A 140,149-nucleotide genomic window follows, 5' to 3' on the forward strand; every position below is an offset into this window, starting at 1 on the left:
GAAAACTCACTAAGAGTGTGTCCGTCATAACATTTCAAATCCTTTTATTTTTTTCAGGCCAGCTATAAAAGAAATATTTCAGTCCATTTCAGCTAAAGTTGGCAAAGAGCCATGTTGTGATTGGGTAATAACTAAATTAGATTTTCTTGCTCATTCTACGCCATTCATTCATGTAGAAATATTCTACAAACAGCAAACATGAAATATTTTGAAAACATTCTAAAAACACAGTTCAAAACAATGTTGATAGATCTTGGTGAAATTGTACATCATCACCAATGGATTGGAGTCACTCTAATGATTTTGGTTTTGATTTAGTTTCGGTAAGCTTATTCCATTGTACTAATGACCTTATATGGGAAAACTTGTCTGAGATACTGGTTGATAGTGTCTAACAATCAATCGACAATGTTAATGGTAATTAAGACAGACTATGGCTGAACCCTTTTTGAAATATTTAATATGAGTTATTGTCCATGTCTTATGAAATAAGGCACAATTCTTGATAGATTTTAATGAAACTTGCTGAAATTTTTGTTATCAGCCATGACTAAATCATATGTAACTATAAGTATGAGTCAGTGTCTTTTTGTTGTGAAACTCGTTTAATGATTGTTCAGTTTCTTTAAAAAAAAAGATATGAACTATGTGTGGGTATGTCAATTAGTGCCTTTTCTTTGAAGCTCTTGGTATGCTGTAGTAGATTGATTAGATTTCACGTTTTAAGTTAATAAGTCATTTAATGATTTTTGGTTATTTCCCTTTTGAAGCATGTCAGAATCAATTTGTTCAGAAGATTAATCAGGATTAATTCTAAACAAAAGATATATTTTTCCAGGTTGGAGAAGAAGGAGCAGGCCATTTTGTTAAAATGGTACATAATGGTATTGAGTATGGTGACATGCAGTTATGTTGTGAAGCCTACCATTTAATGAAGGATGCATTAGGCCTGACACATCCAGAAATGACTAAGGTAAGCTATATACATACTAATATTTGCATATAATTATGTGTTTTAAATATCCAGAATATATTCAGAGGTTCAAAGCAAATTCTTTCAATTATTCAAAAATATCTCTCTTGTCTGATGTCTGATCTTGAATATATTTAGATAGACTTCAGAAATAGTAAAAATGTACAAAAATCACATTATTCCTTTAAAAATACTTCAACCTAGGAATTTTACTCACTATTTCTATATTTGTCTTTTCTATATATCACAGAGTATTTTAAATTGTCGAGTTGTCATTTTAACATTCAATTTGACGGTGAACTTTGAACACTATAACTAATTGGCTTAGCTTAAAAACTGAGACTAAAGTATGATTGGTGAAAAAAAATGGCCTACCTGGACCTTTAAACATGGTCATCATTATATTGTACACAAAATATGAAATACCAATATTTTGTACAATACTGTCACTGTCAAAAAAGTGAAAAAACAAAAATAAAGCATCTATTAATCATAGTAGTTTGTTTCTTATCTCCAATTCAGTTTTTTCATTCCAATCAGTTGGCTCTTGTAGGCTATCAAAAAGACATGAAAATTCTGGTAAAATCTTCAGACAGAGGCAGAAAATATCAAACAGAATAGATATTTTCCTCACAACCTCTCGAGGCAGAAATCTCACTAAAAATTCAGTGCAAACGGGGTAAACAGCTTAGCTGAAGCTGAAAAGAGATTTTATCTTGATGATGGCTTGATAATATATGTCATGAAGGTTTGTTTTACTTAATTAAGTTGGCGTTTGCTAATTGAATGGATTATCAATATTGATTTCCTTTGTAGGCCTTTGATGAGTGGAATAAAGGTGAATTGGAATCATTTTTGATAGAAATAACTAGAGATATTTTACAATTTAAAGATAAAGATGGAGACTATTTAGTTGAGAAAATAAGAGATACAGCAGGACAGGTCAGGTTTAATAATAGTTTAGATGGTAGATAAAAAATTTTACTGCCAATTTTTGTCTCAAAGATAGAGAATATTTATAGAATTTATTCCACTGATGGACCAAGCCTAAAGATATAACAGACTATGTACAGATTTTTTTCAGAAGGCAAGATCAAAACATGAAAAACATAATCAAGGCTGGTAATACACGGACATTGTCTGATAGAATTTCTGCAAATGTCCGGTAAAATCTAGTTTATTAAGCAGGACATTTTGTCTGGTAGCAAATCTATGAAAAAATATTATTTTCTTGTTGAAAAGATCGTAAATTATCAGCGTGTCTGATCATTAAAATGTTGGTTGACAAGTTGTTTGTCCAAATCTTTTAGTAATTTGAGTAAATGTTCATTGTAATCATAAATTTTCACATGATGATACTGTTTAGTTAATTAGTAGGGAAAAATCTATAGATTAAATTAACCTAACCTGTATGGTGAAGTTTGATTTTATTTGATTGTATTGTTTACATTTAAATATCAATATGCCCATCTAAAGATTGTGTTGAAATTGATTTCTGTTTATCCTGTATTGGTTAAATTTGTCACCATTTCATGACATCATAGAACTCATATGATTTCTCGCTAAACATTAACTGTGAATTAAAATCAAACACCTGAAGATAAATCTCATTTGATTATTGAATTACAGCCTTACATGGCATACTAAATCCAAAAACACATTTGTACAGAAGCATACAAAAATTTGCTTTCTACAAGCAATAGTCATTTGAAATTTTTATCTAATTTTGGTGAAACTTGGTAATTTAAGCTTATTGTTATTTTGGATAATTTTTCACCGAAATATCGTGTCTGACTTGATGTTTCACTCTATTAGCTATATTGTGCAACTTGTGTTCAATCCACAGGTGACAATTCTTTACAAGTTCTTTTGATTTTTATACGCCCACATGAAATGGGGGGCGTATATTGCCGTCATCCATGTCCGTCCGTCCGTTCGTCCACAATTGCTCGTAAACGCTCTACCAGACACAATTCTTGACCGATTTTGACGAAACTTTGTGTAATTGTTCGTAATCACCCAAGAATGAACCTTATTGAAAAATTGAAAAATATTTAGGATGAGTTATTGCCTTTGTTCTTGAAAATGCTTTCAAATTTAGCTCTTAAACACTAAAAGGCATGATTCTTGCTGGATTTTGACAAAACTTGGATTTATTATTCAGTCCCGCACTGAAGAGATAATTGCCTTCTAGAGTTTTTACGAGCTAAAAATTGAACACGTTTTCAAGAACAAGGGCAATAACTCGTACTCAATATTATTCAGTATCGCCCTAAAGAGTTCAAAAGAAGTGTATGATTGAAGGTTGAATATTTCATACTGGTGATTGTTACTGTACTGCTAAATATTTTTATTCAAAATCAAGGCTGGCAGTTGGCGTATATTACCTTGCCTGGCAAGCTATCTTGATTTTGTGTGTCAATGTCATTATAAAGATGATCCCTATCGATTTTTGTGATGATTGGATAATCGTTAAATAGTGTAATATTTATATCTATTAGCTATATTGTGCAACTCGTGCTCACTCTACAGGCTATAATTGAATTGGCAGCAAACAAAGACTTGTACTTACAATCAAAGCTATCAGTGAGCGTATGTTACCTTGCCTGGCAAGCTATATTTTTAATAAATTTGGATTTTTGGCAATTGGCAAAATGGAAATAAAATATAGTTATTATGAAAGGTTATCTTATTGCATTCACAGACAGAAAACATTAGACTTCTTTTGATTATATAATGTGCAATATTTAATTTGCAATATTGAGTAACATATTTCATAGAATTTACCTTTAAATTTCTATTTTAGAAAGGCACTGGAAAATGGACTGCTATATCTTCACTAGAATTTGGGGTTCCTGTAACATTAATAGGTTTGTAGAAAGTTATTGTGTTCACATCATCGGATTAACACAAATAATTAACATGGCATTATAGTGGTCATAAGCAACTCTCATGTGACTGAGTTGATTTGTGTGCAAAACTCATGACCACTTTCATTATTTGTAATCATACGCAATTGGTGTTCAATATGGTGTGATGGTGCCTTTAATCAATATCATATTTTGTATTTAGCTTAATAGAACTGGTGCGCCATTTTAATGGGTTGATGTGGGTGTTGAATATATGCAAATAGTCTTCAGAATACTAGAAATGTTTGAAAATCGCATAATTACTTTAAAAATATCACAAACTTTACTCACAATTTCTATAAATGTCTGGACACACATGGATTTAAAGGCTCAAATTTCGACAGTGAGCTGTGAATACTATTACTAAATGGCTATTGCTAAATTATAAATATGATTGGTGCAACTGTCCCTTTAAGCTTGTATCTTTAAAAAAAATATCTTTCTATTGCTTCCAACTCTTCATTATATCTACTGTTCAATTTATATAACAGAAAGACTCTCAATTCACATACCTACATCTAAATGCTTCACATAGTAAAGATATATTCCTTTTAGAAGAAAAGTGATTTTTTAAAAATATTTTTTTGACAGGAGAAGCTGTATTTGCTAGATGTTTATCATCATTAAAAGAAGAAAGAATTCAGGCATCAAAACATATTAGTGGACCAAAAGAAACCAAATATAAGGGTGATAAACAAAGCTTTATTGAAGACATCAGAAAGGTTTGTTGTATAGAGATTTGTGTAATAATGAACAGAGCAGATTATTTGCTGTATTTTCTGGACATATTTGAAAGGAGAAGTTTAATTCAACATGAAATGTATTTTGTCTGTTTGATTTTACCATTGTCAGGATTTGACGAATATCCATGAAAAATCACAATAGATCAAAACAAGTTTGTTAAATTTTAGTGATCTATTTTTGTCAATATGGAATGAAAGATTATAGATAGTGCCCAGTGCACTTGAAGTTAATGTGTGCAAATACAACTTTTAAGTAAAATCAGTGGAAAACTAAAGAAGTGCTTGCATTCTTACTATTTACTAAATGAAGATCAAGTTTGAATAAGAGCACCTTATGAATATTAACCACTGTTATTAAACTCTGTATTCTCACACTGTCCGTTGGTCTGTCAGTCCTTCAACATTTCTTGTATAAGTTCGAATTTGATATTTCAATGAACGGCCTTTGAGTTATTACCCTTGACTTAAGAAAAACGCGTCAAAATTTGATTGTGAACACATTAGAGACTACAGTTTTCAATTGATTTTAATTGATGCAATAATTTGTTGTATTTGGGTTATTGATATTGATTTTTTAAAATTTGATGGAATTTCTCAGCATAAATAACTGGCATAACTGATATATATATATCATTGAATTCAAACTATTAAAATTTCTTTATTATGGGAAAATTCATACTTTAGTCACTAAAGACTGTTTTATCATTTCTGACAGCTGCCAGTGATTGACCAAAGTGGCCAGTTATGACCTTGCCTGGCAAGCTATCTTGAGTTATTGCCCTTGACTTTGTAAAAACGCTTCAAAATTTTTTTGTGAGTACATTAGAAGCTACAGTTTTGAACCGATTTTGATGAAACTTGGTGTGATCATTGGAATTGATAAGTTCTAACTTGATGTATTTTTGATGAACAGTTTTTGAGTTATTGCCCTTGACTAAATTTGTTTGTGAACACAATAGAGACTACAGTTTTGAACTGATTTTAATGAAATTTGGTGTGATCATTTATATTTATGAGATCGTGGACAAGTTCGAACTTGATGATTTTTCTATGAACGGTTTTTGAGTTATTTCCCTTGACTTCGTCAAAACGCGTCAAAATGTTTTTGCAATAAGAGCTGTGTGATTTAATTATTTGATAAATTTGAGTTATTGATATTGATTTTAAAAAATTTTGTGGAATATCTCAGCATAAATAACTGACATATATATATATATAATTGAACTCAAACTAATAAAATTTCTTCAATATGAAAAAATTTGTACTTTAGTCACTAAAGACTGTTTTATCATTTCTGACAGCTGCCAGTGGGCGTATGTTACCTTGCCTTGCAAGCTGTCTTTAACTGATTTTAATGAATTTGGTCCGTCTTCATTAGCCCACATGGTGCAGAAAAGTAGGATGTAAAACTCCATTCATTTCATTTCATTTCAATGCAATTTGCTGTGATCATTTATATTGATGAGATCTTGGTCAAGTTCCAATTTGACGATCTTTCGATGAGCGACAAAATTTGTTTGTGAACACAATACAGACTACAGTTTTCAACTGATTTGAATGGAATTTGATTTGATCATTTATATTGATGAGATCTTGGACAAGTTCGAATTTGATGATATTTCGATGAACGATCTTTGAGTTACTGCTCTTGACTTTGTGAACACATTAGAGACTACGGTTTTCAATTGATTTTAATGAAACATGGTGTGATCATGTATATTGATGAGATAATTTGATGTATTTGGGTTATTGATATTGATTTAAAAAAATGTTGTGGAATTACGCATAAATAACTGACATATATATATATATAATTGAATTCAAACTAATAAAATTTCTTCAATATGAGAAAAGTCGTACTTTAGTCACTAAAGACTGTTTTATTATTTCTGACAGCTGCCAGTGGGTGTATGTTACCTTGCCTGACAAGCTATCTTTTTTGTATTTTATACTTATTTTTTTGTGGCAATTGTAAATATCTTATATAGAACTGATTGTTTCTTTTTCTTGCAACTTAAAGGGGCATTCCGCTTTTTTTATAAAACATTCTCATTATGAAAAACGCCATAAATTATACTTGAAAATATTTCTAGTATTCTATTTATATCTATGTATCTACTTGATCAAACTGAATTTGTTTTAAAATTGTGAATTAAAAACGGAGAGTACTAATTGTTAATTAAGCAGTTTGACTTACTTTTGCTGTTTGACTTCATAATGGCTCGATATTATTAGTTTAAGCCTTTAGAATTTGTAGGAGACATATTTCTCTACAATTAGGCGTTTATTTTACTTAAATCCGTATGGTTTTTTCTAACAGCTTCCAAAAAGCATAACAAATTGAAAGCTTTGCGTAAACTTTTAAATAATTTTAGCATTAACAAATTAACGGCTGGCTTTTATTAATTAAATTTTCAGATATGTTATGGGATACATTTCTCTAAATTTTGGTGTAAAGTTTTCACAAATTTTGACCTACATAAAAAATGGAATACCCCTTTTAGCATTAATGTTTTAATACATGTACAATGCTAAACATACCAAGTTTATTGTGTGAAGGTACAAACTAGCTCTGATGATAGCATTTTGTGTACGGGAAATCTTTAATTTAAAACTATCTAATGGTAAAACAAATATAAACACTTTTACTTGCAGGCCTTATATGCATCAAAAATAGTATCATATGCACAAGGTTTTATGTTAATGAGAGAAGCAGCTAAAGAGTTTAAATGGGAATTAAATTTTGGAAGTATAGCTTTAATGTGGAGAGGTGGATGTATTATTAGAAGGTGATTTTCACTTTCTCACATATTTATTATTATATTGGGATACATAATGCACTATGAGACTCAACATATTTGCTGCAGCCCATTGTGAAAATGTTTCTTTTGCATGGATTATTGTTAATAATTACACCTTGAACTATGAAATCGAAAAAGAGCATGCTAATGCTGTTGTCCTGGAAAAATTTCACTCATTGCACCCTGCATGATGTTGCCCATCTTCATTAGCCCACATGTTGCAGAAAAGGAGGACTTAAAAATCCGTTCATTTCATTTAAACTTTATTGTGGAACATTTAAACTACTGTATTTGTTATGATATATATATGAGTGTGTAATGGCATATATCATGATTATAGTCCAATAGCATTCTAAATGTTTTATTACAGTGTTTTCTTGGGTAATATTAAACAAGCCTATGATAAAAATCCAGAGCTCAGCAACTTACTGTTAGATCAATTCTTTATGAACGAAGTTCAAAAATGTCAGGTAATAGATTTTATTTACATTTATAGAACATGCTTTCATATGAAATATTGTTATGTATATTTATATTTGTGAACTATATTTTGTACGAAATAAATATATTATTTTTTTATTGTAACAGATGTTGGGTCAATAAGAGTGAATTTAATTCAGGGTCATGATATAAGGCAATCATAGATAAAATGTAACAATATATCTTCAAACTTTGATGTATCTAATCTATATACGATACAACACATATCATGTCTTATATTATGACAAACCATATTTTGTGGATCGGATTTGAGACACACTTCAAGGTGATTTAGATATGAACCTATAATAATTATGGGTATCCATTTTGTAATCGATAATTGAAATTATAAATTCAAAACTACGTTGATTATTTACATTATTTAACCATCAATTCTATGATATATTGTGCTAGCACTAATTGTTTTGGAACATGTTATGATTGTTGTGTTACTATATAATATCACATCTCAGTTGTTATATTGTATATTGAAAATCACAAAGCAGCTAATTGATCATTTCAGGAATCCTGGAGAAAGGTTGTTGCCACTGCAGTAACATTAGGTATTCCAACTCCAGCATTTAGTACTGCTCTGGCATTCTTTGATGGTTATCGCAGTGAACGACTTCCAGCTAATCTTATTCAGGTAAAATTTCTTTCTATATTTATGTTATTTCTGGTTTTCATCAGACAGTTTGATTGTAACATATTATATTGTCGTCACCCCTTCTTGGTTGTCAGTTTTAAATCTGATTTTCATAAACTTTCAATCTGGCTATAAGATTAAAAATTTATCTAAAATTTGAACAGGCAGTCTGATTTTTATACGCCCACACGTAAGATGGGCGTATATTGTAATCACCCCGTCGGTCCGTCCGTTCACATTTGGCTCGTGCTTTATGGATTCTTTTGATTTTTATTTTGTATGTCAATGTCATTATGAAGATGATCCCTATTGATTTTCATGATGATCGGATAATTTTTCACCGAAATATCGTGTCTGACCTGACATATTACTCTATTAGCTATATTGTGCAACTCGTGGTCACTCTACAGGTTACAATTGTTTACAGATTCTTTTGATTTTTATTTTGTATGTCAATGTCATTATGAAGATGATCCCTATCGATTTTCGCGATGATCGGATAATATTTCACCGAAATATCGTGTCTGACTTGACGTTTCACTCTATTAGCTATATTGTGCAACCCTGTAGTCACTCAAGACTGTTTAATCATTTCTGACAGCTGCCAGTGGGCGTATGTTACCTTGCCTGGCAAGCTATCTTTAAAACACTTACATAGTTTGGGGGTATATTATAATCACCCTGTCGGTTCATCCGTTCACATTTGGCTCGTGCTCACTCTTCAGGCTACAATTCGTTGTCAGTTTTAAATCTGATTTTCATAAACTTTCAATCTGGCTATAAGATCAAAAAAAAATCTAAAATTTGAACAGGCAGTCTGATTTTTAAAACACTTACATAGTTTGGGCGTATATTATAATCACCCTGTCGGTTCATCAGTTCACATTTGGCTCGTGCTCACTCTTCAGGCTACAATTCGTTACGGATTCTTTTGATTTTTATTTGTGGGTCAATGTCATTATGAAGATGATACCTATCGATTTTCTTGATGATCTGATATTTTTTACCAACTTAGTGAATTCACTCTATTAGCTATTTGTGCAACATTTTCTCATTTTTCAAGCAACAATTCTTTATAGATTCTTTTGATTTTTATATGCCCACATATAGTATGGAAGCATATTGTTGTCCGTTCAGACATGGCTGGTTCTCACTCTACTGGCTACAATTCTTTATGGATTCCTTTTGATTTATTTTTTGTGGGTCAATGACATTATGAAAATTTTTGCAAGTGAACTTAGCAAATTCACTCTGTTAGCTATAAGTACAACTTGTGCAAACTCTACAGGCTACAATTTCACTCTGTATGCTCACACGCAGTATAGAAGCATTGCCGTCAGTCCGTCAGTCCATTGATAAAAACTAGCCATGATGCGATATAATAAAGTTTGCTTAAAATTCTCTATAAACTAAACACGATCCAAATGTGAATGGACAACGAACAATGATTTGTACTGATGTAGCTGGTGGTGGGCGTATGTCACTTTGCTTTGCAAAGCTATTTATAATGTAAGTGAAAACTTTTCACCAAAATCTAGAGAAATATGCCCCTTACCTTATTTGAAAGTTTTAACACAAAGTATCTTGCAATTAATTTTCAATGCTTAAACTATTCCAAAAGTTTTGAAGTTATTGTCCACAAAAATGCCAAATTGTAGAAAAATATGTCACCTATTCATTCTGAAGGTTTCAACTGAAATTATCAAATTAAGGATCAAACACCTAAGCTAGTTTAAACGGCTTGCTTACTCAGTTTGATCAAGTAGATACATTGTAGTAAAATGCTTTTCAAGCTTTTTTTTTACTCTGTTTTTAATATTGAAAATTTTGCATACTGTCCCTTTAAGAAACATGTTATACCAAAATGTATCAGGATGATGAGTTAGAATATGAATATTGAATATTGATGTCTGATTCACAATATAGAAATGAATACAATATACATATATACGGTTCAAATTTTACTGTTAACAGCTGCTGTAACAATATAGTGTGCCTTTATCTATTCTATGTTTATTCTATTGATTTCAGGCTCAGCGTGATTATTTTGGCGCTCACACATATGAATTATTATCTAAACCTGGTGAATTTGTCCATAATAATTGGACAGGTCATGGTGGTACAGTATCTTCTTCTACATACCATGTTTAAAAATTATTATATCTTAATAGCATAATAATTACTACATTATATTTCTGTCTTTAAAATGAAAAACTCAGTACTGAAACTAATCAAAATTAAATAACCGGTATTATTTTTTTTATTACCATTTTTGAATTTAATGCTAATTGGCTCTGTATCTTCTAAATTTTGTGTTGTTCATATCACTTCATGAAGTAGATTTTCTGCAAGATTCAATAATGATTGAAATACAAGATTAGCAATTGGTAACACTGAGTTTAGTTCCGATGCATTTTATATAAATTTGTTAGCAAATGGAATAAGTTAGTGTCAGGCTCTAGATGAACTATCTGAATAATGTAATCTCAATAATCCTAGAATTGACAGAAAATATAACATTCTCATGAAAAATGTTAATGACAAAAAGTTAAAAATTGTTAAGTTTTGTTTTTTATTTAGGTGATTTGCTATAGAAATAGATATATTAAAGATGGGTATCCTTATTTTTTTTTTGTTTCAAATTGAGCAAACTATTCGATTAATCAGTCTTTATAATTAATTATCATGTATTCTTAATCATATCATTATGTTCTTATTGCATGTAATTAAGAGTTTAACCCATCATAAATGTCCATGTATGTACAGTCTGGATAAACAAAAAAAGACTTGTTGACCTTTCTTGATCGGTCACTCATTGAAATTCTGCTGGTAATTTTCTTCTAATTTAGCTAATTATGAATTAATTATGGACATCATGGAAAAACTGGTATTTTTTACAAGTCATTAGAAGTTTAGAACACCTACTTTCTATTCATATAAGTATTTCAATAAATGAAAATAAGGGAACCCTTCCTTAACCTGTATACTACAAGTTGAATTCAGTCTGAAATGAAATTTTGTGGACATACTACTCCTTTTTTTTTGAGTTGTCTGTCATTTCTTCAAAGCACAGCCAAAAAACATTCATTATCCTCTATTATATGTGTTTTGTTAGTCTATTATAACATTTTATGGCTTTTGGTACTTGGAGAACAATATTATTATTAATCATTATAAAATATAAGACCTTTATTGTGTCAATGTCTTAGATCTTATTTTGTTATTTTATTAGCATGACAAAGTTAAATAAACTATTTTATGATCAATGTCTTGTTGGTTTCCTTTGTGTTCATATGCAGCGTCTCATTCTGGAATATTCAAAATAAGAGATGTGTTTTGAGATAGTTGAAATGCATCTTCACAAGCTATTATCATGGAAGGTTGTAAATACAGTGATTTGATTGATTTTACAGTCTTCATATTTAGGGCTTTGATTATGTTACAATACAAGAAAAGTGGTGCATGTTGTCAAGGTATAAGGGGCAGTTTGTAACAGCTGGACATTTTGAAGATGGAGGAAGTTGTAATAGACTCAATACAGAATATGACTACTATAGTTTCAACCACATAAAAAACAGTTTATTTGACTGTCATTGTCATTGTTTATATATTCTGAATACATTTGGATGTACAAAAAATATAGTTTGCCTGGGCATTCCTCACCATACTTAAAATCAATCTTCATCCCAAAGAAATACATAATTCATCATTTTGGAATATCGTGGGTGACCGCTTGAAACCTCGTATATGCCAATTTTGGTCATTTTTATACGCCCACATGGAAATGTTGACGTATATTGTCGTCGTCCCTGTCCGTACGTCCATCCACATTTCTTGTATGCATGATAGAGGCTACAGTTTTTATCTGATCTTGATGAAACTTGGTATGCATGTATAAATTGATGAGTTCTCGGTCAAGTTTGAAATTGGTAATAATCGGATGAATGGTTTCAGAGTTATTGCCCTTGACTTAGTAAAAATGTGTTACTAAATTTGGCTTGTATGCATGATAAAGGCTGCAATTTTTATCTGATCTTGATGAAACTTAGTATGCATGAATATATTGTTGAGATCTTGGTCAAGTTCGAAATTGGAATTCATCGGATGAACGGTTTCAGAGTTATTGCCCTTGACTTAGTAAAAACGTGTTAAATTTGGCTTGTATGCATGATAAACTGTTCATGGACAAATTTCAATTCATCTGAGATCCTATCCAAAAAAGTCCAGGTTTTGTTGACATAAAATCTAAACTGTTGCCCTACATTTAAAAAGAATAGGTGAAAGATTGACAGGGTTGTGAACCATGCAAAACAACATGTCCAACTAGCACGCAGATTGTGACCTGATAGCAGTGGACATCCATTGGTCAATGACACTGATGTTGTTTGACAGATTACTTTGAGGAAAAAAAGCTTTTGCATGGATCACAGATTAGTCCGAATCATGCTTGATTTCAACCACACATTTAATTCCTCAAAATTTTAATTCATATTCAGTTTCCAAAACATAGTTCATTCATGGTCATTCCCTAATATATACATACAGAAAACTGTGTTTGGGACAAAAACTATTTTCTGTTGTCAAATGAGATTTCAATTAATTTTTAGTTATTTGTTCTCAAATACATCAAAGTTTGTCTGCATTAGAGGCAACAATTTAGATCAGATTTAATAAAACTTGTTTCTGAGTTATTGCCTGTGACAATTCAGCAGTTTAGAATTTCAATAATATTTAAAACCATTTAACAATTCAGTTTTAATACCACCAATCAATATAATTCATTAGTACTGTACCATTTAGCAATTCATGATTTCAGGATATTTCCTTAAGAAATATACCAATTCCATTTGCCCTCATCTTCATCATCATCACCAGGTTGAGCTCGTAATGAATTCACCTTTCTCCAGATTCTCCTGTTGAAATAAATCATTTAGCAATAATTTAGAAGGGACATTTTAGAGAAAAAACCCATACTTTCAGATACACACATTGCTTGCTGTAAAATCTTTTTTCGAAAGATAGCTTGCCAGGCAAGGTAATATATGCCCACTGGCAGTTTTGATTTTGAATAAAAATATTTAGCAGTAAAGTAACAATCACCAGTATGAAATATTCAACCTTCAGTCATACACTTCTTTTGAACTGTTTACAGCGATACTGAATAATATGGAGTATGAGTTATTTCCCTTGTTCTTGAAAACGTGTTCAATTTTTAGCTCGTGAAAACTCTAAGGCAAATATTCAATCTTCAGCGCTAGACTGAATAATAAAACCAAGTTTTGTCAAAATCCAGAAAGAATCATGCCTTTTAGTGTTTAAGAGCCAAATTTTAAAGCGTTTTCAAGAACAAGGGCAATAATTCATACTAAATATTTTTAAATTTTTCTGATTTTCAATAGGGTTCATCCTTGGGTGATTACGAACACTCACACCAAGTTTCGTCAAAATCCATCAAGAATTGTGCCTTCTAGAATGATTACGAGCTAAAAATAGAACGAGTTTTCAAGAACAAGGGCAATAACTCATACTAAATATTTTTCGATTCTTCTGATTTTCAATAGGGTTCATCCTTGGATGATTACGAACACTCACACCAAGTTTCGTCAAAATCCATCAAGAATTGTGCCTTATAGAGTGTTTACGAGCTAAAAATTGAACGTGTTTTCAAGAACAAGGGCAATAACTCATACTAGATATTGTTCGGTTTTTCTGATTTTCAATAGGGTTTATCCTTGGTTGATAACAAACACTCATGCCAAGTTTCGTCAAAATCCATGTGTCTTCTAGAGTGTTTACGAGCTAAAAATTGAACGCGTTTTCAAGAACAAGGGCAATAACTCATAGTAAATATTTTTCGATTCTTGATTATGAACACTCATACCAAGTTTTGTCAAAATTCGTCAAGAATTGTGTCTTGTAGAGTGTTTACGAGCAATTGTGGACGGACGGATGGACGGACCGACAGACGGACCGACCGACGGACATGGGTGACGGCAATATACGCCCCCCATTTCATGTGGGCGTATAAAAATGATTTTTATATACCCACATATACAGTTTACTTTGTGTAATCGGCAAAACAATGTCAGATTACCAAGAGTGTAGGAATACTTAGAGTTCAGAGATTTTTTTTAACAGGTTACTAAGCTCAGAGATAAGATTCTACAGTGCCTTTTAGTACAAGACAATAATAAAAGACAATTCAGTTGTATACACGTAGTATGAAATAGATAATAAAACTTGACTTAAAATATAGAACTTTAATATTAAATGATGGTACTTGATATCAAGTTTTATTATCTATGACAATAAATTCATTATACATGAAATAAATCGTACTTCTATAGTACTAATGGTTTTGGTGAAAAGCTTCTGTGATTGATTGGTGCTGCCTGCTTTTATATAGGTAATAACCTTATATAATGTGCTGTCAATATACCTTCAAATTCATATACACCCATATTATAAAGTACACTTATATTGCTATTATGCTAGGCTATCCGCAAACAATTGCTAGAGTCTACAGTATGAATGAAATGCACCCTGTGGGCTGATGAAGATAGTCAACGCCATGCAAGGTGCAATGACCGAAATTTTGCCAGGACAGCAGCATTAGCATGTCCAATTGTCGAGGGATCTTTAACACGCACAGCCTGTTACACAAGGGGCCTCAGTTTATTGTCCCATCCAAACGACTAAACACTTTTTCCATCTCAGCCCTGACATGCATCACTGACAGGGGGAAACCAGGTTAAAAAATCCGAAGGTAACATCTCGACCTATGCCGGGATTGAACCCTGGTCCTTCAGGTTAGAGTCTAAAGTATGATGAAACTGGGTATATGTAAATGTTTATAGGCAAGATCTCACATATCATAGGATTAAGTCATAGGATAAAATTTGTCAGTCAGATTTCATACACTTAGATGTGAACAACCTCGGGGAATCAAACCACTCTTCATCTCCTTGTCACTTTATAACTAATATTATCTGCCTTTAGTCATAGATCAAATGTTAAATCTCACCTTGCATCTTTTTCACTGGTATCTGCATCTGTAATTGCTTCTTTTAAATCATGTTCCATATCATTAATACTTTTCTCAAAATATTCATTTTGTTTTAATAACTTCTGTACTTCAATCTATTAAAAAAACATAAGTTATTTAAATTCTGCTGATAAGTTGGACAGTTGCAATATGTTTTGGATCTTTACCAGATGTGATTAGATCACTTTGTCCCATTTGGAATAATAACTATACTTCAAATAAGTTCAATAATAGTTTCTCTTACCTCTGTCTCTTTAATACATTGTTCTAAATGTGTACAAACAGTTAATGGAACATGATCTTCACGTAAATTGGCATGTAATTTATTCAATGCATCCATTTTCTCTAATATTAAAGCTTTGGTGTGTTGTAACTCTTCTGATAATTCTGCTGGAGGTTCATCATTCCGCACACTAATCACCTTGGGTATGGGTTCTGTAAAATATACAAATGACCTCAAGTTTGAGTATGGTCGTTTTAAAGGGATAGACCGGTTTATTTTCAACGTGAAGAATTACGCTTATTATGTGTGAAACCCTTTAAATACTTTCTATAAATTTACTTGGCTACTGGGGAATTGTTTAAAGCATTAAATTTAAAGTTTCCTATTATAATTAATACGAGGCAGGTGATTTCTCCTGAATGGTTTCTTAGCATCTGGGAAAGGAATTCCAAGACTACTGACATGTACAAATTTTTCGATCAGAAATGTAAAAATTAACTTTCCTTGTGTACTTCTCCAGTTGTTACATGTAAATTATGGATTATTATCATTATAGCAAAATTCACAAAATTACAGTAATGAGAAATGAAAATAACTAAGTTGATCGCTACTTTTATTTTCTACCACGTCCTCTGGTCGGAAATATATGTAGTTAATGTTGATTGATTCAATTGGTCAAAATTGATGTCTCAAATCGCTATTTTCCAGAACAGTAAAAATGGAGGCTGTGAGATTAAAAATACTTACGTAACCTTTTAAGAATTATTTCATCGATTGTGACTTAACGCTTTCACGAAAGGTAGGCCCACTACATGTTGGCATGAAGTATTATGTATTTCACGATCAAGACCACAAAAGCTCATTGTAAAAACCAGTCTGGCCCTTTAATATTTCCTAATTTCTACTTTATATGACAATGAAAGTCCGTTATCGAGTTGGTTTGTCACTTCAAGAAAATCTTCATATTCATATACTGTTACTAATTTTCATATACTGTTAATATACTGTTAATAATATTCATACTGTTACTAATATTCATATACTGTTACTAATTTTCATGTACTGTTACTAATTTTCATGTACTGTTACTAACATCCATGTACTGTTACTAATATTCATGAACTGTTACTAATATCCATGTACTGTTACTAATATTCATGTACTGTTACTAATATTCATAAACTGTTACTAATATTCATATACTGTTACTAATATTCATGTTCTGTTACTAATATTCATATACTGTTACTAATATTCATATACTGTTACTAATATTCATGTTCTGTTACTAATTTTCATATACTGTTAATATACTGTAAATAATATTCATACTGTTACTAATATTCATATACTGTTACTAATATTCATATACTGTTACTAATATTCATGTACTGTTAGTAATATTCATGTACTGTTACTAATTTTCATGTACTGTTACTAATATCCATGTACTGTTACTAATATTCATGTACTGTTACTAATATTCATGTACTGTTAGTAATATTCATGTACTGTTACTAATTTTCATGTACTGTTACTAATATCCATGTACTGTTACTAATATTCATGTACTGTTACTAATATTCATGTACTGTTACTAATATTCATGTACTGTTACTAATTTTCATATACTGTTAATATACTGTTAATAATATTCATACTGTTACTAATATTCATATACTGTTACTAATTTTCATGTACTGTTACTAATTTTCATGTACTGTTACTAATATCCATGTACTGTTACTAATATTCATGAACTGTTACTAATATCCATGTACTGTTACTAATATTCATGTACTGTTACTAATATTCATGTACTGTTACTAATATCCATGTACTGTTACTAATATTCATGAACTGTTACTAATATCCATGTACTGTTACTAATATTCGTGTACTGTTACTAATATTCATGTACTGTTACTAATATTCATGTACTGTTACTAATATTCATGTACTGTTACTAATATTCATGTACTGTTACTAATATTAATGTACTGTTACTAATATCCATGAACTGTTACTAATATTCATGAACTGTTACTAATATTCATGTACTGTTACTAATATATTCATGTATGTATTTATTCTAAGACGTATTATATACTGCCTTTTGTGATGCACTTTGAAACAGTAGTTATAAATTGATTATTAAAAGGATTCTAATCACAGAACAGTTGGTTATAAAGACATGATCATAGTATTACCTATTTCTGGAGTCAATGCTAATAAATCTGTTTCTTCTCTTACTGCTTCACGTAACCTTAAAAATAGAGGTTTATTATGAAAAGATATGTGTACATCACAACTGTTGCTTTTTTGCAAATTTTTTAATTTGACTTATGCACAAAAGAAAAAAATAATGAATATGAACCTTCAGTTTCAGCACTTCTTATACCTTAACAATTCCAGTAAAGCTTGAAGGCAGTTTATTACTCTAATTCATAGTAAAATAAATCAGTAACTTGATGCAACATTCAAAGAAGCTGAATGAACGATTCAAGCTAGGTTATATCTTAACAAATGAATGAAGATTCAAGCAAGGTTATATCTTGGCAAATGAATGAGGATTCAAGCTAGGTTATATCTTGGCAAATGAATGAGGATTCAAGCTAGGTTATATCTTGGCAAATGAATGAGGATTCAAGCTAGGTTATATCTTGGCAAATGAATGAGGATTCAATGGTTTTCACTGAAAAATCAAAATACATTATTTATCATAATAATTATCATGACCTATTCAAGACTCATTTAGAGTTGAACTCAAGAAACCAACCTTTGGTTTTCCTCCAGTAACCATTTTGCCTCTATTTCATAATCTTCCACTTTATTTTTGACAAATTCAAGTTCTTCTGGTTGTGTTTTAGCATTGGCAGCCATTTGTTCAACTTGATCATGTAATAACTGATGTTTAGCTGTTTGTGTATCTAATAATTTGCTGATGTAATCATCGTATGCAGACTGAAATAATGAAAATACTTTATGAGTTAAAATATAAAACATTCTTATGATTGACAGATATAATTATCATAATCTGTTTAAAATATAAATCATAAATACTGTTTATAAGACATATAGAAATAGTCATAGGTAAAGAAGCACAAGATATATGGATATACTATTTCTGTCTTTACTAACTCAACGTTTCACATGCTCATACAGGCAGCGTTATCAAGAGAAACATATATATTAATTATAATAACCTGTCCAAATTAATTCATTCGATTCTGTTTGTCATATACATTTTCAACAAGACAGAAATTTTGTTTACATATTTCATGTTTTCACTTCCACTTGCTATCAGAAGACTCAGAAGATAGTAAAAAATATTGTTTGATGGGGATTTCCTCCCTGTAACTGATCTTCAATCAACAACATGTATAATATTGTTTCCAGCTTATAAACTGCAAAAACATTCAAATATGTAAAGGTAATTCTTCCAATTCATGATTTAAATGACTGCATGAACCAGGTCTCTGACTAAATGGGGACATACTTCCTCTTCTATTATCCTAACGATTTAAATCAAATTCTGGTCTTTGTGTTTTTAGACACTTTAAAGGGATTGTAAAGAAGTTTTCTAAAAAAAATTGTATCAGGGACACTGATAGCATCAATTTGCACCATTCTAATTTTCAGTCCGACATCTGTGGTTCTTGCAATTCCACAAAAAGTAAGTGTTTGATGATGGCACTAATCGCAAAATATGCTTTTGTCACATTCTCGTTCGCAATTAGTGACGTCATCAAACACTTTGTTTTAGTGGAATTGCTGGAACCACAGATGTCTGATTTAAAATTGGAATGGTGCAAATTGATGTTTTCAGTTTCCCAGATACACATAAAAAATATAGAAATCCTCTTTACAATCCCTTTAAATTGCATTGTTCTAATTTCTGGTTGAAAAGTTGTAGTTCTTGTAATTCTAGAAAAACTTGTACAGACTACTATAATTTATGCAATGCCTATCAAAATATATCTAAATCATATGACATTTACATTGGGAATTAATGTAACAAAAGATCAATGTGACCAGAAAGTTCTAAATACAACTAGAAGCTTAAACACCTGTCAAACCCGTTTGCGTCCAGGTGAGGCACCACAGCTATGAGCAACGAAAACCAATTACACTGCAATTAATCAATCTCTACTGAACTAAAGGTTTTGAGGGAGGTCAATAGCTGGGGCTTAATTCTCACTTGCCAGGGACCTGTCCTTGTTGTTAACAGGGCTGACCTCTGTAAATTCTACACTATTTATGAGGTTCTCTTGCACAGTCGGTTAGAGAGTTGGTTGTTTACATGCTGTCATTTGCTTGGTTATGTTGAGAGAATGGTGGCTGTGGGTTCAATTCTCGATGGGCGTGTGATATTCGGATGACATTGAATAAGTCATCTTCACTCATAATTCCAGTCAACCCAATTATAAATGGGTACAGATAATCCGGGAAAGATCAATGCCAAGAGGTTTGGCCAAGGACCAGCTGGTAGAAAGGATCCTGTAAAAACCTAAGATGTTATCCTTGTAAAATATAGTTGTTTCTTTCATTCCTTTTTCTTTGTCTTACCTTAATGTCCTGTAAGATAAACTTAAATGTAGGACTTTCTTCTGTGATATCATCAAATACATTACTGTGAACTTGTAGCTTGTGAAAATTAGGACCAGAAACATGCCCTTTTAAAGTAGAGAGTCCCTTAAAAAAAAAAAAAATAAAGATTAAATATGGCCTGAAAATAACATCATTGCAATATGATTACAAGCATTACTATGATTAATATTTGAAAATAATCAAAACAGACAATAACAAGTTTTATCATAATTGTATAAGGACTGTAGATTCTATTTGATTAGCTATTTTGACTTGAATCATGATGAGATATAAATAGGGCTGCAACGATTCTTGAAGTTGCGATTCGATACACTATACAGTACTCAACGATACGATTCATTTATTAGAGAAGGAAAGAGAAAAAAAAGTAGAAATTTGTAAAATTACTAACAATTTTGTCACTATTAAGCACTTGAGAACATTTAAAAGTAATGAATTGTGAAAAAAATCTCAATTTTAAAGTCAGAATTAAATTGCTGCAAATTTTTGAAAATCATACTCGGAAAATGAAAACATGACACAATTTCTTATACACACAATGATTCTGTGTCATTTGTTATTAAAGGGGGCTAAGAATTAATCAGACCGATACATCACGATTATTTTTATCCAACGAATACATCCACAGAAGGAAAGAATCGAGGTTCTGCCTTAGATATAACTAATAGCTCTATGCAAATTTGGACTTGGATGCAGCTGTATTAAGTTTTTACCTGTCTTAAATGATTTTCATGGTGAAATACAGCTTGATTTCCAGATAAAACTTTAGTTTCTTGAGCTTCTCTCTTTCTAATAATACTAGATTCAAATTGTCGGTATGTTCGGTACTGATCTTGTTTAGTGATTCCTGAACTTTGACCAGGTATAAAAGAGTGCCTGAGGGGATTATTTATTGCAGTTTCAGTTTTTGGAAAAGTTTTAAAATTCATCTCCATATCAGTTGTATCATCTGATGTTTCTGTTAGAGATTTTGGTGAATGCATACATATTTCTTGGGCATCTAATTCTTCAATCAACACACCATCAGGAATGTACTTTGATTTCGGTTCAGGAACTTCTGCATTTGACAAACTTTCTTGAAGAAATAACAGTTTTTTCACATCATTTTCACATTTGTAGCTGGGCAAAGTGCCAGTCGTACCTGTACTAAATTGATATAACACATCTTTCATTTCTTTTTGCCGAACAGGAACTTTGGTTACATAGGTCTTATCACTGTGTTTTAATGTTAACAAACTAGAACTTGGAGGACCTGTTTTCCATCCTCTTTGCTCTGACAGTAATTTTGGGGGTTGTCTAAGTTTTGAACTATTCAAATGACCCATTGTGTAAGCATGAATATCTTGCTTCTGTTTGGTTTCTGCATCATTTAGTAGACATTTAAGTTGTCGACTAGCAACAAATTTATAGTCCATTGTTACAATACTGAACTATTTTTTATTTTTCTGAAAAAAGAATGTAACTTATAGAGTCAAGTCTTTGAATGGCATTTAGCAATTGTGAGTACGATATATAGACACAGCTTTATGGAACAATAAGCTTACATAATACATATTGTATATATAGTTGCCCATCACTTCTTATCATTATGTGCCTGAGGACGACGGGGGAAACACGTCGAAACGTTGCATAAAACTTTAACCAGTGATTGTTGTTCCATAAAGCTATGTCTATATATATATTTTATAGAGTCAACATCCATATTTGATATAAACTTAAATCCTGTATGATATATTTAAGGAATGAATGTGGATCTTGTTATCGTTATGGGGAAATAAACGCTGGTTTATCATGTGACAAGACAAATGACCCGGTGACGAGGGTCATGTACGTATGGATCGAAGTCGTAATAAACCAATTTTAATTATTTTGTAGAATATCTGAGACATATAAAAAAAATTCTGTTTTTTTAACTTTGACGAAATTCGGTGTTGAATCCTTATATGCACGAAAATAGGTTACACCACTGTACTTGAATTATATTGTTACTCAGAGTCAAGAGTGTTACATTGGATTGACCGAGTTTGAAAATTTTATTTTTATGTTCAGTTCTACTACTTCAAAATTCTATTTAAATTAATTATGAGATGATAGAAAAAAGAAATTTGAGCACACTGTGTTAGGGCAAACTGTGTTTTGTGGTAGAAAGAATTAAAATAAAATAAGCTTATAAAAATTGTACCTTAACCAACCCTGACAGCTTTATCCAGTCGGATGATTATGAGGGGATCAAGCAAAAACATTTGATTTCAAACATTTTTGACACATTCTCATTGAAACAAAAGCCTAATTTACAGAACATCATTCCAAAACACAAAACGTAAATAAACTTTGGACAGCCATATTGTTATTAATATCAGTTGCCATAGCACCACGAGAAGAGTTATGAAGGGGGAGTAATTCTTCACATGATTGACGGTCGGTGAATATACTCTTGCTAATGTACCTGGCAAGCAGAATTTTATAGTTAAAATTGATTATAAGATTTGTGTTTCATAAATGATAGATCAACGCCATGCGATTTATTTGCAACGTCGAGTAAAGTGTCATATTATTATACGTCAGTACTTTGAAACTTTGTATCAGGTCTATGGCATTTTTTCTTTTATTCTTTTCTACATTCGGTTAAATCATAAAACTATAGGCCTATATACTTGGCCTATAGGGCTTACTATATTACAGTTCTATGGTTAGATCATGCACTTTTGTTTTCTTTCATATATTTAATTGTGGTATTCATTAAACTATTTTATTATTAAATTATCATATATATTAGTATGCTAATTCATTTATTTATTCATTCATATATTCATTTAGGCCTAGGTTTTCTGTACATTGTAGGCCTAATTGGTGACGGATAAGCTTAAGCCTCGGCTTGTTTCCGAAACCTTATTTTTATACACCCACATGAATATGTGGTCGTATATTGTCGTCGCTCCTGTCCGTCGGTCCGTCCGTCAACATTTATCGTGAGAACTATAGAGACTAGTTTTCATCTGATTTTGATGTGATGCTTTAGATTGATAAGATCTCGGTCAAGTTCGAATTTGACGTATTTTCGATGAACGGTTTTTGAGTTATTGCCCTTGACTTTGTTAAAACGCGTCAAAATTTGTGAGCAGGATTGACGCTACAGTTTTCAACCGACCTGATGAAACTTGGTATGATCATTGGAATTAATAAGATCTCGGACAAGTTCTAACTTGACGCATTTTCGATGAATGGTTTGCGAGTTATTGCCCTTGACTTTGTTAACACGCGTCAAAAGTTGTTTTTTGCCCTTGATTAGACATGTTTGATTTAATTGTTTGTTGTATTTGGGTTATTGATATTGATTTTAAAATTTTTTGTGGAATTACTCAGCATAAATAACTGGCATATATATGTAATTGAATTCACACTAATAAAATTTCTTCAATATAAGAAAATTCATACTCACTAAAGACTTTTTTATCATTTCTGACAGCTGCCAGTGGGCGTATGTTACATTGCCTCGCAAGCTATCTTTACTTATAAAAATTATATGTAGGCTATAGAAGAAATAAAATTATATTTCAATCAAACTTAATATTACTAATGTGTGTTTTAGACCATACTCTATTGTCTATTTTGAAGATGATATCTCAATTCATGTAACAATAATCGGTAGGCCAAATAATTCTACGTATGCCTACCCTACCCAACCAAAAAAAAAAACCTGAAGAGTATAGACTACATTATTTCATTTAGGCCTGAAGAATTTTTACAATACAGCCTCATAGGCCAACAGCATTAGTTATGAAATGAAATAGAATTTTACGGGTCTTTTTTCTTATTTTTCTATCCTATTCTGATTTCAACCAAGCCTGTACGATTGTTCTCTCAAAACTGAAAGAGCGTGGGTACTCTAAACGATTTTTACGAAACATAAAAAATTCCACCTTAGCACAGATAGCAGCTAAAAACAGACTTTATGCCGAAGTACCTCCAGGTTTAAGAAGTGCTCCATGTTTGTCCAGTAGATGCAAAACATGTCCCTTTATATCAGAAACTCATTATTTTGTAAGCAACTCTACGAATAAAAGGTACCCGATCCAGGAACATCTAACATGTGAACATTCGAATGTAATATATTTAATTTCATGCAAGAAATGCCCCAAACAATATGTAGGAGAAACTAAGAATAATTTACGAACTCGTTTTAATGCTCATAGGTCAGACATCAAATTAAAGAAAGACAAGCCTGTTTCTAATCATTTCAACCTCGACGACCATTCAATAGACGATCTCACCCTAATCCCAATTGAGCGTATAGAAATTGACTTGCCCGAAGATGAAACTACCAAATTCCGTCAATCTAGGGAAGCCCATTGGATTGAGACATTGAATACAGCAAGACCTATAGGACTAAATATTCATCATAATGTAGGCATAGCACCCTTCGTTGTCCCGTTTAATACAACCAGCAATCGAGCAAGCAAGATAGTTCATGCCCACTATAAGAGCCTTCAAGAGAAATTCCCCCATGTCTATAAGCAGAAAATGATAGTTGCATATTCAAAAAATAAGAACTTAAATGATAATATTGTTCATAGTAAACTAAAAACAATCAGTACATGACAGATACTATACATGGGCGAGTTATTTCTTCTAATTTCAGATCAGAATAAGAACAGAAGAAAACCCAATATCAAGACCCTTAATCCTAATTTCTAAATAAAGTGTCTGCTCCACCCTAGGCCTGTACATTTGGGAGAATCAAACCCTCCCTTCCCCGAATTTTAATTACAGGACAAACAATTTTGGGTAGTTGAATTCTGCGTCAGGTTCTAAGTTTTCTTGCAAGTCTGTAGGCCATTCAGATTCTGGTAATCGTAGGAATGAGGGACCATGCATCCATCTCTCCTTAAGTTGATCTACAGTTATTCTTCTGCTCAAATCATCAGCAGGATTAAGCTCAGTGGATACATATCTAAATTTATCAGGACCCCATGTAGATTGAATCTCTGCTACACGTAATCCCACAAAAGGCTTCAAGATTGCAGAACGTAACCAAAATAATACCACCTGAGAATCGGACCATAGTACTAGTCTTGAAGGTTTGGTTTCCAGTGCATCATAGATGGTTCTAGCCAGTCTTGAGGAAATCAATGCTGCCATCAACTCCAATCTGGGTATGGTAGTTTGACGAAGTGGGCAACTCTTGCCTTGGCCGACACTAATCTTACTTCTGATGATCTTGGTGTATTCCATAGTAGATAAGCCATTCCTCCATAAGCTTTACCACTTCCATCTCCAAAGAAGTGTAATTCAGGTTTTCCAATAGCATCTTTAGGTCTTAGACATCTAATTCCTGCCAATTTGTTAAGATCAGAAAATAAGTCGTACCATGTTGGATGAAATTCTTGAGGTAGTGGGTCGTCCCAATCTAGTGCTAATCTCCATACATCTTGTAGGGCAATCCTAGCTCTTACGGTTACTCCTGACGCTAACCCTAGTGGGTCGTAGAACATAGCTACCTTTGACAAGACAGTTCTCTTCGTTAGGTTCTCAACTGTTATATCTTTAACAGGAAATTTTATGATGTCTGGCTCTGGATCCCATCCAATTCCTAAAGTACTGGTACTTGTATCTCCGTCAGATTTAAATTCAATGGTATTTGAAGCTTTAATATTTACATCTTCTATAAATGATGATCCCTTCAATCGCTGACGCACGTTTTCATCTGAACAGAACCATTGCTTGACTTTGAAACTTCCGATGTTGAGGACAGTTTCTAGCTGGTTAATGCAATCCATTGCTTCATCTGCTGTGTAACAAGATCTTATTAGGTCATCCATGTTGCGATCTCTTTCTAGAATCTTGGCTGCTTCTGGATATAAATCTTTTTTCTCCGCAGCGATCTGTAAAAGGACATAGCTTGCCATGGCTGGTGAAGGTTTGTCCCCAAAGGCTACACGTAAAAGTCTGTAAAGAAATCTATGGACTTGGGTGTCTCTTTCCTATAATAAAATTTGAAGGAACATTTTGGAAATGTCTCCCATGATTGCTACTGTGTTCTCTCGAAAGTGTATCAAAACCTCTAGTAAATTCCCAATGAGGCATGGTCCTTTACAAAGGAATGAATTCAATGATGTTCCATTTACCAATACTGCAGGATCAAAGACGACTCTTAGAGGTGTACTCTGTTTCTCTGGTCTATATATACCATGGTGAGGCAAATAGTAAACAGGCTGATCTTCACGACATACGTCCTTTGGTTTGACTTCTGTTGCCCAACCGTTTGCTCATAGTCGTTGATGACTTTGTTGTAGAGATCTGCTTTCACTGGATCTTTTAGTAGACTTCTCTCTAATGACTTTAATCTTCTTTCTGCAACCAGATAATTATTTGGTAATAATGACGGGTCTTTCATGGTAGGCCTATGGAATATCTATCTCCTTCTCGTTTGCAAGTTTCTTCAAAAACCTTCATGGTTAGTTTGTCTTCTAATGATAGAGCTTTTACTGGACATGAACAGTCTGGTGCTTGAATTCCAATAGTTTCCAGTTCATAAAATTTCTGTAAGTCTCTTTTCTCTACAAAACTAACAGAACAAAGTTGTGCTACTCTCAAACTGCTATCTGGACCAATGACGTACCATCCGAGTTTAGTTTTTCTTGCTAGTGGTTCGTATGGTAAGCCTTGCCGAATTTCTTCATCTGCGTGTATATGACTATAATGTACTCCAAGAACAAGTTCTACAGGTCCACCTTTGTGTTTAAAATCATCAACAATGTCTGTAAGATGTGGAAAGGATTTAAGCCATTTTCTATTCAAGTTGGGGACATCTATTACCGTTGTGTCTAACTCGTGGGCTTCTATTGTGTATTCTTCGGCTCCATTCATAGCAAAAATTTTAAATTTCACTCTTCTACTATCTTTTTGGTGAACTTGCTTTCCTCCAACTACGGCCAAATCTATTCTCTCTTTAGCTCCTTGTAAATTAAGCTCTTGAGCAAATGCCTTGCGTATAATTGTTGTTCCTGCTCCACTGTCTATTAACACATTTCCCCAGACGTAGCGTACACCAGATGGCCGGAACTTGGCACGTAGTACATGTAGTATTCCAGCCTTGTCAGAGTTGAAACGCTGCTTGCTGTTGGTGGGTCCGTGTGAAGGAGTGTGTTGTGTAATCTAACACAGCCATTTTTGCCACAGGCTCTCTTTCTTCGATGATGTGAACTTAGCCAAGCAACTAAAACAAAGCCTTAGTTCTTTAATCTTGTTGAGTTTGTCATCATAAGGAAGATCGTTGAACAATCGTAAATTCTATGGTTCTCGTCACAAACTGGACATGTAGATGGTCTTTGCTCAAACTTTCTTTGCGTAGAATTTACAGACTTCGGTACCTTCGTATTGAACGTCGCCGTTGACTTTTGGATATCTCGGCAATCTGGATCGAACATCGCCTTAACATGTCTTCTAATAAAGCTATTGATATGTTCAATATTTGGAGTCTCATCCTTTTCTCTAATACTTGTGGCACAGGACAATCAAATTGCCAGGCAATCTCTTCACTATCATTCTCAGGTTATCAGTTGCATTAATATCAGCGTCATACCTTATCAATTTTAGTGTAGCTATACAGTTGACGATGTCCGTTCACAGGTCTCTCAGTTTACTTCTTTCAATGATTGTGATTTTACTCCCTTTGGTCAATTTATTGATCCATTTCCTAGATATTTTGCATCTCTGACCAAATTCTTGCTTTATGGATTTCAGTGCTGTAGCGTACACGATTCCTTGGTTACCCATTCCAGATAGTAGATGAGCAGCTTCTCCCTCCAGATGCATTTTCAACTGTGTCATTCTCATGTCATCCTTCAGATGTTGTTTATCATGAATATTTAATTTGAATTTCTCTATAAAGTCAACGTAGAGTAGAGCGTCGCCGTTGAACTTTGGTATCTGTACTGCAGGTATATCTCTCGCAGCCTCTAATTTGAATAATGCTTCCGCTACAGACATCTCTTTAAACTCATTGGATAAACTGGTTTCATTAAACTCTTCCAACTTATCTATCCAATCATCAACTGCTACTATACGATGATTATTATTGTCAGATGGCATGACGAGAGTATTGGTAATTGCATTGGTAGATGATGGTAGCACTTCACTTGGTGTACGTATTGAACCAGATTCCGCAGTTGATAAGCTTACTATATCGTCACTGTGTTCATTACTCGTTGATGGAGCGATACCATTTATCCTTCCATTCGTTGAAGACTCTGTAACTGTGTCCTGATTCTGTTGTTGCTGTTGTGGTGCATTTATATAATCTTCGACATATTCTTCTATATCATACAATGTCGTCATCAAATCATCGTCCCATTGATCCAATCTTTCTTCTTCAGATTCACTGACTAATCCGTACAATGCTTTATTACATTCGCTAGCCAATATACAGTCTTGTTTGATATCATCCAATTCTTTCTGAACTCTTCGTGCTTTAATATTTCCACTCTCAATAGAATCTGTGATTCTATTTATAGCACGAGTTATTCTCCCCTTCAGTATCTTCCTATTCTGCTTCCTCTCTCAAAGATCTGCTGGGTCGCTTGTTTGCTGAACAACCTTACGATTTTGGGTAGGTAGGTCGGCAACAGCTTCTATCACTCCTTTGTCCACCAAATTAATCTATAGTTATTAAAAATTTCTTCTCTTCTGCAGTAGAATTTCTCCAGAAATTAAACTTGGTCTCTCCTAATGTATGTCTTCTACTACAGAATGTTGTCTAACTGGATCAGTTGAAAACTCTTCAGAAAAATTATGGTAGGGAAGGGGTGGTGTCAAGACAAATTTCCAATAATACAGTTTATTAGTTTACGTATGTACTAATTCGAACTATGTATTCTGAAATGTATAAAGAATAAAAGCATAAGTACAACTCTTCAACCTTTACGTGAGATAATAAATGTAGTTACTTCCCTTAGATTTCTTAAGGCTACTGACTAATATTGTATGGGACATAACTCCTGCTTTAACGGGCACCATTAAATGTAGTTATCTCCCTTTATACAGTGAACCTATCAAATCTGACCGTTACCTAACAAAGCATTCACGTAAACGCAAAACTATATAATTACAATTAATAATGAAAAGAAGGGTTGGAGAACACGCAACAAACTTTCGACTCGATAAGTTGCTCTACATCGCGATATTCTAAGACAAATACAAAAAAGAACGTATGCATAATATAAACGACCGTTATAAAGCTAATCTTAAAAGTATCTGAAGAGTTTTGTCCAAAGCCCCTAAATTAAGTTAATCATAATAAAACAGGAAAGGTTTCTCAAAATGTTTCCATTTAAAATGGCGTGCTCGGAAACAAGGGCGAATAACTCTAGCAAGCACGTGGTCGCATTACAAATGCCTCAGACCACAACTTATGCAAATAAAAGTATCAGCTGAAATTCAAAACAGGCATAGCACCCTTGTTGTCCCGTTCAATACAACCAGCAATCGAGCAAGCAAGATAGTTCATACCCACTGCAAGAGCCTTCAAGAGACATTCCCCCATGTCTTTAAGCAGAAAATGATAGTTGCATATTCAAAAATAAGAACTTAAATGATAATATTGTTCATAGTAAACTAAAAACAATCAGTACATAACAGATGCTATACTTCTCTTCTCTTTTATTTTCTCTACTTATTTTTTCTAATTTCAGATCAGAATAAGAACAGAAGAAAATCCAATATCAAGACCCTTAATCCTAATTTCTAAATAAAGTGTCTGCTCCACCCTAGGCCTGTACTTTTGAAAGAATCAAACCCTCCCTTCCCCGAAATCTCATATAACTGAGGTGTAAGTTGCGTTCGGTACTCATGGCCACTTTCATTTTTCTCAACCATACACAACTGGTGATCGCTATGGTGTGAGGGCACATTTTAGTGAGGTTATTATGAACTGTTAGCTCTGTGTTTGTGAATCTCTGGCAGTGCAACTTTGAACTTGAATATTTACATATAATGTTATGTACATGTATGGAGACAGATGGAAACAGGGTTCTTCCTTACATCCACTTCTCTTGCTGTTTCTTTACTATTTCATCTGGTTTTTGTACATTGTATCGGATGATAATGTTAAAAGATCTGTATTTGATAGTTCGTCTTTCCATCGAGGATTGTGTAGACCTGAATCATGTCTTCTATTCAAGTGATAGAAGTCTTTCCGGTTATGTTATGTTTGGCGTTAGGTGTTTTGTACTGCTTCGCAACAATCGTTTTTTTGTGGTTGATTTATGCTTTGAATATTTTAAGTAAATAATATCAAAACTGCATATACACAACTAAATCAATGTGAGATACATAAACAGGAAATAAAACACGACATTAAAAGATACATTAAAATACCATTTCTGAACTATTCCACATGGTGAAGTCTCCAGAAACGGATGATCAACGCACCTCTTTCAATGTTGGTTACTGCATAATTATGTAGGTTATGACGGATGAGCGATTTATTGCAAAAACATTTCTTTTGGGGCGATTCCAGCGTTACGTATGTTACATTTGTTAAGTTTTTTGCTAAGTCTTTCATTGATATTTATGTTTTGTCTTCAAACTATTTAAGTTATCATTTACTATAGTAGTAACATGCTACAAGTAAAAAAAAAGCTCTCACATTACAAGTTTGAGCTCTATGCAGCACTAAACATATATGTTATGTATGTTACGTATGTTACGCAGAAAAAAAGACTTTTTTAGACGGCAAAATAAGATTGCAAAAATCTGTGAATATCAGTTAAGGCAAAGCTCTTGATATTTAACCATCGTATTGATATAGCTTCAGAAAAAACTGCCATGCTTGACAAAATACTTTGAGAATAATTGGAGCATCTCAAAGAAAAAAATGAATCGTTACGTATGTTACAACAAAAAGTTACGTATTTCATATCTCTAATAAGCATTAAAACAGTTCTTAGTACAGTTTTAATATTCATAAACACTAAAATAAAATTTGGCACAAATAAAACAAATAAATTCATAATTCCCACCAGTCAATTTTTACTGCACTGGTGGAAATTAAAGATTTTATTTACGGCAGTGGCTATTTACCACTGGCGTGGTAAGCGTGTTAAGTAAATAGCCATAGGCCTAAGTACCCTTATAGCTATTTACCACGGCGTGGTAAATAAAATTAGTCATGATTTGATATTCCTTTCGGCAAAAATTGCTTAAAACTACCTAAATATTCAAAATAACGATTTTGAATTCAAAAACTCATCATGTTCATCAAAAATTCGTTTTTTGAAAAAAAATGTCATATTTGTTTATGAATACTTCTCAATTAAAACCTATCTAAAAAGTTCCGCGTTGTATAAAATTTAGTGTAAAATTCATTTGCTCTTTCGGCAATAGATCTTAATTACAAATTAGTCAAAATTTACTTTTAACCTTGTTATGAATTCGAAAGCAGGCTTATTACAAGTATATCTATTCAATATTAATTCAGGACTAATCTTACCCAAATGATCGTAAGGGTATTTTGTTTGAGAATAATTTTTGAAAATAAATTCCTGCATTTTATGCAATTTGTCTTCTAATATTACTACCCTTTTTCAAGTAACTACAGTGGCGTATTTAGAGAGTAGTGCCCTCTAAAAGCCAAAAAGGGGGCAAAGGTACCCCTCACTCCCGTCAATGAAATCTTGGCTACGCCACTGAGTAAGTAATGTATATTTCCACAAAAATTGTAATGTTGGATCCTGTCGGTGTTAAGGTGATTTGAGAATAAAAATCCCATAGAAGTAATGAAGTTAGAATTTTATATTTATCTCAGTGCTGTTAAACGCGTTCACTCCTGTACATTTTCAAGAAAGTGGTAACATGGCCCACTTTTCAACTCGATTCATGCAGCATTGAACAATTTTATTGCACCCAGGACAAATATAAGGGACAAAAATAAGGGACAGTTAAGCCAATTTTTTGGCTAAGCAAATCAACACAAGTGTTCACAGCTCATTGTCAAAATTTGAGCCTTCATACTTACGTGTGTCCAGAATTATCCGTGTTTGGAACTAGTATATAGAAGAGATCAGTAATGATATAGATATTGACAATGTTTGACTGTAGGTTGTAGTAGAGGTTAGTAATGATACAGATATTGATACTGTTTGACTGTAGTATATAGTAGAGGTCAGTAATGATACATACATTGATAGTGTCTGACTGTAGTATGTAGTTAAGGTCAGTTATGATACAGATATTTATAGTGTTTGATTAGTATATAGTCAAAATCAGGAAAAATACAGATATTGATAGTATTTGACTGTAGTATGTTGTCTAGGTCAGTAATGATACAGATATTGATAGTGTTTGACTGTAGTACCGTATGTAGTAGAGTTTAGTAATGATACATATATTGATAGTTTTTGACTGGAGTATGTAGTAGAGGTCAGAAATGATACAGATATTGATAGTATTTGACGGTAGTATGTTGTCTAGGTCAGTAATGATGCAGATATTGATACTCTTTGACTGTAATATGTAGACGAGGTCAGTAATGATACTGATATTGATAGTGTTTGACTGTAGTATGTAGTCGAGGCCAGTAATGATACTGATACTGATACTGATATTGATAGTGTTTGGCTGTAGTATGTAGTCGAGGCTAGTTGAGGCCATGAATGATACTGATACATATCTAGATAGTGTTTGACTGTAGTATGTAGTAGAGATCAGTAATAATAATACATATCTAGATAGTGTTTGAATGTAGTATGTAATAGAGATTAGTAATAATACAGATATTGAAAGTGTTTGACTGTAGTTTGTAGTAGAGGTCAGTAATGATACAGATATTGATAGTGATTAATTGTAATATGTAGTACAAGTTAATAATGATACAGATATTGATAGTGTTTGACTGTAGTATGTAGTAGAAGTAAGTAATGATACAGATGTAGATTAATACTACAAACACTATCAATATCATATGTATTATTACTAATCTGTACTACATACTACAGTCATACGCTATCAATATCTGTATCGTCCAAATCGTTAAGAATTGTGCCTTCTGGAGTATTTACAAGCTACAGACTGAACGCATTTCCATAACAATCAAAACATTGTAAATCTTATGATTTTTCATTCATAATAATCACTCATATCAAATTAGATGCTCAGTAGGAAAACTTCGTTGTTTTCCTTGCAACAGCAGTCCAAATATAGGAACAGTGTCGACAAATCCTACGATAATCATCCGCATTGAGTCTATTTCTGGCTTCAGTTTTTATGACTGTCGAGGTTCGCTTGGGTTCGTCGTGTTGAAGGGCACCAGAAATGCTGAAACTTTATACACCTCAGGGGATGAAAAGAAACCCACGCTGGGAACCAGGAATATATAGTATTATAGCTTGGAATTTAAAAATTCAATAAAGTCTGTCAAAAGTATAGCTTTAAAATGTATATATAAACGAATTGCTGCCGCATTCCTTATGGTTCACATCATATAGCTATTGTAGAAATGTTTTGGACTGTGAAATTTAGCGTCCAAAATGCCCGAAAACCGCAGTCACCGATATTAAATATGCCGGATATTTTCCTTCGCTAGGGATATTAAAATGCTTAGTGAGCTAACAATGTGAAATGTGCACAATTTTTATATTTTTGCAACTTAAATTGTGTTTTTTTGAAATATTAAAAAATAATTGGATGAAATCCAACAAATAGAAAAAAAAAACGTGGTAAAATCTAAATACCACGTTTTTTCTCCATAGACTAACATGGTAACATTGGCCTAATTTAACAAGTTACCACGCCGTGGTATATAGCTGTAAGGGTATTTATGACTATTTACCACGCTTACCACGCCAGTGGTAAATAGTCACTGCCATTATTTACTGGCCATCCCAACATTTCTTAGTTCCTCAGTATTGCATAAAACTTTAGCCCAAAAGGACAAATCATAGGTAATATGGACTGCCTTATAAAATTAAAGTATAAAATGTTCCTGTATACCACTTTTGCATTGGTCTAAGGGTGTATCTTTTAACATAAAAACATTAGGGGGTCGAAAGGAGCAGAATTTTCAAAAACTGACATTAATCTCAGGGTGGGCTACCTTGAACAAAGCATTGTCTACTGGGCTATAATAAATATATCCTGGGGTCAATAGTTCAGAGGGCATTATCTACTGGGCTATAATAAATGTATCCTGGGGTCAATAGTTCAGAGGGCATTATCTACTGGGCTATAATAAATATATCTTGGGGTTAATAGTTCAGAGGGCATTATCTACTGGGCTGTAATAAATATATCCTGGGGTCAATAGTTCAGAGGGCATTATCTACTGGGCTATAATAAATTTATCATGGGGTCAATAGTTCAGAGGGCATTATCTACTGGGCTATAATAAATATATCTTGGGGTTAATAGTTCAGAGGGCATTATCTACTGGGCTATAATAAATATAACTTGAAGTTAATAGTTCAGAGGGCATTATCTCCCACAGTATAACACAATTATGATCGAGCAAAACAGAGTGATTATCATCACACAATAGAGAGAGACTGCTTCATGTATTAAAACAAATCACAAAATTTTACAAAATAAGAACCACAAATTGTGCAAGATTTCTGGCCTTGACCCTCTCTGAACACAAATACACGATTGGGTTATGGTTTTGATTAAAAAATTAGCAGCCTGTTTCTAATCATTTCAACCTCGACGACCATTCAATAGACGATCTCACCCTAATCCCAATTGAGCGTATAGAAATTGACTTGCCCGAAGATGAAACTACCAAATTCCGTCAATCTAGGGAAGCCCATTGGATTGAGACATTGAATACAGCAAGACCTATAGGACTAAATATTCATCATAATGTAGGCATAGCACCCTTTGTTGTCCCGTTTAATACAACCAGCAATCGAGCAAGCAAGATAGTTTATGCCCACTATAAGAGCCTTCAAGAGAAATTCCCCCATATCTATAAGCAGAAAATGATAGTTGCATATTCAAAAAATAAGAACTTAAATGATAATATTGTTCATAGTAAACTAAAAACAATCAGTACAATCATAACAGATATAGTATACTTCTCTTTTATTTTCTCTACTTATTTTTTCTAATTTCAGATCAGAATAAGAACAGAAGAAAACCCAATATCAAGACCCTTAATCCTAATTTCTAAATAAAGTGTCTGCTCCACCCTAGGCCTGTACATTTGGGAGAATCAAACCCTCCCTTCCCCGAAATCAAAGCATTGTATAAATGTAGGCCTAACATACGTAACGTTACACATTTTAGATTTTGCAGTAAATTAATTTCTAAGTTTCCATGTGTGATGTTAGATTGTTTTAAGAATAGGAATGAATGTTAGATAGAGAAAATATCATTAGATTGCAGCACAAGATCTTAATTTGTCCATTCTGGAAAGAAATATTTTTTTTATGTTACTTAATATTTTAGGTAATAAAATTGAAAATTTTCACGATTTTCTTATATTTTTAGTTTTTTTTTTATTTATCACAGATGTAACGATATATATATAGTTAAATCTTATCTATAATTTTTGTCAAGATATTCAATACAACTTTTCATGAGTTTGATTTCAAAAAATTAAACTGACAGCATGATCGGAAGACTTGAGGAAAAATATGAATTTTCAACATTGTCAAAGAGGGCATCAGAAAAAAAATAAAACATGCATGTTTATCTTCAACAAAAACAACTCAAACACTTGAAAAAAATATTTTTGAAATATGGCAATTTTTTTTATTTCTGCATGGAATCGCTCTTTGGATCTTTTGGTCATTCCAATAAGTGTCTTAGCTTTCTTAATTTTTCCGGCAGATAGATGTGTGCCAAGATCTAACGATCCAAACCACAAAACCAAACCCGAAATTGAAAACAACATAATATTGGCAAAACATTGGTAGGTGCTAATGAACTTTAAGTATATCAATTTGAGGCGAGTAAGTATTTCATAATGAAAAGTGGTATCAGGTGTCTAGAAGAGTAAGCATACCTTGCCACACACCCGGCATTGTTGCTTAATATTACATACAAAATTGGAAGGTACCAAACGATGCGAGCCGCCAAACGATACATTGGTAGCAGAAAATTAACTATTCATATGAGGATCTGTATCAATTAAAATTGAGCAAATATTTCATTTTGACAAGTGGTATCAGGTGTTTAGAAGAGTAAGCATACCCTGCTTGAAGCCACACCCGTCATCAAGGTCGGTTTATTCACTGTTTTTTTTAAGGTTTTTTGGGGTTTCATCTTTCTCTGTTGGATTAAGTACAATCATATTAAAAAAAGATTCTATTTTCGTTCAGATTTTTTTAAACATATATTGTATCCATTGTAAGTTTTCTTCAGCAGTCCCGTTCTAATGACGATATTTTTAATCTGGAGTGTCATGTAAGACTTGTTTCCATTTGGCAGCCGATATCACTTTCGTTATTGTTATCGAAAAACGAGTCCTACTAAATCTAATCAAAATTAGATTACAATTTCGGATCTTTTTAGTTTTCTGATAGTCGTATTCTCCATGGTAATCTAACAAGTCCATACCAAAAGTCCGGCTCAAAGGAAGTGTTTTTAACCAATCAAAGCGTGTCATGTAGAACCCGTTTCTTGCAGGAATAAAGAATTGTGGGATATCGAAACTTCAAGTTAAGACCAACCTCATTGGGTTTCGCTTCCAACAATTCCTTAATTTATCAAGAAACGGGTTTTACATGACTTAAAAAGATACGAAAAGGTATCCGCCGTCCCTATAATACTTACTAACATTGCTGTTTCATAATTTTTACGCTTATTTTATTTTTTGCAGCTATTCTATACGTCTAGAAATGTACAACAGTTTAATGGAAGAATACATATTATTATGCTTTAAGTGTTTTATTCTAACTATAGTCCATTATCGCTGTAAAGCCAAAAGTCACAAAAATGTAAATAAAATCTTTTTGTAAAGATAAGTTAATATAAAATACAAAAATACCGCCCCTCCCCCTCTTATAGATAGTCTACAAAACAACATAAAATAATATCAAAAGGCTATCAAAATAAAAAGCATGAGCGGGTCTGTTATATTTTCTTCCTTCTTTTTTGGCACATCGCGATTCTACTTCTTATTATTTATTTGTTATACTCTTGTATACTTTTGTGGGTTTTTCAGAATAGATTTTTGATAATGAGTTAACAATACTAATTAAAATCAAATAAAAGCGGAAACCATTAATTAAATAACGGTACAGAACGAAGATTTTTTCTTTTCTTTCGAATCTGAAGAAAAAAAAATTAAGAAAATATTACTTAATTATTAAAGAGATCGATCAAGGTAAAAAAATCGTCGTTTAAGTATCTGAGAGGTCCCACTCGTATACAATTACAATAATCGAAATGCCTTGATCAAATCTAATTGCTGATGTGGGTCTCAGACCGAGCAGAAGCCATACTAACAAAATTGCCAATGTTTCAGTACCACAAATAATCTGAGCACTGACTGAATTTAAAATTGATTTTAATGATTGACCAATTAGATGACTGGAACATTAAAATCGTCTTAAGTTAAGTTTTCAAGAATAAGGACCCTGTTATAGTCAATTAAGTTAATGTACAATCGTCCTCAGGCTTTTGTTAAGATATCACTTGTAAAATTGTATATATATAAGCATAATGTAATGTATTAAAAATTATGATAATTGCTGTACAATATTGACCAAATTCAAATTTTTTGGACGATTTGACACTGGACCAAAATACTCATGGCGTCATGTTATGCATATCCATGTTCTTAATGACCATAATGTTGCGTATATTTTAGATCTGACTAGTAAAAATGAATTATGAAATGAATAATGATAAACAAAATTAAACTGTCTAATTTGGGTTTTTTAAATGTAATCAACAGGGGGCTTTAGTTTAATTAGTCAGATTGAGAATGCAACAAGACACCTTTATCTAAATATATTAATTAATTAGACATAGTTCTTGCAGATCACTGAATTCTGAATCAAATTAAACTCCGTGTTATTGTAGTCTTCAGTTTATTGCAAATTGCAAACAAAGGTAATGGCAATCTGAGTGTCATTATAGTGTTCTTTCTCAATCGATAGACGAAATTGAAACATGTCTATATTACACATCTAATTAATCAAATTATTCAATAATCAATTATTCTTACCTTTTTTTGATTTTGATTTTGAGTCATCTTTTTTATTCTCAGCCGAGGTTTCAGCTTTAGTCGCTGGCGTCTCATTTGAAACAGTGGCCGGTTTTGCTGAGGTATCTGTATCTTTAGTAATAAAATGATAAGCTTAGAATTAAAACTTTTAAAAAAGGTGAGGCGTTTAGTTTTAAGTATTTCACGCTCACAAAAACTGATAAAAAAAAACCCGGGTGATTCCTTTACTTGTTTTCAACAGAAAGCATTAGTTTTATGAGTTACCGGTACCGGTAAAAGGAAAATGTGGCCCTTTTAATCCTTATTTTTCTTACCTTGTTTAGATTTTGTTTCATCTTTTTTATTTTCATCCGATGTTTCATTTTTAGTAACTGGTTTCTCATTTGAAATGGTTACCGGATTTGCCAGGGTATCTTCATCTTTGACTTTGGCTTCTTCCACAGAAGGTTTTGCATTATCTTGTGCCTCCGAAGTTTGTTGTGTTGATTCTTCTTGAGATTGAGGATCAGTTTTAGGAGCTTCGGCTTCTGTTATTGGAACTGTAGATGGATCCGGCAATTGTTCCTTCTGTGGCACTTGCTCCGGCTCGGTCTCTTTTTCGATTTTCGCCTCTTTATCATGTGTAGGCTCTGATGTCGCTTCATTGCCTTTATGACCAGAATCAGATTCTCCAGTTTTCTCGGATTCTCCAGTTTTCTCGGATTCTCCTGTTTTCTCGGATCCTCCTGTTTTCTCAGATTCTCCTGTTTTGTCGGATTCTCCTGTTTTCTCAGAATCTCCCGTTTTTTCGGATTCTCCCGTTTTCTCGGATTCTCCTGTTTTCTCGAATTCTCCTGTTTTCTCAGATTCTCCTGTATTCTCGGATTCTACTGTTTTCTCGGATTCTCCAGTTATTGTGGTTTCCGGTTTCTCTACTGGTTCATTGGTTTGATCAGTATTTGCGACTGGCTGTTCATCCGACATCTTATTCTGTAAAATATATTAAGTATATAGTTCGGGTACAAAGATGTTGATACTGGAGAAATTTAAAGAGTTGATGAAGTCAAAGATGAAGAGCCGCGTATGCTATAGTATAAGAGATGGCGATGCTTGATGATAATGGCGATGATTATGACGTGATAGCAATTGTGTTTGTATCAAGTCATAGTGTTCATGGTGATAATAATGACGTTAAAAATCTTCAAAGGCCAAGTCAAGACTTTCCTGAAGATCAATCCAGAAAAAAATAACAAAGGCCTACTTTGATTTTTTAAGCCCTATTTATCGTTGTTAGACTGTTGCAGAATCTATGTAATCTTTGTGTATGATTTGTAACAGTCAATAAAATTATATAAGCAACTGTTTGATGGCATGATTAAAACTAAAAAGATAGCTAGCCAGGCAGCTGTCAGAAATGATACAATCTTTATTAACTAAATAACAAATTTTCTCATATCAAAAATCATCATAAGATTAATTAAACAAAATATTGTCAAATTCGATATCAGTCAGATACAAACTGTAACCTCTGTCGTGTCTACAAGGCAAATTTGACGCGTTTTTACTAAGTCAAGGGCAATAACTCCAAAAACCGTCTGATTTAAATGATATTCGAACTTGACCGAGATTTCACCATCATATATATGCATACCTTGTTTCATCAAGATCGGATAAAAAATATGTAGCCTCCATCGTGTTTAACTAAATGTCAAGGGCAATAACTCCAAAACCATTCATTCGATTTTGATCACTTTCGAACTTGACCTAGGTTTTATCAATATATACATGCATACCAAGTTTCATCAAGATCGGATAACAAATGTTGCCTCTAATGTCTTAACAAGCAATGTGGGCGGACGGACGAAGGTGTGGAATTCTCAGAGCGCCAGTGGGGTTCAGTCCCAAATGACACCTAAGTCCACCTTAACCTGTAAACTGTGATATGGAATTTAGCGACTAAACGATAGTGCTGCTTATTTTGTTTTAGTGTTTCATGATCAACACAGTAGCTGTACAAATATTAATTTACATGAAATTCGAAATTTGAACGGAATTATTACATACTTAGACATACTATTGATTATGGTATATTTCCTTGTTAATGTTTTTATTATATGATAAGAATGAAGTTTCTTTTCATGTACATACTTTTGGTAATTAGTCCTTATTGCTGCGTGTACCTTTTCAATCATATTATGTGTCAACAAATGCAAACTAAAGCAAACAGTCAAATAAAAAAAAATGTTCAAATATCACTTTATATTATATGCGATACCACATGATACAGGGTTAAATTTCTGGAACAATAGCATTTATCTAATTGGTATCCTGATTTGTGATTTTTGAAGCAAGTCTGAGAAGAATCACAAGAAACATTTCCGGTTGATTCTTATAAAGTTGACGAAAGATGCCGGGTTTTCCTGCCTCAATTCGGGCATAAGGCGGTTTAAATGACCAAACTGAAATCTTCTGACTTCAACGTAAGTAAGTTGGTCACATGAAATTTTGGTCACCGGAAATATGGTCACAGTAATACGGGCACAAGGTAATTCGGTCAACATTAATGAGGGCACAAACTGATGAATGGAAAATTGATCAACAATTTTTAAAGCAGATCGCACAGGAAAATCATGATCACCATAGGAACTTAGTGCAAGGTTGTAACTGTGACATAATCGTATTAATATAATATAATGTAACTTGAACAATTTAACACTCTAATCTGAAAATTGTTCACCATTAAGTTCACTGGTTTCACTGCTGGTTTAAATGCTGGGGTCTGGAAAAATTCACAATATCAAGCCAAGTCAACGAAAAATCTTTTTCTAAAATCAACAGATTTTCAAATTACAAAGCAGCATATGTTTTAAATGCTTTCCCCTTTTTCTCTTACATCTACCCTATGGAAGACCCTTCCCCGGGGATCTCCTTTTCCAGTCGCAAGATATTGCTTTTTTGTCATCACTTGCTATATTATAATAGTCCTAGAAAACCATGAATATGTAGTCTATGTTTTAAATGCAACGGTCAGGGAAAATTCACAAAATAAAGACAAATTAATTCAAAATCGAAAAACAGAAAATAGAAATTCATAGATAATATATATTTGTCAATAAATTAACATTTTATATCCATAAAAAGAAATTTCATAGCAAATCTTCAATAAAAAATAAATGTAAATCAAATTTTATAACAAATAAATCGATGTGGTTTTTAAGCGTATGTTTTGGGGTACTCGCAACCTTAACACAGTCTTTTTATAGTGAAAGAGATTAAGCCTATTTCTGTAGAAGACTAAACTTGTAAATATTAAACAATTGTTCGTGCGACCAGTTGGTTTGTCGCTATAATGTAACTTGAACAATTTAACACTCTAATCTGAAAATTGTTCACCATTAAGTTCACTGGTTTCACTGGTTTTACAGTTTGATTGATTGCTTCATATATTAAACTCAGTATAAAGTTTTAATTCTGATTGGATGAATATTCAAACAAACCAATCAGAAGTTCAGTATTTCAAATCAGAATCTACAATAATCGGACTCCGATGAGCATCAAACAGGCTGTGTGAACACTAATCTCTTCAATACTAAGGTGAACACTTTTCACCTATTCTGTTGTTCAACAGATTCAAATCTTTTTCAGTTAACTGCGCAGTTAGATCACACTGCTATTACGAAAAAAATTTAAAATATGGAACTTTTGGGGTAGGTTTTAATGATTGTATTTTATGAATTTGAATTCAGACCATTATATTTTAATTTATGTAAATGTCTCTCAAGAAGCTGAGCATTACGTTTCGTTGTTAATGAACTTCAAGTATATCTGTACATCGGCCCCAATGACACGGAAGCCTTTAGTTTGGGGAGTAGATTTATATGATCTTGATCTACATTCCACATCAAAATTTCATATTTCTTTTATTGTGTATAATACTGCATGACGTTAATGGTCATTATAAGCCCAGTTATTGTCTGAGCAAAGTAAAATGTTTTTTGAATTTTTCCTATTATTTTTAAGGGAATTGGAATATCAGCCTCAAAATATAACTGATAGTCTTAGAATGTCTTTGCGTTGATGAAAATATAAGCATAAGCACACATTATGGCTTCAAAATTTGTTTTCACAGAGGATAATATTTTCAGTCAAAATTTGTGACTTCTTGGGGATGAAATTTTTAAAAGAGAAATGGGTTTCTTTTCAATGTACAAATTTCATTTTTATCATAACGCTAAGAAATTCCAAGACTAACGGAACTATTTTGAGACTGATATTCCAATTCTCTTCGAAAATATCTTAAAAATTCAAAAAACTTTTTACTTTGCTCAGACAATAGAAGCTGGGGATTTGTATCTCAGATTTTTTTTCAAGTACAAAATCTAAATAATTTTTTTATGTCAACCCAAATGGAACAAAATAAAAAAAATATACGAAGAAGATAGAGTTTATAATTCAAGAAAAATATCGAAGAAAACACAGAATATAAGACAACTACTACCCATAGGGGATTGTAAGTGTGCTCTTATTCTAAACATGTCAAAAATTCATTATTAGTGATAGAAAACCACACCAACCACCCGAGATCAAATCACAATATTGAATGACCAATGTCTCGTACAAACAATCGCTAAAAGTGTACTTGCAAGAAACATTATACGATAGAAAGTATCTAAATAACTGTTCATAATCATAAAATTATTTAAACGTCTAGAAATTGGTCATTGAACAAAAAAAAAATCATTTCATTTGATTAGTCCAGTGGGTTGCAAAACTGTGAGACATATAACATTGTTGCAATGCATTTGCCCAAATGTTGACATATTTTATTCTGTTGCTTCTACTGTGTTATAGTTGCGTGATTTAAAATTTGTTTGAAAAAGGGATATAGATTCTTAAAATATATCCATACACATACAAACAGGATAGTATATTCTTATTTCAGTGATCGTATCCTGCGATATTAGTTAACTCGAAACAGACTTTAACTTGCCAACTTGTTCCTTAGAGATCCACAGAATAGAGAACTGTATTCAGGTAAGTGGTGAGATTCTTTCTTCAAAACTCAATACATTATTCAAACACAATACATCACACACACAAATCAATACATTATTCAAACACAATACATCATACACAAACTCAATACATTATTCAAACACAATACATCATACACAAACTCAATACATTATTCAAACACAATACATCATACACAAACTCAATACATTATTCAAACACAATACATCACACACAAACTCAATACATTATTCAAACACAATACATCACACACAAACTCAATACATTATTCAAACACAATACATCATACACAAACTCAATACATTATTTAAACACAATACATCATACACAAACTCAATACATTATTCAAACACAATACATCACACACAAACTCAATACATTATTCAAACACAAAACCATTATTTTATACGTATCCCAAACCCAATATCGTATACATGTACACATCTCAAACACAATGCGTAATTCAAAACAAAACACAATACATTATACATATCTCAAACACAATACGTAATTCAATACAAAACACAATACATTATACATATCTCAAATACAATACAATTAGGCATATATTAAACCCAATGCAATATACATATTTGACTATATTAATAACAAAATATTCCCACTGTTCAGAACGTTTGTTTAAAGAAGTGTACATAGGTTCATTAATGATGGAAAGCTTTTCAGTTTAACACAACGTTTGGTTTTAGCTCTGCTATCAATTGACCAGGATATTTTGTAGTTTCCAGTTTAAGTTGCCAAATGTGCTTCGGTGCTAGTTTAAAAATTACGATGTTTAAACGACTGCCTGTAGTTGTCAAATCTTGGTTTAAATGTGCTTTCAGTCAGTCCCTGATATGTTTTATGTTCATTGTGTCTGTGTTTGTGACTCCTGTCTTGTATATTATATCTCAATGTGTTATACATATTTCAGAATAAAGTCAGATATTATACTGAAAATGATAAGGATCTGAGAAATATGAAAACTGATGACAGAGTTATCGATTTCACGCAACATCTCTTCTGGATATATACAATGGGTATTTGGACGATTTCTGTTGCATTGAATCATTGTAATTATGTTAAGATTTACAACTGATTGTTAGAGCAACCTTAATATCATACAAAGCTATCAGCGAAATTTAACTTTCATTTAGACCATATAATCCAAAAATATAAAAAAGAGACAGTTTCTGAAAAAATAATGTAATTGATTATCATTTCCAAATTTTATATAAGTACCAAATGAAGTTTTACAATTGTTTTTGACCGACTATAAAATACAACATAGAAATTTATGCATTCCACTGAAGGTATGAAGTTGGAGTGAGAAGTTTGAAATAAACAGGAGAGGGTATATTTACTATAAAAGAATTTGGGATACACTAGGATTCGATTTCCAACATATAACATTACTGAAGATACATCCTTGATACCAATCTATTTAGTTTGTCTGATGGGGTTTTTAGTAATTGGGCTGAATTTCTGTATGATTAATGCCTTAAGACTAGATGGTTTTAGATGTAGTTCACATTTGACTTGAGAAGAAATCATTGTACAACCTCTATTTTATCAATTCTTATTAAAAACAGAATAATCTTCAGTGTAATTTTCACTATTACTGATAAAAAAAAGTATTTAAAATAAGTGTAACCAAAATCATTATTTTTGATCATTGATCACTGAAAGGAAGAAAGTAGATTCTGGTTGAGATTAAATCAGGCAGGTGTGTGGACTTAGTCGTAGTCTACGATATCTAGTCTATAAGGATCACAAATGAACAATTATGAAGCCCAAAAGAGGCATAGGAGCTAAGCCAACGAGCTCCGGGTCTTGGTATCTGGCCATGATCTTTGAAGTAAGCAACATGATGTAAATATATATTGCAGGTAAGCAATTGGTTCCACTACCTAGGACGTGGTCCTAAAAGCTGTACACCTCCTAGGTTATCCTACCTTGGACGCAGTCCCGAAAGTCGAGCTACTTCAAATCCCAGTTGACCGCATCTAATCCCGCTTTATTCGTGTCCGAACGTTGAAACTATTGTCACCAAGTTGTTTCTAGAGGTTCTTATCTAATTTTCCGGAATGGAATAGACAGAACTGGCATCTTGGTTTATATCTTGAATGGCTTCCCTTCATTTTGGTTACACATTGCAAATTATCTTTTATGCTTTGTCAATCATTTTGCAGCGTGAACAATCAAAGCTGTTATTAAAATAGGCTTCGAACAAAGCTTTCGTGAAATCATAAAAGTTTAGTTACTACTCTTGATCATCTGGTGCAAAAGTACGTTTCTCAGAGAAATTCAGCCTCAGTTACAGAAAACCCTTGTTTTATAATCCAAATTAACTCTTTTTGTAAAAGACAAGCAAAATTGATTGGTATCAAGGATATAGCTTTATCATTGTTGTATGAAGGAACATCTAAGTTTCTTCTATTTAAATATATTGTTTTCCTTCTTATTTATAACTTCTTACTGTATTCATTCTTACGTTCATGGATAGATAGACAGAAGATCTGTTTTCCATGTTGTATTTTGCAAGGATACAAAAACATGTTGTTTCATTCTTGTTGAAATTCATTATCTCCATAATTGATAAATATAACTCGCATATGAAAAATTGCCTATTAAGCTTTGGTAAAAAATCATGAGATGAAACCATTTTCTACGTAGTATTATAAGTAGCGTAACCCATTTTATATAATATAATATAGAGAAATCTAATAACATTTATCAATCAAATGCTTTAACCAATTAGTTGTTACCAGACTTTAGCATTGTCAATTTACCTAGTTTAAACATTCCTTAAGTGAAATAAAACTAGGTTTACCTTATATTTTTAGCTGCATAGAAGCATACCTTAAATTACGTAAGTCCAATTAAATTTGGAGAAAATAAATGGACGAATCTCACTTGCGCGCATGATACTCAATTTTAAATTTGAAAAATTAAACAGCTTTATTATTACACAAACTCTTTTCTCCATAAAACAGGGTTGGTCGGTTTTAACCAGGGGGTTTGACCACCTAAAGGTCGAAACTTTTTCCTACCTACTTGGTTCAGATACTTGCTGCAGATGAAAAACTCGCATTAAATTTAAAAACAAGTCAGTGTATGCACAATATTTAATGAGAGTTTTTCATCTGCAGCAAGTATCTAAACCAAGAAAGTAGGAAGGCTTAGAAGACATCAACACAAGTTTGTAGTATAGTGTCTTTCTGTTATGGTGAGAGTTTTCCCATGGTTTAAATATGGGGTTTGGAATTATAGAGTGTAACATCGCGGTTAAGCAATGCTACTGGGTTAGACCTATTTGTATGCTCAAGTGTTCTCGCCTAAACAGAAGTCTATTGTTTTGAATAAAGTATGATTGTATAAGTCCTGTTATGCCTAGCGCGGTCAACCTAATCACTAATAAGCTTGTATAGTTGAGGCATAGTCGGAACAGGAGAAAACTTAATTTGCTTCACAATTGTATTTTACAATTCTTGTTAAAGAGAAGAACCAAATAAATAAATACCTTACAAATGTCATGTGTACTTTGAGGGATTCAATGTTATAAATGGTGTGCACCACCCAAGACCTAGTTTTGGTGTTCGACTTTTTAATGGCTCGATATTATTTATCCTTCTGGATTACAAGTAGGCGTATATTTAGGCCTGCACATTTGGGAGAATCAAACCCTCGCCGAAATTTAAAAGTTTATGTAAAAGCGGAATGAACCTTAGTTTAAGTGAGAATAGGGTCTGTAAGAGATTATCACATTGGAGATGTCCAAATAAATGTCGAATATATTTGATGGTCAGGTTATTTATCAATTAACTTCATTCTTACTTCAGTGTCCCATAATAATTGGTGAGGCTGGTGGATACACTGACTTAATTTTTGATTTCGGGGAAGGGAGGGTTTGATTCTCCCAAATGTACAGGCCTAGGATGGAGCCGACACTATTTCAGACTACCGAATTAGTCTATGAAAACTCGCTGGAACATGCAATTTCTTCAAAGTTTCATAAGAGAACCTATGAAACACACCAGTCTAACAATTTTCACACCATAAACATTAAAAATTCCAAAAGATAGCTTGCCAGTCAGCAGCTGTCAGAAATGATTAAGTCTTTAGAGACTTGAAAATGAATTTTAAAACTTAATCTTAAAGATAATTTATAAGTAAAGACAATAGCTAAAAATATTTTATCAAATTATATACAAATTGAAACATAAACTAAATCTTACGAACGTCTTTTGGGCACAACAAATCGGAAATTTTGTGACGAATCGTAATTTTTACATGAAAGTCAATATGGCCCTACTTGCATCAAATTTGGCTTGTAGGCATGATCATTATATTAAGTCAAAGGTAATAACTCCTAAACCAAATTTGAACTTTCCCGCGGGCGTATGAATAAATGTTAGCGGGATGACCATCTAAATACTGTTTTATCAAGAACTGGTAGGAAATCAATATACTTCTTCTATTCTTCCACACTTCGATAATTGTGACATTTGGGATGTTGTACTGTCGAATTAACAAACAAATTAGTACATTGGCCCACAAAAAAATTAAATCTTGCATTGCCGCATTCGTCTACCTTGTAGTGACCTAAGCGGTCATAAGTGTTACATTTAGATGCATGCCGTTATCATACCGCTCAAACCTACAAGTTTGATGACCTAATACTGATGCTTATTTGTTAAGTCATTTAACCTGAGATATGGTCACTTACAAATTTTTATGTAGCGGCCATCAAGAAATCCACGATGGCTTTCAATTTTATTTTGGAAATGTGGACGTATATTGTCGTCGCCCTTGGCCGTCCGTCCGTCCGTTCGTTCACATTTCTTGTAGGGGCGATAGAGGCTTATATCCGATCTTGATGAAACTTGGTATGCATGTATATATATATGAGATCTCGCTCAAGTTTGAAATTGGTATTAATTGGATGACCGGTTTCAGAGTTATTGCCCTTGACTTGGTAAAACGCGTCAAATTTGGTTGATAGGCACAACAGAGACTACAATTTTTATCTGATCTTAATAAGAAAGGTACATGATATATATATAGCTTGTATAATAAATTAGTTATAAATTCATTACATATTTTTTCATTTACGAGGCTTTATTTGAATTTCATTATTTTTGTATCGTTTTCCAGACATTTATATATTCTAATTGATTTTTAGTTTTGAATCTCATATTTTTTAAATTGATGCATATTTTGTAATTTCATTTAGCATTAATTTAAAGTAAGGTGGGTTTACAAGACATTTTGCACATTTATAGATATAATATTTACATATCAAAAGTATCATATTGATAACATTATTATATTTATGATTGATAGTTCCAAGAATGATATTAACATCATTGAGTTCTATAAATATGTCAGCATTAAATATTAGATGGACATAACTTTCTACATGATTTTTACAAACAGTACAAGGGTCACAGTCACTAGCACATATTAATTTTAGATACGACTTTGATCCACAGAGTATTACCTTTAATCAATATTGAAACCATTGTAATTTCGAATCCCTGGTTGTTCTAAATATATTACTGAAAATATTTTACCACATTAAAATCTCATCTGGTAAGTTCTGATTCCTTTTGACAGTGGCTTTTGGAATGATATTATGATTAATTAAAGAATTATAAATATCGGCACACCCCTTTTGATTTTTTAGTATACAGATTAAACTGGTCGGCATAAAAGCTCTGACAATTTCAGATTTAGTCTTTTCGATAATTATATTTTTTCGTTTTATAAAAAGTTTTACACAGTTTATAAACCCTTGATATGTCAGAAATGAGATATTTAGAATTTCCAGTGCAGCTTCTTTATTATTATCAATTTTATTTAAGAAATGAATCAAATACATCTTTCCAAAATTTGTTTTTTGTATCTTTTTGTAATTCAACAATAAATTGACTTCCACAATTACATAAATAATTTAAGAAATTATCACCATAATCAGCATTTCATATACTAATCCAAGGTTGTGATGGTTTAAATAATTTTTTTATCCACGTGCATTTTAGAGCAGCGGTCGTGATGATAGACTACTTTACTATATTCTTTGTTTCCGATCCATACAATTCTGGTTTTTGAACTATTTATTTTTAGACCCCAGAGTTTAGAGAAAAAATCAATCGTGTCGAGAGAAGCAAACAGTGATTGTTTAGAACCACAAAGAAATGAAGTTGTTTCATCAGTATATTGTGATATATTTTTACTATTTTTTTTTCTGCCCATAAAATAAAGATGTACGGTGAAATGGGGTCACCCTGACGGAATTTTCTCAATAAATTGAAATAGTTTGAACAATGACCATTTTGTATTTGACTAGCTTGCATATTAGAGTTAAGAACTTTAATCCAGTTTTGTATAACCTTTCCAAATTCGAAAAATTGTACTACTTTATTTATGAAGGACCATGCAACCGAATCAAAGGCATTTTCAAAATCAATAAGAACTAATAAACCAGAAATCTAGCCAGCTTGGTTTTTGGGATTACTCTTACGCTAGGGGTTATCCCTAGCTTTAATTGTGGATTTAATATGCGATAGTAATCAATCAAATTGCATTCAGACATGAATTTTAAAACATTTAGGATTATCTATATGCAAGTAATTAAACGTATTCAGACATTCATGGATATTTTGAAAAAAGTTCGGTTTATCTGTATTTGACTTTGAATAATTTATACGGACCATTCGTAAATTATCAATACTTAAATCTAGTAGGCCTGCTATAAAATTACCTTCACTCCCTCTGATGGAATCGTATATTTTATATTCAAAAGTATTGTTAAGTAAAATTGCAAATCCCCTAGAATTTAAGGTGTGGGCACTAAAGATGCCGTTATAGCCCAACACTTTTGAATATTCTGCGTATTTATATAACATTGTTATATAATGATTGTATTTGTTAACTTCTGGTAGATGTATCTACTTATTTTTATATTTTTAAAATTTTATATCTAACGTCGTTTGGTGCGTCAGATGGAGGATTTAACTCAGGTCTTCAAAGTTTTCTACTTTAGTTCTAGCTTTTCCTTTCATCTTGGCATATACAGATCCATTATAGAACCATGCTGATTCGATTTCTTGTTGTTGTTAAAGTCTACTGATCAGTCCAATATTTAAAGATGTGACATCATCAAATATCTTCATATTGTTTTAGAAAAATTTAGCACGATGCTAATTTCCAAATTTTTGAATTTTACAATAACAGTCTTAGGATTGTCAGCATATCTTGACAGAAGTTGATGAGCAGCTATCAGATCATGTTCACATAGTTTTATACCAGTAATTTTTTCAAAGACGTTCATTATCTCTACAGACAATCTGACGTCAGCAGCGGCTTGAAAATTCAGAATTTTAATATTTGTTTTTCTGCTATAATTTCCAAGTCATTTTGGTCATCATTGAGTCCATTTTGTCTTTTAAATTATGTATCACATCACCTACATAAGTGGGTCTTTGTGTAGAGAGTCATCGTTTTATGTTGCAGTCTGATTGGTTGATTCCATGCCACTGGATCGTGTAATTCGCTTCACTGCACATTTAGAGAGTTATAGTTTGTAAACACAATCAGCTATTCATTATGTACTTTCTTTTTTTGATGAGATCTCAGTCAAATTCGAAATTGGTAATAATTGGATGAATAGCCTTTTAGTTCTTGCGCTTGACTTTGAAAAAACGCGTCAAATTTGCCTTGTAGGCGAGATAGAAGCTACCGTTTTTATCCGATGTTGATGAAACTTGGTATGCATGTATGTATTACTGAGATCTCAGTCAAGTTAGAAATTGGTAATAATCGGATGAATAGTTTCAGGTTTTTGCCTTGACTTTTAGATGACTTTAACATTATTTGAAAATTCATTATTAAGCCACTAAAGATTTTGTTATCATTTCTGACAGCTGGTAGTGGGCGTATGTTACCTTCCCTGGAGCTATCTTTTAATTCTGCAGCCATTGAAAATATTAAATGCCTATTCATTAAGTACATTTTGGTTTGGTACATTTGTCGGGCTAATAACGCTAATGTCACTAAGGAAGCCATGTAATAATTACATAATTCTGTATTTTACATGGGCCAAAGTTCGGTCGAATATAGACCCTTAAGCAACTGCAGTTTCTACCTGTAGTTGAAAAATTGCCAGTCATGCATGTTAGAGGGACTGACATGGAAAAGCATCTGGTCCTGTCCTCATTGCACCCTGCATGGCGCTGCCCGTCTTCATTAGCCCACATGGTGCAGAAAAGTAGGACGTAAAACTCCATTCATTTCATTTCTGTTGGTCGAAGTGCTCAGTCTATACATTGCTCCTACAACTACTTCTAAATGTCATTATATAAATGTACAGTTTTTTTTTGAAAATACATTTACACAAGTACAGACACTAAAATACATATACATGTTTATACATTTATATGAAATATAGCTTGCGCTAAAGCGTTTCTGTCAATTCACTTATAACAATGGCCATGTACTTGTACATTAACAACAGAAGGCGTTAATTTGAACGACTTCATTGGAGACAAATCCCTCTGTGATTCCCTCTATTGCAGTGTCCCCAATAACCGCAATTGCACCCCCCCCCCCTCACAGGTTCTTAACCTGTCGCTAACCTGTCTTAACCGCCAGATTAAGTAATGCTTCGAGAAACAAGCTCCAGGCCTTTAATCTTTAAGTGAAGAGGTGAAAGAAATGGTATATTTTGTAATCCTGGAAGAAACCACCCTTACACGAATTTCGTTCAGGACACTATATTTCCAAATGGCACAAACAGACGGGATACATACAATCAATCATGTTGATCAATATTTAATCTATTTTAAAATGCCACGAAGCCGCATCTGTTGAAACTGCTTCAATATATTCAACATTTTATTATCGACGGATACTTCTCATCTCTGAATATGATTTTATATTGATCAAAGTGATCTATTCCCCTAATTGCGCAATAACACACAGAAACATTTAAGGTACCATCATGCAATGGCCACCTCGTCTAATACAAATTGAAATGGGAAAATTGTGTCAGCAAGTTCATGATTCAAATTGGTTCGATTGGTCATAATGGTCTAATTCATTTCCTTTCCAATATTGTCACGATGATTTTCAAGGTTAAAATACATAAGTAAACGAAATCCTCCTCCGCTGACATGGAAAAAGCGTCTATACGTTCGGATGAGACAATAAACCGATGCCCTGTATGTACAGACTGTGTATTAAATTGGCTATAGTTCAAATATTAGGGGAAGTACAGCTTGAAAGTGGAAGTCTTGAAATGCAATAGAGTAAATATTGGATATGGAAGGTATTGAAATAGTTGAAATAGAGAATAAACATTGACTGAGATAGCTGTTAAAGGATTAGATCGATACAGCCATCGAACGTTATATATCTGTCTTATATCATAATAATCTTTTATAATATATTCTTTGATGACGTAGGGCCTACTGATATAGGGCGTAGGCCTGGGATGTCGTGCATTAGAACTTATTCACACGACCATTTGTTATACGCCCACATGACAATGAAGACGTATATGGCTTTTGCCACATTTCAGGCACAAGAGAGACTACAATCTTTTTATCTGATCTCAATAAGATACCTTGCCAGGCAAGTTAACATACTCCCACTACCAGCTGTCAGAGCCTGAAGTGGTTTAATATGTGAAACCAATCATCCGATTGTTACTAATTTCAAGCTTTACTGAGATCTCATACCAAGTTTCATCAAGATTGTATATGAAATGTAGTCTCTATCAGGACTACAAGCCAAATTAGATGCATTGAATTAATTCAAGGGCAATAACTCCAAAACCTTTCATCCGAGTCTTACCAATTTCAACTTGACTGAGATCTCATCAATATATACATGCATACCAAGTTTCATCGAGATCAGATAAAAACTTTAGCCTCTATCGAGCATACAACAAATGTGGACGGACCGACGGATGGACGGACGGACAGGGGCGACGGCAATATACGGCCACATTTGCACGTGGGCGTATAAAAAACGAGTCATGGAGTCGACAGTTTTTATTTGATCTTGATGAAACTTAGTATGCATGTACATATTTATGAAAACACGGGTCAAGTTCGAAATGGGTAAAAAATTGGATGTTATTGCGTTTCATGTTTTTGAGGGTTTACTTTGTCTTTTCATTATGTGAAAATCCACTGAAGACTTTATTATCATTTCTGACAGTTTGCCGGGCAAGGTAGCATAAGCCCACTGCCATCTTTTTTATATTTGATAACTGTGAATATTGTAAAATGATGCTTTTGAAAGTTGGTCGGTCTCTCAAAGATATATTCATCAAAAGCATCACGGACAAAAACATTATGCCATTATGTTGACGAACATCTAATCGTATATGAAGGGTCATAAAAAGGTCAATTAATTTTCTAAATAATACGTATTAGGATTAGATACAATTCCAAGCCTATCACTCTTAAGTTGGTATTTCAAATCAAAAAAAATAATCTGTAAATTCGATTTATCGACGAAAGTACGAAGTAAAGAAGATTGTTTAGATATAAAATGCAATTTATGGCGTCTTAGATGACAAAGGGTCCATCAAAGACTGTTTTCAAACACTCGCCGTCCCAAACGACGAAAGAAATGAAAACAAAACATCCGTAAAATATGGATTCAAACTGATTAAAAAATGCATAATAGCATTAAATCCATAAATATAATGTCATGAAATGGTAAACTTCAAAAAGTCAGAAGACAGAATCAATTTCACGTATAACTTCCGAGGGTTGCCAAACATAAACAGCCAGATAAAATTTTTATATTTCGTATGAACTTAAATGTGAATATGTACTTGATACTTACCTTATAGGCTGAAATTCTTGAGTTTATATTTCAAACATCAACCAATCAATCTGTTATCGTTATTGAAATGGCAGCATAATTATCTCATGTATAGATATCCATATATTTATGTTGCTATGTTGATATGAAACATCATAGTTGGTAACAAGTCATAATTAATTTAATTATAGATTTTGATTCTCTCATACCATATCAATTGTGTGTAGGCATGGTGCGACAACTCCTTTTTGGAGCGCTAGTTTCATCATGACCATAGCCATATTTATATACCATTCAATGTACATCATCACAAACTTTTTGAAACTAAGTAAATAAACTATTTGAAAATATTCACATCGTTATTAATTTTGATAAAAAAATCCATACACATTAAGGGAAATTGCCTTATGAAATGATACTTGACAATATTCCAGACCAATTGATCATGACGATGCGAAATGGACTTGGTAACTTTGCTTATTTCTCCAGGAAGTTTTGGTCTCGATGGTATTCGATCATTTTTGGGGTGCTTTTTTTTCTCGCGAAATTCGTCTGGTACCTGTGACCACTGTCGAGTACTACCTTAACTTTCGGGGAAAGATCTGGTAAGATCGTTTCAGTCCTCTGAGGGTTGGTTGTTGAAAAAGTGATTGGCCACTGTTTTTATACGTCCTCACATTAATGGGTGAGTATAGTCGTCGCCCCTGTCTGTCAACATTGTTTGTGGACACAATAGTGAGCTGGTTTATTTGACAAAATTTGGTGGGAGTGTTTGTTATCATGTATGGATGAACCTTCTTGAAATTCAGACAAATCGAAAACATTTACATGAGTTATTGCCCTTGTTCTTGAAAACTCTTGAGAAGTCCTCCTTTAAAAGTTATACTTTATGACTTCAAGTTGTGTTGTTCATTACAATATAAGTATAATTAGCATGAGCCTATACAAGTAGGGAAAGGTAGTGCCCAATAGTGAGTCTTAGAGTATCCAATATTAAGACTATCAGTGAAAACTAACTGTACATCTAAGTACTAAAGAATTGGTAATTTAGATCTGACGTATATAAGGCTGCCATTGAAAAAATCATATTAAAATTTGGATATTTTAGGTGACAATGAAATATTATCGAAAGAAAACTTAATTGCGTTTTTGACCTACATAGATTTCTTGACCTTTAGGACATAGGTCAGTCAGGACAAAATGATTGAATGCTGTTATTTTATTATAGCTGGTTTCTTGATGGATTTTAATAAAATTTTGTGTGCATGTTTGTTATCAAGTAAGGATGAACCCTATTGAAAATGAGACAAGTCGAAAAGTATTTGATATGAGTTATTGCCCTTGTTTTTAAAAACGCTTCCAATTTTTAACAATCTAGACGGCACATTTCCCTACATTTTTAAAGAAGCTGGTGAAATTGTATTAATTAAAATCTGACACGCTATTGGATACAAATAGCAGACTACAATATGGTATACAGTAGATATAAGTTGGTTAATTATAGACACAAATTGTAAGTAATAATCTAATGATCTATACATAACCTTTGTAATTTAGTCAAATTTATGCTAGGTAATATTGTTTCTTTTTTTGGTAGCTCAAGTCAAGCTTCCGGACAACTTGGCTACTGTTACCATTATGGGCGTATCACGATGGCCACCGCTACTCTTTAAACATGTTGAAAAAGAGAAGCCGATCCAAATTAAGGGACCTTCACAGTGTTGGACGATAGCACTTGAAGCAGACTTTATGTCGAAATACCTCCAGTCTTATGGAATGCCCCTATTCAGTCAAACGTGCAAAACGTGTCATTTTATATCAGAAACTCACTTTTTCATCAGTATTTCCACTCAGAAAAGGTATCCTATTCAAGAGAAGCTAACATGTGAAATCCCGATCTTAGTTTAATTTGAGATCTGATCTATGTTTGGGCCGCAAACTTAGTGCTTAAGTTATTTTCAGCCTCTCCTATATATTGTTTGGAGCATTTCTTACATGAAATTATGAGAGCCTACAAGAAAAATTCCCCCATGTCTATAAACAAAACATGATTGTTGCATTATACAAAAAAACACATAAATGACAACCTTGTTCTAAAGCCCATTTGGCGGGTCATTATTTTATTTAATTTAAGAGATACAGAAAAAAATCCGCAGCATTTCCTGACCGTTAGTTCCGTTTTCTTAATTAAGTATTTGTTCCATCCTAGGCCTGTACATTAGGGAGAATCAAACCCTCCCGTACACATGTAATCGCAGCTTTATTGTGGAAGGGAAATGTTGTGTTTGCACCGGGTTAATTGAATTTGATTAACTTTATAGGAATAAATTTTTGGGTGATTTCACGAAAATGCTGACGAAGCCTTTACAATCTGTTGCCGAAAAAGAATACCAGTAAAAGGAATTAAAAATCCAAGATATTAATATTTTATTGGAAAATTCACTTTAGAAATTTGCTGTTTATTTTATCATTATGTGTGTGGATTATTTGATTCTGAAAGTGATAATAAAGCTATTGCTGAAATTTTTAGAAATTAAAATAAAAAATACGCTCTGTCAAGTTTGAAATTTTATGGTAGTATTGGGTGTAAAGTACAGATATTTCATAATAAAATACTAGACGCATCAAAAAGGTGAGATTGAAAGAACTGAATTCTATTCCCGTGAAATGTTTGTTTTCTTTGATTGTTAACAACGTGTCGTATAAACTGATTCCCATGGTATTCTGACCAAAGGATACAAGGATGACGTCACAATTGTATTTTGATTTCCGATATAGCCAAAATCACAATTTATCACGACAGTCTGCGAATCAAATTATATAATTTCAATAAGAATCTTTGCCATATCTAGTAACATTAAGCAACACTCGGTGGTGTCAAGAAAATATGGACCTTTTGAACTGCCACCGAATATAAGCTCTCTGGATCCTGTCAGGAAAGTACCACTAATGGATGCATGTAGTCTACCTATCATTATGTACCAAATATAGATCCTACAAATATGTCGACGGATGATTATTTAACATAATATTGAGTAAGAAATAGAAATAGTGTACAGGGAATTTAAAATCACAGTTATCTCCCTGTATACCTGTTCCCAGCGTTCCCTTACAAAACGTTTCAAAACAGGACCATAGCTAATGTCTTCTTTCTATGATGCAAAAATTCTGAAGTCTGTGAAAAGCATAACTTACTTCAGACATCAAATAAACGATATATTTAGCGACATGAAGCCTTATTTGCGAACCTGCAAAGCGTGTCATTTTTTCTCTTCAACAAGTCATATAAGCTTATTAGGCTATGGAGAGCAGACAAGGGAGATTTATGAAAACTGTTGCAAAAGCATGCGTTTAGTTGCCTGTTTAAGTACGGCTGTTTTGAGAATACAGTTCTGCCTCATTTCTCTAACTTGCCCTGTGATCAGATGTCCACCTCAACATTATGAGTTTCAAAAAAATACTTTTGTATTCGCATGGCTGTAGAAAAAAAAATATTGCAATAGAACGTTTCTAATATTTTTTAACTGAACGCAGAGTGGCAAAGTCGTAAATAAATTTTTGTGTATTCGTCCACTTTGTTCCCGAGGCACGCAACTCATTGCTTATTACGTATTTTTGTGTATAATATAACGTCAAGATATTTGTTCACACCCGGTTTCGATCAAAAATATAACACGAGTAATCCAATTTTTAACGTTGTGATAATCAGCATATGGAAAGTTTCAATTCCATAACTTCAAATTGTTTTTGTTGGGATTTTTTCCCCCGCCCCGAACATGCACAAATATTTGGATTGTCCAAATACATCTAAATGATAATGAATTCAATGTGTTCGAATTCTGTCATGAGCTCTTCAACTATATGGTCCTTTAAAAACCACTTGAACATTCAACATCAACTTTAATAAATAACAAAGAAAAAAGAAGGAATACAACGAAGAAAAAATTACAAAGGCGAAATAGCGCAATTGCAGCTGGAATCAATTTGTATCCAATTCCAGTCGTACGAGTGCTGATTCATCGGCCGAACTAATGCCATTACAAAAGCCTTCTTCGTCATACATTGTGACGCGTATCTGAAATGAAAAACAAGAATTGTGTCAAACATAATATAGGAGAACTTAACATTTTCTTGAGAGAGATCTATCTAAGATTCTATGATAATCGTGCCTTTCCTGTTTGTGAGATCTACTGTAAGAATTTGTTATTCCATATTTCAGCTCAGGCGGCTTGGGTAAAAACCCAATAAGCGTGATGAGAGCCCATAAATATCAATAGAAACTCATTGAGTAAGTAACAGTCGTGGTGGTCGAGCCGTGGGAACGTAATATGGTTTCAAAGGTCGCAGTAAGAGGGTGAATGTTTTCGAGTTAGTAAGTTTTTTTCTCGCGTTTTCTTCACGTTTGCCTCGAACATGTACATTTTTTCTAAACACAGTAAGCAAATGGTTGCACTCCCTTGTGACGTAGGTATTCATGCAATAGCAAATAGTTTGAAGAACAATATTTTCGGTTGGTGTTTCGAAACTAATGTAATGATTGAAATAGATAGGCCTTTTTTAAAGAAAATAATGGCATTTTCATTCCTATCAGTGTTACAGTCGAAAATCCGACGTAACCAAAATAATGGTATTATGGGGATAGCCAGATTCTGATAAATTTGTAAGAATTTTATCCAATCATGCCTTTTTAGACCATTTATTTGAATTACAATTTTATCGTTTTTTTTTGTATTCTTTAACAACAATTTTATTCATGACAAAAATTTTGTGATTCCATCGGTAACAAAATCTGATAGATAATTGAAGTAAAGACGAAGTGGCATTCGTTACATTTTTGTTAGTTTCTGTCAATTTCCGGATTATGTAAATGAGGAATGTTTACTTTTAGGTAGTTGTGAAATAAAGTTTGGAAGGTATTCTCGACTTGGAAATTAGTATGTTAAATTTTTGAATTCAGAAATAAATATTTTGTAAATGTGCAAAATGCTGATATGACGCTTTGTTTCCAAGTTTGACTTTGTGAATGCTTTTGGCAATGACTCCGTTCCGTAAGAGGGGCTGACATGGAAAAGGCGTCCTTCGTTCGGATGGGGCAATAAACCGAAGGTTGTGCACGTCAAAGATCCCTCGACAGTTGGAAAGCGAAAAAGATCAGGCAAAATGGTGCAGAAAAGTAGGACTTAAAAACTCCATTCATTTCATTTCATTTTTTCCGTTCCGTAATAATTTGGCATTCTTTCGTGGAACACTAAGCTTTAAACATTTATCTCTGTTTACTCGTTATAAAAGGAGATATTTAGATTTCCATTGAGCTATGTAAAGAAAAACAGGTCTATCTCCAAGGCGTATTTTTGTTTTTTTAAAAGTTTAAATAATCTAGCTACAGAAAATAGAAGCGCCCGGGCTCGGGAATTCGACAATCTCAAATCACACACTGCATCGGCTACCTTACCGCGCTTTCTCTGAACTCTGAAGAAATAGTGTACTATATATTAGTGATTATAATTTACCATGTTACTTTCTGTACTGCGAGTTAAAGTTATATATTTTATATATTATAAAATTTATATTGAATGGGCGTCTTTTATGTCACACTGACCTAATAAAAGATGGAAATTAATCAGACTTTTTATCATTTCCATAAGAAAAGTCGACATTAAAATGGTATAGATCATCTTTTCATCGCAGAGCCCTACTCAAGCGCCATTGTTATATACGAATACTAATTCGGCAAATGGACCGAAGGAAGGCATACTGATAGACTATTTATATGCCACACGGGACCCTTGCATCTATTTCTACTCTTAATTACTGTTTCGTCTGGTTGTAAGACAATTCCTTGTGGAATATGACTCAAATAAGAGTAATACGAGGTTATTCGATTATGCATTTCCTCCATTCATCGCTTATACATGACGGGCCAACATAACCCATCTGACTCATTCACTAGCATCTAAATTACAATTCTATAGAGTTGTAGCTGTCAATGTAACTTATTTCTATATTCAGATTATTTAAATTATGAGGTTGAGGGCATTCGAAGATCGGACTATTAAACCTTTAATTTAATGAATCACATTATCGTGGGTGGTACATTACATCACTGCTAAAGCCCGCTTCACTAATAAAATGAACGGAATAACGTATTATGGTGGCGTTTTCACCATTGTTCCACATTTTTCAGCTTAATTTAGTAACAACGTCACTGTAAATTAGAAGATATAAAATCAATGTAAAACGCATTCGTCGTATAGAGAAACACATAAATTAGAAATTATTTAAGCTTTGTGAAGACCGACCAAATCCATGCAACTCTCTCATATACAATCAAAAGCCTTATTTCACTATCACAATTTCGGAAGTGGTGGTGGGAAACCTAAAAAACCTCAATCGCCATGTTTTGAATAGTGTAATATGTGAATAAGTAATTAGTATTTTTCACAAGAAATATGTTAAGATATTAGGGCAGAGCTTTAAAATCCATTCATAAAGTCCATTCTGGACGTAGAAATCATGTAATGTGAGAAAAAAAGGGTATTTAACATTTCTGGCCTCGAACAAAAGGGACATGAGATTACACATAAATATTTGGCCAACTACCCGACCAGGTAAATATCATGGATATCATTACCAATTATATTTTAGAAATAAACATTTCAACTAATGTTTATGTGCAATTATTGAATATTCTGAACAAATTTTACACAATTTGCTGTAAAAAGCCTGTATGTGACGTTTTAGAAAGGTCTTTTCTAGCATTTTTGTTGATTATTTTAGGTGTCGTGAACTTTGTGAAAATGAAATGAATGGAGTTTTACGTCCTACTTTTTCACGTGTGACATGTATTTTTTTTTTAAAGAAAAAAGGGTATTTACCATTTCTGGCCCTAAACAAGGGGACATGAGATTACACCTAAATATTTGGCCAACTAATATCATGGATATTATTACCAATTATATTTTAGAAATAAACATTTCAACGAATGTTTATGTGCAATTATTGAATATTCTGAACAAATTTCACACAATTTGTTCATTTCTGGTGGAATTGTTTATACACAATTTGCTCTAAAAAAGCCTGTATGTGACGTTCTAGAAAGGTTTTTTCTATCATTTTTGTTGATTGTTTTAGGTGTCGTGAAATTTGTGAAAATGGAATGAATGGAGTTTTATGTCCTACTTTTCTGCACCATGTTGGCTAATGAAGACGGGCAGTTCCATGCAGGGTGCAATGAGGGAAATTTTGCCAGCCTTTTGCATTAGCCTGCTGTTTTCGATTTCCTACTTTCGAGGGATCTTTAACGTGCACAGCCTGTAGCAAACGGGGCCCCGGTTTATTGTCCCATCCGAACGACTAGACGCTTCTCCATGTCAGCCCCTCTTACCTGCATCACTGACAAGGCGAAACCGAGTTGAAAAATCCGAAGGTTTTATCTCGACCTATGCCTGGATGGACCTTCAGGTTAGCGAGCAAGCGTCTAACTCACTGAGTCACCGCCCCCCTTAAGGTGTCGTGCAGAAAGTTTCCCACAACTGCACTTCTTCAAATATGTTTCTCTTTATGACTTTATTGATAAAGGCAAGACGATGTGACTAATCTTGTAAATATGTGTCGTTTGTGTTTAAAAGTTTTTGACGACGTACATTAGGCCTAAAGTTCTTCTTTGAGCGCACTGCGACCAAAGTGAAACATTATTATCACAAAGAAATGGAGACCTTGATTACTAGATGTCTCAAAGCGCAACTAAAAATTCTGTATATTGGTATATAAAACTATGTCAATATTATGCGTTGTTCAGGACTACGAACAAAATTCTCATGACTCACCGTCTTCTGTTGATACCTCTACAACATCCAGGACATACAGGGTTTGTCATTACTTTATGTTGTTCATTACAGGATACGGTGTAAAACCATTGAAAGCCTTCATTGCCTTCTGTAGGTTGAAACACTTCGACCTCTGTATCATTCATATCACGTGCATATCTCAGTAGTCTCCAATTGGTCGAAGATGGACATACTGACTGTGCGGTAAAATGTTGAAACGTTCTTTTCTGAAATTTCAATGATAACATTCGTCAATTTGCATGGAATTTGACAACTCAAAACAACGAAACGTTAAATCATTTGAAATACACGTTTATGGATATTTTTTCCTGAAACTTAAACGATGGGCATGCTGATAATAAAGTAAAGTGTCTTAATCGACTTGCAGAAATAGTTTTGGCAATTCTTTTAGTTTTGGCAAATGTGGTTTAAAAAAGGATACCTACTTCGTGATCATTGGGTCTTAGCGTTTGGTTAGGTATGGTGGGTTTTTTGGAGCCGACTTTTAATCGTCTGTCCATTAATGCTGGATGATTTTTGAGGAAGGCATATAATCCTTTCAATCGTTCTTTAATAAATATTGTTTGATGTGGTGTCAATTTTTCTATTGTATCATCACCAAGATCATTTATAATACTGTTAGTGTAGGCTGGAAAGAGAAGAAAAACATATTTGCTTTGAATCAGCATTACTTGATCGTTAATTCCAGATTATGATTTTTTGCTTGAATGGCTTTAAAAACCCCACTCCATCGAAAACATGTCGGGATCGAATTGGTTATGAGGTAAAAAGTCTCCTAGACAGGGTCAATATAGATTGATAAACACTACATATTATATGTTGATAATTTCTCGCCAAAGACAATGGTCAAAAAATTATTGTAGTGAAGCTAAAGTTGTTAGGCCATGAATAAATCAGAATACAAATCTAATCTTCTCGATGCAAGAGGCACAATTCTCCGTGCTAACTCATATATTTTACCGACTTAGTTGTGTGCAATTGTTTTATCGATGAATTAATTCTTTTTACATGCCATAAAAATGTGGAATGTTGTAGCATGTACTACATATTCGTTAGTTTGTTGAGAATTCGACTACTGCTGAAGTCAGATCTTGATGAAACATGGCATGCTTATTTTATATATATTACATTAGAGTTACGATGCTAACTTGTTTGGAGATGTAGATACGGAAATGAAATACATGGAGTTTAACGTCCGTCCTACTTTTCTGCACCATGTGGACTTATGAAGACGGGCAACGCCATACAGGGTGCGATGAGGGAAATTTTACAAGGACAGCGGCATTAACCTGTAGATTTCCAACTGTCGAGGGATCACTTACGTACACAGTCTGTAGCACACAGGGCCTCGGTTTATTGTCCCATCCGAACGACTAGCAGCCATATCCATGTCAGCCCTGATACCTATACTAACAGGGGGAAACGAGTTGAAAAATAAGAAGGTATTATTTCGACCTCATCTTCGGGTTAGCGAGCAAGCATCTAACTCGATGAGCCACCGCACCCCTAAGAAAAGTAGATAAATAAACAAGCACTACTTGTCAAACTTCAGTATAGGTCCCATAACATAATTTGTCACATTTTGTAATACTGCGCTTCCGGTTTTGTAAAATAGTTTGTTTTATTTATTCTAAATACCTATACCTAGGGTTTTATGCCATGAGTTATCTGTATAGGACAGAAACAAAGGATAATCATTAAACCAGACTGATTAGTCATGCATTAATGATCCACTCTGGATGTTCTTTATGGACAGTTTATCTTTGAAACTCCCCGGTCTCCCACCTTTGCAACTCTCTGATTGATGTCATACATAATGCAATAACAAATTTTGACCTAGTCTACAAGATTTGCTGATAGCTTTAACCTGATAGCCTTTATTTACTCACTAAAATGTCATTATTAGTAATTTGGTTCATACACTAATACAATTTTCTAACGTAACAAGTCTGATGAAATTGATTCTGCGATTTTAACCTTCTTCACCTTATTTGAAACTTTGCCATAATAACCTTATGCTATATATCAACAGTTTTAAGTGAACACAGCTTCTCTCCATTTGTTACCAATCTAGCTCTAGGGATGAAAAGCGAAGACAATAAACAGGCAACGTTACAAGCAATGTATGATGAAAGATCGGTGAAGTCTAAATGGCATAGGCACAATAATCCAAAAACTGTTTATCGTGGTATTGAGGTCTGTTACCATACTGGGTTTGGTATTCCTTGTAAAGCCAAGCGTTTAAAAGGGTACAAGTTGAAATCGAATTTAGGAATTAATTTAGTAAAATTGTCAGACTCGAGGACAATCTGAATTTGACTTGTTCTTCCATGAGTCAAGATTTAAACTCTCAATACAAACGCTGAAATCAACATGGCGACTTATAATTAGAAGAAAATCTTAATTTTAATCAAAATTAAATTTGAACTGTTTACATTTTAGTATTTTGTATCCTTTGACGTAACTAGCTTTCATTATTAAATTGACATTACAGTTGATGTTTATACCTAACTTAGTTGCCAGCTGAAATTATCTGACAACTCACACATTTACGACACTGATTTATTATTTCTATAGCTAGTCTTCTTTATCACATAATCTCTACAAATAACCTCCAATAACAAGCGTGGGTGATAACGAAATTTGTCCAAAAAAGATTTAGTTATGTTGTGTATATAGCGTAAAATATTAAGTGAAATACGTGTAGAAAATATGTCTTCTCTGATAGCTTCTGTGAAAAGAATCTAATTTTAATAATTCCTTCCTCAAGTTTTTGTGTGATAAATTTGCGAGAAAAGAAAATAGTGTGAATTTTTACTTCCAACATTTTATAGGCGCACATAGAAATGTGAACGTATATTGCCGTCGCTCCTGTCCGTCGGTTCATTTCTTGTAGGCACGATAGTGACTACTGTTTTTATACGATCTTGTAAAACTCGGTATGCATGCATATATTAATGAGATCTCGGTCATATTCGAATTTGGAAACAATCAATCAAATTTGGCATTAAGGCGCAATAAAGGCTACGGTTCCTTTTTATCCGATCTCGATGAAACTTGGTATGTATATCTTTATTGATGAGATCTCCGTCAAGCTCGAATTTGGATGAATGGAGTTATTGACCTGGACTTAGTAAAAACGCGTCAAATTTGGCTTGTCGGCATGATAGAGGCTACAATGTTTACAGGTAAAAATCAGCTGAACGGTTTTAGACTTATTGCCCGTCGATGAGACCTTTTTTCATGTTTGAATTTGATGATAATTTTATGAACTGTTTTTGAGGTTTTACCGTGAGTTAAAAGTATTTTTAACATTATTTGAAAACTCATTATTAAGCCACTACAGACTTTGTTATCATTTCTGACAGCTGGTAGTGGGCGTATGCTACCTTGCCTTGCACACTAACTTCTGAACTTTAAGACGGGCAACACCATGCACTTTGCAATGAGATAAACGTTTCCAGGAGGGCGGCATATAATTTTTATTTCCTACTCTTTATCGTTCTCTAGTCGTTCTATTCAGTCAGGCTATATTCAGGGAAAACCTAAGAGAAAATCACAAAGTGGTAAGGATTTATAGGGAGAAGATGGGTAATGTAATTGATTCGGATCCTGAAAGGATTATTAGAAAAGAAAAAGGTCGAAAACCCCTGCATTAGAATAACATGATGAAGCTAACATCACGTGTTTCATGATATTTCATAATGTCATATTATCATGTCTTCAAGGAATTCAGTACAATAAGTTATAATTTCTTATGACTTTTAGTTTAACATTGAGAAATTAATCATACACTTCTCACATTCCCAGAGTATACGAAGCTTCAGACACATTGAGTACGGGCACAGTTCATCAGAATCTTTATTTTTTATGTTGGCCAGACAGAAAATGTTTCTCCGGCACACTTTGGGGGCACTAATTTTTGATAATTGTCACCAAATTAAAATCCAAATTTCGCATAAATTTCGGTATTGATACAACCCTGAACCATAAATGAGCCATAAGCTACAATGTCCACACAAAGTTAAGCCTTACCCTCCACTGTATTGTGGTTTTGGCCATCCATGACCAGGCAACCACGTCGCCAGGAATGAATTGGTGCACAGATTTTGTACTCACTAAATTTGAAGAATTTTTAGGCTCAGAACTCATTTCTATCTATTTTGAGGTGCCAAAAAAACGTATCAAAATTTGTCCTTTGGTACAAAGACACTGTAAATGAATCGAACCCTGCAAAACTGAAGAAGGTTTTGCTGGGGCTTAATTCTCACTTGCTGGAGCCAAGCCCCCATGGACCCCACTCTAACGACGGGGCTGTGACCAGGTGACCCAAAGGTAAATGTGTGAGGAAAGTTTTTGGCAAGGACTACCAAGCAGACTTGATTTCCCAATGTTATTCTCTTTTTCTGTCGTGATTTATGATGTGTATAGCTCATCATAAAATGTCGCAAATGAAACGGACTACTCGAGATATATCAACGAAAAATATACGGAACGAATGTTTAAATTAACTTATGCGCCGAATTGATAAATACTGTGTTTTAGTTGTCATTAATGCATTACTGTATGCCGGGTAAGTCAGGATGACAGCAAATTCGTATTGAAATAGATTCATCCAAGGGTTATATTATGAAAGAAACTTGTTCATTCAAAATTCGTAATCTCATGAATACAGAAATGTTATTATGCCCCAAAATGTCACATAACCATTCATTAAATTCTTGCAATATGTTGAATGAATGAGATTTTTTATGTTATTATTTCTTCTGATACAACCTTCCTGTGTGTCGAAATTCTTTCAATATAGCATTAATAATTCATTTATTATCTTTTTGTGTTAAAAACTAAACTAAAATAAACTAAAGTAGTCTGTTCAACACAAATGTAGCCTTATACAACAAAAAATATCAAAGTTTAAGTATTATCTTTGTCCTTGTTCTGGTAATGGATAAGTAAATTCTTGACCATAATTGAATGAAAAGTCTGTCTATCGTAATATCGGCCTGGCATTTTATTAGGTAAGACACTCAACATACGTTTGCGCCATCATCTCTTTTTTAAAAAAACAACAGACTTATTTACAATTGTTTCAATTGTTTTAGTTTTTTAAACTAGAAGCAATTATAAAATTTATTAAGGTAGCATGCCTGGCAAGGTAATATACGCCTTTGGCAGCTTCGATTTTAAATAGAATTTTTTGGCAGTACAGTTTTTTTGGCAGTACAGTAACAAAAATTTTTGGTACTCCCCTGGGAACTCAAAAACACATTCCAACCTTTGTTCCCCGAATTTGGTTAGGGATCCTACAGGCTGGTCTCCTACTTATTTTATTATTTCAATCACAAAATATGATCTGTATCAATTAGTGACTTTTGCAGTCTGTATCATGGTTTATCATTATCATTCGCTCCTATTAGCGGTAAAAGGTTAGTGTATCTGTTGTTATGGAAGGTGTTGTATTCAGGTAAATATAATGTAGTTCAAGGATATTTCATGTACTAACAAACAATATTCAACTACTTCGATGGTATTGTTTCATATTATTAATTCTTGATAAAAGAATTTTCGCTTAAAAAATAAAAGACAATTTCGAACACATCTTAAATGTTATTTTTTTTTGTCACTTATTTACCTATCAGCTCCTGGCCTTATGAGAATATAGAAGTAAAAAATAAAAATAAAATGTCGCTATGAGCTAAAGTCTAAAATAAAATGAAATGAAAGGAGAGTAGAACGTCCATAACTGAAGACGGGCAAAAACATTCAGTGTGCTATGAGGCAAATTTTTGCCAGGACAGTGGTATTACCATATTCTATTTTAATGTCCTAATGTCGAGGATCTGTAACGTGCACAAACCGAGGATCCATGTGCTACGGGCTATGACTCATTACAGCATTTAAACATGAACTTTAACTTTTAGCATTGATTAAAGATGAATGATATTTCTGAGATTACTCTCATCTGTAGTAAATTTGATGGTCAATCCCTTTGGGGTAGGCCTACCTTTAAACTCACAGGTAACCCCTGCGAATTTTATTTTTCAACAAAGTCTGAATCAACCCTTGCAAGGGATTCGTGGAGTTCGTTTTCTCCACAACTATAGAGTAATACCAATCTTGAATCAAAATATTATAGGCTTTATAACGGAAAAGACAAGTTCCCCCATAATATCATAAACTTCAAAGGTGACTCACCATCAATAAGATACTGAGCAGCGCCGTTATCAAATAAGTCACGTAATGGTGAATCATCTACAAATGAAAAAAAAATCTTACTAATATAATCTTACTATAAGCAAGCAATTCGAGACACCAAGCCACTGATTTTGTGATATGTAAGCTTGCAAATTAATTGTTTACAATGTATGTTCCAATTTGACTAACATGTACTATGATACACACAATATATCTTTCCATGTTAAATTGTGATCAGGTCCTTTAAAGACAAATATTAATTAAGTTAAAGATGGGTTCCTTTTTTTGTAGTGTCAAATTAAGCAAACTACTTGATGAATTGGTGTTTCTAATGAATTATCATGTATTCTTAATCATATCATCATGTTCCTATTAATTAATTATTGATATGTGAGACAAACTGGTATTTTTCCAAGTCATAAGAACACCTCTACATTCTATTCATATAGGTATTAGCATTTTCATTTTCATAAATTAAAAAAGGGAACCCATCTTTAACTGGATAAAAGATGAAACATTCTGTTTTACCAGCCAAATAATACAAATCAGTATTCTGAATTTTTATCTCACGAGTGTGAAATACACTCAAATTTGAACTTCATCTCAATTGTATGTGTTTTTATATACACATACCGAGTTGAAACTGTATATTCCAGAAAACGTAATCAGTATACTTTTAAAGTCAAACGTATTGATACAAAGTGCTTTGAATCAAAAGACAAACGAGAAAAAAGTAGAACAGACATTTCACTTTAAAAAGTCCTACCTATATGCCAAATGTATTCTAATATTTCTCTTCTGAATGTTATTATTTGTTTATATGCGAATTTTTTCTCCAGTTTTCACACAAACATATCACGATTGTAAATTAAATGGATCCGTTTAAAATGCATAAAAATCAATACATTATTCCTAAAATTGATTTCATCAAAATATCCGCTATATGGTAAATTGAGTCTACGTCGAGTTAGGTAGACTATCGAAGAAAAGGCCTTATCATTTTTTTGTCATTCATCATTTGTCAGACAATTATGAATTGCACTTAGTTATATTTTTTAATATACTTTTGTTATATTCTCATTATTTTACATTGATGATTAATGGCCTTTTTTATTGAAAATAATATTTCGTAAGATGTAAAAGAAACGATATAAGACGGAAATGTGGAATATTAAGGAAGAGCTAGCTATCAAACCCAGAACTTCATACAAGACAATATCAATGTCTACAACTATCTTAATCTTATACTGCTTGCAACGGATGACAAAATGATATTCTGATGGATTGGTGGACCAAGTCTACCTTAACATACCGACGCAAGAAAAAAACCGTTGCTTCCAGCAGCTACCTTCAATTGCCTTAAATGGTTAAATACAGGAGATGATATGAAAAGACCTACACGCACAAACGTAAGAAACAGTTGAAAATTCTTGCTTGCTTGACAATTCAAGGTGCCCTCACACCATAGTGAATACCAGTTGCAATGTATGGTTGCAAATTATGGAGGTGATCATGAGTGCCGAACGCAACTCACAACTCAGTTGCGTTGGAAAGTTATGACTATTCTCATTCGCAACCATAGTGATCGTTATGATGCGAGGGCCTCTTTAGTTTAGTTCGGATATTTCAATTGTCCGATTAAGTCCAAATTTCTTACCTATGTGAAAGCCCATATCTTGTAAATTATTCTCTGCCATATTCCAATCAGACCTACGACATTCTGAAATAGAAAACGTACAACAATGGTATACACACATTCAACACGGTTAACTTAAAGCGGCTCTCACAACATAGCGATCACCAGTTGGGTATGGGTGCGAAAAAGAAATAGTGGTCATACTTCCGAACGCAGCAATGGGTTTCATAGGTTTGCGGTACATAACAAGCATACATGTGATTGCAGACACACCTAGTGTAAAATTGCTCTCTCACCGTAGCGATCACTAGTTGCGTATTAGTGCGATTTAAAAAAATAGTGGTCTAAATTCCGCACACAACTAAGATGAATCCAATGGGTTTCATAGGCTTGAGGTATGCAACAAGTACGTAGGTAATCGCAAACACGCACAGAGTTAGTTCGGAAATTTTGAACATCTAAAAAATGCCTGTGATTGATTTTTACGCAACATGAGCACATTGAAAAAAATTTCATATCCCCAAAATAAATCTAGATCAAAATGAAAATTTATCTAAAATGATATCGAAAAAAAAATTGGAATAAAAAAATAATCAAAAGAAAGTAAAAAGAAGCAAAATAGAAATAGTGTGGAGCCAACAAAATTACGCTTTCTTTCCTGGCTTGTGAATCAGAAAAAGCACACCCATCTTTAACACCTGTTGCCTCTCTGTGATTTAGTTTGACAACTCAACATCTGTTCAGACGTGACTGTTTTTTATAAATAATAATACTCTTTATTCAAAGAAAAATCTCACAATGAGACATAGAATAAATTAAACTTATAAGGTGGTAACAAATAGTTACAGCATGGTAATAATAAATTAATTGATCTGTTAATAATATAATTTAAATTGCTATATTATAATACAAAATAAGAATAAAAAAACATTTCGACTGTTACTAGAATTATACTTTTAAATAGGTCATACATGTTGAATTATACAAGTTATAAATTGCGCAAATTACGGTAAACCGCAATGCATTAGACAAATCTTTTGCATTGTATTAAACATTAAGTAACATAAATTACATATGTACTAAGATAGGGTCTATATACATTGGAACTAGAAAATAGAACGATTAATTATTAATTGTCTTTCAAATTGCATAATTATAATAGTTTAGATATTTGACTTTGGTTATAAGTTTATCAAAAAAAGTTTCAAAGAAAGATGATTTAGGTCTACGGCCTATTCTTAGGTTCAATAAGAATTTCGTACAGGAAACAAAGCATCTAGCATTAGATATATTCAGCATATACACCTCAAGTATGTCAAACAGGTGCAAATATGAAGGACATAAAACTCAGTACCATTTCATTTTTACGAATAATTACTACTTGTGATCAGGTAATTACCATCTGTCGTGTAAGATCAGAGTGGTGTTTTGAATACATCAATGATGATGTACCATATGTTATCTATCTGTTTTCATACATGTACTGTCATTAACAATATGTAATTTTAATATCATGAAGGGGGAAATTGTAGACTTTTTTGAAAAAATAATTGATAGGTATAGTTTAATGTCTACACTTGACACTTTTGTCAGAACGCCATTAAAACCAAATGTGTTGAGAAAGAAGCAGAACATTAGGTTTTATGTAGACTGAAAGTGAGCTATATCTCAATAAATGAAACATTACGACATGACATTTGCTCATTGATATCATAATTTCTTGTTGATCATAATGAGACACAACTCAGTGAAGAAGATTATAAAATAATAAAATCCCGAATTGAAAGTTACCGATTTAATTAATCCGTTGTTATTCATATAAATTGATAAACGATATTCATGTTTTCTAATTACAAAATGAAATGAATGGAGTTTTACGTCCTACTTTTCTGCACCATGTCTAATGAAGACGGGCAACGCCATGCAGGGTGCGATGAGGGAAATTTTGCCAGGGTAGTGGCATTAGCCTGCCTTTTTCGATTTCCAACTGTCAAAGGATCTTTAACGTGTACAGCCTGTAGCACACGGGGCTTCGTTTTATTGTCCAAACGACTAGACGCTTTTTCCACGTCAGCCCCTCTTACCTGCATCACTGACAGGGGGAAACCGGGTTGAAAAATCCGAAGGTATTATTTCGACCTAGGACGGGATTGAACCACGGACCTTCAGGTTAGTGAGCAAGCGTCTAACTCACCGAGCCACCGCGGCTCCCTTTTCTAATTACAGCATCAAAACTGAGAAAATATATCAAAGAATAAAACGCAGCATTTATTGTGAGATTACTTCACTAGTTATATTACATATTAGCAGCAAATTTGTCTTGCTAATTTGCAATGTTTAAAATATGTTTTTGTCACACTGATCTGTCATGGGAACAATACAGAACAAAGAACTTGTGTACTGTTCATTGCCAGATCGGATGCATTTCATTCTCTATAGTCAAATCCTTTCACCATAAGTAATAACCCTTTTGAAGTCACCAGAGTGACCCTTAATTATTGTACGCTCATTATCACTATATATAATGAAAGATGGAGATCAATGGCGAAGTGTGAAAAGACTGAAAATTCGTTTATTTATATAATATATCTATATACAAACCTTTTTATGACAGATAGGACCTAACTGCCATGGTAAAAAGTACTATTGTTTTGAACACCACCGCAGACACCAATAAATTTGACTTACAAGAAACTGTTACACATAAACTCTTGTACAAGAGCACATTTCAACCCATCTTCACAATGTCTCACTGTGTCTTTTACGTTAACTGCAATGGCCACCTTCCTTGTATCACAGAAGTTTGCATATGCAGCTATTTGGTAGGATTGTACGTTTGCAAATACAGTCTCGACCAAAAGTCTGTAAACAACAAGGGCTAGCAATCTGGCTATTGCAGTCAAGGTACGACAAGCGTGACACTGAGAAGATGATTTCACTCACGCCTTTTCTGATTTTATGCAATTATGCGCGAATGTTTTTACAAAACTGTCAGAGCGAGGGAAGCACAAAACAAACTCCAAAAATGGGGAAGGTAGCAGCTGTGAACATACTGTAGACAAGCTTACTGTATTTATACACGAAATATATCAAGACAAATAGGACCAACACTTGCCATAATACAGGTTTGCGCCCTGGTTGTCACGATCAGATCAAGCAAATAAGTTTCCATTTTCAGATTTAACACCCCTGAAGCAATCACCTGTACCTTTCACAACCCCAAAAATTTGTTTCATCCACATTTGCAGCATGTGTTGATGTGAGGTGCTCTCTCAATTCAAAATACATTAATCTCCTACACCAGTTGGCCACAACCCTGACACCCTAGTCCCACACTCCCAGGGAATGAAAACATCCCAGGTTGGGAAAAGGGGTCTAGCCTATCGGGCGAGTTATTATTTCCATCTTTCTAGATACACTGAAAAAAGAAATTGTGCAGACTGTCGGAGACTCTCCCGTATATTTAGAAGAAGTCAAAACACCTCATTGCACGGATTAACAGAAAAAACTATCCAACCGATGGACACCATCAAATAGCTCCTATTTCAGGTTCTAACTGAACCATCTGTACCACCCAAGGCCTGCCGTCTACCATCCTTCAGGGAGAAGACCAACCCCTCTTTTCCCCGATATCTAATAGGGATATTCCAGTTTACTTGTAAAACATTGCTTTATATGTTTTAAAATGAGAATAGAATTTGTATAATGTGTACAGAAGTACATGTAATGTGATGTAATGTAATCTTGTCACTGTTGCATCAAAGGGTATAGATCTTTAAATTTGTTTTTGAGAGACATACACTCAAAACCCCGACTATGTCATCTTTATATGAATGGCATATGACTGCAAAACAATGGCGGCTTCAGTTGGATGACTTAAGGCATCTACTGCTCTACAATTCTACAATGACAGTAACCTTTTAAATCCTTTACTCAGTGGGTTTAGTTTCCTGTTATGTGTTCAACAGTACAAAAACAATCCTCCTACAATATTGTCAATGACATTTCTATCGTTAGCCAATTTATTTGGAACATGGTTGGCTTAAGTCGAGGAACTCTCTTTTTTAAATTGGATAATCACAGATCCTTTGATAAAATTACAATACGAGGATAAATTTAGTAAGCTGTAATGCGCTAGAGTAATCTGGTTTGTTAAGCTTCGTTTTCAGTTGATCTTCTCTTTTTCCTTCGGTATTAGCCTATAAATCACTTTTGGAAATTATTTGCTTGTCTTAACAGTGTCCTTGTTCTGCCTATTGACTCATAATACGTTCTCTGCAATTCATATCAATTGAATTATTTCTTACTAATTCTTAATAACAAAAGTAGATCCCTATCTTCTCAATTTATATGTTATATAACTCTAGAATACGCGTGATACACAAAGAACAAAAATCTAAGTAATAATGGTATGATATCGGTAATATCTGGTTGGGAGAAAAACTGTCATTTTTTTTTCAATATAAGCATTGTTTTTTTACGGTAGCTGGAAAAATTCTATCAGCTAGCAAAGTGATAAGGAAAATAAAATCAAACGTGAAACTAGCTCATTTTTCACGATATTTTACTTGCACCACCTCACGTCATGGCTATCATTTGGGGAGAAGCTGTTGAGATGCACAGCCAATTGAAACCACCAGACATAACTACCATTACTCTCCAATTTTATATGAAATATTTCTTCCGTCCTCTGTACTTCTGTAGGTCTGTACATTGTGGTGAATCAATTTCCCGAAATCTACCCGGATCTAATAGTTCGCTAACCTATTCATGGCAGAGTGAGAACGGGTGGTATTACCCCATTGTCCATATTGTCTCTTCTACGAAAGCTCAATTCATCATACTACATTATATTTTGTGGAAAGTCACAAGGTTTACGATTTCGTCAAATTTGCACGTGATCTACCGATTTCAACCAAGCTAGCACTATTGTTTTCTTAAAAAAGAAAGAAAGAAATAACTATTTTCTACAAGGATAACAACTTAGACACACAGTTAAGGTTCCTTTCTACCACCTGGCCAAACCTCTTGACATTGATCAAACTGGGTCGATTGGAATTATTAGTTAACGCACGCCGATCGAGAATTGAACCCACCGCCACCATTTGCTTGACGTAACCCACAAAGAGAGTGGGTACTCCAAACAAAACAAAACAAAATAAATTCCACTGATACGGAAGAAGAAGCCAAAAACAAACTTTATGACTCTGGGGTTCCTCATGAATGTCGTGTTAATGCTGAGTAAGCCTATATATTAGCATTGTCCCGAGTCTATCCATTTCTGTTATTAAAAGCTTGTCATAATTGACAAGCATTGTCTTGCTACAAATGGTAGCTTTAAAAATGTGTATGATCACCAATGAGTGGGCAGAAATTATATAGTCTAATCTGTGTAAATATGTTGTTAAAATTCATATCAAGTTGATATATATTATTGGCACTGTCTTATATTTGACTGATTAATTAATGGTGGTTGACATAATCAACATGGAAAAAGCAAGAATGTATGATTACCCGAATGGGTGGTTGTACACCGTGTGGGATAGGGTCATTTCAGTGAAATTAACATGAAGTTCAATTCAAATTGTCAGATCAGTATGTTTCAGTCTATCATCACCAGAATCCAACAAAATACTGGAATTATTTCTGATAGTTCCCGAGAGATGTGTTTTACTATTAAGTATTTTATTCTCATTCAAGTTCATGGAGATCGAGGAGAAACAGACGAAAGTTATTAAATCGTGTATAAATAATGTTGTAAGATATGATAATCTGATTTTGGCTGCAAAAGGACAGACAAGGCTATGCAGTAAATAGCCAGTAATGGGAGAAGGTGGGTTTTATACTAGCGAAATAGAAATATAACTAAAAGAGTGAACAACTGACAACTGAATCAATTCTAGTCCAGAGTCATTTGCCCATTTTGACAGTCTTCTAAAATTGAAATACCATTGATTTTTGTAGACCATATGTATTTTGAATATGTATATATAGGCTGGTCAAATTCAAACTTTTGGTGTATAGATATAAATAACAAGCACGGTTGAAATATCGGTATGTATAACTGTCCCGCAGGACAATTTTAGTCGCGCTTTGTTACATCAAATTGGACACAGTGACGAAATGATGGTACATCTAATGTCAGTATGTGCCATGTCGACCATTTTTCTAATATGGTACTATATTTGTTATAGACATGGGGGAATTTCTCTTGAAGGCTCTTATAGTGGGCATGAACTATCTTGCTTGCTCGATTGCTGGTTGTATTGAACGGGACAACAAACGGTGCTATGCCTACATTATGTTGAATATTTAGTCCTATAGGTCTTGTTGTATTCAATGTCTCAATCCAATGGGCTTCCCTAGATTGACGGAATATGGTAGTTTCATCTTGTTTTCGTTAATTTCAAAGTTTTTAAATGTGGTTGCCAGGGGGGCATTTTATTAACAACAATCATTGAACAAACACAAACATCATTATACATGCAATTAAAATTGTAATCACGGTTATCAAAACCACTCTAGCATCCACTTGTATACTATTAGCAAACTTCCTTTTCAAATCAGTAAATTGTGTGGAAGCAAATAAATAGGGTGTTTCGAAATTAGGGCCTCCTCCTCCACAGCCTAAACTAATATATATATATAAAGACAAAAACTAAAGTGATTCTGAACGGTATTTATTTAAGTTTTTAATATTTTCTGTGGCTTCCATCTGCCTGTAGCACTACACGCATTGTTTTTGGGGGATGATTTTAGAAAATCGTTCAAAGAGACTTGAAACATAGAACATTATGCAAAACCTCAAAAATACAAATTGTAAACATCTCCGAGGAAAGGATATACATGTACAAGGATCTACAACGATGGTAGACCCACGAGTTTGATTCTCAACTGTTATGCGATATTCTGAAATCATACCACTCCAGAATGGAGGCCTTGGTATAGACAGATGGTGGCAACACAAAATATTAAATACTTATAGAGAAACTTAAATAAAGATTCGTTCAGAATCCCATTGGTTTTTGCTGTGGAGGAGGGGATCTTAATTTCGAAATTGTTAAATGTTACTTGCATGTAAAACATCGGTGAAACAACTTGCCAATACAGAAATCCTTCCATTCTTAAAAGAGGCTATCAATTGTGGAAATTCCAAATTCGAAGGCCATTTCATCCATCCTACGCCACTATCAACACCTTTTGACTAAAGTTAAGGTAAGTACGTTGAATGCAGCTCCCTTTCATACCTTTGTATGTATTTGAATGTTATGCGCCATACTAACTTTCTGAATCGTGGGGTTTCACGACAAATTGCTTTTCTGTCAGATACCTTTGTTGCTCCTGGCAAGAAATGATGCTAAGACAGTTGTGCCTTTTTGTCAATTATACTCATTTTACGTCATGACAAACAGAATTACAAGCACGTGGTCTGGAAATCAAGTGTCGCGTCAAATGTTTCGTTGTAGATCTTCAACAGGTACAGAACAGGTATGTCAGAATGAAACTTTATTTTCAAAAATGTGAATAAATCATATTTCGATATCCCTATAACATCAACATGCAGTAATGAACGTGAAGACCTGATAGATAGCGATTACAGCTCCCAGAAATGAAAGAGTTCTTTTTTCCTTCTCCTCTGCACCTGATTGGGCAAGCAGCTCTTTTCAAAAAAGCTCTTCTACTGTTAGATAGAATGAATTTCAGGAATGAATAAGTAGTTAAAATAAAAAAAAAACGATATAGTGTCATTATTAACATTCCGACCAACTGTTCGCTTTCGGTATAATATATACATATTAATATTTTTAGGAAAAAAATTGTCGTATTCCCCTTGACATATAGTTAATATGTATCTTCAAATTGATAAGTGTCTTCGTGTCTGGCGTGTCTTCTCATATTTAGAACGGTGTATCTTTGTAAAAGAGCCCATGTATCTAACCTATTGAAAACCTCCCAGACTGTTTGCGAAAGCTTTTATTATCATAATGATCTTTAAAAACTTAAAACCTTTAAAATCTAAAACTTACCTGTGGATATGATTAAGACCAAAATTCCAAATAAAAATTTATTCAGTAATAGCCAAAGTTCACATAAAGTCAACATTAGAAAGAATAGATCGTAAAGAAAGCATTAGAAAGTCACTCACAGAACCTCCCTAGTTGTCATAATTTTAAATTTCAACGTTTCACTTATTTTACACAATTTTACGACATTGAACCGACTCCAAAGGCGTTGACCACTCGAATGTTATTGAATGACCAGACGGCCATTTCAAATTGTCACTACCACGCTTGCTCAGACTTCACGTAGGTCTACCGCCTTCGCTTTTAAAGTGTTGATCATGTGATTTAGACTTACATGTAGTAATACCTGACTGTGTAGAATAATAATCGTCACGAGTCAAGATTGAAGTAGATGTTCAAAGATTCAGACCAGGAAACGAGAATGTTATTACCTACGTGGCATGTTTTTCGATAAAAGTGTAAAAACACGCTGTACAAAATGTAACTATACTATACGTATAACTTCTGACGGAAGTACTTGTATGGGCGTAGTATATTGTATCGCATCATATGGAATTACATGTATACAAATTATTAAGTTCGTGTGTTAAATGAACATTTCACAGACACATATATCATGACCAGCAAATAAATATATACGTTATTATATAAGTTTTTCAGTTTGGGGAAATATACAGAAGTCTTCAATATCTTATTTATCAAATATTTTTTTTGTAAGCTAAATTCCAATACAAGGCATTTCAATACTGTCATTCTATTGCATATTTATATTTTTATAATTTTTTTAATATGAGTTATTGCTCTTGTTCTTCAAAACGCGTTCGATTTTTAGCTCGTAAACACTCTACAAGTCACAATTCTTGACTGATTTTGACAAAACTTGCTGAAATTGTTTATTATCACCCTATTGAAAATCAGAAAAATCAAAAAATATTTAGTATTAGTTGTTGCCCTTGTTCTTGAAAACGCGTTCGATCTTTAGCTCGTAAACACTCTAGAAGGGACAATTCTTGATGGATTTTGACGAAACTTGGCATGAGTGTTTGTTATCATCCGAGGATAAACACTAATGAAAATCAGAAAAATCGAAAAATATTTGGTATGAGTTATTGTCCTTGTTCTTGAAAACGCGTTCAATTTCTAGCTTGTAGACATTCTAGAAGGCTCAATGATTGACAGATTTTGACGAAACTTGGTGAAATTGTTTATTATCACCCATGGATGAACTCTATCGAAAATCAAAAAATGTTTCATAGGAGTTATTGACCTTGTTCTTCAAATTTTAGCTCTAAAAGGCATGATTCTTGCCATATTTTGACGAAACTTGGTTTTATTATTCAGTACCGAGCTGAAGATTGAATATTTGCCTTCTAGAGTTTTCACGAGCTAAAAATTGAACACATTTTCAAGAACAAGGGAAATATCTCATATTCCATATTATTGAGTATCGCTCTAAAGAGTTCAAAAGAAGTGTATGACTGAAGGTTGGATATTTCATACTGGTGATTGTTACTGTATTGCTAAATATTTTTATTCAAAATCAAAGCTGCCAGTGGGCGTATATCACCTTGCCTGGGAAGCTATCTTAATATCAGGTTATTGCAATATTCGGGCACCTAATTACTTCGACACGATACTATAACGTCATCAGTAATATTGTAACTTCCATTAGAGACGGATGATATGGACATTTTAAATTAAAGTTTAAATAATTAAATATTTAGTTGACTATTATCCTTTGAACATGCCAAAGAATAATACTTTATTAGTACTATAGTTTTTGAAAAAGTTAACGATGTGGTTTAATCATAGTTATTACAGCCCTCAATATTTATTTCACAACATAAATGACAATTTTCCTTTCGTGATATATGAGACCGTGATTAAAGCGGCCTACTCCAGTTATATTGACCGCTCCTTTTGCAAGTTTCACATATTAAAAAATATTCGAGGTCAAGGGTGATTACTCTTATAAATTTCGAAATCTGCTAAACCTGATTGTCGTGAGATTACAACTTGCCAAGATCTATAGCGAGCCATATGCAGTATCAGAATACATCGACCATTTCTTACTACAACTAGCGCGTTAACATTGAGCCTACCTTAAGGATACAATTGTCAATAAAATCGAACACTTCCGATGTGTCGTCTATGTACACTAATACCGCTGGGTAATGACAGTCCGTAAAGCATTTGACAGAAACCCAGACCCAAACAGATGAAGAAATTCTACATCTGTAATAGATTCACTTTCGTCACAATGATTTTACATCCAATGGTAAAGCATACCTGTAAACCCCAGAGACAGCTCCTGGCAAGCGCTCTGCCCCTTTTCATAGCAGAGTGGAAGCGTGAGATAACCGCTTTGTCTATTTGACCCATTGTTATACGGTCCTTTTTATACGCACACATTAATTTAGGCGTATATAGCCGTCTGTCTGTCTGTCTGTCCGTAAATATATAACTGACTTAACACAAAGATTTGTCACTTGCTGCCACTCAAAAGATTCAATTCTATATGGATTAAATGAAACTAGACTGTTAAATTAATCCCACTTGAATAAAAAAAAGCTGTAAACAAAACCCATGAAATATGAAAATTTCACTCTCAGAGACATTAATTTACTGATAACTCTTGTCAACCTCCCGGACAAATTAGCCGCCCTTACAAATGTGGGCATATTACGATGGCATCGCTATTTTTTAGATGAAATTTTCATGCTCGACAGAACAGCCTCGGAAATTCATTCATAAGCATGATTCGCCCTGAAAACAATCTGCCAACGCCAGCCACAAGAGTATAGATTTTCTAGATACCACTGTCTGCAAACGGGACTCCATAGCAGAAACGAATAAACTTGATATTGAGCATACCTTTTGGGTATAATTAAGTCACAGATTTTACGATTTTTTCGCATTTGCAAAAGATCTATTGATTTCAACCGAGCTTGCACGATTGTTTTCTTAAACCTGTGAGAGCGTTTAAACGATTGTTTTGAAACAATTCCATTTAAGTAGAGATAGCAGCTGAGAACAACGATATCCACTACAATGATAGCATCAATTTGCACCATTCCAATTTTCAATCAGACCTCTGTGGTTCCTGCAATTCCACGTTATACACTTCTTTTGAATTTTTTGGAGCGATACCAAGTTTAGTAAAAATCAGTCAAGAATTGCGCCATCTAGAGTGTTTACGGGCATTTCAGAACAAGGGCTTAAACTCATACTAATTATTTTTCGATTCGTCTGATTTTCAATAGGGTTCATCCTTGAGTGATTACAAACAATCATACAAAGTTTCGTCAAAATCAGTCAAGAATTGTGCCTTCTAGAGTGTTAACGAACAAAGGTGGACAGATGGACCGACGGACATGGGTGAAAACAGTATTCGCCCCCATTTCATGTGGGCGTATAAAAATACAAATGATAATACCCATTTCAAATCTCCACAAAAATGGAGTTTAGACAATTTCTAAAAACTACAATCCCTTAAAGAGAAACGAAATTAGTACTCACAGATTATCTATCAAATTAGCAATGACAACAAGTATCTAATCATTTCTACTTAGACGATCTAACCCTATTGGGTGAATAGAATTTGATTTACCAGAGGACCAAATATCGAAATTCCTCCAAGCTTCGGAGGCCAACTAGGGAGGAATACTGAATACAGCAAGTTCGAAATTCCCCCGCGTGTATAATCAAAAGATGCAAATTTGAAATATAATACGATCCGATCTTACCATGTAAGACAAATCAGGTTTATACATTCTTACGTTCTTCATAATTTTGAGATAGAGGTGTGAGAAGTAAACGCATGTAGCACGTAGCAATACAATACAGGCATAGCACCCTTTGTTGTCCCGCCCAATACCACTAGCAATCGAGCTAGTACGATAGTCCATGCCCACTATATGAAAGCCTGCAAGAGAAATTCCCCCATGTCTATCAAATCAAATTTATGTTAATGTTTGTTCATACCAAAATCCTTTAAAACTGTCGATTCTAGAGAGTTCACCAAGAATTATGGACGGCCTGTTGCAGGCAATATTTACTTTGACAGAAAATTATGAGCGCATAATAATAATAATAATAATAAAAACCAGGCAAAGTTGGCGGCGAGTTTTTCTTTAAAATGTAATTTATATAAAGTATTTATAAATAATGAACGTAAGTACGTGTTAATGTTATTATCAATGAGAACATAATCATCAGAATGTCGAATCATGCCAGGACAGCTGACAGCGATATATTATTATGCTTATCTATCGTGTTCATGAACTGAAAAGTTTAGTTTGTATTATTTCTTTCTCTCTACAAAGTTAAACATTTTTCTCGATAGTCCTACGTGATGATTGATGATCTGTTAGGTCGTCTTTTTCAAGATCCTGGCACATTCACAAAGACCTGCCATGAATCACTCGTTTGATGCCATCATAAAGGCAGCATTTCAGTTGTACTCCCACAACATTTATTTTTTTCCCTTTCATTCTCTTGTCTTCTTTCCAATATGATTAATAGATTCAAGACGTGCTATTTATGTTTTTCTGAAATCCGAAGTTGTTCAGTTTAATTATACCGTGATTTGAGGATTTGTTGCAGCTAATAGAGTTTCGTTTAAACATCTCCATTGATTACGTTTTCTCAAGTAATGAAATAAAAATGGATCACTATATCCGGCACATTGATGATGTTCAACGTCTACTGGTGAGATAACTGATCTTTTTTGTTTAAGCACCACTATTTTCATTAACACTCTTTGGGGAGAGATTAATACATGTATATTAAAAATATTTTTCATGTGTTAGTTAATCCAGTATTTATCATCGCCCCTGTCGGATGGTCCCCCCATCTTTAGTTAAATCTAAGTACCAAATGTACCACATTATCGAGTAAATGTGATAAGAAAGCACAGTTTTGATCAGTTTGGGTGTGATTTTGACGAATCCCTTTTTCATCAAAACTGTCCGGTTTATTGATTAAGAGACGTTTTTAAAAGGGTGAAAGCTGCAGTGAAAATTTAGAGCAACCGGACGCCTTCGTTTTGTAAGACGGGCAGCAGATTGTGTTCATATTTACCAGATATAATTTCAAGCATTGAATTTATCTACAATAATAATACAAAGCTTGTTCGTTAAAGATCTCCCAACAGTTGCCATGGCAAAATTTCCCCCATTGCACCCTGCAGGGCGTTGCCCATCTTTATTAGCTCACTTGGTGTAGAAAAGTAGGGCGCAAAACTCCATTCATTCATTCATTTATTCATTATTTAGTTTGTAACCTCTACAAGTCACGATTCATTTTCACACTCTTTGGGGAAATACTTATTTCAACATCTTAATATCCGTTTTTACCTTGTTTGATGTAATAAAACGGGATTCCAATAGCAGGGATAAAAGAAGTCAAAGAAAGAATCTACTGACTAATTTGGAACTCAGTCAAACAGGTAATGGTTAATATAGCTGTAAGAGCTAAATACGTCTTGAATTGTTTTAAAATTCAAAGCCTGGTAAGGAATCTCGTGGTAGTACAGAAAATATCTGTATATAACTTTATTTCCTTGGTAATTTTAACACTACATAAGCAGATGTAATGTAAATCTCCGATAGCCAGATACGATGTTTTTCATAGACCTATTGCTGTTATTGACTACATATGTTGAAAAACAATAGACAGTGACATTCGATGTCATGGTTAACGATACGTATCGTTGATTTTTTTTTTTATTATTCTATAAGCACTTATATTATAAAAAGAACGCATTTTCAATTTAGTGTTCAATATATGAGTGGGAGTGAGTGTTACGAAATACTGCACAAAAAACCTAAAATACATTGAAGATAAACTTTTACGACTGGTCATAGTAATCCATTACTGTGCTGTTCAGCTTAATTCGTATCATTTCATTTTGAATGTCAATGACTACCCAGGGAGCTTTTAGGTTTTACTCCAAATAATAAAACTCCCATAACAATTAATATCAGCAGCTGCTTCCACCAAGGGACACAATTCATGTTTGAAAAGAATAATTGTCATCGACGCACCGAGTCACCTTTCTGTCCGATATGGAACTCGCATTGGGTTCATTAAGCGAAATTTAATAAGATACGTTATAATTCCGGGTAATTCCTGTTGGAGATTGTGATCTGTTTGCAATGCATTATATGGCTGTAAGCCTGATAACATTTACCATTTACAGAATAATAACGTGAGAAAGAAACTTAACAAGCACCCTGATTTACCTCATATCCAAATGAATCAACATCAGGGAGAAAAAAAACGTGTGCCTTCGTAGCGAAGGAGTTTCGGGTCCTTGTTGAAGTGAATCAATTACAGATAGCATAATACATATTATATTACTCTGCATAAATATCACGCTGGGTTTTCTGAGAGTTATTTAGTCCATGCTATCTATCGCACAGGGTTTAGTTTCGATTGTACTGGTTGTCTTCGGGGAACACGTTGTCTGGCTTGATTAGTGAATGACCATCTTTATGATGACATATTAAATCATTTTGAGGTTTATTAATCTTTCGTATACTCCTTTTATTACGATAGAAGGTGGTATTTAAATTGTTCCAATCAGCTTTAGATCAAACGATTGTTAGTTTCTTATTTTAACAAGAGGTTTATTTGCTTGTATATTAGCTACAATTGATAGTGCCATGGGAATTATAAGAATGAACAGAACATATTGAGCCCAAGAGACTTTTTCTTGATGACGTTACCGGCTGAATATGACACAATCCAATTAATTTGTCAGTATTTTCGGTGAGAAGTATTAATAATATCTTGCATTTGTACTATTATTCTACCTTAAAATTTTTGCAATTCCTCTTGCATTACATGATGTATTAATAGTAATGTCAATCAGGTAATTGTTGATTGGATTTAACCGCGGGATTCCGATTCGTTATGCTGGTATCACACCCAATGTGGTAATTTTGGTTCCATATCAGAGCCAATTTACTTCTTGTGACGTTTGAAATATAGTTAAAAAAATACTTTGAATTTACGTCTGGAGAAATAGAGATATATGGAAGTCATTTAATGTTGATATGATAATAATGGTTTTTTTGAATGAATGAATGGAATTTCACGTCTACTCTTAATGGGTGTTTTGATAGTGGTGATGCACCACTTGGTGGTCCTTTAGGGCCTAGTTGTTTGTGCAGTTCTCTTATGAAAGATGATTGTTTTGGGGGCGATCCTCAATATTTTTTCCTTTCGCTGGTATCTAATCTTTGCTGTTTACTGACTAGGAAACACTGTAGGCGTTGGTCACTTCTCTTTCCTTACTGCCACATTACAACAGTGCGTTCGTCAAGTTGCATACGACGAAATACAAATAGAAGCAATGAAAAGGATTAGAAGCACACAAAAAATTCATAAAAAAAACGTGTGACCCACGGGTGCAAAGATATAATTCATTGTGTCATTACAGCTATACTGTACCACGATGATTAGTTGGAATTATAAGGGATGCTACACTACACTATATCCCATTGTGTCCAAACCACACAACCATTCGTCATATTTCCTCGGGTTCGTGGTAACACAAATGAGAAAATTTTACGCATTCATAGCTAAATATTGTAAACAAATTTCAGCCAATCAAAACGAATCACTTTATGACGCTTTGGGTCTAAAGATTTACAACCCTAAAATCATTCGACAATTTACCCTTACCACCCACAGTTCATATCCGATTTTTATACGTGGCAACATGGCAATGTGGACGTATATTGCCGTCGCCGCTGTCCGTCGGTCCGTCCGTCCGTCTTGTAGGCGCGATAGAGGCTACAGTTTTTATCCGATCTTGATGAAACTTGGTATTCGTGTATATATTAATGAGATCTCGGACAAGTTCGAAATTGGTAATAATCGGATGAACGGTTTCAGAGTTATAGCCCTTGACTTAGTAAAACGCGTTAAATTTGGCTTGTATGCATGATAAAGGCTGCAATTTTTTTCCGATCTTGATGAAACGTAGTATGCATGTATAAATTGATGAGATCTTGGTCAAGTTCGAAATTGGAATTAATCGAATGAACGGTTTCAGAGTTATTGCCCTTGACTTAGTATAAACGCGTTAATTTTGGCTTGTATGTATGATAAAGGCTGCAATTTTTAACTGGTCTGGATGAAACTTGGTATGCATGTATATATTGATAAGGTCTCAGTCAAGTTTGAATTTTGTCATAATCGGATGAATGGTTTTAGAGTTATTGCCCTTGACTTAGTAAAAACGCTTCAAATTTTGCTTGTAACCCCGATACAGAGTGCAGTTTTTATCTGATCTCAATGAAACTTGGTATGCATGTATATATTGATGAGATCTCAAGTTCGAAAATGGTTAGGCCTGATAGAGACTACATTTTTCATATAACCACTACAGACTTTAACATTTCTGACAGCTGGGCGTATGTTACCTTGTCTGGCAAGCTATCTTTGAATATTTGGTGAGTAGGATAGACAAGTTCAAATAAAGATTGTACGATTCGACAGGATACCCGAGTTTCAACCCTTCATACACTAAAAAATATGGTAAATATGGCTTGTAAACGCTATTTCGGCATCAATTTGTATCCGATTTTAAATAAAATTGGTCTGTTGGTTTTATCTACGATATTTTGTACAAAGTTCGAATTTGGGTACGACTCAATAATGGAGTTACAACTTTTGACACACTGGAATTAATTTAAATGTGCCTTGTGACCGCGATAGAAACACCCTATCAGATAAGCGGGTGTATACTGGTAGACAACAGCTACACTGACTGTAGCTCTCTATAGCTATTGATTCGATCAAGTTCGATGAAGTAAATAAAGTAAACGTCCATTTGACAAAGATTCGCTTAATTGTGGAAAGGGGAACAAAAAGAAAGGTCTGAATAATCTTTCTGAAGCTTGTATTGTAGTTTGTAGTTCCTAGAAAGAAGGTTTGTGAGACTAGGTAAACACAACCGTAGTTTGAGTGGTTCTGAAGCACAGTCGGTTAGAAACTTTACATGATATCATGTGCTTGGTTAAGTCAAGGATTGTTGTCGGTTCTAATCACGCTTTGCGATTAACCTTGATTGAATAATCGTCCCTCGTTACTCCTGTCGACCGAGCTGTAAATGAGTAAGCTATGATTAATGCAAATGGGTTTTGCCAAGGACCAGCTGGCGGAACGGATCCTAAATGAACCAAAGTTGATATCCTTGTAAAACAAAATAGTTGTTTCTTTCTTATATGCATACTGAAACCTATCGTAAATTGTGGTCGGACGGTAGTATACATCTACAATTCCATATGGGCGTATAAAATAGTAAAAATACGTATACAAAAAAGTCTTTATAAGAAGCAAATTATAATTTTAAAATATTACAAAGAATACTTTACATTCGGTTTATCAACTTCTGTTAATCACATTTGGTCATATAAATGAATTCTGTTTCATTAGACATTTGAAAGAACGGGAACCATCACCAGCCCAAAATATCATTTTGTAACATAATATAGTAAGTTCGGCTAAAACTGTTGCTTCGGTAGAGTTCTACAGCAAAACATTTCGAAGAACCAGGAGTCATAAGTTGCATTTAATATTTTCTGAATCTCGATAGGCTCAATCGTAACGCTACATATGATTCGATACTTATTTATATTTCATGGGTTTCATCCTTGAATGATAATAGTCAATTCTAGACTGTTAAACAACACGTTAACAATAACATACAAAAAATAATAAACTCTTTATTTTACATGGGTCAGAATTACGTCCACCACACCAAAGTGACATGGTCCTGTCTAAGATTCAGCCCATGGAATGAATATAAGATAATAATGCATTTAAGATGAAAGAAATATATATGAAAAGCATACTATATTCTGTGGCGGAGCCAAAGGGGGGCAGAGGGGCCCCCCACACTCCTCGCAGCCCCGAAAGCAAGTTTTTCGGGCAAAAATCTCATACCTAGGTTGGAAATTAGGGCAACCTCAGATGTTTCGACCCACCCCCTCGGACGTAAACCTGGCTCCGCCTCTGGCTAAGTTACATTGAATATTCATAAAGATGCTCTTAATGTAACTTCATCCCATAAGTCTATTTTACTGATCATATAACCAATTGCTGGCGGAGATTACATTCTTGCATTTATCTAATTTTAACATTATAAATATAGATAACACTGTAATAAACGTTGATTAATAAATAGTAAAAAGTATGAACAGCTTCATTAAATAATTTCTGAAGCTAACAGCAATCAAACGATCGGTTCGACATTTGTTCGATTTTTAAATCTATAACTCAGTTATCTCTACTTGTCCGAACACAAATGTTCCTGATTCTCCATTTACAGAATCTTCGGGTGATTTTATTTCTTCGGAATTCCTCAGGTCATGTCCCAAATGAGGTTGGTCGTCATCAGAATCTTCTGATTTCTCGATCTTTGGAGGAGTTGTTTCGTCTTTGACGCCATCCTCATTAAAACGAACACGCTTGGCGTAGTCGGGTTCTGGCTCGTCCAGGTCGCTCAGATTTGAACTCGTGTTAAGATCCTCAGGACCAGCTTCATCTAGGTCTATAACCTCGAGGCTGGTTGGCAGATTTTCGTTGTGAACGTTCGGTACACCTTTGAATTCAGGGTCAATTTCTGGTTCATCTTCAACATCTTCTTCACCAGCCGATCTCTTCTTTACAGCTGCAGAGAGCTCAAAAAGAACATTTTCGTAATTAGGAGTTTTCAGAGCATCTGCAGGTGGTTTATGAGTAGTATTCATCAACTCGGAAGATGATGACGATTTTGATAAGGATGGCAAAATGTCTGGTAATGGTGGTGGGGCTGGAACAAAAAAGCCTTCAGATTTATCTGTATCCACTAGTGATCTATCCTCATTTGTTACGTTCGTTATTTCTTCATGTTTCACTATGTCGTCGTTTACTGGATCATTAATGCTTTCGTCATTATTTAATAAATCTTCATTAAGTGGATTTTCTGTGTCTCCATTGTTAGCATCATCCACATGAGGTTCATTGTAGTCTTTTTCAACTTTGTGCTCTAAAATATTATCTGGTGTTTCTGATGATGCGGTTGGTTGATCCAGGTCATTATCTAATTCTAGTTCTGTATTTTGGGAGCTGTTTTGCCGCTCCTGTAATGAAGATAACATAATAATATATATAATTATATAATTTTCTAAGTGTATTGTTATGATGACTTCCAATAAATAAACTTACACATCATTGTTATCTAGCACAAACAACTAACATCAAGATATGAAATGTTGGTGAGACTTTTTAACTTATGCTGTAGCAGGATACATTCAATCTAGAATTGAGTGTTTGTGCACGTCCTTAGTTTGTGAATAAATAGTTATTATACTCAACCGTAGATAAATGTTCATCAGCGACATAACCAGGGTTAACAAAACCGGATACTTGTCCATTTGGTACATTTGCAGAGGTTTTATCGTCTTTTATCAAATTTTGTGTTGATGTCGAATAATAATCTGATACTTCTTCTTCTTCAATGGCTATAGATGTCTCTTGCGTTTCATAGATGGAATTCTTACGACTTAAATTATGAACTAAACGCTGCAGTCGTTGATACCTTTTTGACAAACAACAAAAAAATTAAATGTTTTGTAAGCAAAGACAGACAAAAGTTGTCCCGATATGCAAATTGTAGATTATAATAATATAATTTTATCAATGGATTGATTATACGTCAATGAATAATATATTGGTGACATTATTTATAATACCAGAGTATCAATATAATATCATTTATAACAAACATAAAAGTTGGCATGAAATCAGCCGCTGGTTGAAATGACAAAGGCAAATAAATTAACAAAATAACAGACAGGACATGCTAATATACAGATAGGACATAGGCGTAATAACGCATAAGATACCTTTTAAATTTATAGTATGTAACAGCCGTAAGAAGAATAGAACCAACGAAAAGGACACAAGCAACTGCTATTAATGCGATAGCTTCAGAGCTCATTCCATTATCAGCTGTTGGTGGGACAGATTGTTGCTCTCTCTTAAATAATTCTTGTATGGCGTCCCACTTAGAATAAACCCGTCTGCAAGTAAAATATTGTTATGATAATGTGTGTGACTTAATTACCACTGGAGGGTGATGAAAACAACCAATTACGTAAGGGCCTACCATTAAATCTTCATCTTGTCAAAGGGACAGAACTCAAAATTACTAACACGGGCTGCGATATTGTTCCTGCTTTTTATCATTATTCGGACTATATGTAATGTCCGTTCATGATTATCTGTATTTTCATTTTATATAAGAATTAATGCCCTAATGGGCTACGAATTAAAAACAAAAACTAAAATGAAATAAATTAATATACATCACCTGCTTAGATCGTTCAAAGGTATTTCATCTGTTCCATTCGAAGCAGATATATAAATAACCGATCTGAAAAATATATTTTTACATTTATCCTAAATCACACATATTAAAATTTGGAAATTTTACCTTTTGAAACTATTCAAATTAAAATAACAAACTCCGAAAATATTATTATATTTTGTCAAAACAACAACATGAAATTCTCGTCACTAAAAATATAAGAATTTTAGAAATTGTCTAAACTCCATTTTTGTGGAGATTTGAAATGGGTATTATCATTTGTATTTTTATACGCCCACATGAAATGGGGTCGAATACTGTTTTCACCCATGTCCGTCGGTCCGTCCGTACACAATTGCTCGTATACACTCTACAAGACACAATTCTTGACGGATTTTGACAAAACTTGGTATGAATGTTCGTAATCAACCAAGGATGAATCCTATTGAAAGTCAGAAGAATCGAAAAATATTAAGTATATAAGTTATTGCCCTTGTTCTTGAAAACGCGTTCAATTTTCAGCTTGTAAACATTCTGGAAGACACAATTCTTGACGGATTTTGACGAAACTTGCCATGAGTGTTTGTTATCACCAAAGGATAAAGCATATTATGAATCGAAAAATATTTAGTACGAGTTATTGCTCTCCTTTTTGAAAACGTGTTCAATATTTAGATTGTAAACATTCTAGAAGGCACAATTCTTGATGGATTTTGACGAAACTTGGTCAAATTAGTTATTATCACCCATAGATGAACCCTATTGAAAATCCAAAAAATCGAAATATGTTTCCTAGGAGTTATTGACCTTGTTCTTGAAAACGCTTTCAAATTTTAACTCTAAAAGGCATAATTCTTGGTTTTATTATTATTCAGCACCGCGCTTGATTGAATATTTGCCTGCTAGATTTTTCAAGGACAAGGTCAATAACTCATACTCAATATTATTCAGTATCGCCCTAAACAGTTCAAAAGAAGTGTATGACTAAAAGTTAAATATTTCATACTGGTAATTGTTACTGTACTGCTAAATATTTTTATTCAGAATCAAATCTGCCGGTGGGCGTATATTACCTTGCCTGGCAAGCTATCTTTGAATTACTAAGCTATTGACGTAAACAATGACCAATGTTCTAAATAATGAGCAACTAGAATTTGCAGATGCGCCATTTAGGGGGGATTGATTTGAGTCTTGAAAAATAAGTACTAGAAATGTACGAAAATCGCACAAATCCTTCAAAAATATCTCATACTAGGAATTTCTTTTCCTATTTCTATAGATGTCTTTTCTATATATGGCAGTGTCTAAAGAAAAGACGACTCATCTTTTTAACTTTCAAACGCGGATAATTGTGGACACACTTGAAGGCTCAAATTGCGATAGTGAAAACTTCCGTTTCTAAGATTAAGGCAAATAAAACGGCCTATTTTTCCCTTTAAAAGTAGTTATGGTTAATTCGTTTTGATATTATAATTTTACACTTTATAAATGAATTGAATGCTAATAATAAAAATGCTGATAATTTCTATTTTTTTCTTAAAGATAGGTTCCCTTATTTCCCTTAATGAATATGCTAATACTTATATGAATAGAAAGTAGAGGTTTTCTAATGACTTGGAAAAATACCACTTTGTCTCACATGATCATAATTAATTCATATATTAATTCATTTTTAGCTAAATTGGATGAGAATAAACGGCAGAATTCCAATGAGTGACCGATCAAGAAAGGTCAAAAGTTATTTATCCAGACTTTACATATATGGACATTTATGCAATAAGAACAAAATTATATGATTAAGAATACACGATAATTCATTAGAACCACCAAATAATCAACTTTGCTAAATTTTAAGCAGAATTCAACTCAAAACTCATATGCACGAGCCCTTTTTGTTAAGGACCGAAACTCGGCAGTTCATTGAACTCATTCAGGCTGTATGTAAGTTTGCTAGAAAGTAATACTTACCCTCCCGCACCAGAAGAAGAGGCGCTTGTTATCTCAGTATCTACTCCAAGAATATCTGTCAACGCTCTTAAAATAGAAGAACAAAATTAATAAGCATTATGTTTCATCAGTTTCTGGTTTCTGTTGCAATTCTCATAATATAATCTAAATTATACATGTACGTAAATAATTCATCCATGATTGTAAACATTTGGTTTACATGTGTGGTGTAAAGAAAACTAAAGCCTAAAATGATTTCCATTTTAATCGTTTTGTAATAAAAATTATTTTGAATTTGTACTTACTTTTCATACTTGCCCTTATCGTCAACAATTGTGTTTTTTTCTGTTCCAACTGGTATTCGGATGGTTCCATTACCGAGGCCAACATGTATCTTAAAGGGATTGTTCATATTGGTAGAATTGCAAGGTCTTGAAAACCTTGATATTCTTTTTTTTTGTAAACAATATTTTAGTCACATGAAAAATGATAAACAATATTTTAGTCACATGAAAATTTTTGGGAACAGGCTTTTGCCTTTATGACCTCTCTCCCGAAAAATAAGCTACATGAACACATATATTAATTGATAGATTAGTATGTTATTACAGGAAGAGGGTATCGGAATATGTCGGACATTGGGGAAAGGTAGATTTTCAGATTCTTGGTTTCAAGGGCAAGAAGGGTTGTTCGAAATGTGACCTTTGTGTCCACAAGACGACAATGCAGAATTGAATATTACGAGAGTTAATAGCATATGAATCAAGTACAAGTTTGGTTTGAGAGATGCTTTAAAGAATGTATATAGATTGTATACTGTTTGGGTAATCCATTCTCTTGGCCAGATTTGAAAAATCATTCTGTAAGGCAATTAAATTCTATTAAATCATATTTCTCAGGTTGTATGGATTATCATTTCTTAGTGGAAAACGTCCTGAGTACATCTACCTTAAAACTGATTTTATTACACTTCTTTCAGTTTTGCAACACAGCCATCAAATATGATGTCACAGTAATCGAAGATAAACAAACGCAGAATAAATGGTTTGCAATGATTTCCTATTAAGACAATATTTCACCTCTCACATTTTTATACTAAGGGTATAAATTGAAAATTATATTCCACTTTCACATAGAGCAAAGTTGTCCGGAAAATGTCGCAGAATATAATTTTCATAAATCAAACTTGTTATTTCTAGAATATCAATTCAACATGATTAACCAAAGTTAACTACTCGAAAATTTCATTTAAGCCTTTTAATCAGACGAAGCTTGCTAATCCTTCTCGAATTCAATTTGCAGTGACATGGACAATTTTGTTTTGTAGACTCTCTTTCTGTTTTGTACCTGTACAACAGTTAGATTCTGAAGGCTGGGTTGTCCACTATCGGCAGCACGTACTATCAGTGACAGGAATTGTTGGGTTAAGCCAATATCAGGCATCGTTGACAAAGATATTCCACCATCAGTCGTTCCGATAGAAAAATATTTTGAACTGAAAAGAAAACAGTATTTTGAACTTAGGGCGAAACGATGATGTTAATCAAACTAATTGAGGTATAACGCCACTAAATAAGTGCTAAAATATGGATATTTAATATAACATAATATCTATTGTAAAATTTATCGTCAACTCTCTTCATTGCCAACGTTCGGGTGTCTATATTTTCTATATTTCTAATCAGCTGTAGCGACCTTTAGCTCTAGACGGTCACGAGCCGTTAAAATGAATCCGCGATCTGACGCTTCTGGTAGCAATCCGATATTTTCCCTGATAATCCACCAACCACATCAGCGGGTATCTTACATATTAGGTTTATATAAGTCAGCTATCTGATATGACCTGGTTTAGGTTTATTGGATTTGCATTTTCAAATACCAAAGCAAAGTAATTAAATATATTTTGTCAGATAAGCTTCCGATCAATTAAAATTATTGACGAGAATATCGGTCTGCTTCCTGGAAGGATAGGTGGTTGATTCATCACAAGTTCCCTAGATTTTAAACATAGAGTCATTATGTAATTAGTTTTCTTCTTCAAAATCAAAAATTCTTACAGCGATTATATATTTGAAAAATCTTACTTTTGTCCTTCTAAATAATACGTTACATTGGCGTTTACGCCTTCATCTTTGTCTGTGGCCTGCATAAAATATATATTCAAAATGTTAAATCAAAATTCCTCACACCACCATGATTTTTTTAATATGAAAGGCTGTTTAAGTTGGGTGACGACTAGCTGAGCAATTTGATAATGTGGTTAAAGACAAAACAGCTTGAATTACATTCTGTCACAGTCTCTGACGGCCATGATGAAACCTTCTACAAATCAAGAATCCGAGCACATAAATACATCTGGCATAAGATATCTAGCTCATAATTAGATTATGAAATAAAATACAATTAATATCTCATTTCATTATGCATAATTAGTTTGGATGTCGCACTTTCATAGGGTAATTCGTTAAATATTATTCGAAGGTCGAAATTTTTTTTGATCAAATTTATGAAAAGGTTTCAACTAAAAATATCGAGTCTCCATGAGGCCCAACACCAAAGCTTGTTAAGCTGCTCACGTAATAAGTAACTTTTGTTTTTTATTACCCTTTTTCAAAACAAATTCAATTTGATCCAGTAGATACATATATATAAATGTTATATAATTATTTAAAATAATTATATAGGTATGATTGACGACGTATTTGATAATAAAAATTTTGCATACTGCCCCTTTCTCTGCCCGTTTATTTTCAGGAAGACAACCTGGCTAGGTAATGCCATTATGTACCTTGACATCGAGATTGCGCAGGCTCAACGAACTGAAATATTGATACACGTCAGTACGTCCGTCTCTTTAACCTGACAAGCTACTTATTCTTTTATATTTTTTGTCTGCGTCTTGTGGTGTTAAAGTAAATTTATATCAAATATCATTATCTAATCCCTGCAATTTTTGACAAACTGTTTCCTTTTCGGTTTAAATATTCATTGCAAGGCCAATCTTTTTTTTTTATCTTTGTGATAATTGGAAAAATTTTCACCGTTTTTCGTCATAGGACCTGGCCCAAAAAAGCAAAATAAATGAAATGATCTTGTGTTTCTCAAGAGACGAAGATAATTATGTGCTATTTCAGTTTACCTAGATTGGTTAGTTATAAATTAAAAGTGATTTCCATAGATTTTCGTGGAGATCGGATAATCACGCACTGATTTACAATACTAAATATGTTCGAAGGTCTCGTGCTCAGTTTCGAACTAACGTTTTTTTTAAATGAAATAAATGGAGATTTACGTCCTACTTTTTCTGCACCTTATGGGGTAATGAAGACGGGCTACACCATACAGTGTTCAATGAGACTTATTTTGCGAGGACCGCGGCATCAGCCTACTGTGTTTCGATTTCCTAATCGAGGAATCTGAAGGCCTCGGTTTATTTTCCATGTCAACCCCTCCGACCTGCATCACTGACGAGGGGAAAGCAGGTTGAAAATCCGAAAGTATCATCTCGACCTATGCCTGGATTGAACCCTGGAAAATTCCTAACCGTTTAGCTCCGATGTTGTAAAATGCAAAATGTCTTAAAAATTTTGATTTGCTGGTGGTGTCATAAAACGGATGAATGTTCACGAGGCCCGTCTTTACACCCCAAGTGAAGTGGCTAAAGTAAAAATAAAAGCTAACGAAAAAACGGAACGAATGTTTAACCAATTTAATTTAGGCTGGCTCCCAGTCATACAAATTGCTTATTATACCCGCGTATTTGTTATATCAGAGCCAAATTGAAACGTATTCCTAACCACATGCCTATTGAAAATTGTTGGACGCAAACAAAGCAAAGCATTTAAACGGGTCTTTCTATTTACCATCTTGTATCAAAGGAGTGAGATGCAAAAAAAAAGTTGTTCTAAAAATGTGAACAATAAGAATTCACTTACCTCAACTTTGCCAATAAATGAACCAGATTTCATATCATCAGTCAAGGAAAACAAATAATTGCTTTGAACAAATTCAGGGGCATTATCATTGACATCTTTGACTGTTATGTTCACAAAATAACTGTTCTGTGTCTACAGAAAGAGTAGGAAATACATTTAGATGAAAAAGAATACGTAGCTCACAATTACTCGTTAACCTTGGGATCGACACCGTTTTCAACAGTTTCTGGGTCATTTATGCAGTTCGGATAGGCGAATATGGATAGAACAATAAACCAAGGCCTGTGGGCAAAAGGCAGATTAAAGATCCACTGAAATCCTCAAAAAGAGTAGACAATACCCAATTGCTCAAGGGAGTCTGGAGTATTCAGACGTGAACTTTATTTCATTTGAAACTCTAATCAGTCAGAAATTTGGAAGCAATTTTCATAAACATGTACCACGACCAGCAATGATCTATGCCAAGAATTTTATACATAATAATATGTAAGTTGTAAGTATAAGTTGTAATGAGAATAAGAAAACATAAAGAAGCTTTAAAAAATACATAATACAATTCAAGAAAATTTGTTCTGCTTTATTTTTATCTGAAGTAGAATTTTTTAGTATAAATTCCTTTCAACTTTTGAATCTTGCTGTCGAATAAGTAAAGTTATAGCTGATATTTGAATAAAAGTCACGAATATGTCGCCATAACAAACCTGAGAACCGTTTAATACATTAAGCTGGAGGCTATAGCATTGTATATTCTCACGATCTAATTTAACTTTCGTTTTGATAATGCTGGAATAAAAATCAGAAAATAACTGACCTAGATCTGAAAAGAAAAAATAACGTCGAAACCACGATCGGAAAATATTACATGTCGCCATTTAAAAGCTAGCGGCAATATATGCTTCATGTAAAAACATACTTGAGACATAGCCTGGATCTACATATTATTCCATTACCCCATACTTCTATTACAATACAGTATAAAACATGGTTTGGGTCTATTTTGGTTAATTACTCTACATATTACAGGTAGAAACATATTACCTTTGGTTAGACATTAAAAATTAAAACACCTTTTGCCTTCAGCAAGCTTTAAAGGAGAAGGTAATTGAATTCATCCCTGATTTAGTTATTAACGTTGTATTAGACTACCACTACCTTCTTGTATCATAAATGGAACGTCTTCAATCGGGATCATTACCCACTTTAGCCCCATCAACATGCGCAAAATTTTCTCAGATTTTCTCATGGAAATGAAATGAATGGAGTTTTACGTGTGGGCTAATGAAGACGAAAGATGTACTCATGGAGATTACGCAAGTAAGAAAAGCGGCCACATGCCACCATAAGTAAATTCACTTATGAAAGTATATATTATACTCACGTAAGTGTCCAAGTGAATAGCTGAAGTGAGTTTATATACAACACAGTGGCTATATTTACGGCATCGCACAGAATAGTGTGTAGGCTAATTTTACGCCTGCGCATTTCCAAACAATAACAATGTCTTAAAGATGGATTCCCATATTTTCATTTATGAAAATGAAAATGCTAATACTTATATGTATAGAAAGTAGAGGTGTTCTAATGACTTGGAAAAATACCAGTTTGTCTCACATGTCCATAATTAATTCATAATTAGCTAAATTAAAAGAGAATTACCATCAGAATTTCAATGAGTGACCTTTTTTTGTTTATCCAGACTGTCCATACAGCGACATTAATGATTGGTTAAATTTTTGCATAATATGCAATAAGATCATAATGATATGATTAAGAATGCATGATAATTCATTAGAAACACCACATGATCAAATAGTTTGCTTAATTTGACACTAAAAATAAGAAAACCCATCTTTAAATGAAAGTAAACCGGACGCGCTAGAATTAACTTTTTTCTGGTGTGAAATACGGCAGTTTTGGGATCTTTCAGCTGCTAAAAAGCTGGGAATTCAACTGTGTTGGTTTGTACGTCTGAAGTTCAGAAATTGCTCTACTTTTTCTAATTTTAACGGATTTCCCATGACACATTTTAGTTTGATTGGTTTAAAATACTACCTTTGGGCCGAGCTTTTAGTGAAGAAATTTCTTAAAAAAAACAATTTATTATCAGAAAACAAAAAAGATACGAAATTGTAATTTCTCTTCTGTTTACTTTCATCGTCATCCGTTCTCTCGTTGTTAACTCTAATGATCATATCTCATATTTTCTCCTTTAGCTTGTTGCAGAAAAATCATAACAGTGGGTTCCGTTATTCCTTTTTTATTAGATCGCGCTCGGAGGAGGTGGTTGAACATGTCGGGTAGCGAATGCATACATCCATTTTAATTGTAATCAACAATTTAATTAGAGTGCTCTTGTAAAAAATAGCGCAAATATCAATGCCCAAGACTGCACTATTGTTGCGAAGGTAAACAAACGCGATGAAAAGAACAAGTCCGTTTTTTAATTGACCATGTAGACCAATTTCAGGAGTATGGGGACATGTGTGCATCTGAATTGATTAAATCTCGATATATGAATTTAACTGTTATGTTTTCAAGAGAGCCTATATTATAGTAGTTGTACTATTTATCATTTGTGCAGATTCGGGTACGATTGAAATAAAAACGGACAGTGCAATTTGTTTTTGGGTTAAAAAGATAAATAAAAATAAAAACAAGCCGAAATTCAAAAAATTTGACTGTTTGTATTTATGATTTGAACTAGACCTGGGTGTGCAAATAATAAGTCACGTAATTTTGGGTAGTGCAAGTAATATTGACCATATAGTCTCACTTTTACTATAAATATAAAACATTTCAATTACTTTTTTTTATTCGGCACAAATCGGTCGAAAAGTGAGAAAATATGTTTTACTCATGATTCCAAAGATAATTTGAACTAATTTGGAAATGTTTTCTACTAAAAAGCTCAAACTTACTTTTTAATTAACATGAAATCATCATTAGTCTGCAGATCATATTTGAATCGGTTGGAATAAAACTGAAATGTACACAAATGAGAAGAAAATAGTGAAAACAGAATGTGGCACTACAAAAATTGATCTTAGTTACATATGTGTAGAACCGGAAAGGTCGATTAGGCGACACCTCTACATCAATGCTTCTGCTATATTTTGTTACAGCTGGAGAGAGAAAGCTTTAAACTTTTAGGAAAAGCAACGGATTTCTCTTTGATGAATTATTGAATGTGATTCTATAGCAGTCAGTTAGAGCGTCAGTTCTTTACATGAGTTCATTTGCTTGGTTACGTCGAGCAAATGGCGGCTATAGGTTCCGATCTCTATCGGCGTGTGGAAGTCCGATGACCTTGAATAAGTCATCTTCACTTATAATTCCAGTCGATCCAGCTGTAAATGGGTACGGATAATCCGGGAAAGATCAATGCCAAGAGCTTCGGCCAAGGACCAGCTGATAGAAAGGTTCCTTAACTGTGAACCTAAATTGTTATCCTTGTCAAATATTTGTTTCTTTCTTTAAAATTATGTGGGCTCCTTTCATGTAGGAATTGTCATAACATTCAATTTTGAAAGGGAATCTAGTTTCAACAACTAAACAACTGGCAGTCCATTTAGATCCGTAAGATTGGCAATATTTATCAGCCTAGTATCAATTTGCACCTAGAACTAAAATCCCACGAGTACACATCAGTAACAACTAGGCCTATATATTAATTTAACCGCATGTTACAGTAGAGCCTACTCTTTTTGTATTCAATTTTCATAGTATTATTAACGTTAAAAATGAGTAATGAGTCTGAGAATTTTAAATAAGTTAATCGAGTCCCAATGCACTATATTAATGTAAAGTTGAGATTAATTTTATCTGTCGGGCAATTTGAGAGTATTGATGTTGACGTCGACCTGTGAATAATTACTATTACAACGCTTCGGGACCCGTCTCATTTTAATTACAATTGGTGCCGAATGGTGAAATAAGAAACCGAAGAGACTGTCATATTGCTCTACTTTGGATTTCGCTATCCCACAGTTCGTCCTTGTTATTAACAAACGGTAAGTAAATGGCGTGCTTTGTTACAAAAACGTGTCGAGAACGGGACTTTGTACCTATAATTTAGACTACTACTACTACTACTACTACTACGACAACGACAATACCACAAAGATACCATTAAAGGGACAGCGGTGCTATTTTTTTTACCAACCGTACCTTATTCTCAGAAACTGGAATTGTTTAGCTAAGTATGCTAATAGTGTTCACACACAGCTCACTGTCGACATTCGAGTCTTCAAATCCATGTGTGTCCCTATTTGTCCGGGTTTGAATGTTAAAATAAGGACTTTCTTGATACCTTACAATAATCCATATGACTGTGTACATTGGATCTCGCAAGTGGATATTGGCAAGTGTGCACCCACCAAAATGATAAGGAGAAAAATGTATTCTCAGTTCATGTAGGGGGAAATCAAAGTATAGCAGAAGACCTTGCAAAGATATTCTCGGTGTAGAACTGGAGCAGACAATCGCCTGTTGGCGAAGTTAGATCATTTCTTTGTCTCCTTTCCTACTACAGTAAATTTTGTTACAGATTTTAGAAATACATATATAAGGCCAAGCCGTTATATAGAAGTCGACATTTTTAATCATTTTATTGTGATGCTATTGGTACCAGTGCAGGTGCTGTCCTGTCACAACTTCAGTCATGAAGAAAGAGTTGTCTGTTATTAAAGTACGACATTTTCAACTGTCGAAGAGCTACTGTGCCACAAAAAGAGTGATATATCATTAAAAAATAAGAAACGACCATGGCGTTTTGGGGTGGCGAATCAACTGGTTAGAGACTCATTATGAAGTAGAGCACTGCTTAAACTATATTCACATCATTGAATACTATTCTGGTTATTGTTATCAATGTTGCTGTTTGTTTCTAGGATTCGTCAAACTATTTTCGAGACACCTTGACGCGGATCCTAGATAACGAATATCTTCACACTGTCTCTTCGGACTAAGCAATATGTTAATAGTAATGAATAGGATAATCCTTTCTTTCTTATACAAATACATTGTATATAATACGCGATAACCTATCGATAACTCGACAATACTCACCGACACTTCTGCAACAGAACTGTTTACTGGTAAATTTTCAAATACATCTATAACTATATCATGTCCTGTTACGGAAGAGTTATCTTTTGATTGGATATTTACTTGCACAATACTACATCGCCTAGAAAATACGTTTGTTTAAAATAACATGGATTCCCAACTAGTTAGATGCCACACATGAACAAGTGCAACCCACTGATTTTGTGAGTGTAAATAATTTTTCAAATATGAATTTTAGCTTTTAAACTACAAATAAATAATAATCAATGGCAAGAAACGAGACAGATTGATAAAAGAAAGGAGTTGTTGGACCGTTAATATTAGATTGCAAATACATTTTTGTTTATAGATTGTTGTTAGAAATGATTAGATTGGCCGAAATGAACAATGAACAAACCTGAGAGATATGATAATTGGGTTGTCACAAGCCTCTACTAAGATAGAAGTAGGGAGTGTGGTTTGACGTTGAAGAGTTATTTCCCCTGTTATACTATTAATGCTGAAATCAGATGTTTGACTTTCAATTGAGTACCTGACCAATGCGTTTTCGTCTTTATCGGCATCTTCAGCGGATACCTAAATCATAAAGTTTTAAATGAATCAGAATGTGTATTACGTTATGAGGAAGTCTACATTCTGATAGATAATTACAAGGGGGACGTCATTAATCTCAATTGCTTACAGGCGTATTTTATACAGAATATAATCATATCTCCTGCAATACAATAAAAAATGACTTTTTAGACTTGTATTTAGGTTTCTGCCTTACTATAATATATTATAAAACTATAACGTGCTCATTCTCCAACAAAATGTAACAAATTAAGCTGATTATCGACAACTTGTCTCCGGGAAAACATACCTTTCCCACATGTTCACCAGGAACGTTATCTTCCACAGTAAATAGATAAGGTGAATCATTAAATATAGGATTGTTGTCGTTCACATCAATCAATGTAACGTTCAAGGTAACATTACAGTTGGGACAAGGCCCGTCGGAGACAACTTCGTTTTCAGGAATGGTTGAAATCTAAAAATCAATGAACGTATAGTATTATATAAATAAAAGACAAATCAACATTGATTTATGCGATTTATGGATTTTTAAAATAAATTATTCATACGCCAATAAATCAGGACCAGCGGAATATCCTTTAAACGAATTTAAAAATGATGTTATTTAAAATTGTTTATTACATTGTAATAATGCTGCTGTTGGAATAATATATATCTTATATTGAAGTTATAATACACTTATTATAAGATATCTGCGGTTGCATCCCTTTGGCAGTTGCGAGGATGGACTAGGATATTCCAGAAGAGAAAAAAACAGTTAAGCTTTGTGAACAAGAAGCTACAAAGTGTCTACGCCAATCTATTGCGTTTAAACTATTTTGAGAGAACCAAGAACTTTCAAATCTTATCTGAAATCCAAGAAAGCTAATTTAAACTCGTTTGTAATGTGGGTGGTTTTAATGGCAGGACAATACACCAATTCTCAAATAAGAGAAGGGGTCAAAAATCAGGTTTTATTTCTATTTCTTATTTGTTTAAATTTTGAGCAATGAAGAAATAGTCATTTCATTGATGCAGCAATAAAATTTGTAAAATGTGTAAATTAAGAATTATATTCATATCAAAGTAGATGTAAATAATTACTTTTAAAATCTATTTAACATATTCTGAGCGCTTGTGTTCCTTATCAGACTTAAATAAAAAATGGTACATTCCTCAGCAAAAAAAAAAAAAAAACAAAAAACAATTCGTTGCAAAATCACACCTGAAATGTCAATCTGTCATCTGTTTCACGATCCAACGCTGAAGAGTTGACCACTGATACGATTCCAGTTGCAGGATCCACGGTTAGAGCACCTTCACTTATGACATACCTAAATTTACTATTAATTCCCTACAAAGAGAAAATATGATATGAATTATATTATTTAGCTAGTTTACTTCAAATCTTGTGGTTAATTTACATTCATATGAAAAATATACTAACAATTTTAGCGGTATTGCAAAGTAGTTTGTGAGTCAAAATGATCCAATATTAATTTCCTTTGATTAGCCAACGATCTGTGACTCAAATCAATTTCTTCGTGAGAATTTTCACAATAAACGACAACTCTCAGCCGTCTCTATAATGTAAAGTACTAATGGGATTGGCAAATTCGATCTGAAGTCTGCAGCTGGAGCATTTTGAGTTGGTTAAAAGTTTTATGAAATGTGAAACAAAATGTAACTTGATTAGCCAAAACTAAAATTTGGTTTTATAAATTCTTAATCAAATTTTGCAATCAAGATGGAACCCTGTATACGATATGTATCTTTGACCACAAGTCAACAGAACGAACGCACGAAATGTGAAAGAGATTCACTACCACTATTGTTTAAAGCATAACCAATAGACTATACGCCAAGAATGACAGCAGCTATACAAGCTACTCTCCTAACCATCTTACTTACCAATATGCATGGAACTGGACAAATGGACTAACTATTTGGTAGTTAACTATCAACCAATTGCAACGAAATTCAAAGTTAGATTAGGATTTTCCGTTTACGAGTAGAAACCTAATCAATACTGATGTATTATTTAGTAGAATCTGATCTTACCACATCTGCATCAACGGCCTGGACGACCTTAATAAAACTTCCTGTTGCAAGGTTTTCCTGAATAGCAACTTGGATGAATGTCCTATTGAAGACGGCGTGATTATCATTAATATCGTCAACTATCAGATCCATTTTCGTTAAAGCAAATCTCTGTTCAGAATTAGTCTGAAAGGCCTGAAAAGATAAAAAGTTATATTTTCAGCGAATGGAAAGTCATAACAGTATTCTTGTCATTAAGGTGACAAAGGTATGCATTCTGTTCATTCTAGGGACTATTTCATATGTCTATATTTCAATTGCTAGACATGATTACCACACAGAATTAACTTTGCTTACATTAGATTTTATAGTACCAACATACCTTGATTTGAAAAGAATAACTGGCTTCATGCTCTCTGTCCAATTGTTTGCTAAGAGAAATAGCCCCAGTGACATCATTAATACTTATGAATTCTTTTTTATCTAAAGAAACAGATAAAGAATGATGAATGATGAATGATGACTAATTTCTGACTTGTAAAAATCATTAAAGTAAAATAAAGTAATTTAGTTTTTTAGTTGAACGGTTATAGGCCTTTTGTTTTTGTTTTTTGTTTATGTTTTTTTTTATCTGGTGGCCCCACACCACAACAAAATAAACGAATGAAAAAAAGAATAAAGATAGCCCACCAGCAGCTCTGATTGTAAGTACAAATCATTGTTTGTGAGCACGAGCCAAGTGTGAACGGCGGGCGACAATATGCTTCCATACCACGTGTGGAAATATAAAAATAAAAAAAATCTATAAAGACTAGTTTCTTGAAGAGTGAGCAAAAGATGCACTATATGGCTAATAGAATGAATACGGTGAGTTGGAAACGACATTTCGGTGAAAAATCATCAGATCATCACGAAAATCCAGAGGGATCATCTTCATAATGACATTGACCCACATGATAAAAAGAATCCAGAAAGAATCGTTGCCTGTAGAGTGAGCACAAGTTACACACTATAGCTAATAGAGTGAAAAACTAAGTCGGACACGATATTTCGATGGAAAATTATCAGATCATCACGAAAATCGAGAGGGATCATCCTTAAAGAATTATATCCTGTAGAGTGAGGACAAGCCCAATGTGATCGGACGGACGGGGTGATAACAATATACGCCGGTGTGCGTATAAAAATGAAATATGCTGAGCCATATAAATCCACTACTTACCAAGGAGAGTGTAATTGAGGGTCTGGTTTATTCCCAAGTCTTGGTCGTGGGCAAGTTCATGTGGTATGACTGTTAGTTCAACATTGACATAACTAGAGTTCTTGTAGAATAAAATAAACACGATATGTAGTAATGTAACGATGAAGGAGATAGGAAATGGCAAATAGAACATAGGCAATTCACAACTTGATATATTATATATGAATTTTTTAGTAACAGGCAGCAGCCACGGAGTACCGCTTTCACTTAATTTAAAGGGACATACTTCATTTTTTGCGCAATCATACTTTAGTCTCCGAAACGGAATTTGCTTAGCTCACCGTCTAAATTTGAGCCTTTAAATCAATGTGTGCCAATGCGTTTGCATGTTAAAATGACGACTCGTCAATTTAAGATACTCTGTGAGATATATAGAACCAAAATCCAATGCCGAAATGAAGACTCTAGAAGATCGATTCTATTTCCTTCTTGGAGATATTCTTTCATCTCATCTGTCAAACTACATAACATGTTAGTGCCGAAGCAAAGTAAAAGTATCTAGCTTACCGCCTGTGTTGGATCGTCAGGATCATTTTCAGCATTTAGTGTTAAATTGTACATATTATCGTCTGTCTCATAATCAATGACTCTATTTGTTACTATACTGCTACCGCTCAGTCTGAATATTCCCATTTGACTTCCCTATTGTAAAAGTATATTGGATACGTGAGTATTTTTCAAAATGATGATAAGGTAAATTTCGTGCAATAATATTTTACTTGAATATTCGGAAAATGAGAGTCTTTCTACTATATTTGTTGTATTAGTGGCGGAATCACACACGCGACATCAGTGGTTCAGTACAGATTTGATCTATTGGGAAATAATAATTTCGTTAAAACGAAGCCTTTACCCGCATTTTCTGTTAAGGTTGCAGTAATTGTTTTTGTAAAACCCGATTAAGTACTAGCTTATGTTCCTGGCCCTACATCAGTAGTGCCAAAACTATTCTGAATAGGCTGATCCGTTAACATGGTGACATACGATAATTCCATAACGCAATTTTGGCTTTCATAACATATATCTAGTTAAAACCCTTCAAGACTGTTTTGGTGTAGTACCAATTGCGTTTCTATCGATTTACATGTGCAAGATTTGACTGTGCCCCTCTCCCCTGGGAAATTGTGAGGCTTCTGCTTCCACCCACCCCCAAGAAATGCCAAAGTGTAGTACATTTTCACTGCTTTTCGTTTCTAGGTTATATTGGAAAACAAACAATGCTTGGTACATACGTGTAATTCAAGATTCAATCGATCATCGTCACAATCTTCATCATGCACATGATTCTTAAAATCTATATCTGTACCATTTGCATACTTCACTTTAGTTCCGATAGGTTCTTCCTTAAAAAAATGACCTAAACTGTTATCGTTTGATCACAATGAATCTGTTCTTTATAATGAACTCATCATCACAAAAAGACACATCTGTCCAGTTCATTTATACTTTAGAAGAAATTAAGTGTGTTACTTTCCCTTGTGGAAGGCGATTTGCGCTTATCAAGTTCGAAACCGTCGAATAAATTGTATTTAGATCAAGCAATCCTGTAAATAGAAGTAAACATATTACCTCCTTCAAGAACGAATAAAATTTCGGAAGGTCAAATTTCGGAGGGAACTCGTCGATAGGCTCAATAGTGAGTGGTAAAGAGTATGTCTGCAAAGAAATAAGAGAAAACTATGTCGTATTTGGTTTTCACTTGCCTAAACCTAAAACAAAGGGTGCCATGCATGCATTATGATGAATATTCAATCCTATCGGTCTGGCTGTACTTTGCATCTCAATCCAATGGGCTTCCCTAGTTTGGCGGGATTTCATCTTCTGCAAGTGCGTGATTTATTTTTTGAGATTCAATCATCATGTTGTTAAAAGACATTCTGCTGGACTTTCTTCGTAATTCTTTTGGAGATGGGTATACAGGTATATTTAGATACAATAATGAAAGTGATAATATGATTTTTTTGGTACCAGAATTTGGCACCTGTGCCCCAAATAATCAGACAAAAATATGCATTATGAACTTTTAAAGGTAGAAAGGCTAAAAATTATCTTCAATGCACATGTACTTTGAATATTGTTAATCGTAAAAGGCAATAATCAAGGCGGGGTGCAGCGTACTAGAGTGGTATTGAAATATATAGCTCGTGCATAGATAAAGTATTGTACACACTGACATCATTTTCTGGAACATTTCAACTACATCCGGGCAACAAAAATATAGCCCTCTATGTTTGTTTACATCACTCGATCAAGGGATTACTCGAATTTGCATCTCGGTAACAAAATTGATCGTTCTAAAAACATGGCAACTTCTCAACATGTAAACGAGAATGTCGGCGTGTACAGCATTCCACAGAGTTATGGCAAATATACCGTCACATCATTATTAAAACAATTTGTATTTTACTTTATATCTCTTCATTTAAATGTTGTACAAATTGCCTAGAGATTTAGTAAGAATAAATTTGTAATATTACCGGAACTTTACCAGTTTGTTTATCTGAACAATTATATTTTAAAACAATTGTTTTCCCATTACACAAAGCCTGAAATCAGAAAATATACAGTACTTATTGGCAATACGACATTTGCTAATAGGATATATATAGATACGATTGATTATTGATAAATAAAGTAACATTATTATTAATACAGTGAATAATTGTACGTAAATCAACGTAAGACAGGGAAGGAAATATTCTTCCCTATTCTGTAATTGATCAATGATTTGCGGCATTACTTCGTGTTTTGATAAGATTAATCTATACTGAACGGGTTAATTTTATAAATAACGAATTAAAAATGGTACTTGAGCATACAACAACCATCTCGGGAATATTTTTTCCCTACCACTTTTATGATGTCATAGAAGTACATTTGTGAATCAGTTGTAGCTATTTTATTTGATGTTATACGTTTCCAATTCGGAAATAGCTTTCCAAAATGAGACGTTCTTTATTCCACGGTACAAACCTGCGATCCGACATGCTTATGAACAGTATATGTACTGCCGAGAATTTAAACTGTGGACAACCATTGGTAGTCACGCTGGACAGTGTTTGAGATCTGACTAAATAGTCTTGAACTAATTAAAATGCTAAAGTTTTCACCCGATCTTGATGAAAATTGGTTTGCATGTATATATTGATGAATTCTTGGTCAAGTGTCAATTTGGTAATAATCGGGTGAATGGTTTCGGAGTTTCTGCCCTTGATTTGGTGAAAATGCGTAAAATTTGCCTTGCAGGCACGATAGAGGCTACATTGATATCTGATCTCGATGAAACTAGGTATACATGTACATTGTACATGTATGTATATATTGATCTTTTTCTAGTTTTAATCGGATGAAAAGTTTTTGCGTTATTGCTAGACACGATACGGGGAACAGTTTATGTCTGAAACCTTGTGTGAAGGTATATTTATGAGAAGTTGACCAAGTTTAAAAATGAAATAATTTAGATTTTAGTTTGATGGATTTGATAAAATTTGGTGTCAATGATTGTTATCACATAAGGATGAACTGTATTGAAAATCAGACATGCTTTTATAAACCCGTATTAACCGAAAGCCATCACAATGCGCTTTGTGGGTGTGGAAATGAGAATGGTGGTATAATGGTGGTAACAGAAATGAAGACTCGCTGCTTTCGTTTTGTTTACGATCGCGAACAAAGCGTCTTAAACGAGTGATTTGATTGGCCGATATTTCACTAGAAAGATGTCATTGCCAATTGCGACTGGACAAGATTTATTACGTGATACTATTGTATCTAATTGGACGTGGTAAAAAGGCCAATAATTGCCAAAATAAACTTACATTGTACGTTTTAGTTCAATTGTTGGAAAATGTGAATGAAGGTTTGAGAGAATATCACTTAAATAGGTGAAATCTCGACCCCAGTTATTGCTATACGATGATCCACAGAATCGTCCCACTTATCTCTTTGATGAAAGTTATATATATATATTTTTAAACTTGTAAGTGAGTTTTGAACTAAGTAACAAGTAAAATTGTATTGATTAATGTATCAGTATCACCCTTTGCTTGTGCTACTACGGAAATAAACTAACCTCATCTTCTTCTAAATCCGGCGTTTCGTTGATTAATAGACGTGTGTCATTGAAGACGAAATATATCTTCTTCATGGATGGTTCCATTATTTTGCATTCTCCTCCCTCTTTTGTGTGGTTAAAAATAACTTCACCTGAAATGCATGTATACATTATTTTTCCACAGACAGCAAAGATAGCTTTGACAATATTAATCAGATAACAAACTGATTGTATGCATCACTATTTTGCTTTTTGGGTTTAATTCAAAGTGGCATGAAATGTGGTGGCCCGCTTTAAGGAAGGATCATCCTAATTTCCAAATTGTACCTTTTGTTATTCAATACAACAACACAGCTGGTCAAGTTCCCCGAATAATTATCCGTCATTACAAAGAATTGCAGGAAAAATTTCCAACAGACTTTACAAATGATTTAGTTATCGCCGTGGTAGATTACCCCCCATCCCCCTTCCATAGGTTTAGTACATTTCCTTTAATTAATATTTCTTATTTATGATAACTTACAATTGAAGAGTTTCCTCGCAAAAATATCATACATGTACACTATTTTCACTTAATAAATTATATATATTTTTTATATGAAATACGCATTTTCCTTTTCATTTAATATAGGACAATTCCTCAGTTTAACCAGTGAAAATGTTTATTATGATTTCCATGGTTATTAATGTTCCTGTTGGAACCAGTATTCTTCTTATACATTTCAGATTCGGAAGATAATGGATTTGCATTTCAAATATTCTATATCATTCTTTTAAACTAACTTCACAAACATTGCTCTATCACTAGAGGTTACGCCTACATACCTGTGCCTGTGCTTTCGTAACATTGCTTAACCGCAATGTTACAACCTAAAATTCCTAATTTCTCTTGGCACTTTTAATCTTAAGCCCTTGAGTGTATAATGTCATACACAAGGAGTATATATTAATCTTTACTCAAAGGTCACATCTAATATTGATGAAGACAAATCATGTGCGAGAGCATCTTACAAACAACATATTCAGCACCGTATGAAAGTTGGGACCACATTACCAAGTTCAAAGTCAAAGATTGACATTGATGATGAGAAGAGTTGTTGCTTTCATTAATGCACAATGATTTACTATGCGCCATATAAAATGAAACGTTTCTCTCTCCCAGTGGTGATTTTCGTGTTATTAGTTTTGTGACTTTCAGACGACATCGTTATGTAATGGTCATTTCGTAAACTAATGCAAACATTCTTTTGTTATAAAATGCCGTATTAAAATACAATATAATACTACATGTGTCTGGTATTTGTTCTCTAAAAATGTGTAGCTTAATTGGTTGCAAGCAGTTATATAAAATATATTCGGATAGATTTAAATTGTACATAAGAAAACAGATATGATATGATTTTATATGATTGTGCAGGTTTCAATGGCTCTTTACTTCAAATGGATTTTGCAGGTTTATCATGGGTGTTTCTGACTAATGTCATGTTGTAAAATATCTCATCCATGTTACCGATTCATTTTTCATTTTCAGTTAACCTTTCCACATCAAAAAACGATGTCAGAAATGATTCACGTACCTGGTTTTGCATTTTCGGATATTGTCAGAGTAGCTTTGATAGAAGTTGGACAGCAAAACAAGCCTATAATGTAAAAAAAGTAATTTCAATATGTACATGAACTATGAATTAATAGTTATAAAAAAAACACTACACTGTATTAAAGAATACTATTAATTCAAAAATCAATGTCTATTTGGATTGAAAGTAACCTACCAAGAAAAATGGCATATAGTAGTAACATCTTTTGCTATCTTTTTATGTTATTTTCTCAACATTTCCTGCAATAATAAAAGTTGTGCATATTATCATCATAATTGGAAAAGTTTTATATTCTTATTATATATTAGTTTTAAATGTATTTTCAGTATTAAAACAGAACTTGAATCATGTATTACTTTATAATATCAAGATCGTTGCAGATCGACGTGATTATTATATGGAAGATTTCGTATAATTACTATGTTCACAATTAAAACACAGCCATATGTCTGAACAAACAAATAAAGACAACTTAAAAGCTCGTTGGAAATCCTAAAAATGAACCTTTCAAGATAATCAGGTCATGAGCCGAATTTTTGTTTGTTTCTTTGCGGCTATAACAGAAGCAGACTTCGGACACTTATAAAAGTCTGGCAAGGTAATATACGCCCACTGGCAGCATTGTTTATAAGAATATTTGGCAGTACAGTCACAATCAATATGTAACCATGTAAATAAATTGACCTCGTTCTTCAAATCGCCTTCGATCTTTAGCTCGCAGGTAAAAATAATTTTACCGGAACTCTTTCAATATTGTCACGTGATCACGTGATTTTGGTAATTTAAATACAAGAGGCTGGTTGTTCATGACTTCAAGTGTTTGTAAACAAAGTCAATGAAACACAAAACTTCGTAAGATACGGATCCAAAATGATAATAAAATGTATAAATTGGTTAACCAATAATCACAATATAGCATTAAATGCCTATGCATGTGTCAGAGTTATCTCCCAAAGTCTCTAAATTAAAGGACTATATATAAGGCGCAATATTACTATCGATTGACAAATCACTGCTAAATACTGAAAGAAAAGAGTCTCGCCCAAGAAGACACTATTCATTACTGAATCAGATTTAGATTTACGAAAACTTCCGAGGATCCTAAGTGTCTTGAAGGCACAATTCTTGTGATTTGGACTTAATTTCGTGAAATATGAGGTATCATAATATGCCCTTGTGCTTCAAATTTGAACTAGGTTATACATATATGACAAAACATTGAGAAATTGTTCATTATTACCCAAGGATAAATCTTTTAAGCATGTAACTTGCTTCAATTCTACAGCAAAAACTAGAATACAATTTGATATAACAAGATAAATAAAGAGTCAACACATTTTGAAGAATACAAATATTTGATTTATGAATGTATTACTTTTTCCAAGATTCAATAAGATTTTGTTAATGACTTAATGTTCAATATTTCCTACTGGTAATAGTTTCTCTCTACCAAATGTCAAAATTTTAACAAAGCTACCGACCATGACCAGCTATCTATAAAACATAATATAACTTGTTTTACACTGGTTGTGTTAATATTTTATTACATTTTTCTCAACCAGTTTAGATTGGTTGAAAGATAACAAGTTACTATTCAACAGAAAACATTGGCACAGGGTAAATACATATAGAAATATCGCAACAGAAATCGAAACATATTGTTACAAGTATATTTTCGGAGACAAATTTGTGTCTAACAACCTTAGATATTATTATCAATTATAATTACAGATAGTTGTGAAACTAATTATAATCTCGAATAAATGTTTTTTGAAAACCATGGCATGAATTGCTGTTGACATATTTAAAGTCACCTTGTCTGTTGGATTTAAGGCGTCCTTTACATTAACTTGTTTATTGACATCATAAATAATACTCATATTATGGGTATTTGGGCAATAATTATACACGTTAAACTTTATCTATGCTAATATAAATCACAATCGGTTTGACTATTTCGGTTATATTGACATATTGGGGTTATTGATTTGGCGTATTTAGATTTCGGGGAAGGGAGGGTTTGATTTCAAGCTACAGTGATAATCATTTTTGTCCTCCTCGTGCTTTAATGAACATATACATCTTTATTTGAAACTTTAATTAAACACCCTCATCTTACATTCAGGTGGAAGATAGCTCTTTGCCCTTTCCGTTTAAATACGAATTTAACATTTTCTGTATCTTATCTTTCATGTTTTGGCCTTTGTTCTTCCTGAATAAATAAGTCGGTGATATGTTTTACATATATGATACAGTTCAAAGTACAAAATAATAAAGACGTCAGCTGTAAAGTCAAGACTATAAACCACTTTTTACAGGCATTTTTAATATTTATATTTAGACTATACACAAGCTTCTGAACAGTCTTAATTAATTTAGCCCCACTGTTGACACGTTAGTTTATCGCTTGCTAGAACGACAACACAAGATTACTTTTTGCTATAGTAATAGTCTGATTTACTGTGTATCTTAGACTCTTTGGCATCTTCAGGAAATGGTTCATCAATGTAATTTTCAATCTTCCACAATTAAAGACTCAGAAGACTTAAGTTTTGACGGTTAGCTTTGAACGCTATTACTGATAAGCTTAGCTAGACTATTCCTGTTTCTCTTAATATGGTAAACCATGACCCTTTAGACTGGACTGGACTGGAATTTGGAGACCGTTCTATTTATCTCTCAAACGTAAATGAAGGACAATTTCTTATCTTCAATCTAATAACGCACCCACGGTCATCGCACTGTGTCTTGTAATATGAATTTTGCCCACAATTTTTACTTTATCTGTAACATCAGCATCAATATAGAAATGGCAACACATAGGCACACATTATCATTGGAATTTGTTTCGTTCTTTTGGTTCTACAGAGGTCGATTTTGGCTGAAATGTTCAAGACTGAAGTTTGTACATATACACAACTTTTAATTTCCAAGCCATTCTAAGACAATTATGTGCTGTTTTTTTAAGGTTGATGTTCCAATCATATAAAAATAATTGATTAACTTTAAAGGGGCCTTTTTTTCTTTGTAAATCATTTTCATTGTCAAAAACGTCGTAAATTATACCTTAAAATATTTCTACAGTATGCTATTTTATCTATGTATCAACCTGATCCAAGGAATTTGTTTTCAAAGGGTTAATTAAAAACTGAGAGTACTAGTTGTTAATTAAGCAATTTGACCTAGTTTTGGTGATTGGCTCTGTAATGGCTCGTTATATTCAGTTTTACTCAAATCCATACAGTAGTTTTCTAACAGCTTGCAAATAGCATAACGAACTTTAAAAGGATTCGTAAAGTTTAAAAAAATAAAGGCTGGATTTTTTTAGTTCAAACTTTCAGATACGTATTGGGATACATTTCTATTGATTTTGGTTTATAATTTTTGACATATTTGAGCAGAAAACTTTTTCGACCTACACAAATAAGGGAATGTCCTTTTAAGTAGGAGTTTTTGAACGTCCAGTCTTTCATTCACATCATTGTGTACACCGGCATAGAAATAGAAGCCTTATGCCAAAATGAAATTTTAAATGTGCTTTATGGTTATATTAATTTTCAAATGAAATGAAGTCATTACCGTACTATACTTTACTATTACTTTACTTGTTCACGTATTACCTCTGGAAATATATTAAAACGAGATGCTTAATGGTAATCCCTGACAAGTTCAACAGTTTTAAAGAAAACACTATCCACAAATTTCGTAATCCATAGTTCAAAATTTTTACACGCACACAAACACCACAAGTACTAACGTTTACAAATAACACTATCGAATATTAAATCTAAAATGTTTGTTTTAGCTCTATCATAGAGTAATTTAGATCCCTCTCAGTATAACATACCTTCCTGGTAGTGGTGTAATCTTTATCAGAGGATGATGCGATGTCACGATTTGGTACACCCAACACCTTATTAAGTTTTACGCATACGTCAATTTATGGTAATGAAAAGTGTTTTTCCTCGAAATATTTATCAGAAAATTGATCCGTTGCGCAGAGATTAGTCGTTATCAGCTACCCAGCGAATAAACATTTTGACTAAGTGTATGTCTCATAATTTGTTCTAGTTTTCTTATCTTTCAAAGGATTTTATGACCCGGCTTATCACTAAAACATATTGATATAACTGTATATTTTATGAAGGCTTATTATATATGTTGATTATTGAAACCCGATTCGATATAATAATGTGTATAAGTTATTCTCAACAGTATAAGGTTTTGTTTATCAGAGAGTCGACTAGACACCAATGCTTCCTCCATTCCTTTGTGATAAAATATACAATCTTTTCAGAGAAGGTAGAATCTCTTGGGCTTTGGATGAACATTCTTAAAATGCTTGATGTAACATGTAATTTTGGATATGTGGATATGGAACAGGTCTAAGAAAAAAATAGTTAAATATAGTCAGAGGCAATCAACAACCTTGCCATGCCTTTTGTGATCCACATTTGTATTATTCACGATCCTATTGCAATTCAATGAGATCACTTCTTCTATTAACACCAGGTAGTTTCGCCCAAATGATGTCTCAAAATTAGTGAGAACATTGGTTGAATTAGATGCACAAAGGTTAATTGTCAGAATAAATTAATCAGTAATCTGATTTATGATATTGTGCATAGGTCGATTGAAATGTAAAATTGATAACTATTTATGGCGTGTAATGCAATTTCCATAAAATCCATGTTATCACGTTTGATTTATCATAGAAAAGATGGGTGTAGCTTGTTGTTGATAATATCAGTTTAACAAGTGCCTATCTGATAAGACACAGCCAACTTAAAATTGAAGTACTGAACACAAAAAAAGATAAACGGAGGGAAGCAATCCAACATTAAATTCTACGTAGAATTCAAATGCATACTAAAATCAATCAGTGGGCCTTATTTGTGTTATATAATGCCAGACCCAATGTAAAATAACGAAGATGATCAACAAAATTAAACTATCTAGACGACCGAGAACACCAGTAGCTTCTCTTTCAATTTTAAATAAAGTATCTGTACAATCCAGAATCGTTACGCTTGCTAGGCCTGTACATTTGGCCAAACCCTCAATTCAGAAAAAAATGGATGTTGTATGGCGTATTAAGGTCCATCACGAGTTTCAAAAATCAACAACTCGTTTGAGAATCGTTAAAAAAAACAGATCTCATTCGTGGGCCCATAGGGATAATGTGAATATGTAAAGCTCGAGAATTTATTCCGCATGTTCTCGTTTGTTTCCGTGAACCTGCTCAAAGTTCAAAGAGAAAATTTCACGTGCATAATACTTGCGCACATGCTCATGCGTACTGCATCCTGACACAGAGGTTAGTAATACTATTGTGACTATTTTACTTGTCATTTACCTACTCCGACTTCTAGGATTGATTCATTTTTATGTTACTTCTTAATGTTTCCAATGTTAGATATAGCCAAATCAACAACAAAGAATTTATTTGACACTTATTCAGATATGCCTTGTCCCAGCCAAATAATACGATCTGATAAAATAGATAATGGATATAGGTGATTGATCAAGGAAGCATAAAGTTCGTTTAGCTTGATAACGATACCGAGTAATATTTAAAATATATTGTTATTGTTGTAAGGCAGGATGTGGAATCTACGGCTAAAAAGATTCTAATGTTTATAGATGAGCACCAACCAAATTTAATTCGATCAAATTTCGTTGAATTTGAATATTTAAGTGTGATTCTGAATTCGTTTGAGGGTTGCATAAGAAATTATAAAAGAAAGGTTTCTAAAGCTTTCGATTATATTGATGTTATTTTATTTTCGTTGAAATGAAACGGGTTCTTGTTAGAAAATACGCAAGTTCTATAGGTAAGATTATTCTCATGAGTGTTTTTTGAATCTCTTTTGTCAATTGCTATATTGTTTGAAAATTTCCAAATACTAAGTGTAATCCCGTTTCGTGAATAATGAACAGAATGGGTGGCTAATTAATGAGCTGTTTAACGGTAAAGCAAAATGTAAATGAATCCGCAATTTTTAGATAGAAATGCCGCCATCTTGTAAGGGGAGATAACGTAATCGTGGTCTAGTGATATATTGGTTACAAATTCTCTTGCCGGGCTACGTCATTTCATGTTACCTTTTTCTAGATTTGCAGGAACCACAGGCATTGGACGAATTATTGGAATGTCCCAAATAGATGTCACATTTACCCCCGATACACATAAAAAAAACAATTAGGATTATTTTGTTGTCTTTTTGTCTTAACCGAACTTTCGGTTGGTTATGTTCATTATCTTTTCAAGTGGCTGGGAAATTGAATCAGGAACTTTGATACGAAAAGGCTGGTTTTGGGGATATTTCACACAATTTGAAACACATCATAATTTCATGATTAATAAAACGACATTCTCGTTTTCTCCAAATATACTATACTCTGCGTAATCCGACATACACAGGGACTGCAAAACAATGTCGGATTAGCGAGAGCGTCGGAGTACTGAGATTTCGGGGCAGTCATCTTGGGCATCTTATTCAAACATGTTTTGAGAGTTTACATCAACTCGTTCACTACTGTTGACGATATACATATCTTGTTTTGGACCTTTTTTCTTCATGACTATGAGAGTATCCTTCAATACCTTACCCCATGTTTCAGGTAGAGTTAAAATTGAACATGTATCAATTGTCATTAAAATACAAATGATAATATAAGGGAAGTAACCTCCCTTGAACGCCTGAAATACAAAAAAAAAAAAGAATTTTTGACGCGAAAATTGAAAGAATAGTTCGAAATTATTATCATCAATCCAAAATTCAATACTATATTGAATATACTGACAAATAATTGATGAAAACGGATTAACAAACTACTGTGATTCTCGAAGTCTCAATTTCTGGCGGCGAATCCCAGAGCAACTAAACACATGGAGTTGGTAGAAATTTAAAAAAAATAGCAACTGACGACGTTTTTTATTAAATCGTTGGTGATTAGTCGTAAGTTGCTAGCAGTTTGTCGAACCTAGTTGCTCTTAGATTCTGCCAGTGGCAAGGTCGGCCTGAACCCCCTTTTGGATTTCATACGTTTCATTACTTTTGATACAACTTAGTATACATGTATATGATAATGTCGATTGAATAATACTCAAAACATTATCACTTCACCCTTTGTTTTCATTTTCTGATATAAGAAGATAGGTTTCCAGGCAAGATAACATACGCCCACTGCCAGCTGTCAGAAATGATAACAAAGTCTAAGTGGCTTGAAAATGAATTTTCTCAAAGCAATATCTCAAAAACAGTTTATCAACAAATTCAAACATGAACAAGGGTTCATCAACATACACATATATCTTAAATTTCATCAAAATTGGATTAATACTATAGTCTAAATTATCTTTTTAGATCAAATTTGTCGCCCTTTAATAGTCAATGGAAATTCCTAAAAAAAAAATTGTCAATTTCTATCTTGACTAAGATATCATCAATGTATGTAGGCATAACAAGTTTCCAAGAGATTGTATAATTGTTGTCTCTAACCTATTTTCAAACCCATTTTGACAAGGGCAATAACTTAAAAACCAAAATCTTAATATTTTCAGTTTCAAACTTGATCAAGAATATACCTTCACATCAGGTTTCAAACCATTCATTTGATTATTACAAAATTCGAACTTAACCGAGACCTCGCCAATATATACATGCATACCAAGTTTCATTAACATAGGATAAAAAGTGTAGACTCTATCGTGCCTAACAAGCCAAATCAGGCGGGTTTTTACGAAGTCAAGGGCAAAAACTCTGACATCTTTCATCTGATTATTAACAATTTCGAATTAAACCGAGATCTCATCAATGTAAAAACTGCAGCCTCTATCGCGCCTGTAAGCCTTATTTGATGAGTCAAGGGCGATAACTCCAAAATAGTTCATCCGATTATTTCCAAATCCGAACTTGACCGAGATATCTTCACTATATACATACATTCCACGTTTCATTAAAATTAGATAAAGACGGTAGCCTCTGTTGTGTCTACAGTTAATGTGGACTGGCGGGGCGACGGCAATATAAGCCCACGTGGAAATGTAGACGTATACATTGCAAAGACGTATATTGCAAAGAGATAAATTCAAATTCAAAATAGACTAACCAAGGGTAAAAAAAGCTTAATACAATATAATTTTATTATTAGATCCTATGATTGATGATTTGCATTGTAAATGCTTTTAAAATAACTCATAGTAATTGGGAATTATATAGCCGATTGCAGGGGAAAATAGTTCGATATTTAACACTTACCAATGACATGACTTGAGTAGCCAAAATACTACCAACTCTAGTCACTGTAGCAGCACAGCCAAATCCTAAATTTCTGGAAAAAGTAAACGGGCGATATCATATCAAGTCATATCAACAAATAAAATCAACGAAAAATTCTTAAATCAAAAATGTGAATTTCTTTTTTATATGAGCTTTGAATATATTTCTGTCCTTTTCGAGGGGAGAGATAACTACTTTTATCTCATATTTATACAGATCTGATGCTAATAAAGTCAAACTTGTTTTCTTGGATCGAATAACTTGACACGAACAAAATTGGTACGTCTTAGATCTCTAAAGTGGAAGTTCTATTTAATCTGAATAACTAAAAAAAATCAGATATTACGTCTGATGTCTGATGTATGAAATAGTAAAATGTGTAGCTTGGTGACCGCATATCCAAATTATTGATTGACAAACAGCTCCATAAACACGTCGAAGATAGAGTGGCAATATAGGTAAAGAATTTATATAATCGAGTCCAATGGTACACTTTATTAACCAAGCCTTGAAAAAATAATAAGATTTGCTGTATATTACTTAAATAAATAGAGGACAGGGCCTAAGTAACCAGATGTTGTTAGTTCCCCTATATCATAACATAATATTACATATAACATATACATGAAAAAAAAAAGAATTACCTCACAACGGTTGGGTACAATTCCGACTTAAACGATGTCATGCTGACCCAACCACTTACTTTGGCAAATTTCGCAACATTACACAAATATTAACGTAATATCCCTTTGAACTCTCTGGGGCTGTAATACATCAAGTTAAGTGTGTTTTTCTAATATAATTTATTATAACTTATACATTTACAAATGTGTTAACTTCCATACAGACTTCCAATTTTTGTTGTAATGAAACCAAAGATTGGTCCAGATATTCTGACAAAAACAAGGCAGTTGACAAAGTTCACAAAAGCCATGCAAAAGAAAATGGTGCATTTACAACAATTCAATTCCAAATGGTCTCAATTTGAAACATATGAATGTAGTTTGAAACACTACACAGATACTAAATATGAGTAATTCCATACAGTAACGCATTTATGAAAGTCACTCCTCTGAGCTAGGCAGGAGGTTGATATTTCATGTTTCATATTTGATCTGATGGCTCAATATTTTCTTTAGGTCAGGCGGAAACATGGATACCTAATTTCAAGAATTTTTATAACTACACCTTTTCATCAAGCAATTATTTTGATGGTGGATGTTCATCGAAAACTACCAAACCACCCATTAGGGAAAGCTTAAATATTTTACGCACTCGTTTTTCAATCAAAAAAGCCTATGACGAAGCATTTCTTGGATGACCATTCATTAGAAGATCTTAATCGTACCCCTCTTCATCACACACAGAAATCGATTTACCAATGTGAAATAAGGCTGAATATTCGCAAGCTCCAGTTAAATGCTACAGATAATCGAGTAAGAGAAATAGTTTAAACCAATTTCTAAAGACTAAAAGATAAATTCTCTCATGTCTTTAAGCAAATGATGAAGTAGCACATAGCAGTAAACCAGAACGTAAATGACAACATTGTCTATAACAAATCAGGTCGAATCAGTACATAACAAACAAAAGCTAATTACAGATCAAACGAAATGCTGTTTTAGTAAGCCAATAAGTATCTGAAATATCGCTTACTAGTCAAGCTTGCCGACGAAGACGTGGCTAGAGGCTAAAGAATAATCCTCCTTGTTACACAAGCAGTCTTCTCCCCATAGTGTCTTCAATACAACTGCTGACCAAGACCAAAGTTTGCTACACTTAATACTTAACAAGGAACTTCAACATTTTTTTGTTACTACATTGCCAAATTGTGCATCATTGATCCCTTATCTATAGACCTTACCACATTATTTCAACAAGTAAATCGAGATTACCTGATGAGACCACCCTCGAAAGCCATTGTTGTATCATGGCGAGATAACAAAAAAACCTACAAGCATGGGCCTACCAAGTTTCAATAAATCGAAATAATCTTAAGACACCCGGATCCGGACACTTGCGGAATTCATTGCTTATGTCAATCACTTGTCAACAACCAATCGAACTCGCCCAGCATATCACCATTATATGCCTACATAATCAGGGGCAAAATGTGAAATAAGAGTAGAAACGAGACTCTATGATGAGGAACTATTCAACGGCTTGCAGCTACAACCAGAAACAAGCTTTTACCAACCATGCATAATAATATGCATAACTATTATCAGAAATACGAAAAATATGCCATATAAATTTGATATGTCCGACAAAGTTTAACGTTTACTCGCTAACAATCAGATTTCTCAAATAAGTTTGTTGAAAAGAACAATTATTACTGTTATCAGATTTATTTGTCACTTTACAAATAATCAGAATACAAATTTTGATTTTAAATATCTTCCGTGACTTTTGTACCGAAAATGATATTTTTGATGGAGATTTCATTAATCTAAATGAAAAATTCGCAGGACATGTACACTTGAAAAAGAACCACCACAAATATTAAAATTGTTACCACTGTTTGCTTCACACGTTAGAAGCTATAGCGTAATGCAATAATGTTTTCTTTCTGATAAATTTATTTCATTTTTTTCGTTCAACCATGGGTGATTACTAACTCTCACACCAAGTATCGTCAAGAGAAACTAGCTCTCTCTATAAAAATGTATAGTTCTTGTGTAACATTTGGGAGATGTTCAGTTCCCGTACTCAAAACCTTATCTTTTCTATAATATATTTTATTTATATATGCCAAACCATGCAACAAGCATCTAACATTAAAATTTGTTACCTGTCAATCCATAATAGAACAATCAATGAGGCAGGAATTTCGATGTCTGATACTAAAAAAAAGTTGTGATAAAAATTACCAGACATATTCTGAACACCAAGTTCTAAACACCAGTATACCACTGCTGTCGTAAACCTGTAATATATTGACAGGATGAATAGATTCTAATAAAAAGAATTCCAAATGGTCGTAAGTCGCTCAAATTTTAAAGTCGCGTCTCACATACTCCAGTCACAATTCCAGTGCATAATGTCTTCCTACAGATGTTTAACATCTTCGTAAGGCGACGTTAGGAACATTGTATACTTATGCAATTGTGGAGTCTTTTTTTTAAAAAAAAAAATAGCAGATTTCAGACTACGAAACGAAACAGTTTCAATTTGGCCCAATTTTTTGTGACAACAATATTATGGAATCACAGATTTTTTATAAATGAAACGAAATAACTGTCGGTAACTAAAATTCAAACCTTTAAGGTAAATTTGGTGAGTAGATTCTGGATCTTGCCTCAGTAGTAGGTTGGGCCTATATTGTTTTTAAAAGATCTGCAGTGCAGTGAAGGGAAGTAACTCTGAAGTCGTCATGATCGTAAAATTCTATTTTTTTATGTGCTCCATTTTATTTTTCGCGTTGTATTAAAGTTGTTTGGATCATGCTGTTTTTTAGAGCAAGAAATGTAAAAGGCTATTGATTTGTTTCCATAATGTTGACGTCACCAAAATATTTCGTTTTATAGTAAGGAATCTGCTATCCTTAAAATAAACAATAATAATTTTAGCGCTAATTTTTTTCTTTGACCGGTTGGTATTTTAAACCCATCCTTACTTGGTTCAAACGCTCGAAGAGAAATTTGAAAGTGATAACTTTGGCCAACAGTATGGGCATCGTAACTAAACTAACAGAATGCTATTAAGCTAAAGAATAAAGATGGCCCAAAACGTTTTCCGGGGTGTATATATACCATTATAGAGGTTTTTTTTCTTTTTGTGTGAATACTAACCCAGAGTACCACAATCTTAAGCGAGTCTTTTACAACGCAATAAATCTATGAACGAATAGCCGTATAAATTGCTATTTAAGGTACGTTCTTCTTCAGCAATCATAACTACAATTGCCGTATCAGGTGGCGTTTTGTTATTTCTTTTGGCAATACGTCGAGCCACTTTAGACGCTTCTTCTGTTCTTCCTTTGACAGCTAACCAACGTATACTTTCTGGTACAATACTAAAAGTTATATACACATTGGATTACTCATTGGCAAATATCGTTTAATACGTAACAGCAAAAAATAATAATACTGAACACACAAAGAAACATTGCTTTTTGATTATTATGACCTAATCCTGCATGATCAAAATAGTTATTTTGTTTTGTAAATATGATTTTAAAACTTTAAAAAGACCGATACAACTGATCGATTGCATTCGGTGTAAATGTTGTGAGAGGCCTGCGAGAGCAAGTTGCTAGTGATTCACTATTAGCCGCCCACGCAATTGTCGTCCCCGAATTACAACACCAAGATATGATCGCCTCATCCTGTGGCAAAATTTGTGCAAAATCAGTGCTGATACTGTCCGAAATCGAGTCGTCTCCCAGTTCAGCAACGTCTTTGGGTGGGCCACCCAACGACCAAATTAGCGGCATTAGCATTGGAGGACCCACGTGTTCTCTGATCAGAGTCGGTATTGCATTTCCTCCGCCAGATGACAGAGTATGGTTGAAAGAGACCCGTAGGCTTACCAAGTATCATGGTATGTGGTGCAACGGGAATCAATCAGAAACTTGGACCTGTTATCTTCCAAAATATTAACCTAGAAGAGGCCATGGAGTCGAGGCGCCCGTTACATCGACCTGGTTCTCTGAACCAATTACCAAGACTCCAAAACCACACCTTTCATGAGAATGAGCATGAGAACGCCCGTCCATACATTGCCAAAGACACCAGGACCTTCTTCCACCAGCATAACATTGGAGTAATGCCTTGGTTCTCACTCAGTCCGGATTTAAAACCGACAGAACGCCTGTGGGGTGGTATCAAAAGATGTCTTCACCAGATCTAACGGCAAAACTCAGCTCTGGGTCTGAAAAGCAGATACCAATCTCATCTGTAAAGTGTTACCTGTTTGTCCACTCCATCTCCAAAAGATGCTGGGCCGTTATCAACGCACAAGATGGGCACACCAGGTACTCCTCCATCTTTGAAGATCACGCTATTAGCCCATTGCAATGTAAGACACTCAAACTTTTCTGTTAAAGGTATTTTTCACAATTGTCTTTTGCTTTAGTGACACCTGAATACAAAGATCACTACTTCCTGTACTTTTCGACGTTCCTTTATCTGGTCAGTAAAGATATCGTAATAGTGACTTCATAATCTGCTTTTCAATGTTTTAAGAAGTGATAATTTTACCTAATGATATATATTGCATCGATACGAAAATCATATACTTACAGAAAACCTAGTAAAACGGGAATATGAATCACACAAATAAAATATTCAAAATGGCGGCAATTAGGAAAGAGGTAGGTAACAAGGCAACAAATGGAGCAGTTGCCGACCACACTGGAAGTGCACTTATTAATGCCCTCCATCTTTTACCGACGAATTCTATAGAGGCAGGGAAGCCAACTATCGTTACAGAGCCGCCCGTCACTCCGATTGCAAACCGCACAGCAGCCAAAAGTTGCCAAGAGTTAGAGAAGGCACTAACAGCCACAAAGACGGCATGCATTAATAACATTGTATATAGACTGGTCTTCCGTCCAAATCTATCACCTAAATGGCCAACAATAAAACCTCCTATTAGGGCACCTGTCATCTGGACTGTTGTTATTGTAAAGCTGATCCATCGATTCTTACATACCAGATCCCACTGAAATCAAACCAAATTACATGGATATATTAAAGATGCTTGATTAACATTTCAAAACCGTAACTTGGGAACAGCAAAGACGATGAGCTTTCTGTGACACTGAGAAAATCAGAATTGCACCAATTCGTATTGGATCTGGCAAATGAGACGAATATGGTCGTCATTGTGCCTTCTGGAGTGTTTACGAGCTAAAAATTGAACGCGTGTTCAAGAACAAAGGCAATAACTCTTACTAATTATTTTTCGTTTTTTTTATTTTCAATACGGTTCATCCTGGGGTGATAGCAAACACTCACCTAAAGTTTCATCAAAATCCGTAAAGAATTGCACCTTTTAGAGTGTTAACGAGAATTTCAAGGACAACGACAATAACTTATACTAAATATTTTTTTTATTTTCAATAGGGTTCATCCTTGGGTGATTACAAACAATCATACTAAGTTTCGTCAAAATCAGTCAAGAATTGAGCCTTTACAGTGTTTACGAGCAATTGTGCACGTACATAAGTGACGACATTTCATGTGGCCGTATAAAAATATTTTGTGGTCTTCAATTTTACTCAGAAAATTATCAACTTATTCAAAAAAACTTCACAAACGGAGTGAAAAAGAGTTTCTTAGAAATTTAATTTTCTGCACTATAGCTGTCCTATCCAAACGACTAGACGCTTTCCATGTCAGAAATTTACTCAATATTAAATATTTGTCAAAATCACAAGATTTGAGAATAAAATTGTACTTCTGGCCTAGGGGCTTGTTGTCTTTTAAGTTTACAGAAGCTTAATGGCCAAACAACCCCCGGATACAAATTTGTGGATTTTGGATTTGTGGAAGTTCTGAAATTTAAATGTAACATTGTAATTGGAAAAGTGGAATTCGAAGAAAATCTGGCGACTCATACCTCATTTACGATGGTCCATTTACTCATATCATACTCTCGATCACACACCGATATGTTATTAATACACACATTTAGGCTTGTATTGTTGTAGTCGTTAGTAATATTGTTGCCACCATAACTGCACCAAAAGTCAAGAATGAAGCCAGTAAATGCCATTTCCAACATCGTAAAAGTAGCTGATATTTTGGTGAATAAATAACAGGCGACGATGACTCCTTGGTACCAACCACAGTCTCCGATTTCCATCAATAAGTTAACCATCACATGCATTTTGAAAAGTATAAAGTCTTTCTCCTTACATATCATATCGTCATGGATATTTGGATGTGTATATTGTCATTTTCAGCCCTGCGTTCAGTTATCTCGTTTTTCCTCTCGTCTCCAGACACCTGTTAACAGGTGGCACATATTATCAATTGTAACAGGAAATCGATGTGTCAACAAAAGATAGCTTGCGCTGCAAGGTAACATACGCCCACTGGCAGCTGTCAGAAATAATAAAACAGTCTTTAGTGACTAAAGTACGACTTTTCTCATATTGAAGAAATTATTTATGCTGAATAATTCCACAAAATTTTTTAAAATCAATGTCAATAACCCAAATACAACAAACAATCAAGTCACACAGCTCTAATCAAGGGCAAAAAACAACTTTTGACGCGTGTTTACAAAGTCAAGGGCAATAACTAAAAAAATGTTCATCAAAAATATCTCTTGTTAGAACTTGTCCGAGATCTTATCAATTCCAATGATCACACCAAGTTTCATCAAAATCGGTTAAAAACTGTAGTTTCTATTGTGCTTACAAACAAATTTTGTAAAAACCGTTCATCGAAAATGCGTCAAGTTAGAACTTGTCCGAGATCTTATCAATTCCAATGATCACACCAAGTTTCATCAGAATCGGATGAAAACTGTAGCTTCAATCCTGCTCACGAACAGTTTTTAACAAATGTCAAGGCGTTCTAAGTCAAGGGCAATAACTCAAAAACCGTTCATCGAAAATATGTCAAATTCGAACTTGACTGAGATCTTATCAATCATAAGCATCACACCAAGTTTTATCAAAATCAGATGAAAACGGTAGTCTCTATAGTGCTCACAAGAAATGTTGAGATTCGACGATCCAATGATAAAGGTGGATTTCTTTATGGCAGGAAGATTCCATGATGATTTAGTGGTAATAATGGTTGTTCACGGGGTAATTGGTACTGGCCTCTGAGATGCTAAAAGGGAGCATTGAGTACTATGATCTGGTTCGAGGAGGAGTACATTTTGCGCAAAAGGAAGGGAGGCGGAAGCTGAATCACGCCTAGAAGACTGAAGGCGTAGATGGCGAATCTGAAATTGAAAATAGTAGAGGGGTGTCCTCTCTGTGTGATCGTTTACTTGCGTCCTCTGGACTTAGACTGGGTGAACCACGGGCTTGTTTCGGGGTCTGTGTGGTGATTTTACTTGGTACTGGCAACTCTAGTCTTGGTCTCATTGATGGTTGGCGGAATTTGGTAAGAACAGTTTTGTACCAAAGAAGCAGAATGGGTTTGGTTGTATTTCTGTACGTATTTACAGTTATGTACTTTAAGAGACACCTCTGTTTTAGCCACTGCACCTTTTTGACAGCTGTGAGCATCATCTAAGCAGGAGATGCCCGAGGCAACTGGACGATGAAACAAATAACTAATCCTAACGCTGGACTAATAAACACATATATAATGTTATTGTAACAACTTTCATTCACTACACGTAAATAATTTTACCCGTAAGTTATTACTAAGGCCTTGAATAAAAGTGGCGCTAAACTTTAACTGAATGTAACTTAAAAATGATTGGTCCAAAAATATGTTGAGTGTCCCAGTTCTCCCATACTTACAAAAAGGTGAGCGAAAGTGTCGGCTCATGTCATTGAGAAATAAACCTTGTCTCTGAATTACACATAGGCTTCGGCAATTTCCCCGAGGCATGCCATAATTGATGTAATTGATTTGGTTTTGTTATCGCAATACACTATCTTCTGTATAATCTCAGACTACAAATTTTGATTCAGTTTTGGGGGTTAATGCCCACCTGTAAGACGAACCCGAGTAGGATTTGATTAAATAAAGACTGTGACTGTATTATGACTCTTTAGTGATTAGGGTGGTTGAAAGGTAACAAGTTACTATCCAACAAGCACTGGCACAGGATTAAAGCAATGTTCATGAATGTTAAGGTTAATATGTTAAAATGGAAATTCGTACTCGTAGTCCAAAGACCTAAAAATTAAGAAACTGATACTTTAATTCTTGCACTGAAATTATAAATTGATGATTTATTAAACAAATTTAAAAATACCAAATACCCATTGAAAGAAAACCAAATGCTAGATGGACTTAACGAAATAAATGAAATAAATGATATAAATGAAATTAGTGTATTGGCCGAGTCGAATGGTTTGCAGTTCATCAGTTAACCCATTTAAATTTTCGAATGATTACAATATAAACACAAACGTAGCGAATAAAAAAAAATAGACAATAAAAAAAATTATATCAACTAATCTATATATTTCAACCTTGAATAGATGACTTGACGTCTTTGTTTTATTTTTCATTTACTTCATTAACTAAAAATAATAACTCAAATAATAACTCAAAAACCGTTCATCAAAAATATCTCTTGTTAGAACTTGTCCGAGATCTTATCAATTCCAATGATCACGCCAAGTTTCATCAGAATCGGTTGAAAACTGTAGCGTCAATCCTGCTCACAAACTATTTTTAACAAATTTCGACGCATTTTAACAAAGTCAAGGGCAATAAATCAAAAACCGTTCATCGAAAATGCGTCAAGTTAGAACTTGTCCGAGATCTTATCAATTCCAATGATCACACCAAGTTTCATCAGAATCGGTTGAAAACTGTAACTTCAATCCTGCTCACGAACTACTTTTAACAAATATTGATGCGTTTTTACAAAGTCAAGGGCAATAACTAAAAAACCGTTCATCGTAAGTGCGTCAAATTAAAACTTGTCCGAGATCTTATCAATTCCAATGATCACACCAAGTTTCATCAGATTCGGTTGAAAACTGTAGCGTCAATCCTGCTCACAAACTATTTTTAACAAATTTTAACACGTTTTAACAAAGTCAAAGGCAATAACTCAAAAGCCGTTCATCAAAAATGCGTCAAATTCAAACTTGACCGAGATCTTATCAATCTTAAGCATCACACCAAGTTTTATCAAAATCATATGATAACTGTAGTCTCTATAGTGCTCACGAGAAAAGTTGACGGACGGACAGGGGCGACGACAATATACGACCACATATTCATGTGGGCGTATAAAAAACCGTTCATCGAAAATGCGTCAAGTTAGAACTTGTCCGAGATCTTATGAATTCCAATGATCACACCAATGTAAATAAACTATAATTAGGATCTAACAACAAATGTGACTAGATAATAATTTGAGCTATATATCAAAGAGACAAGAGACAACTGTCAAATTATCCTCTTTAAAAATAACTAGATTGCCCATTAAGATACATATGAATTATCTAAGTAAAATATAAAAACATTATCTCAAAAGTAGTAATACAAGTTATGATCAACAAATATAAATCGAAGTGTTAATCATAAAGTAATAACAAAAATGATCAACAAATATAAATCGAAGTCCTTACAACCTTGCATGCATGATTAGCATGCATAACAAATGGCTCGGAATTATCTAAGTGAAATATAAAAACATAATCTCAAAACTCCAAATAAAAAATGATCAATAAATATAAAGTATAAATTGTACTACCAAAATAATGTCAATAGACCTCAGTCTAGATCATTCGATCTATAAGAATTTGAAGATCTCCTTTTCTATAATGTTCCTGCAGATTGTAAGAATAAATGGAATCATTTTCTTCATATTTCACATTATACCACATTGGGAAGCCTGGTACAACATTTATGACGCGACCACAATATCAGAGTGCTTTTGATTAAGAATGTTTTTTTCTGAACTTTAATTGTGCTTGCAGAGCCTTCTGAATTTCTTTTTCGTTGCTTAAACGACTAATGGACTCATCGATTTGGTCCCTGGATTGCCACAGCCCATAGAAACACGCTTCAATCGTCATAATTTCTGCCATTCGAATCCTTTCAGCTTCTAATTTTGCGATCTCCTCCTTTTTTCTTTTGAATTTCAAGTTTTTCTTTTTCTATGATTTCTAATCTATTTCTGTACTCCCTTCTTGTCTGGAATCGTCAAGGTATTTCCTCTTTTCGTCATCAGAGTTTCTTTTAACCACTTTGCTGTTTTATGAAAGGCATACATTTAATATGCCTTATTTGTTTGTACTGATGCATTTGGTCTGAAAGAAACAAGGTAGTCTAATTGCCCTAGAATAAATTCATGAAGCTTGTTATGCTTCATTGCTGATGAAGAAGAGGCACGAATTTGCTCATCGGCTTCTCAAAATTTTCCACCAGGTAAATGTTCTGGCACCATTTTTACAATGAGCTCTTTTATAGCTAGAAAAAGTCCTTCTAATATCTGGTGTAGTATTTTATCAATTTCTTCCACAGGCTGCATGGGGGAATTTAAAATATCATCATTTGTGTCAATCATTGTGTTAAATGGAGTGGAGATTCCTAAAATAAAATTAATTTTCTTTTCCGTTGAAGTATCCTGAAGGAAAGTAACAAAGGTCGATATAATGTTCATTCATGTCTAATATGTTCCCAGGTTCCTCAATTTAACGCCACAAAGGTGCATTTATAAATTTTTAAAACATAGTTAGACAGTAGTCCTTTGTTGTTTTAGGCCATTATTTCAAAGAATGTACTGTTTTTGTGAACACCTACTCACAACTTCCAAAAACTGTACTTTCTTTGACCTAAGAATGTACAGTTTTTGGAAAAAATAGTATATTATTAAACTTAAAAAAGAACAGATTTTCAGATAACTAGAACAAACATATTACTGCAATTTTTGAAGCAATACTACAGTCAAATAAATCAAAATTTCATGGACAAATTCATTCCTGGCATTGAAAGTTTGAATTCTCTGAGTTCCTTATGTTCTTTGTCACTGGTTTCCTCATTAACGCAACGTTCTTGCTTAAATTTAGTTGGACTTGTATCCACCAATTCTTCCAATTTATGTTTTTTGGAACCACTATGCAATACTGAACTCACAGAGGCTTGCTGGGCATCACTTGTTCTTTTATATGCTCGTAAAGCATTAGATCGGTGTCCAGTGAATTGCTCGTCCACTCCAGCTTGATATAAACGAGTTGTAGCTGTGGCACGAAGGGAATGATTACTAAAGTTTCCAATTATACCAGCCGACTGACATAAACGTTTAACAGTGGACTGTATGGTATGAATTCCTATAGGAGAATCACAGTATCAAACATCAGAGCATGGCATCTTCTTTGGACGCAGATAAAATACATCAACTGTACCGTTTTTTGGACGCAGAGCTATATACTTTTCATATAATCTAACTGGACATCTTAATGGGTTAGAATATTCATAAGCCCTTGTCATTTTAGGACTGACTTTCCTGTGATCTAAACCACCTTGGTTTGTCTTTGAAACATCTTCTATGCACTGCATATATTTTTTACCTTCTAAGTCATACTTAACAGACAATTGAGTGTTCATACCAAACCTTAAATTCTTCAGCAGCTCGCAGTGCAAAATGTAATCCAAACAAGAAAAGAAGAGTATCCAATAACTGCTGTGGGTTACTTTCACCTAACAAGCCTTTACTCCATAAAATCTCTTCTTGTTCTATTGTAATAACTTCTGACTTCTTGGTATTAATACCCAGTCCAAGTCTCGACAACTCCTTCATTTTACTGTTCAGAACACTTCTTAAACCCTGATATCCATAAAGGCTATTAAACGTCCATTCTGACGAAGGTAGTGCTGTATAGATATAAAAATCTCATACAAAGTATTTGGTTTATAATTATCACCGGATTCCTTACGCACTTCAGCTATAAAAAAGTAAAGTGCCTCATTCAATTCTTGACTGGAAAGATTAAATAAACCTTTTTCTTCAGAGTTATTATTGGTATTGTGTTTCTTCCACATACTAAACAAATTAACTGCCCATCTAGTTTAATTTCAGTTTTAATACTAAGACCACTTTTAACCAAATTTTTTAGATCAGAATCATGCAGGGGCTTGGAAAACCACAGTGAACTCTTGACATTTTCTGGCAAATTTGGTGTTTCAACATCGCTTATATCAGAGTACTTCATATCAAACTTTGGTAACTGTATGGCTTCTTTTACATAATTTTCCTCCACATTCAGAGCATCACTAAGAACAGTATCCGTTTCTAAATTATAATCATCTATTTCACAAGTCTTTGTTTGGGTAATAAATATATCATCATCACTAGAACCTGACATCTTGACACTTGAAGAATCAACTATTCAATGAATGAATGCATGAATGTTTAAAAGTGTACATTCTTAAAGTAACAACTGTCTTAAAACAACATTCAGTAGTGAGCTGTGTGCATGCTCATTTAATGTTCAAAAAGATTACATTCTTAAAGTAATATACATTGAGTCTCTCTCAGTTAACACCCCTCAGTTGTTTCTTCTGTTGACAGAAAGTACAGTTTGAGGCCTTTATCCCTTACTGAAATTAGTCCAAAAGCTTTTGCTCCTGCCAAATACAGTTGCTTTCAAAGACGTGATTGATGATCCGTGTACATTACCAAAAAATTCAACAATTTCTTCTCTGTGAAAAAAGACAGCCTGACCAATCACAAATACAACATTAAAACGGTTGTTTAAACTGAATTATTTGATTGCATCTTTTTCGATTCTTCAAAAATGTACTCCAGGGTAAAATTACTCCATTCTTTTGATCCTCCCCTTTGGCAAAAGTTTGCTGCACATGCGAAGGAGACGCACAGGTTCCACTTTCTGACTTATGAAAGCGCTTCAATTCTGGCAGTTTCGCAGATCTGATATTTTGTCCGTCTAAATAATATGTTTCAAACTTTTTTTATTGAGGCTTCGCACACATCTGCAATTCCTACCAACAAATGCAGGCCACAAAAGAAATTGTTTAATTGTCCACAGAATTTTTGTTCTTCAGGTGATAGTTGATCAAAATCATCAATAACACTCGGCAATATGGAACACCTGTAATCTTCTAATAAGTTATAGAAATAAATAGTAATATATTAAACTCCTATATAACATTAGCTATGACAGTTATTACGATTATTATCCGTTGTATAGTAGAATATGTTGCCTAAGTTTTGGAATCTGAAATTGTGCTGCATCAGCTTGAGTATGATTCACCATATTACACATACGCACACAAGTCTGATTTTTGAATTACTCTGGAATCATGAACAGTACCAGGGCAGTACTATATGTCTGCAGATAGCCTGAGCTTGGATGGAATGAAAACCTTTACGATTAACATGAGAGACTAGGGGTGTGCTAGGGGTGTTTTTATTATTTTTAATAGGACTGTTACTGAACTTTATGTTTAGTTGACCAAGAAATATGTTGCTTTATTTCTCTCCAAATTATTGAGAATTGCAGCAGTAACTCTCTCCCTATATCGAATTACAGAAGACATCAAAACGAACTGCAATCTTTCTTTTGGTGCCACAAAAAGGATTGTTAAGGGATTTTCTAAATTTTTATGTTTATAAGGGACACTATTAGCAACAATTTGCACCATTCCAGTTTTCAATATATATAGATACATGAATAAACTGACAACAGTTACGACAAATATAGTGATAAGCAGTGGCAGGGATTCGTAGAACAGATTTTCAACTTTATAACGGTTAAAGTAATAACTAGATATGTAGTAATTAGATTATAGTGAAAGTGAAAGAATGATCCTGACTTATATTAAATAATATGGTGACGCCACGCATACTTCATAACAAATCTACGTCATTGACCATGGTAGAGGAGGTTAATTACATGGAGTTCCATTTACCGCAGTGTCCATTCCCTTTAAAAAAATATACTGAAAATATCAGTGTTATAGACAAATCAAGGTGTGATATAAATACTTTCTGACTACAATGTTTACTGAACTAAATTTTGAAAAATTCCGAAAAGTAGGCTATTTTCATGTGAATTTTTTGGGAAGGAAATTGTGTCTATTTCAAATGTAAAATCACTGTACCATAAATTTGTATGGACCCGAAGACATACTCAGACAAATGGCATACAGTTGAAAAAAATCAGTCAGAGAGTAGCTATTGTTCTTCAGTTGTATTCATTATATCATATCTAAATGGAACGATCAGAAAACACGCACTTTAACGATTTTCACAAACTGACATGCTCTAGTAATTTCGTTAAAATCTTCATCTATTTGAGATCAATTCGCGATATACTTATATACTTGATACGTACACATGCATTATCAATGAATAAACCGGAATAAAACTGTCTTCTCTTTTATTCCAGAGTAGATAACATCTATTTTGAATGTGATATATCCGGTACCGTATTTTTGGAATGACTCTAGAATTAAAATAGGCGAAACCTGATCAGATTATGCCAATACACAGTTACACTCAAAGGGAAATAACTCTGTAATAAATCTTTCAAAAGGAAACGACCGCCTCAAGTTGTGATTTTTCATCGTGATTCATAAATTCTAGTCAACCGAGCTGTAAATGGGTACAGATAATCCTAGAAAGATTAATGCCAAGAGCGTGGACCAGCTGGTAGAAATCATTTGTGAACAAATTTAAGTTGTTATCCTTGTAAAATATAATTTAATATTAGCCTTCTTTCTTTCTTCATTATATTTTCCCTCCCATCCTCTTTATATAATTCATTTAAAACTAAAATCAGTCGTGAATTGTTTTAAGAGAAGACATTTAAACTCATCTATATGTCTTGACGGATGTTAAAATAATGTCTCTAATAGCTTATTTTTTACGTCTTGGTCGACATTATATTATTTTCAAGCGCACTTCATCGATCTTTTGTAACAGAGTTCAAGCGTTTGGACGAAGCTGGATAATGATTGAAACCACAATTTAATGCGAGAAGCACTGATGCTAGTAGAAAGAAATGTGGAAATCCAGCAGTTCCAAAAGGTATGGTATTAGTGAAAGAAATGAGGCTAGTCAAATAAAGCCTAGAAAAAAAATAGTCTGACATCCGCTGTTTAAACTGTAGCAAACTATTGAAGTTAAAACAGGTGATGAATTAAGGATTATTGGTACTTTATGGATAAAATTGGTCATTGAATTGGATGAGGAAACCCTCACTGAAATTTGTACCGGTATCTATGTTAATAACAGGATTTCCAATCAGGTAACATGCGTATCGGTAACCATCCATATTATGGATTCGTTCAGTACTTCTCGTATATCTGACAGCATTATAAACAATTCATTTGCGGTATGGGTTAACTTAGTAGATCCTGTGCCGGCCTTCACTGATTCAGACAGATGAAGTACCTCTATGTTCAAATAATACTAAAATAAGTCCCATTGGCCAATATACCATTTAATGATTTTGTTCAAGTAGCATGGTTTACTATATTATGTGTTAAATTCATTCTGTACTATTCGTATTTCTGACTGTATCTGAATGTATTCTGTACTACTCGAATTTATGGCTGCATCTGAAATATATTTTGTACTGCATCAGTCTGAATATATTCTGTAGCCTACTACTCGTATTTCGAACAGTATCAGACAAGACCCTTTTGCGAAATGGACTTACTTAGATCATGTTCAGGCCTCAATGTTCAGATGGATAGTCCATCTATATGATACAAATAAATTAAATTTTGCATGTTAGATGCTCCTTTATCGGTCCCACTTGTTCGTGAAATTACTTGAAAATTAGTATATCTGACAGCATTATAAACAATTCATTTGCGGTATGGGTTGAAAATTAGTAAGTTTTTAATATGAAAGGATTTATTTGAAGTATTAGTGGATTTTGTATTGTTTCATAAATATAGTCTTTGTCTCTGCAATGGAATCTGTTTTGTAGAAAGTGGTATCAGAAAAACTATTCTTTTTCAGACTGACGTTGACTGAAGTTGGATGTTGCTTATTGAGATTTTTTAAAATTTGTAAAAAACATCTAACATTTTAAGTTTATATTTATAGTTTCTACTTGCTCCTTATCATTTGCTGTTTTGGTTCCTATATATAGTATCCAAAAAATCTCGACCAGATACTGATCCATATCACAAATTAATCTTGTGGTTTGTTTAGGCTCACGAACGTATTTTGCGAGTTAATACGATAAGAAAAGTTAATTCTCTTTCTTAGCCGAGGTTATTAATTCTTAAGAAAAGTTATTGATTTTATTCATTGATTCGTTATTAATCTATCGGATATATTACCTGGGATTGGCCTGACACTTTTTATATCTTAGAATTCGTGGGTCATGTTGAGTGGGATTAGGATGGATCTTTATATATAGATGACCAATCGACTTGTTTTATTCAACCTAGCAACTAAGATTTCACTTCGGACTTCACTTATGTGGTGGGTTATTGAAGTCGGAGTGTTGTTAATTTGGAATCAGAAAAAATTGTAAACTGTCGAAGAAATGTTATGGTTACGCCCGTTGTTATGTACGGGATATGTAGAAAATTTGTTTCTGATCATTATTGCGTGAAATTTGCTTTTATTTTTTAACAGTTATCTTATTGTGTAAGTTCATTAAAAGGTAAGAACGATGCCTATCGATTTCATCGATTTCCATTTATCGATGATCAAAAATTTGTCATTGATAAGAAACGTTCTCACCAATTTGGATTTTGCATGTTAAGAGTTTTGTTATCTTCTGTCCAATTGCCAGATCATTACGACTTGTGTTGATGTTAATCAAAAACTGATATAAAAGTGCTCACCTTAATAAGCTAATTTTTCTTTAGCAATGGATTCTATCTTGTACGGATTCACCAGAGTTTTATTTTGACGTATTCCATCATTATTTTCGTGTCTCGATTCTCTTTCAGCCACCAAGCATGTACATCTGGATATGAAAATCATATAATCAGTTAGAGGACAATAGTCGATTTTAAATCCATTGAAATAGTTATGGCGGATGAACATGACTACAAACACTATTATCTCCCGTTCTTATCTGGAAATAGTTTCCGCGGTAAACATAAACCTAGAACGTTTCCCACTGCTTTCGTAGAGTTTTGTGACATTGGGAAACCAGAACCTACTACAGAACTGCCTAGAGAATATCACAACCACTTTAAACCATCCTCATTATGTTTACCAAAGATCCAACCACGATGTGTGAGAGAAAGGGAAACTCATTTATCAGATATTCCCGTACACTCGATTCTTCCATTGGCTAGCAACAAAGTACCATTTACATTCACCGAAGGACTAAGTGCTCTTAGTGCTCCGACGCCGCCATTGTTTCCAATTCAACGGAGTGATGTACCACCAGCTAATCTGCCGAATGTTAAGAAGTCTTTAGAGGAGAAGATCAAGGGTCAATATACTATCGAGCGACGAATAACTTATGAGGACACTCCAAGAAGGACAACAATAGCAACTAAGCATATTCCCTTAATAAAAAGAGATGAGACATTGGAACCTGCTGTACAAGACGTGAAACGTCTAGAATGTCGCCCTTTCTTAAAATTTGCACCTAACGTCATTCACGATAAACGCCCTAAAAAGCATTCAATTGACCTGAGGTCATACACTCCGTACAACAAGAACATGGACACTAAGTTTATTGTGCCCAAGGAAATCGGTATGTGTGACCTTGACAACGTGTCTTGGTCTAGACAAAAATCTTTTGGAAACTTTTACCAACAGGAAATAAATCGACTGCGCGAGAAAAAATCCAACAATAAACTTTCAACCACATGTGTGCTTGGTGTATCTAGTGTTTCAGAAACAAAACTCGAGCTGCCGTTTAGCGTTTTGCGTGAGAGAAAGGCATCAAAAGCTATGACAAACCAATCAAGTGTTACACATGATATAAACAAATCTTTGACTGACTTTTCGCAATACAAAGGAGATTCGGAAGCATGTACCTCAACCAGATTCGTCATTAAGATGCCAATTACAACGGATATGCACCAGAACGAGATATCAGAGGTTGCACGTCTGAACACCAATAATTCTAACAACCGTGAGAGTTCTTTTGAAATTGACGAATGTCAGTCGATTTCTTTAAGTGAAAATCGTGACCCACAGGAAGTTGACGTATTACGACTGTTATCGATTGAACCCATTGACATAGGAGAACCACTTGACTCAAATAAAAAATTATCGCCCAATTATGTTGAAGAAAATATTCAATCTGAAGATCTATCTAAACTATCTGACATTGTTCCCGATGACTCTACAGGTGAACTTGCCTTTAAGGGAAATAACTCTTTAGAGACTTATGAAGAAAACGGTTGGTCGAACAAAGTCGATAAGGAATTAGATGAGAATATTTGTGAATGTATAAAACAAATAGACACTGAGTCTGAACAACCAAATGCAGAAGACACCCCTACAGAGTTGGATGCTAATAATTTTAGTGAGGGAGTAACGAAAAAATTGCGACTTGAAGTTATAGTGTTGAAAAGAACACTTGCTTATCGAGAAATTACAACTCAAATGTACTATTCGTAAGGCATATTCAGACATATAATGCAATTCATTATTGCTGATTAAGCGCTTATCTTGAAATAGTTGTAAGAGGTCACATTTTGAAATAAAACTTTTCATAATTCATATTTTTCCTCCATTTCATTTTTTGGTACATCATATTAAGCAAATTATTTCTGTTAATACTGTCAAGACGCGGGTAGCAAGTAACAATAATTGTGGTCGGAAAATACACCATACTTTCTCTCGTAACAAACACTGAGATGGGGAGAAGGAGAAAGATACCATCACACCAATTCATACTCAAATCCGATATCCCCACATCTAATTGTGCTCAGGATTTTTACGATACTCTCCTTGGCGATAATTCCATCATAAAGTTGGCTGATGTATTAAAAAAAAAAGTATTAACGATCTGTACCGCAAAAAGAAACCCGAAATAAGAAATTACATATTGGCAATACATTACATTGTGTATCAAGCATTGATAAATTAGTATTTCATAATGAAAAGTGGTATCAGGTGTATAGAAGAGTAAGCTTACCTTGCCTGTAAAGCCGTAACATTTGCCTCTATTCCAGCCTCTGTTATTTTGAAACTTTGTCAGCTGGTGTAAAGACAGAAAAACCAAGCCCAGATATATTCGGAAAGATGGATATTTTTGTAGTTACCTTAACTATTTATGTAACACCATCATAACCCCCCTGTCACGTCTGCGGTTCCATCAAAATTTTCTTTAACGAAATTAAGCACTCGTCTGCAATTTATAACAGTCAAAAGCGTCTGTAGCCAAAAATGCAAGGTCACAGACTTACGTGATACTAAAAAAGGAAAGTTACGGTGATGCCCAACACAAATTCAATATTATGATAGAAAAACGCATCCTCGGGAGGTATGGAAAATTGGAAAGTGGCTATCTTGATAAGTGAAAAAGCAAACCCAACCGTATCGAACTGGATCGGATTATTCTATTCGGTTATAACCGAATTAAATATTCCAGGTGCGCAGTGCCAAAGGGGTATAGTGGTCTGATTCCAATTTCATTAATAATTTAATATTTGTAGTCTAAATCCAATTGGTCTGGATAATCTGCATTTTCTAATGTCTAATGTATTGACATTTACGTCTGGAGGGAAAAGACAAGTGTTCCTAGATTATTAGAACTTCCTCTTTAAAAGAAGCACATGGATGCCATAAAAGATTGTTTTCAGAGTTCTATTGGTTTGACAACAGTTTGGAAGTTACAATCAGGAACTGTTTTTTCTAATCGGTTCTCGGCTTCAGTTTTTGGTTCTCGGTTCTCTGGTTTTCTGTGGTCCAGTTCTCACTGACAGTGAACTTTATCAATGTTATTCATTGATTTCATTGTGTAAGAAGATTTGATTTTGAACTGTGTTAAAAGCCGTTCCTGTATTTTCATCATAAATAAACCCAATTTGTTGAACTATCATATTTAATTATTTTTTTATATCAAAAGACAATCCCTACGTCTTAATACGTGGTAATGTCCTGATGAATTGCCTGGATATCGGGACAAGGGAAAATACTCCTGTAGTTGAAGCTCTGATGTTAAAGGCTTTGGTCTAGCTATGAAATCAGCGTAGACAGATCACGCTTTAGCGTAACGAACCATATGAGATACATCTACTAAATATTTCTGTTTATATGCCCCTTGTTCACAACTTTTATTTCTGTTGATATATAAATTATCTATACCAATTTCTGTGGTCTCAT

At 33.6% G+C, this 140,149-nt stretch overlaps 9 protein-coding genes across 9 annotated transcripts in view; 3 read left to right on the forward strand and 6 right to left on the reverse strand.

Moving 5' to 3' along the window:
* Nucleotides 1-10,785, forward strand: part of LOTGIDRAFT_150160 (hypothetical protein) — a 25,371-nt gene extending 14,586 nt beyond the window's left edge. The window contains exons 9-17 of the mRNA XM_009056299.1: nt 58-124; nt 839-973; nt 1,790-1,915; nt 3,780-3,843; nt 4,474-4,604; nt 7,281-7,414; nt 7,797-7,896; nt 8,430-8,552; nt 10,584-10,785. Of these exons, the coding sequence (XP_009054547.1) occupies nt 58-124; nt 839-973; nt 1,790-1,915; nt 3,780-3,843; nt 4,474-4,604; nt 7,281-7,414; nt 7,797-7,896; nt 8,430-8,552; nt 10,584-10,703 (1,000 nt within the window). The 3' untranslated portion in view covers nt 10,704-10,785. The remainder of the gene's footprint in view (nt 1-57; nt 125-838; nt 974-1,789; nt 1,916-3,779; nt 3,844-4,473; nt 4,605-7,280; nt 7,415-7,796; nt 7,897-8,429; nt 8,553-10,583) is intronic.
* Nucleotides 10,786-13,019: 2,234 nt separating this feature from the next.
* Nucleotides 13,020-22,778, reverse strand: LOTGIDRAFT_232257 (hypothetical protein). Its single transcript, XM_009056300.1, has 8 exons — nt 22,614-22,778; nt 21,145-21,876; nt 20,390-20,515; nt 18,600-18,784; nt 18,031-18,086; nt 15,842-16,032; nt 15,577-15,692; nt 13,020-13,465 (listed from the first exon to the last, which is right to left on the reverse strand). The coding sequence occupies exons 2-8, from the start codon at nt 21,844-21,846 to the stop codon at nt 13,378-13,380; spliced, it is 1,464 nt and encodes a 487-aa protein (XP_009054548.1). The 5' UTR covers nt 21,847-21,876; nt 22,614-22,778; the 3' UTR covers nt 13,020-13,377.
* A 16,477-nt stretch (nt 22,779-39,255) lies between these two features.
* Nucleotides 39,256-39,483, forward strand: LOTGIDRAFT_89523 (hypothetical protein; the record flags this gene model as incomplete). The annotated part of the gene is made up of 1 exon (XM_009056201.1): nt 39,256-39,483. A coding segment is annotated over one exon (228 nt), but the record flags the coding sequence as incomplete, so codon positions are not given.
* Nucleotides 39,484-59,761: 20,278 nt separating this feature from the next.
* On the reverse strand, nt 59,762-70,816 carry LOTGIDRAFT_161061 (hypothetical protein; the record flags this gene model as incomplete). The annotated part of the gene is made up of 6 exons (XM_009056301.1): nt 59,762-59,918; nt 62,276-62,502; nt 62,722-62,924; nt 68,492-68,548; nt 70,149-70,211; nt 70,813-70,816. The coding sequence occupies 6 exons, from the start codon at nt 70,814-70,816 to the stop codon at nt 59,762-59,764; spliced, it is 711 nt and encodes a 236-aa protein (XP_009054549.1).
* Nucleotides 70,817-87,474: 16,658 nt separating this feature from the next.
* On the reverse strand, nt 87,475-114,995 carry LOTGIDRAFT_232259 (hypothetical protein). Its single transcript, XM_009056302.1, has 27 exons — nt 114,823-114,995; nt 114,555-114,597; nt 111,150-111,214; nt 110,955-111,017; nt 109,396-109,529; nt 107,801-107,869; nt 106,893-106,979; nt 106,556-106,666; nt 105,831-105,965; nt 105,285-105,384; nt 104,445-104,545; nt 104,084-104,257; nt 103,248-103,376; nt 102,330-102,497; nt 101,865-102,043; nt 101,468-101,588; nt 99,319-99,380; nt 97,102-97,183; nt 96,401-96,532; nt 94,550-94,608; nt 93,813-93,960; nt 92,771-92,859; nt 92,487-92,552; nt 90,522-90,584; nt 90,055-90,231; nt 89,525-89,747; nt 87,475-89,289 (listed from the first exon to the last, which is right to left on the reverse strand). The coding sequence occupies exons 3-27, from the start codon at nt 111,175-111,177 to the stop codon at nt 88,438-88,440; spliced, it is 3,552 nt and encodes a 1,183-aa protein (XP_009054550.1). The 5' UTR covers nt 111,178-111,214; nt 114,555-114,597; nt 114,823-114,995; the 3' UTR covers nt 87,475-88,437.
* A 2,476-nt stretch (nt 114,996-117,471) lies between these two features.
* On the reverse strand, nt 117,472-121,181 carry LOTGIDRAFT_161063 (hypothetical protein; the record flags this gene model as incomplete). Its single annotated transcript, XM_009056303.1, has 3 exons — nt 117,472-117,678; nt 119,240-119,312; nt 121,156-121,181. The coding sequence occupies 3 exons, from the start codon at nt 121,179-121,181 to the stop codon at nt 117,472-117,474; spliced, it is 306 nt and encodes a 101-aa protein (XP_009054551.1).
* A 1,886-nt stretch (nt 121,182-123,067) lies between these two features.
* LOTGIDRAFT_117866 (hypothetical protein) lies at nt 123,068-124,927 on the reverse strand (the record flags this gene model as incomplete). Its single annotated transcript, XM_009056304.1, has 3 exons — nt 123,068-123,275; nt 123,679-123,720; nt 124,536-124,927. Coding segments are annotated over 3 exons (642 nt in total), but the record flags the coding sequence as incomplete, so codon positions are not given.
* A 5,346-nt stretch (nt 124,928-130,273) lies between these two features.
* Nucleotides 130,274-132,227, reverse strand: LOTGIDRAFT_161064 (hypothetical protein; the record flags this gene model as incomplete). The annotated part of the gene is made up of 5 exons (XM_009056305.1): nt 130,274-130,489; nt 130,999-131,192; nt 131,268-131,415; nt 131,477-131,689; nt 131,862-132,227. The coding sequence occupies 5 exons, from the start codon at nt 132,225-132,227 to the stop codon at nt 130,274-130,276; spliced, it is 1,137 nt and encodes a 378-aa protein (XP_009054553.1).
* Nucleotides 132,228-136,885: 4,658 nt separating this feature from the next.
* Nucleotides 136,886-138,439, forward strand: LOTGIDRAFT_161065 (hypothetical protein; the record flags this gene model as incomplete). The annotated part of the gene is made up of 1 exon (XM_009056306.1): nt 136,886-138,439. One exon carries the CDS (start codon nt 136,886-136,888, stop codon nt 138,437-138,439), a length of 1,554 nt encoding a protein of 517 aa, XP_009054554.1.
* Between the last annotated feature and the right edge of the window lie 1,710 nt (nt 138,440-140,149).

The sequence above is a fragment of the Lottia gigantea genome (assembly GCF_000327385.1).
Source record: "Lottia gigantea unplaced genomic scaffold LOTGIsca_27, whole genome shotgun sequence".
NCBI classification, from domain to species: domain Eukaryota; kingdom Metazoa; phylum Mollusca; class Gastropoda; family Lottiidae; genus Lottia; species Lottia gigantea.

Bases quoted from the DNA above. Each gene is read 5' to 3' on its own strand.
- LOTGIDRAFT_232259 (XM_009056302.1), bottom strand. From the start codon at position 111,177: ATGTTACTACTATATGCCATTTTTCTTG. The intron at 102,044-102,329 runs GTATGTTTTCCC...TTTATGATTTAG, and splicing joins CTGGTGAACATGTGGGAAAG to GTATCCGCTGAAGATGCCGA. The intron at 97,184-99,318 runs GTAAGTTTGAGC...TTTTTATTCCAG, and splicing joins GATTTCATGTTAATTAAAAA to CATTATCAAAACGAAAGTTA.
- LOTGIDRAFT_232257 (XM_009056300.1), bottom strand. From the start codon at position 21,846: ATGGACTATAAATTTGTTGCTAGTCGACAACTTAAATGTCTACTAAAT. The intron at 15,693-15,841 runs GTAAGAGAAACT...TTTTTTTAATAG, and splicing joins AATGTATTAAAGAGACAGAG to ATTGAAGTACAGAAGTTATT. The intron at 13,466-15,576 runs GTGAGATTTAAC...TTATTTCAACAG, and splicing joins ACCAGTGAAAAAGATGCAAG to GAGAATCTGGAGAAAGGTGA.